The 144,179-nt window shown below is 44.4% G+C and overlaps 1 protein-coding gene across 2 annotated transcripts; it reads right to left on the bottom strand.

Moving 5' to 3' along the window:
• Positions 1–63,502: 63,502 nt before the first annotated feature.
• Positions 63,503–115,340, bottom strand: LOC122940916 (oocyte zinc finger protein XlCOF8.4-like). Of its 2 annotated transcripts, none has more exons than XM_044297839.1 (5): positions 115,287–115,340; positions 71,731–71,869; positions 67,315–67,482; positions 67,114–67,237; positions 63,503–65,036 (listed from the first exon to the last, which is right to left on the bottom strand). In XM_044297839.1, exons 2-5 carry the CDS (start codon positions 71,806–71,808, stop codon positions 63,598–63,600), a joined length of 1,809 nt encoding a protein of 602 aa, XP_044153774.1. In that variant the 5' UTR covers positions 71,809–71,869; positions 115,287–115,340; the 3' UTR covers positions 63,503–63,597. The 2 variants fall into 2 exon arrangements, with proteins under 2 accessions (XP_044153774.1, XP_044153775.1); XM_044297840.1 differs by lacking the exon at positions 115,287–115,340 and adding an exon at positions 104,907–104,947.
• Between the last annotated feature and the right edge of the window lie 28,839 nt (positions 115,341–144,179).

The following is a 144,179-nucleotide window of genomic DNA, read 5'->3' as shown; positions in this document are numbered from 1 at the left end:
ATTCCGTCTCTGTTCGGACCTAAGGCAGTTAAACAAACGTGTATACATGTCCGGATGGCCCGTACCATATATTGACCAGAGTTTGGCGCAAATACAGGGATCCAAAATTTTCACTGCTCTGGATTGTGCGCAAGGATATTGGACAATTAAAGTGGATGAGAGGGATCAATACAAACTGGCCTTTACATTTGGAAAGCAACAATATGCATGGACCCGATTACCTTTCGGGTACATAAATGCGGGTCATGAGTTTGCTGTGTTCATGCATAAGGCAATGCCTGATGCCACTGAACGAGGTACCTTATCCTATGTGGATGACATCCTAATCAAAAGTACAACTTTTGAGGAGCATATTGCGGAACTGAGGCATGTACTAACCCAACTAAGAAACGCTGGTGTAAAACATTCTTTACAGAAGGCTCAATGGTGTCGTACCAAAGTCAATTTTTTAGGTCACGAAATCACTGCCGATGGAATTAACCCACAGAAGAAGAAAGTGGAAGCAGTGATCAACACAAAGTCACCTACAAATACCAAGGAGTTGAGATCCTTCCTGATCATGATGAACTATTCACGTAAGTTCATAGATAATTATGCCGAGATTACAAAACCTCTTTTGCAGTTGCTGAAGAAAGGAGTAGAATGGAAATGGAGTGAATGTCACGAGCAAGCTGTGAATGAGCTCAAAACCAGACTTATCCAGGCCCCATGCCTTGCCTATCCAGAAGGTGGAAAACCCTTTTACATTGAAACAGGCTTCACCAACAAAAGCGTGAGTGCAGTCCTTTTCCAAAAACAGGACAACCTAAACAAGATCATCGCCTATGCCAGCAAGTCCTTATCACCGGTTGAGGTAAAGTTCAATGACTGTGAAAAAGCATTACTGTCAACTGTGTGGGCTTTGCAATATTTTAGGAGATTTATCCAGGGCGAAAAGATCATTGTGGAAACTGCACACCAACCCCTGCAATATTTGCAGAGTGATAGGATCAAGGATGGGAATTTATCAAACAGCAGGATGATGTCCTTAATGGGATGGCCATTGGAAATCAGGTACAAACAAAATAATAAGAATCCAGTTGCTCAAGGATTAGCCGAACTGCATGATTGTTCCAATTCAGGACATGAAGGTGAATTACCACAAAATGATTTCCTGGAAGAGCAATCTTCATCTCCATACAAGTCATATGAAGAAGAATACTGCAAATCCTTACCATGTGTATATGTTGATGGCTGTTCTTTCCATACCGATATAGGAACTGAACGCACATTGGTTGCAGGTATCGGAATCGTATGGAATAACACATTCCCAGACATGTCCGTCGGATACAAAATTGGTCCCAAAAGTAGCCAGTTCGCGGAGCTCACCGCTGTGTATAAAGCTGTACAAATGGCTATTGATTCTGGTCTTAAAGAGTTTGTTATAATCACAGATTCTAATTATGTTCACAGTAGCTTCGTGGAGTACTTCCCTGGATGGAAAAGGTCTAATATGGCAAGAAGTAACAATAAGCCTGTCAAGCATGGTAAAATGTTCTGTAAGATCGACACGATGGTTACCACCCATGGTCTCACCATTTACTGGAAAAAGGTAAGAGGTCACTCAAAATCTCCAGGTATAGATAAGGAGGGGAATGATTTGGCAGATTCCCTCGCTAAACAAGCAGCCATTAATGGAGAAGTTTTGGACGTGGACGACCTCATGGGAACTATTCAAGTGGATGCAATGACAAGAAGACAGGCCCAAAAGGAAACCGAAGCCAATGTGGCCCAATGGAGCCAAGATTCCCCAAGTGAGGACCTTATCACGAGTCAGAAGGGGGATCCAGTTATCAGTATGTTTTACAAACACATTGAAGATCCACAGAATTGTCCCATCACTATGGAAGACTGTGCAGGCAAAGAAGAGTTACGAATTTTGATGAAGGGTAAGTCCCAATTCTCGTTACAGGATGGATTGTTGGTAAGAACCTCAAAGAATGGTATCTCACAATGGGTAGTACCCACAGCATACCGAGGTTTGATGTTACAACACGCCCATGACGCCCCAACGGCTGGTCATCGAGGTGAGAAGTTAACGTATGAATTATTACGGGATTACGCTTATTGGCCTCATATGTTGCAAGACGTTCGCACATATTGTCAAGGATGTTTAATATGCCCTCAATTCCAGCCGCAAGCACCCACTCATCGGGCACCGCTGATGAAAAGGGGGATGTCCATGCCATGGTCAGATATCCAGATTGACTTTATTGGACCAGTAACAACTTCATCAAAAGGCAACAGATATATGTTAACCGTGACTTGTCTATTCACAAAATGGATAGAATGTTTGCCTTGCAAGACTTGCAGTTCAAGTGTGTGTGCGTCTCTACTCATTAACCACATGTTTTCCAGGTTCGGTCTTCCCCAACGCATCGAGTCCGATCGCGGAAGTCATTTCACTAGTGAGGTGATGACAAAAACATGGGAGATACTGGGAGTAAAAAGGAAGCTACATATAGCTTACCGGCCAGCCTCTAGTGGTGGAGTGGAACGCTACAACCAAACAATTGTCAACATTCTAAAGAAATTTGTTAATGAATCCGGTAAGGACTGGGATGTAAAGTTGCCTCTGGTTCTCATGGCCATCAGAGCCACTCCAAGCACAGCAACCAAACTTTCTCCCTTCGAAATGATCACAGGAAGGAAGATGGTGTTACCCCAGCATTTACTCTACCGGACAACAGACCAAAATTTGATAAATGCTTCAACAGCCCATCAGTACATAGAGAATCTACGTAAGCACCTTCAGCATGCTTTTGCATTTGCCCAGAAGAATCTGGAGAAAGCAGCCGTGAGCGCCAAAACCTACTATGATCTGAAGACTACTCAAAAGGAGTACCAAATTTCCGATCAGGTTTATCTCTATAACTTCGCCCGGGATCAGGTGAAGGAAAGGAAGTTCCTGCCTTCCTGGAAGGGACCCTATGTCGTCACTGACAAATTGTCACCTGTGGTCTACAAGATCAAAATTCCTAAGGGGGATGAATTTATAGAGAAATGGGTGCACATTAATCAATTACGTGTTTGTCATCCTAGGTCACAACTTCGCCAAATGGAAAGATTGCCGGATGATGAAGAGTAAAGAGATAACAAGGTTCCAGCTAAAGACGGAAACCAAGGATTGGTATAGTATGAACATACAAATGTACTAACCTATCCTCATGTATTTTCCTCTGTAACTAATTATCTCTTGACTCACTTTTGTATCGAGAACTTGCTCTGTCCAAGAAAAGAAACGATGCCAAATCAAAGATGTATGGTAGTATTAACTCTTTTCTTGCAGGAGTGTTAAAAAGTGGAAGATGTATGTACTTATGTTTGTTATACAATATATTACAGGTGTAAAATGGCACAGAGGGTTGTTGCCGTTATCTACATCGTCCTGATCTTGGGGAAGGAGTTCCAGGCCGAGCTGATTGCTGTACCAGGCCCTTCATCTGGGATCATGCTACAGGATACCACGGGATTCATCTTGACGAATAAGAGGATTCTATCCCAAAAGATCTACGTCAGTTTGGACCTACGTGTCTTCGTCAAGAGACAGTTCAACATTTCTGAGATTTCGTCTCCGGAGATAAAGATTTGGTATCAAATGCACATCGGCTATTCCCAAGAAAGGGTTACACAGATCCGGGAACAGACGAGGAAAACCATGACCAGATAACAGTCTTCAACAAGTCGACGACCAAATCCGTTCATTTCCGAGATTACAGCCGCCATAATCTTTGTCGTAGTGGGCACTGTCATTGCCACCGGTGTATCAGCTGTTAATTCCATCTCTATTAAGACATTGGAACTTGAGATCGGTTCACTAAAAAGGAACCTAATGAGTATTCATGCAGAGATGAAGAACCAGAAAAAACATTTATCGGACTTATATTCCGTTGTAGAGGATACTGTCGTCACCGCCGACTTACACTCAAAGTTATTGGCTCATTCAATAAATCTTCATGAGAGTCACGAACAGTTTAAACAAGAACTAATGTCTCTGAAGACTCTGAAAGAAAAGCCCTTTGTGACATTCCAATGTAACCCAACTTCTCTATTGGATTACATTGTAATGAAGGGGGATTTTGTTGTGCTTTTTCATAAGTTTAAACAGTTATACTTACTTATTTTAGTTATAATAAGTTTTCATTGCCTTTAAGAGCAATGTTGATTTATATTCACTGTTTTGTATGAAGTTTCATGTAGGCCAAAGTAAGTCCATGAGAAGATTACTGTACTGTTCAAAACTAGTGTTATTGTAACAATATATTATACATTTAGAAAGTTAGAAGATACACCGCACCTGCGGATTCTGAGGCTTCATTGTTTTTCCTATCTGAACATGAATTCCACAGTGTGAGAATGGTCTAGATGTTCCTCAAAGTATATATTCATGTATCAAAGTTTGTCCCTCAGCCCTGAGACAAGGCCTCTAGATGTCAGAGGTGTGAAGTAGTGAAAATATTAGGCATGTATGAGTTAACCCTTAATGGTATGATGCTTATTGCTTATACAACAGTGCCATCTAGATATAAGCGGTTAATACTACATCAGTAGCAAAATTGCATTCTGGGTAGTATTATGACGTCATGCTCCTTATCAATGCACACACCCCTCCAACAATGATTGGAAAGTTCCAAACTCGGAGGGCGTGTTCATCTGATAAGTTTTGGGTTCAGAAACTAGTTACCAGAAGAAAAAAAAAGGAAAAAAGGAAGAAAAAGAAAAAAAGAGAAACAAACATTTGGATTATAGATCTCTGGAGAATCATTTGGATTATCGGGAAAAACTCTTGAGAGCTGGCTGCCCCAAGACTCTGCACATCACTTGACCCTTGGGTAATGTATATTTTGTTTTATGTAGTATTGATCTAAATTAATTGGCTTGATACTTAGCCAGATACCCGCTCACTTGCGGACGTGTAACGTTAGTTGCTATATCCGTATTTTCTCTGATTTCAGTTACGATGCATATAACTGAAACAAGGGGATAATATTGGAGAAACTCTTTGTTGGGAATCTTTGCATTAACTAGTTTGATATCAAGCCAATAATTTATAAGTTTTGTTGCAATACTACCATTATCTGAAAGATTGGTCATAATTTTTGGGCGGAGCAAGGGCTCGTATTTGTCATCTTCTTGATTGAGTTTTCCGCATAATCCATTGATTGTATATTTCTCACAAAATTTAAAGCTGTATTGCATAATATTCTTGTGATGGTTGAGTAGTGTTTTGGTGGTATATAGTGGTGAATTCTGGGTACTGCATATCATTGTATATTATTGAAATTTATGTTGATTCATTTTCGTTTGTATTTTAACCTATTGTATAATAAACCATTTATATTTTTGCATAGACGCTTGTACCCTGTTTTACTGATTGCACAAAATAATCAGGTTCTTGATTGAACTCTTTGAGATGTTTATGTCCATCTAACGGGTCAATATAGTTTGCATAATTTTTCTTTTGACCCGATAATTTTTTTTTTTTTAATTTATATAGCATTTGCTTTATATACCCGACAACAGCATTTCTTATCCATTGTACTGCAAGCTCTGTTTAACTGCAAAACAAAATGGCTGCCTCCAGAAAATCAATATGGCAGCCTCCATGAAAATTTCAATAGATGGAACACTGAGCGTGTCACAATGGTACCCTTCAGCATCCATGGATGATTACATCACAATAGGCCCTTGCTGTTTTCCTTTCTGGCAGCAGCCATGTTTCTTCATTCTTCAGTCAGGTGTGGATCCATGCACATCAACAGGTATGGGTGCCAATCAACAGCTAAGGGTGCGTTTTTGTGTGTGTCAAACAAAGGTGTCAGTTAATGCAAAGATTTGTTTGAGGAAAAAATGGAGCTTGTGTGCAAAATGGAATACTGTCCAACGTCTATTAGCAGGCCCAGAAAACAAAAGCCTTCTTATCTGTTTCTGACGGTATGGTCAGATAAACTCCAAGAGTACCTATCTATACCCTCTGTCGCAACTTTGGGTTAACAAGCGGCCACCGACGTAGCTATGCCTTTTAAGGTTTTTGCTTTTTGACCTCTGCAATGTAGGTGCAGATCAATTTATCGTCTGCAACTAACCACCTATCATGAAATACCATACATTTTATGGATTTTTGTAGCTGGCAGAATGAGAATGTGCCTGTTATCCAATCAAAGTTCTGTGCTATTATGGAATGTACTTAGCACCTCTGCAATTGCTCTACCTGCTCCAGGAATCCAAAAGCAGGTTCCAACCCAGAATTTCATTGTAGCTATAAGCAATTGTTTTCAGAGACTAGAATTCGTCCACGCTGACTACTGTGGCTGCAATCCTAACCCTTCACAGCATTTCTTATCCATTGTACTGCAAGCTCTGTTTAACTGCAAAACAAAATGGCTGCCTCCAGAAAATCAATATGGCAGCCTCCATGAAAATTTATATAGATGGAACACTGAGCGTGTCACAACGGAACCCTTCAGCATCCATGGATGACGACATCACAATGGACCCTTGCTGTTTTCCTTCCTGGCAGCAGCCATGTTTCTTCATTCTTCAGTCAGGTGTGGATCCATGCACATCAACAGGTATGGGTGTCAATCAACAGGTAAGGGTGCGTTTTTGTGTGTGTCAAACAAAGGTGTCAGTTAATGGAAAGATTTGTTTGAGGAAAAAATGGAGCTTCTGTGCAAAATGGAATACTGTCCAGCGTCTATTAGCAGGCCTAGAACACAAAAGCCTTCTAATCTGTCTCTGACGGTACGGTCAGATAAACTCCAAGAGTACCGAACTATACCCTCTGTCGCAACTTGGGTTCAGAAGCGGCCACCGACGGAGCTATGCCTTTTCTTGTTTTTACTTTTTGCCCACTGCACGGTAGGTGCAGATCAGTTTATCATCTGCAACTCACCACCTATCATGAGATACCATACCTTTTATGGATTTTTGTAGCTGGCAGAATGAGAATGTGCCTGTTATCCAATCAAAGTTCTGTGCTATTATGGAATGTACTTAGCACCTCTGCAATTGCTCTACCTGCTCCAGGAATACAAAAGCAGGTTCCAACCCAGAATTTCATTGTAGCTATAAGCAATTGTTTTCAGAGACTAGAATTCGTCCATGCTGACTACTGTGGCTGCAATCCTAACCCTTCACAGCATTTCTTATCCATTGTACTGCAAGCTCTGTTTAACTGCAACGGAAGAAGCCATGTTTCTTCATTCTTCAGTCAGGTGTGGATCCATGTACATCAACAGGTATGGGTGTCAATCAACAGGTAAGGGTGCGTTTTTGTGTGTGTCAAACGAAGGTGTCAGTTAATGGAAAGATTTGTTTAAGGATAAAATGGAGCTTCTGTGCAAAATGGAATACTGTCCAGCGTCTATTAGTAGGCCCAGAACACAAAAGCCTTCTTATCTGTTTCTGACGGTATGGTCATATAAACTCCAAGAGTACCGATCTATACCCTCTGTCGCAACTTGGGGGAAAGAAGCGGCCACTGATGGAGCTATGCCTTTTCTTGTTTTTAATTTTTGGCCAATGCAATGTAGGTGCAGATCAGTTTAACATCTGCAACTCACCACCTATCATGAGATACCATACCTTTTATGGATTTTTGTAGCTGGCAGAATGAGAATGTGCCTGTTATCCAATCAAAGTTCTGTGCTATTATGGAATGTACTTAGCACCTCTGCAATAGCTCTACCTGCTCCAGAAATCCAAAAGCAGGTTCTCACCCAGAATTTCATTGAAGCTCTAAACAATAGTGCTCAGAAACTAGAATACATCCATGCTGACTACTGTGGCTGCAATCCTAACCCTTCCCAGCATTTCTTATCCATTGAAATGACAGCACTGTTTAACTGCAAAACAAAATGGCTGCCTCCAGAAAATCAATATGGCAGCCTCAATGAAAATTTTAATAGATGGAACACTGAGCGTGTCACAACGGAACCCTTCAGCATCCATGGATGATGACATCACAATGGACCCTTGCTGTTTTCCTTCCTGGCAGCAGCCATGTTTCTTCATTCTTCAGTCAGGTGTGGATCCATGCACATCAACAGGTATGGGTGCCAATCAACAGGTAAGGGTGCGTTTTTGTGTGTGTCAAACAAAGGTGTCATTTAATGGAAAGATTTGTTTGAGGAAAAAATGGAGCTTCTGTGCAAAATGGAATACTGTCCAGCGTCTATTAGCAGTCCCAGAACACAAAAGCCTTCTTATCTGACTCTGACGGTATGGTCATATAAACTCCAAGAGTACCGATCTATACCCTCTGTCGCAACTTTGGGTTAACAAGCGGCCACCGACGTAGCTATGCATTTTAAGGTTTTTGCTTTTTGGCCTCTGCAATATAGGTGCAGATCAAATTATCGTCTGCAACTCACCACCTATCATGAAATACCATACATTTTATGGATTTTTGTAGCTGGCAGAATGAGAATGCACCTGTTATCCAATCAAAGTTCTGTGGTATTGTGGAATATACTTAGCACCTCTTCAATTGCTCTACATGCTCCAGGAATCCAAAAGCAGGTTCTCACCCAGAATTTCATTGTAGCTCTAAACAAAAGTGCTCAGAGACTAGAATACATCCATGCTGACTACTGTGGCTGCAATTCTAACCCTTCCCAGCATTTCTTATCCATTGAAATGACAGCACTGTTTAACTGCAAAACAAAATGTCTGCCTCCAGAAAATCAATATGGCAGCCTCCATGAAAATTTCAATAGATGAAACACTGAGCGTGTCACAACGGAACCCTTCAGCATCCATGGATGATGACATCACAATGGACCCTTGCTGTTTTCCTTCCTGGCAGCAGCCATTTTTCTTCATTCTTCAGTCAGGTGTGGATCCATGCACATCAACAGGTATGGGTGCCAATCAACAGGTAAGGGTGCGTTTTTGTGTGTGTCAAACAAAGGTGTCAGTTAATGGAAAGATTTGTTTAAGGAAAAAATTGAGCTTGTGTGCAAAATGGAATACTGTTCAGCGTCTATTAGCAGGCCCAGAACACAAAAGCCTTCTTTTCTGTTTCTGACGGTATGGTCATATAAACTCCAAGAGTACCGATCTAAACCCTCTGTCGCAACTTTGGGTTAAGAAACGGCCACCGACGGAGCTATGCCTTTTCTTGTTTTTACTTTTTGGCCACTGCAATGTAGGTGCAGATCAGTTTATCATCTGCAACTCACCACCTATCATGAGATACCATACCTTTTATGGATTTTTGTAGCTGGCAGAATGAGAATGTGCCTGTTATCCAATCAAAGTTCTGTGCTATTATGGAATGTACTTAGCACCTCTGCAATTGCTCTACCTGCTCCAGGAATGCAAAAGCAGGTTCTCATCCAGAATTTCATTGTAGCTCTAAACAATAGTGCTCAGAGACTAGAATTCGTCCATGCTGACTACTGTGGCTGCAATCCTAACCCTTCCCAGCATTTCTTATCCATTGATTTGACAGCACTGTTTAACTGCAAAACAAAATGGCTTCCTCCAGAAAATCAATATGGCAGCCTCCATGAAAATTTCAATACATGGAACACTGAGCGTGTCACAACGGAACGACATCTTCATTATCTGGAATAGTGATGAAGCATCCTTCTGCTCCTTGGTGAAAGCGCTGAACATTAACAATATAGGCCTTCGCTTCACCAGCGAGAACAACTCTGTTCAGTTACCATTCTTGGACGTCCTTATCTCCAAAACAGCGGAGGGAGAGTTGACCACGACGGTGTATAGGAAGCCCAGCTCAACCAACAACTTGCTTAGGTGGGAAAGCAGTCACCCGCTCCCGCTTAAGAAAGGCATCCCAAAAGGCCAATACCTCCGCCTTAGGAGAAATTGTTCCTCCAAAAAGGAATTTATTCGTCAGGCTGCGGATTTGCGTCTGAGATTCCTTCAGAGAGGATACCCTGATAGGATATTGCGATTGGCCTTCAGAGCAGCACTCCAGGCAGATTGTACAGACCTCCTAATTCCAAAACCACATCAGGAACAGACGGGCAATTCTATCCGCCTGATCAGTACCTTTAACCGTGCAGCACCGGAAATTCGCAATATCCTGTCCCAAAACTGGGGTGTCCTCATGATGGATCCAGATCTCAGAGAGGTCCTAGGACCCTACCCTAATATCACATATCGCAGGGGCCGCAACCTCCGTGACAGATTGGTCTCAAGTGAATTTATACCATCCGTACCCGCAGGAACTGCCTGGCTGCAGTCAAACATCAAAGGCTGTTATAGATGCAGTGGTTGCATTGCATGCAGCCATCTGCAAACAGGCAGGACCTTCTGCAGTAATAACACCGGCAAGGTCTATACTATCAACCATTTTATTAATTGCAAGACCCGGGGGGTGATTTACCGCCTAGCCTGCGAATGCGGCAAGGAGTATGTTGGTAAGACCATCCGAGAGTTTCGCAGGCGGGTGGGTGAACATCTCAACGACATCTCAAAGAGCAAGGACACGCCTATAGCCAATCACATCCGTACCCATCATAACGGCACTGCCCATGTGACTTTCATGGGCATTGACCGGGTCCTCCCGCCACGTCGCGGAGGCGATTGGGACCGGCTAATTCTTCAGCGTGAACTCCGCTGGATTTTTTACCTGAAATCCATGACACCACTGGGGCTCAATGAACAGCTTAATTTTAGCTGCTTTCTGTGAACAATTTATGACATCATACCGGCCCTATTGTGCAGCCCCTCTGTCTTCATGGATTTTTTGACTCTTTAGGATGTAATTTTATTCACCTAGTCACTACTACTCTTTGTCCTGTGGGCCTCCTGATCTCACTGCCGGCTTTCTGGCAACGCATATGGGCCTCCCTGCTTTGTTTTTCCTCCCAATAAAGCTCTGAAGCTGAGAGCATCTCTCTCCCCTTTTGTCTATGAGACCGCTGACACGCAGGTCTCACACTAGGAAGCCAGACCCGCCCCCAGCTGTTTTACCCTCCCCTCCTCCTCTTCTGTGTGTGCTCGCGGCGCCTGCGGCTGGCGTCTGCGCTCCACGTGCGTTCCACCGGACTCCGCCTCTCCTTCTGGGGTGTGTCGGACGTGGCGGCATGTGGAGCGCACACGCCCCCCTCGGCGCTGCGTTCCAGCGCACGCGGACTTGCGGTCACATGTTCTAGCCCTCCCGGTCCTCATGTGACATCCGGAGGGGGCGTGCCTGTGAAAGGGCGCGTTCTGGCTCCCCATTTAAACGGCACTTCTCTAGTCTAACAGTGCTGACAGCCCCTCATTGCATACCCTTGATTTGGGCCCCACAGTGACCGCTCTCTGCCGTTCTGGCACATATGTCTGGACAGCCCACTGGCCACCCAGCATTTGCGGTCCCATCTGTAGGATATTTTTGATGGTCCAGTCCCACTGGCCTGGCTATTGCACCCGGAGTTATAACAGGCCCCACTGGACCTTTTCTGCAGTTTTAAACAGGTATATTTTCTGTTTCACTGCTCTAATCTCCCACTGCTGTGGCTGGTCCCTGCCACAGGCCTAGCTAACAGCATTTTTTTCGCCTCTCAGGCACAATAGTGCCTGCCAGCCCCCCTTTTTTTCACGTCCCCTGATGAGTTATTTAAACCGAAACGTGACACGTCGGGACTTCGCTAGGGCTTATTAGGGACACCGGCCCCACCAGGGCTAGGTATCCGGACGGGGTCGCTCCTTGCGGAGCAAGCACTCCGTATAGATAGGTAGGGTTCAATAGCCCCTCCCCCATCACTAGGGACACATTAGGGAACAAGCTTCCTGACCCTGCCTACCATCCAATACCTTCGGTATTATCCTTACTGCACGCAGTTCTACAACCAGCACCAGCACCCGCTGAGAACCTGACTCCGTACCTGTGACCGCATTATCCAGGTTTCATCTACAGAGATCGGCCCACTCATCAACCATCCGGGTGAGAACGTTCCATTTTTTGACATTTGGTGTTTATCTCGTGCAATTGTGTTTGGCCCCTCTGGGCCTGTCTACCTAATATTTATATGTTTTTCTTTTTTTGTGCCATTTTTTCTAATTGATCATCATTAAATGCTAAGTTTTAATCCCTTTGATCCCCTCAATGGATCAGGCTATATAACTCAATAATTTGGGATACTTGGTCAAGACTTCTAGCTTGACCCGTGCACATTTTTGTCACAACGGAACCCTTCATCATCCAAGGATGATGACATCACAATGGACCCTTGCTGTTTTCCTTCCTGGCAGCCGCCATGTTTCTTCATTCTTCAGTCAGGTGCTGATCCATGCACATCAACAGGTATGGGTGCCAATCAAATCCAATCAAAGTTCTGTGCTATTATGGAATGTACTTAGCACCTCTGCAATTGCTCTACCTGCTCCAGGAATACAAAAGTAGGTTCCAACCCAGAATTTCATTGTAGCTATAAGCAATTGTTTTTAGAGACTAGAATTCGTCCATGCTGACTACTGTGGCTGCAATCCTAACCCTTCACAGCATTTCTTATCCATTGTACTGCAAGCTCTGTTTAACTGCAACGGCAGAAGCCAATCAACAGGTAAGGGTGCATTTTTGTGTGTGTCAAACAAAGGTGTCAGGTAATGGAAAGATTTGTTTGAGGAAAAAATGGAGCTTGGTGCAAAATGGAATACTGTCCAGCGTCTATTAGCAGGCCCAGAACACAAAAGCCTTCTTATCTGTTTCTGACGGTATGGTCATAAAAACTCCAAGAGTACCGATCTATAACCTCTGTCGCAACTTGGGGGAAAGGAGCGGCCACCGACGTAGCTATGCCTTTTAAGGTTTTTGCTTTTTGGCCTCTGCAATGTAGGTGTGCAGTGTCCCAGGGGGGTCAGTAGTGTAGCTTTAGGTATGCTGGGCTTTGTAGTGCAGGGTAACCCACTAACCTGGGATTCACTGTCGTCTTCAATCTGGGTAGATACTGGAACAGGCAGTTCATAAATGTTCGTGACGCCAGTGTCAATTAAACGGTGACACGCCGTGTAAGGTAATGTGGAATAATGGAGCAACCACGTGATAGCCAACCAAAACTGGAACTTTACTGATTGTCAGTAATAATCATGCATGGACATAATTGGAAGCGCAGTTCCATTGAAGACAGTTGGTTTGCATATGAATACAGTTGGTTCATAGAAGTTACAGACTGGCCGGTTATAGCAAGGTTCATTTCAGAGTGTTAATCACAGGAGTTACAGTACAGGCGGCTTGCACTCTATTCCTGACTGGTCCTGAAAATATGTGACTTATTCTCCAAGGTCTAATGCCCTATCTCTGGCGTATCCTTGAATCTGTCTTTATCAAGTACCTCCTCTGTTATCTTGAGTACCTCTTGCTTTATCAGATTGGCCTCTGTTTATTCTGTGTCCCAGCTGGTTGATTATGACGTTTCGGCTAAAACGGCTGATGACTCAGGAGGGGAACCTTTTCCTTGGATCCGGAACCCGGTTACAGGGCCTATACTACCCTCTCCTAGTCGGCAGGCTTCAGGCCTGCTCTACTCTCACAGGCCCATGGCCTGGCCTTGACTCAGACACAGGATCATCTCTGACTCCTTCTCCCACTGTCTGCCGCTTTCTACTCCCTGACTGGGCCTTATATAAACTAGGGTTCCCTAGCTCCCTCTAGTGACTCAGAGCTGGAATAACACCCCTAGCCGGCCTGCACGTGCACATTTCACAGTAACAGGGAAGTACATAGCATTACATTAGCAAGATGTTTTATATCAACCTCCCCATAAATACAGGGGGAACGACAGTACCCAAGTGACCCTTCTGTAGTGACGGGGTATTACTCTCCCGTACACTACATACCCCGCTGCTTTAAGCTGAGTACGACCTCGTACTCCATCAGGGCCCGCCCAACTGGAATCATTACCTGAAATAGAGAAAGACACATGCATACATACAGATATGTCATTTATACTCACTCATATCAGACCCAATTGGCAAAGGTGAAGTGCGGTGACAAGGGGCGTCGGTCTCTTCTCTCAGGATAGTGAGTGGAACTGGGGCGCTGACCTGGCACAGCGGATGTTTAAAGAACCAGGATAGTCCATGACAATAAATAAGTCCATAATAAAATCAACCTCTCAGAGGCTTGCACATAAGAAGTCCATCTCTGGGCACATAGACGTGAACAAAAACCGGTTATTAAATACAGTCAGCAGCACAGATATAAAATGACAATACAGGACTCTGACAATACCAGGGCCATGTTATCCTGGCAAGTCCTGCTTACCCTTTAAAATAGTGCTGACATAAAAATGTATTTTCAACCTGAAATGGGGGTTAAAAGGGAAAATGGTGCAAACTTAAGGCACAACCGGGATATTTTAGCAGCAGGCCGGGTGTCCCAAACACAAAACGGGCGGCTGGAAGAAGTGGTTTTCAATGGCACTTTCACTTGGTTATAATGCCACCGGCCGTGTAGAACTGGCAGCAAGCTTCACCAGCTCTGCCAACAGGAGGGACAACTCGGCCATGATGGATGTAAACATATAGCAAGGCCTACTCACAGATGAGTATCATATTCCTCATCTGACGAAGATTCAACAAGAGGTCCTTGAAGCAAGTGTTCAGGTAAGGCAGGCCACATCTGAAACCCGTCTCCTCTTATGATTTTTAAAGGAGGGGGCTTATCTTTCATCGCCTCTATCTCTGCCTGGGTTCTGGGGAACGGGATGCACTGGATGCAGCCCGCGTACCCCAGGTCCTCCACCAAGTAGATCCTCTTCCGCAGGGCCTCTATGTCTACCTTTGCACTATTCAGTGGTTCTACCGGGGGTCCGGTAACGGTGGCCTCTAGTGTAACTGCGGCAGCTGCCAGCTAGACGCCGGGCCTCAGCGCAGTCCTCCGCCCGCTGGTAGCTGTCTAGTCTCTCTTTTTCCACCTCCCGCTTCACCGCTTCGGGAGGGGGGTATTGTTCAGCCGGCCCCTGCAAAACTATGGGCTCCCAAAAGACATCGGGGCCTAGGTAGATCTGGCTGTGCAGGTGAGTGGATCGAGCCGGCCCAACTCTCGACTCCTCTGCCTCACTCGGGTCAGCATCTTCTTTTTCCTTGTCCCAAGTTTCGGGCGGCGCCCTGGGGCGGGTGACGGCAGTGGCATAGGGGCCCCTTAAGCTCTCTGCTGGGGTGTACTCGACTATCTCCCCCAATGTTAAATTGTGGAGGCGCTCCGGGAGATAGTGACGTTTTACTGAACGCCGGTTGACGAAGAAGTCCCGGCCAGTTCCCAGCTCCTGGATAAATCCAAACCCCCGCTCCTTATCAAAGGCCACCACGATCCCGCGGCGCCTTTCCAGCTGGGGCTTACCTGGGAAGGAGTCCCCTTGAATGGATTTGGCCATCTCCTCAAATCTCTTCTTCCGGTTAGTGTTTTTTCTCGCGACCGCGGCTCTCAATTCGGCCATTAGTGTCGGCCATTGCGCATGCCGGCGACGGGTCACTCGAAAATCCACCACTGGTTCCTGATCCTGGAAACCGGCCGCCCAGGCTGGGGGGTCCCATGTCTCTAAAGCAGGACAGTCCGGTGGAGTGGCGCCCCACTCACACGTGGCATCGAACTCGGGCCTCTCAGCGTCCGCCATCGCCATCTTCTCTTCCGCTGTACTCAGAGTCCACACTGGCTCCTCCCTCAAACTGGGCCGGTCTACCTCCATCTCAGGCCCGCCTCCCAGGCGTAACTCTCCAGGGAAGTCAGCCGCATCATCACTCATCAAGGTGGGTGGCGCTCCAGGGCATTCTCCTCCTCCCTCTTGGAGGGTTTTGGCGCCAAATATTCGCGCCTCTGTACATCGTGATGGCGCAGTAAAAAGCTCCATGGCGTCGGCGGCCATCTTGGGTGTCCTGTTGCCGCAATTCAGTGACAGCAAGCAGGTTGATGAAAAATCCAATAAGTCACAGTCCAACAATTCGATTTTTCTCTGGGGGTAGCGCAACACAGTACAGCGCCTCCGATTCCTCCCAGGCACAATTGTAATCCACCGGCTTAGAAAAAAAGGGTACAGTCCTTGCAATACGGTGGTGGAATAGTTAAAGCACACAGTTCACACTTCTCTGCACTTCAGAAGTATGCGAATCCTGTTCGTGACGCCAAAAAGAGCGATGCAGTGTCCCAGGGGGGTCAGTAGTGTAGCTTTAGGTATGCTGAGCTTTGTAGTGCAGGGTAACCCACTAACCTGGGATTCACTATCGTCTTCAATCTGGGTAGATACTGGAACAGGCAGTTCATAAATGTTAGTGACGCCAGTGTCAATTAAACAGTGACACGCCGTGTAAGGTAATGTGGAATAATGGAGCAACCACGTGATAGCCAACCAAAACTGGAACTTTACTGATTGTCAGTAATAATCATGCATGGACATAATTGGAAGCGCAGTTCCATTGAAGACAGTTGGTTTGCATATGAATACAGTTGGTTCATAGAAGTTACAGACTGGCCGGTTATAGCAAGGTTCATTTCAGAGTGTTAATCACAGGAGTTACAGTACAGGCGGCTTGCACTCTATTCCTGACTGGTCCTGAAAATATGTGACTTATTCTCCAAGGTCTAATGCCCTATCTCTGGCGTATCCTTGAATCTGTCTTTATCAAGTACCTCCTCTGTTATCTTGAGTACCTCTTGCTTTATCAGATTGGCCTCTGTTTATTCTGTGTCCCGGCTGGTTGATTATGACGTTTCGGCTAAAACGGCTGATGACTCAGGAGGGGAACCTTTTCCTTGGATCCGGAACCCGGTTACAGGGCCTATACTACCCTCTCCTAGTCGGCAGGCTTCAGGCCTGCTCTACTCTCACAGGCCCATGGCCTGGCCTTGACTCAGACACAGGATCATCTCTGACTCCTTCTCCCACTGTCTGCCGCTTTCTACTCCCTGACTGGGCCTTATATAAACTAGGGTTCCCTAGCTCCCTCTAGTGACTCAGAGCTGGAATAACACCCCTAGCCGGCCTGCACGTGCACATTTCACAGTAACAGGGAAGTACATAGCATTACATTAGCAAGATGTTTTATACCAACCTCCCCATAAATACAGGGGGAACGACAGTACCCAAGTGACCCTTCTGTAGTGACGGGGTATTACTCTCCCGTACACTACAGGTGCAGATCAATTTATCGTCTGCAACTAACCACCTATCATGAAATACCATACATTTTCTGGAATTTTGTAGCTGGCAGAAGGAGAATTCACCTGTTATTCAATCAAAGTTCTGTGCTATTATGGAATGTACATAGCACCTCTGCAATTGCTCTACCTGCTCCAGGAATACAAAAGCAGGTTCCAACCCCGAATTTCATTGTAGCTATAAGCAATTGTTTTCAGAGACTAGAATTCGTACATGCTGACTACTGTGGCTGCAATCCTAACCCTTCACAGCATTTATTATCCATTGTACTGCAAGCTCTGTTTAACTGCAAAACAAAATGGCTGCCTCCAGAAAATTAATATGGCAGCCTCCATGAAATTTTCAATAGATGGAACACTGAGCGTGTCACAATGGCACCCTTCAGCATCCATGGATGATTACATCACAATGGACCCTTGCTGTATTCCTTTCTGGCAGCAGCCATGTTTCTTCATTCTTTAGTCAGGTGTGGATCCATGCACATCAACAGGTATGGGTGCCAATCAACAGGTAAGGGTGCGTTTTTGTGTGTGTCAAACAAAGGTGTCAGTTAATGGAAAGATTTGTTTGAGGAAAAAATGGAGCTTGTGTGCAAAATGGAATACTGTCCAGCGTCTATTAGCAGGCCCAGAACACAAAAGCCTTCTTATCTGTTTCTGACGGTATGGTCATATAAACTCCAAGAGTACCGATCTAAACCCTCTGTCGCAACTTTGGGTTAAGAAGCGGCCACCGACGGAGCTATGCCTTTTCTTGTTTTTACTTTTTGGCCACTGCAATGTAGGTGCAGATCAGTTTATCATCTGCAACTCACCACCTATCATGAGATACCTGTCACGAGGGTGTCAAGAGCCACGTCTGACTCCGTTATACCCGGGGTCAGGAAGTCGCAGCGGGTGGCTGCGCGCTCTATGTCTAAAGATCACGGTGTTTCTTAGAGTTTGTTTTCTGTGTTTGCCTTGCTATCCTTTTTGTCTCACTCAGGGATCCGTAGCTTCTCCTCCTCAGCTGTTTCTTGTCTGCCACTCCCAAACTCCTTATATTCTCCTCTCACACTTCTCTTGTTGCCAGTTATAGAGCTTCCTGCCTGGACATCTATGCTGACCCACTGGAGCTGAAAATCTGGTTGTTGTTCCAGAGTGCTACCCTCCGGATCCCTGTTGGGCTTTTGTTGTCTCCTGTTGTTGCCCACCTGGGATTATATGTTTAGTTTGTATTGTCTGTCCTCCCCTTGGTGTTTTCCTTTAGAGCTAGTGGTGCGGACTAGTGTTCCCATCGCCCTGTTCACTATCTAGGGCTCATCCTAGGGAAAGCCAGGGTTTTAGGCACGTGATCGGCGTACGGGTGAGGAACCCGTCTAGGGACGACAGGGCAGCCAGGCGCCAGCCGCAAGGTGAGTCAGGGGTCACCACCTTCCCTCTCACTAGGGCAGGGCCTCCCTCTTTTCCTCCCTCCGTGTCACGTATGTGACAGTTACGCCGATCGTGATAATACCATACCTTTTATGGATGTTTGTAGCTGGCTGAATGAGAATGTGCCTGTAATCCAATCAAAGTTCTGTGCTATTATGAAATGTACTTAGCACCTCTGCAATTGCTCTACCTGCTCCAGGAATACAAAAGCAGGTTCCAACCCCGAATTTCATTGTAGCTATAAGCAATTGTTTTCAGAGACTAGAAATCGTACATGCTGACTACTGTGGCTGCAATCCTAACCCTTCACAGCATTTATTATCCATGGTACTGCAAGCTCTGTTTAACTACAAAACAAAATGGCTGCCTCCAGAAAATTAATATGGCAGCCTCCATGAAATTTTCAATAGATGGAACACTGAGCGTGTCACACTGGCACCCTTCAGCATCCATGGATGATTACATCACAATGGACCCTTGCTGTATTCCTTTCTGGCAGCAGCCATGTTTCTTCATTCTTTAGTCAGGTGTGGATCCATGCACATCAACAGGTATGGGTGCCAATCAACAGGTAAGGGTGCGTTTTTGTGTGTGTCAAACAAAGGTGTCAGTTAATGGAAAGATTTGTTTGAGGAAAAAATTGAGCTTGTGTGCAAAATGGAATACTGTCCAGCGTCTATTAGCAGGCCCAGAACACAAAAGCCTTCTTATCTGTTTCTGACGGTATGGTCATATAAACTCCAAGAGTACCGATCTAAACCCTCTGTCGCAACTTTGGGTTAAGAAGCGGCCACCGACGGAGCTATGCCTTTTCTTGTTTTTACTTTTTGGCCACTGCAATGTAGGTGCAGATCAGTTTATCATCTGCAACTCACCACCTATCATGAAATACCATACATTTTCTGGATTTTTGTAGCTGGCAGAATGAGAATTCACCTGTTATTTAATCAAAGTTCTGTGCTATTATGGAATGTACTTAGCACCTCTGCAATTGCTCTACCTGCTCCAGGAATACAAAAGCAGGTTCCAACCCCGAATTTCATTGTAGCTATAAGCAATTGTTTTCAGAGACTAGAATTCGTCCATGCTGACTACTGTGGCTGCAATCCTAACCCTTCACAGCATTTCTTATCCATTGTATTGCAAGCACTGTTTAACTGCAAAACAAAATGGCTGCCTCCAGAAAATCAATATGGCAGCCTCCATGAAAATTTCAATAGATGGAACACTGAGCGTGTCACAATGGCACCCTTCAGCAGCCATGGATGATTACATCACAATGGACCCTTGCTGTTTTCTTTTCTGGCAGCAGCCATGTTTCTTCATTCTTTAGTCAGGTGTGGATCCATGCACATCAACAGGTATGGGTGCCAATCAACAGGTAAGGGTGCGTTTTTGTGTGTGTCAAACAAAGGTGTCAGTTAATAGAAAGATTTGTTTGAGGAAAAAATGGAGCTTCTGAGCAAAATGGAATACTGTCCAGCGTCTATTAGCAGTCCTATAACACAAAAACCTTCTTATCTGTCTTTGACGTTATGGTCAGATAAACTCCAAGAGTACCGATCTATACCCTTTGTCGCAACTTTGGGTTAACAAGAGGCCACCGACGTAGCTATGCATTTTAAGGTTTTTGCTTTTTGGCCTCTGCAATATAGGTGCAGATCAATTTATCGTCTGCAACTCACCACCTATCATGAAATACCATACATTTTATGGATTTTTGTAGCTGGCAGAACGAGATTGCACCTGTTATCCAATCAAAGTTCTGTGGTATTATGGAATGTACTTAGCACCTCTGCAATTGCTCTACCTGCTCCAGGAATCAAAAAGCAGGTTCTCACCCAGAATTTCATTGTAGCTCTAAACAAAAGTGCTCAGAGACTAGAATACATCCATGCTGACTACTGTGGCTGCAATCCTAACCCTTCCCAGCATTTCTTATCCATTGAAATGACAGCACTGTTTAACTGCAAAACAAAATGTCTGCCTCCAGAAAATCAATATGGCAGCCTCCATGAAAATTTCAATAGATGGAACACTGAGCGTGTCACAACGGAACCCTTCAGCATCCATGGATGATGACATCACAATGGACCCTTGCTGTTTTCCTTCCTGGCAGCAGCCATGTTTCTTCATTCTTCAGTCAAGTGTGGATCCATGTACATCAACAGGTATGGGTGCCAATCAACAGGTAAGGGTGCGTTTTTGTGTGTGTCAAACAAAGGTGTCAGTTAATGGAAAGATTTGTTTGAGTATAAAATGGAGCTTCTGTGCAAAATGGAATACTGTCCAGCGTCTATTAGCAGGCCCAAAACACAAAAGCCATCTTATCTGTTTCTGACGGTATGGTCATATAAACTCCAAGAGTACCGATCTATACCCTCTGTCGCAACTTGGGGGAACGAAGCGGGCACCGAAGGAGCTATGCCTTTTCTTGTTTTTACTTTTTGGCCACTGCAATGTAGGTGCAGATCAGTTTATCATCTGCAACTCACCACCTATCATGAGATACCATAACTTTTATGGATTTTTGTAGCTGGCAGAATGAGAATGTGCCTGTTATCCAATCAAGTTCTGTGCTATTACAGAATGTACTTAGCACCTCTGCAATTGCTCTACCTGCTCCAGGAATCCAAAAGCAGGTTCTCACCCAGAATTTCATTGCAGCTCTAAACAATAGTGCTCAGAGACTAGAATACATCCATGCTGACTACTGTGGCTGCAATTCTAACCCTTCCCAGCATTTCTTATCCATTGAAATGACAGCACTGTTTAACTGCAAAACAAAATGGCTGCCTCCAGAAAATCAATATGGCAGCCTCCATGAAAAATTCAATAGATGGAACACTGAGCGTGTCACAACGGAACCCTTCAGCATCCATGGATGATGACATCACAATGGACCCTTGCTGTTTTCCTTCCTGCCTGGCAGCAGCCATGTTTCTTCATTCTTCAGTCAGGTGTGGATCCATGCACATCAACAGGTATGGGTGCCAATCAACAGGTAAGGGTGCGTTTTTATGTGTGTCAAACAAAGGTGTCAGGTAATGGAAAGATTTGTTTGAGGAAAAAATGGAGCTTGTGTGCAAAATGGAATACTGTCCAGCGTCTATTAGCAGGCCTAGAACACAAAAGCCTTCTTATCTGTTCTAACGGTATGGTCATATAAACTCCAAGTGTACCGATCTATACCCTCTGTCGCAACTTTGGGTTAAGAAGCGGCCACCGACGGAGCTATGCCTTTTCTTGTTTTTACTTTTTGGCCACTGCAATGTAGGTGCAGATCAGTTTATCATCTGCAACTCACCACCTATAATGAGATACCATACCTTTTACGGATTTTTGTAGCTGGCAGAATGAGAATGTGCCTGTTATCCAATCAAAGTTCTTTGCTATTATGGAATGTACTTAGCACCTCTGCAATTGCTCTACCTGCTCCAGGAATACAAAAGCAGGTTCCAACCCAGAATTTCATTGTAGATATAAGCAATTGTTTTCAGAGACTAGAATTCGTCCATGCTGACTACTGTGGCTGCAATCCTAACCCTTCACAGCATTTCTTATCCATTGAACTGCAAGCTCTGTTTAACTGCAACGGCAGAAGCCATGTTTTTTCATTCTTCAGTCAGGTGTGGATCCATGTACATCAACAGGTATGGGTGTCAATCAACAGGTAAGGGTGCGTTTTTGTGTGTGTCAAACAAAGGTGTCAGTTAATGGAAAGATTTGTTTGAGGATAAAATGGAGCTTGTGTGCAAAATGGAATACTGTCCAGCGTCTATTAGCAGGCCCAGAACTCAAAAGCCTTCTTTTCTGTTTCTGACGGTATGGTCATATAAACTCCAAGAGTACCGATCTATACCCTCTGTCGCAACTTGGGGGCAAGAAGCGGCCACCGACGGAGCTATGCCTTTTCTTATTTTTCATTTTTGGCCACTGCAATGTAGGTGCAGATCAGTTTATCATCTGCAACTCACCACCTATCATGAGATACCATACCTTTTATGGATTTTTCTAGCTGGCAGAATGAGAATGTGCCTGTTATCCAATCAAAGTTCTGTGCTATTATGGAATGTACTTAGCACCTCTGCAATTGCTCTACCTGCTCCAGGAATCCAAAAGCAGGTTCCAACCCAGAATTATATTGTAGCTATAAGCAATTGTTTTCACAGACTAGAATTCGTCCATGCTGACTACTGTGGCTGCAATCCGAACCCTTCACAGCATTTCTTATCCATTGTACTGCAAGCTCTGTTTAACTGCAACGTCAGAAGCCATGTTTCTTCATTGTTCAGTCAGGTGTGGATCCATGCACATAAACAGGTATGAGTGCCAATCAACAGGTAAGGGTGCGTTTTTGTGTGTGTCAAACAAAGGTGTCAGTTAATGAAAAGATTTGTTTGAGGATAAAATGGAGCTTCTGTGCAAAATGGAATACTGTCCAGCGTCTATTAGCAGGCCCAGAACACAAAAGCCTTCTTATCTGTTTCTGACGGTATGGTCATATAAACTCCAAGAGTACCGATCTATACCCTCTGTCGCAACTTTGGGTTGAGAAGCGGCCACCGACGGAGCTATGCCTTTTCTTGTTTTTACTTTTTGGCCACTGCAATGTAGGTGCAGATCAGTTTATCATCTGCAACTCACCACCTATCATGAGATACCATACCTTTTATGGATTTTTGTAGCTGGCAGAATGAGAATGTGCCTGTTATCCAATCAAAGTTCTATGCTATTATGGAATGTACTTAGCACCTCTGCAAATGCTCTACCTACTCAGTAATCCAAAAGCAGGTTCTCACCCAGAATTTCATTGTAGCTCTAAACAATAGTGCTCAGAAACTAGAATACAGCCATGCTGACTACTGTGGCTGCAATCCTAACCCTTCCCAGCATTTCTTATCCATTGAAATGACAGCACTGTTTAACTGCAAAACAAAATGGCTGCCTCCAGAAAATCAATATGGCACCCTCCATGAAAATTTCAATAGATGGAACACTGAGCGTGTCACAACGGAACCCTTCAGCATCCATGGATGATGACATCACAATGGACCCTTGCTGTTTTCCTTCCTGCCTGGCAGCAGCCATGTTTCTTCATTCTTCAGTCAGGTGTGGATCCATGCACATCAACAGGTATGGGTGCCAATCAACAGGTAAGGGTGTGTTTTTGTGTGTGTCAAACAAAGGTGTCAGTTAATGGAAAGATTTGTTTGAGGAAAAAATGGAGCTTCTGTGCAAAATGGAATTCTGTCCAGCATCTATTATCAGGCCCAGAACACAAAAGCCTTCTTATCTGTTTCTGACGGTATGGTCATATAAACTCCAAGAGTACCGATCTATACCCTCTGTCGCAAATTGGGGGAAAGAAGCGGCCACCGACGTAGCTATGCCTTTTAAGGTTTTTGCTTTTTGGCCTCTGCAATGTAGGTGCAGATCAATTTATCGTCTGCAACTAACCACCTATCATGAAATACCATACATTTTCTGGATTTTTGTAGCTGGCAGAAGGAGAATTCACCTGTTATTCAATCAAAGTTCTGTGCTATTATGGAATGTACTTAGCACCTCTGCAATTGCTCTACCTGCTCCAGAAATACAAAAGCAGGTTCCAACCCCAAATTTCATTGTAGCTATAAGCAATTGTTTTCAGAGACTAGAATTCGTCCATGCTGACTACTGTGGCTGCAATCCTATCCCTTCACAGCATTTCTTATCCATTGTACTGCAAGCTCTGTTTAACTGCAAAACAAAATGGCTGCCTCCAGAAAATCAATATGGCAGCCTCCATGAAATTTTCAATAGATGGAACACTGAGCGTGTCACAATGGCATCCTTCAGCATCCATGGATGATTACATCACAATGGACCCTTGCTGTATTCCTTTCGGGCAGCAGCCATGTATCTTCATTCTTCAGTCAGGTGTGGATCCATGCACATCAACAGGTATGGGTGCCAATCAACAGGTAAGGGTGAGTTTTTGTGTGTGTCAAACAAAGGTGTCATTTAATGGAAAGATTTGTTTGAGGAAAAAATGGAGCTTCTGTGCAAAGTGGAATACTGTCCAGCGTCTATTAGCAGTCTCAGAACACAAAAGCCTTCTTATCTGTCTCTGACGGTATGGTCAGATAAACTCCAAGAGTACCGATCTATACCCTCTGTCGCAACTTTGGGTTAACAAGCGGCCACCGACGTAGCTATGCATTTTAAGGTTTTTGCTTTTTGGCCTCTGCAATATAGGTGCAGATCAATTTATCGTCTGCAACTCACCACCTATCATGAAATACCATACATTTTATGGATTTTTGTAGCTGGCAGAATGAGAATGTACCTGTTATCCAATCAAAGTTCTGTGCTATTATGGAATGTACTTAGCACCTCTGCAATTGCTCTACCTGCTCCAGGAATCCAAAAGCAGGTTCTCACCCAGAATTTCATTGTGGCTATAAGCAGTTGTTTTCAGAGACTAGAATTCGTCCATGCTGACTACTGTGACTGCAATCCGAACCCTTCACAGCATTTCTTATCCATTGTACTGCAAGCTCTGTTTAACTGCAACGGCAGAAGCCATTTTTCTTCATTCTTCAGTCAGGTGAGGATCCATGTACATCAACAGGTATGGGTGCCAATCAACAGGTAAGGGTGCGTTTTTGTGTGTGTCAAACAAAGGTGTCAGTTAATGAAAAGATTTGTTTGAGGATAAAATGGAGCTTCTGTGCAAAATGGAATACTGTCCAGCGTCTATTAGCAGGCCCAGAACACAAAAGCCTTCTTATCTGTTTCTGACGGTATGGTCATATAAACTCCAAGAGTACCGATCTATACCCTCTGTCGCAACTTTGGGTTAAGAAGCGGCCACCGACGGAGCTATGCCTTTTCTTGTTTTTACTTTTTGGCCACTGCAATGTAGGTGCAGATTAGTTTATCATCTGCAACTCACCACCTATCATGAGATACCATACCTTTTATGGATTTTTGCAGCTGGCAGAATGAGAATGTGCCTGTTATCCAATCAAAGTTCTGTGCTATTATGGAATGTACTTAGCACCTCTGCAATTGCTCTACCTGCTCCAGGAATCCAAAAGCAGGTTCTCACCTAGAATTTCATTGTAGCTCTAAACAATAGTGCTCAGAGACTAGAATACATCCATGCTGACTACTGTGGCTGCAATCCTAACCCTTCCCAGCATTTCTTATCCATTGATTTGACAGCACTGTTTAACTGCAAAACAAAATGGCTTCCTCCATAAAATCAATATGGCAGCCTCCAAAATAATTTCAATAGATGGAACACTGAGCGTGTCACAACGGAACCCTTCAGCATCCATGGATGATGACATCACAATGGACCCTTGCTGTTTTCCTTCCTGGCAGCAGCCATGTTTCTTCATTCTTCAGTCAGGTGTGGATCCATGCACATCAACAGGTATGGGTGCCAATCAACAGGTAAGGGTGCGTTTTTGTGTGTGTCAAACAAAGGTGTCAGGTAATGGAAAGATTTGTTTGAGGAAAAAATGGAGCTTGTGTGCAAAATGGAATACTGTCCAGCGTCTATTAGCAGGCCCAGAACACAAAAGCCTTCTTATCTTCTTTTAAATGGAATGGTCATATAAACTTCAAGAGTACTGATCTATACCCTCTGTCGCAACTTTGAGTTAAGAAGCGGCCACCGACGGAGCTATGCCTTTTCTTGTTTTTACTTTTTAGCCACTGCAATGTAGGTGCAGATCAGTTCATCATCTGCAACTCACCACCTATAATGAGAAACCATACCTTTTATGGATTTTTGTAGCTGGCAGAATGAGAATGTGCCTGTTATCCAATCAAAGTTCTGTGCTATTATGGAATGTACTTAGCACCTCTGCAATTGCTGTACCTGCTCCAGGAATACAAAAGCAGGTTCCAACCCAGAATTTAATTGTAGCTATAAGCAATTGTTTTCAGAGACTAGAATTCGTCCATGCTGACTACTGTGGCTGCAATCCTAACCATTCACAGCATTTCTTATCCATTGAACTGCAAGCTCTGTTTAACTGCAACGGCAGCAGTCATGTTTCTTCATTCTTCAGTCAGGTGATGGATCCATGTACATCAACAGGTATGGGTGACAATCAACAGGTAAGGGTGCGCTTTTGTGTGTGTCAAACAAAGGTGTCAGTTAATGGAAAGATTTGTTTGAGGATAAAATGGAGCTTCTGTGCAAAATGGAATACTGTCCAGCGTCTATTAGCAGGCCCAGAAAACAAAAGCCTTCTTATCTGTTTCTGACGGTATGGTCATATAAACTCCAAGAGTACCGATTTATACCCTCTGTCGCAACTTGGGGGAAAGAAGCGGCCACCGACGGAGCTATGCCTTTTCTTGTTTTAACTTTTTGGCCACTGCAATGTAGGTGCAGATTAGTTTATCATCAGCAACTCACCACCTATCATGAGATACCATACCTTTTATGGAATTTTGTAGCTGGCAGAATGAGAATGTGCCTGTTATCCAATCAAAGTTCTGTGCTATTATGAATTGTACTTAGCACCTCTGCAATTGCTCTACCTGATACAGGAATCCAAAAGCAGGTTCTCACCCAGAATTTCATTGTAGCTCTAAACAATAGTGCTCAGAGACTAGAATACATCCATGCTGACTACTGTGGCTGCAATCCTAATCCTTCCCAGCATTTCTTATCCATTGAAATGACAGCACTGTTTAACTGCAAAACAAAATGGCTTCCTCCAGAAAATCAATATGGCAGCCTCCATGAAAATTTCAATAGATGGAACACTGAGCGTGTCACAACGAAACCCTTCAGCATCCATAGATGATGACATCACAATGGACCCTTGCTGTTTTCCTTCCTGGCAGCAGCCATGTTTCTTCATTCTTCAGTCAGGGGTGCATCCATGCACATCAACAGGTATGGGTGCCAATCAACAGGTAAGTGTGCTTTTTTGTGTGTGTCAAACAAAGGTGTCAGGTAATGGAAAGATTTGTTTGAGGAAAAAATGGAGCTTGTGTGCAATATGGAATACTGTCCAGCGTCTATTAGCAGGCCCAGAACACAAAAGCCTTCTTATCTTCTTTTGAATGGTATGGTCATATAAACTCCAAGAGTACCGATCTGTACCCTCTGTCGCAACTTTGGGTTAAGAAGCGGCCACCGACGGAGCTATGCCTTTTCTTGTTTTTACTTTTTGGCCACTGCAATGTAGTTGCAGATCAGTTTATTATCTGCAACTCACCACCTATCATGAGATACCATACCTTTTATGGATTTTTGTAGCTGGCAGAATGAGAATGTGCCTGTTATCCAATCAAAGTTCTGTGCTATTATGAATTGTACTTAGCACCTCTGCAATTGCTCTACCTGATACAGGAATCCAAAAGCAGGTTCTCACCCAGAATTTCATTGTAGCTCTAAACAAAAGTGCTCAGAGACTAGAATACATCCATGCTGACTACTGTGGCTGCAATCCTAACCCTTCCCAGCATTTCTTATCCATTGAAATGACAGCACTGTTTAACTGCAAAACAAAATGTCTACCTCCAGAAAATCAATATGGCAGCCTCCATGAAAATTTCAATAGATTGAACACTGAGCGTGTCACAACGGTACCCTTCAGCATCCATGGATGATGACATCACAATGGACCCTTGCTGTTTTCCTTTCTGGCAGCAGCCATGTTTCTTCATTCTTCAGTCAGGTGTGGATCCATGCACATCAACAGGTATGGGTGCCAATCAACAGGTAAGGGTGTGTTTTTGTGTGTGTAAAACAAAGGTGTCAGGTAATGGAAAGATTTGTTTGAGGAAAAAATGGAGCTTGTGTGCTAAATGGAATATTGTCCAGCGTCTATTAGCAGGCCCAGAACACAAAAGCCTTCTAATCTGTTTCTGGCGGTATGGTCACATAAACTCCAAGAGTACCGATCTATACCCTCTGTCGCAACTTTGAGTTAAGAAGCGGCCACCGACGGAGCTATGCCTTTTCTTGTTTTTACTTTTTGGCCACTGCAATGTAGGTGCAGATCAGTTTATCATCTGCAACTCACCACCTATCATGAGATACCATACCTTTTATGGCTTTTTGTAGCTGGCAGAATGAGAATGTGCCTGTTTTTCAATCAAAGTTCTGTGCTATTTTGGAATGTACTTAGCACCTGTGCAATTGCTCTACCTGCTCCAGGAATACAAAAGCAGGTTCCAACCCAGAATTTCATTGTAGCTATAAGCAATTGTTTTCAGAGACTAGAATTCGTCCATGCTGACTACTGTGGCTGCAATCCTAACCCTTCACAGCATTTCTTATCCATTGTACTGCAAGCTCTGTTTAACTGCAACGGCAGCAGCCATGTTTCTTCATTCTTCAGTCAAGTGTGGATCCATGTACGTCAACAGGTATGGGTGCCAATCAACAGGTAAGGGTGCGTTTTTGTGTGTGTCAAACAAAGGTGTCAGTTAATGGAAAGATTTGTTTGAGGATAAAATGGAGCTTCTGAGCAAAGTGGAATACTGTCCAGCGTCTATTAGCAGGCCCAGAACACAAAAGCCTTCTTATCTGTTTCTGACGGTATGGTCATATAAACTCCAAGAGTACCGATTTATACCCTCTGTCGCAACTTGGGGGAAAGAAGCGGCCACCGACGGAGCTATGCCTTTTCTTGTTTTTACTTTTTGGCCACTGCAATGTAGGTACAGATTAGTTTATTATCTGCAACTCACCACCTATCATGAGATACCATACCTTTTATGGATTTTTGTAGCTGGCAGAATGAGAATGTGCCTGTTATCCAATCAAAGTTCTGTGCTATTATGGAATGTACTTAGCACCTCTGCAATTGCTCTACCTGCTCCAGGAATCCAAAAGCAGGTTCTCACCCAGAATTTCATTGTAGCTCTAAACAATAGTGCTCAGAGACTAGAATATATCCATGCTGACTACTGTGGCTGCAATCCTATTCCTTCCCAGCATTTCTTATCCATTGAAATGACAGCACTGTTTAACTGCAATATAAAATGGCTTCCTTTTAGAAAATCAATATGGCAGCCTCCATGAAAATTTCAATAGATGGAACACTGAGCGTGTCACAACGGAACCCTTCAGCATCCATGGATGATGACATCACAATGGACCCTTGCTGTTTTCCTTCCTGGCAGCAGCCATGTTTCTTCATTCTTCAGTCAGGTGTGGATCCATGCATATCAACAGGTATGGGTGCCAATCAACAGGTAAGGGTGCGTTTTTGTGTGTGTCAAACAAAGGTGTCAGGTAATGGAAAGATTTGTTTGAGGAAAAAATGGAGCTTGTGTGCAAAATGGAATACTGTCCAGCGTCTATTAGCAGGCCCAGAACACAAAAGCCTTCTTATCTGTTTCTGACGGTATGGTAATATAAACTCCAAGAGTACCAATCTATACCCTCTGTCGCAACTTTGGGTTAAGAAGCGGCCACCGACGGAGCTATGCCTTTTCTTGTTTTTACTTTTTGGCCACTGCAATGTAGGTGCAGATCAGTTTATCATCTGCAACTCACCACCTATAATGAGATACCATACCTTTTATGGATTTTTGTAGCTGGCAGAATGAGAATGTGCCTGTTATCCAATCAAAGTTCTGTGCTATTATGGAATGTACTTAGCACCTCTGCAATTGCTCTACCTGCTCCAGGAATACAAAAGCAGGTTCCAACCCAGAATTTCATTGTAGCTATAAGCAATTGTTTTCAGAGACTAGAATTCGTCCATGCTGACTACTGTGGCTGCAATCCTAACCCTTCACAGTATTTCTTATCCATTCTACTGCAAGCTCTGTTTAACTGCAACAGCAGAAGCCATGTTTCTTCATTCTTCAGTCAGGTGTGGATCCATGCACATCAACAGGTATGGGTGCCAATCAACAGGTAAGGGTGCGTTTTTTTGTGTGTCAAACAAAGGTGTCAGGTAATGGAAAGATTTGTTTGAGGAAAAAATGGAGCTTGTGTGCAAAATTGAATACTGTCCAGCGTCTATTAGCAGGCCCAGAACACAAAAGCCTTTTTATCTGTTTCTGACGGTATGGTCATATAAACTAAAAGACTACCGATCTATACCCTCTGTCGCAACTTGGGGGTAAGAAGCGGCCACCGACGTAGCTATGCCTTTTAAGGTTTTTGCTTTTTGGCCTCTGCAATGTTGGTGCAGATCAATTTATCGTCTGCAACTAACCACCTATCATGAAATACCATACATTTTCTGGATTTTTGTAGCTGGCAGAATGAGAATTCACCTGTTATTCAATCAAAGTTCTGTGCTATTATGGAATGTACTTAGCACCTCTGCAATTGCTCTACCTGCTCCAGGAATACAAAAGCAGGTTCCAACCCCGAATTTCATTGTAGCTATAAGCAATTGTTTTCAGAGACTAGAATTCGTCCATGCTGACTAATGTGGCTGCAATCCTAACCCTTCACAGCATTTCTTATCTATTGTATTGCAAGCTCTGTTTAACTGCAAAACAAAATGGCTTCCTCCAGAAAATCAATATGGCAGCCTCCATGAAAATTTCAATAGATGGAACACTGAGCGTTTCACAATGGCACCCTTCAGCATCCATGGATGATTACATCACAATGGACCCTTGCTGTTTTCCTTTCTTTCAGCAGCCATGTTTCTTCATTCTTTAGTCAGGTGTGGATCCATGCACATCAACAGGTATGGGTGCCAATCAACAGGTAAGGGTGCGCTTTTGTGTGTGTCAAACAAAGGTGTCAGTTAATGGAAAGATTTGTTTGTGGAAAAAATGGAGCTTGTGTGCAAAATGGAATACTGTCCAGCTTCTATTAGCAGTCCCAGAACACAAAAGCCTTCTTATCTGTCTCTGACGGTATGGTCAGATAAACTCCAAGAGTACCGATCTATACCCTCTGTCGCAACTTTGGGTTAACAAGCGGCCACCGACGTAGCTATGCATTTTAAGGTTTTTGCTTTTTGGCCTCTGCATAATAGGTGCAGATCAATTTATCGTCTGCAACTCACCACCTATCATGAAATACCATACATTTTATGGATTTTTATAGCTGACAGAATGAGATTGCACCTGTTATCCAATCAAAGCTCTGTGGAATTATGGAATGTACTTAGCACCTCTGCAATTGCTCTACCTGCTCCAGGAATCCAAAAGCAGGTTCTCACCCAGAATTTCATTGTAGCTCTAAACAAAAGTGCTCAGAGACTAGAATACATCCATGCTGACTACTGTGGCTGCAATCCTAACCCTTCCCAGCATTTCTTATCCATTGAAATGACAGCACTGTTTAACTGCAAAACAAAATGTCTACCTCCAGAAAATCAATATGGCAGCCTCCATGAAAATTTCAATAGATTGAACACTGAGCGTGTCACAACGGTACCCTTCAGCATCCATGGATGATGACATCACAATGGACCCTTGCTGTTTTCCTTTCTGGCAGCAGCCATGTTTCTTCATTCTTCAGTCAGGTGTGGATCCATGCACATCAACAGGTATGGGTGCCAATCAACAGGTAAGGGTGTGTTTTTGTGTGTGTAAAACAAAGGTGTCAGGTAATGGAAAGATTTGTTTGAGGAAAAAATGGAGCTTGTGTGCTAAATGGAATACTGTCCAGCGTCTATTAGCAGGCCCAGAACACAAAAGCCTTCTAATCTGTTTCTGGCGGTATGGTCACATAAACTCCAAGAGTACCGATCTATACCCTCTGTCGCAACTTTGAGTTAAGAAGCGGCCACCGACGGAGCTATGCCTTTTCTTGTTTTTACTTTTTGGCCACTGCAATGTAGGTGCAGATCAGTTTATCATCTGCAACTCACCACCTATCATGAGATACCATACCTTTTATGGCTTTTTGTAGCTGGCAGAATGAGAATGTGCCTGTTTTTCAATCAAAGTTCTGTGCTATTTTGGAATGTACTTAGCACCTGTGCAATTGCTCTACCTGCTCCAGGAATACAAAAGCAGGTTCCAACCCAGAATTTCATTGTAGCTATAAGCAATTGTTTTCAGAGACTAGAATTCGTCCATGCTGACTACTGTGGCTGCAATCCTAACCCTTCACAGCATTTCTTATCCATTGTACTGCAAGCTCTGTTTAACTGCAACGGCAGCAGCCATGTTTCTTCATTCTTCAGTCAAGTGTGGATCCATGTACGTCAACAGGTATGGGTGCCAATCAACAGGTAAGGGTGCGTTTTTGTGTGTGTCAAACAAAGGTGTCAGTTAATGGAAAGATTTGTTTGAGGATAAAATGGAGCTTCTGAGCAAAGTGGAATACTGTCCAGCGTCTATTAGCAGGCCCAGAACACAAAAGCCTTCTTATCTGTTTCTGACGGTATGGTCATATAAACTCCAAGAGTACCGATCTATACCCTCTGTCGCAACTTGGGGGAAAGAAGCGGGCACCGACGGAGCTATGCCTTTTCTTGTTTTTACTTTTTGGCCACTGCAATGTAGGTGCAGATCAGTTTATCATCTGCAACTCACCACCTATCATGAGATAGCATACCTTTTATGGATTTTTGTAGCTGGCAGAATGAGAATGTGCCTGTTATCCAATCAAAGTTCTGTGCTATTATGGAATGTACTTAGCACCTCTGCAATTGCTCTAGCTGCTCCAGGAATCCAAAAGCAGGTTCTCACCCAGAATTTCAATGTAGCTCTAAACAATAGTGCTCAGAGACTAGAATACATCCATGCTGACTACTATGGCTGCAATCCTAACCCTTCACAGCATTTCTAATCAAGTGAAATGACAGCACTGTTTAACTGCAAAACAAAATGGCTGCCTCCAGAAAATAAATATGGCAGCCTCCATGAAAATTTCAATAGATGGAACACTGAGCGTGTCACAACGGAACCCTTCAGCATCCATGGATGATGACATCACAATGGACCCTTGCTGTTTTCCTTTCTGGCCGCAGCCATGTTTCTTCGTTCTTCAGTCAGATGTGGATCGAATGCACATCAACAGGTATGGGTGCCAATCAACAGGTAAGGGTGCGTTTTTGTGTGTGTCAAACAAAGGTGTCAGTTAATGGAAAGATTTATTTGAGGAAAAAATGGAGCTTGTGTGCAAAATGGAATACTGTCCAGCATCTATTAGCAGGCCCAGAACACAAAAGCCTTCTTACCTGTTTCTGACGGTATGGTCATATAAACTCCAAGAGTACCGATCTATACCCTCTGTCGCAACTTGGGGGAAAGAAGCGGGCACCGACGGAGCTATGCCTTTTCTTGTTTTTACTTTTTGGCCACTGCAATGTAGGTGCAGATCAGTTTATCATCTGCAACTCACCACCTATCATGAAATACCATATCTTTTATGGATTTTTGTAGCTGGCAGAATGAGAATGCACCTGTTATCCAATCAAAGTTCTGTGCTATTATGGAATGTACTTAGCACCTCTGCAATTGCTCTACCTGCTCCAGGAATGCAAAAGCAGGTTCTCACCCAGATTTTCATTGTAGCTATAAAAAATAGTGCTCAGAGACTAGAATACATCCATGCTGACTACTGTGGCTGCAATCCTAACTCTTCCCAGCATTTCGGTTCCATTGAAATGACAGCACTGTTTAACTGCAAAACAAAATGTCTGCCTCCAGAAAATCAATATGGCAGCCTCCATGAAAATTTCAATAGATGGAACACTGAGCTTGTCACAACGGAACCTTTCAGCATCCATGGATGATGACATCACAATGGACCCTTGCTGTTTTCCTTCCTGGCAGCAGCCATGTTTCTTCATTCTTCAGTCAGGTGTGGATCGAATGCACATCAACAGGTATGGGTGCCAATCAACAGGTAAGGGTGCGTTTTTGTGTGTGTCAAACAAAGGTGTCAGGTAATGGAAAGATTTGTTTGAGAAAAAAATGGAGCTTGTCTGCAAAATGGAATACTGTCCAGTGTCTATTAGCAGGCCCAAAACACAGAAGCCTTCTTATCTGTTTCTGACGGTATGGTCATATAAACTCCAAGAGTACCGATCTATACCCTCTGTCACAACTTTTGTTTAAGAAGCGGCCACCGACGGAGCTATGCCTTTTCTTGTTTTTACTTTTTGGCCACTGAAATGTAGGTGCAGATCAGTTTATCATCTGCAACTCACCACCTATCATGAGATACCATACCTTTTATGGATTTTTGTAGCTGGCAGAATGAGAATGTGCCTGTTAGCCAATCAAAGATCTGTGCTATTATGGAATGTACTTAGCACCTCTGAAATTGCTCTACCTGCTCCAGGAATACAAAAGCAGGTTCCAACCCAGAATTTCATTGTAGCTATAAGCAATTGTTTTCAGAGACTATAATTCATCCATGCTGACTACAGTGGCTGCAATCCTAACACTTCACAGCATTTCTTATCCATTGTACTGCAATCTCTGTTTAACTGCAACGGCAGCAGCCATGTTTCTTCATTCTTCAGTCAGGTGTGGATCCATGTACATCAACAGGTATGGGTGCCAATCAACAGGTAAGGGTGCGTTTTTGTGTGTGTCAAACAAAGGTGTCAGTTAATGGATAGATTTGTTTGAGGATACAATTTAGCTTCTGTGCAAAATGGAATACTGTCCAGCGTCTTTTAGCAGGCCCTGAACACAAAAGCCTTCTTATCTGTTTCTGACGGTGTGGTCATATAAACTCCAAGAGTACCGATCTATACCCTCTGTCGCAGCTTGGAGGAAAGAAGCGGGCACCGACGGAGCTCTGCCTTTTCTTGTTTTTACTTTTTGGCCACTGCAATGCAGATTAGTTTATCAACTGCAACTCACCACCTATCATGAGATACCATACCTTTTATGGATTTTTGTAGCTGGCAGAATGAGAATGTGCCTGTTATCCAATCAAAGTTCTGTGCTATTATGGAATATACTTAGCACCTCTGCAATTGCTCTACCTGCTCCAGGAATCCAAAAGCAGGTTCTCACCCAGAATTTCATTGTAGCTCTAAACAATAGTGCTCAGAGACTACAATACATCCATGCTGACTACTGTGGCTGCAATCCTAACCCTTCACAGCATTTATAATCCAGTGAAATGACAGCACTGTTTAACTGCAAAACAAAATGGCTGCCTCCAGAAAATCAATATGGCAGCCTCCATGAAAATTTCAATAGATGGAACACGGAGCGTGTCACAATGGTACCCTTCAGCATACATGGATTATTACATCACAATGGACCCTTGCTGTTTTCCTTTCTGGCAGCAGCCATGTTTCTTCATTCTTCTGTCAGGTGTGGATCCACTGGTATAACTGATATATGGTATACGTTCCACCTATCAAAATCAAATCACTGTCGTTTGGAACGCTACATTTCTGTTAAAACTGTTACTTTATTAATCAGAAAAACAAAAGGGAAGGGGGACTAACCTATATTAAAATTCTAGGACACCATCCATTCAGTATAGGGTCGATATGAGGACCTATAAGCCGCATACACGGTAAATGTAGCTGCGGATGGGGTCACTAGAAATGCCGCAGGCTAGTGCTATACTGCAAGTGAAAGCAGAGGGCCATGGGGCCGTGCTAATTGATTCCACAGAAGTAAGCACTAAGGTGCGGTCAGTGTGCTCTGAATCACTACCAGCTCATGGATCCCTCGACTAAAGTTATGGATAGACTAATCCAGTGATAAACATCTGCCTGCAGAAGCCGATCTCAATTGAATCCATCCGTTCATGTGAAACGGATGTCTAAGAATCGGCCCTGCAGACACGAATCACTGGATCTAAGCTAAGCTGGGTGAAACAGGCAGATCTGGATTGCTGTTGCTCATCTAACTGCAGAGGGCTGAGAACCGCAGACCTCAACTGCAGTGTGAGCGCAAAGCAGATACAAATGAACATTGATTCATCCCCACACCACACTCAACGCGTTTCGCCATAAGGCTCGTCAGGAGCGTGTATCTGTGGTTCGCAGGATAAATATTCAAAGCTGCTGAGCCTCCATTACAGAGGCTGCAGCTGTAAGTACGAGGTGGCCGAACGCGGCCGCTCAGGTGCACAGAATATGAGGAGAGTCCTCCTCCCCTCAACTGAGCCCCGCCTGCAGAACGGCCAATGAGGACGCAGGAGGCACGGCATCGCCGCATCATCCATCCCGCCCCCATTGTGCCGCCCCCTCGATGAGACCGGCCCAGATGAATGTAATAACATTCTACATTAAAGTTAGAGTAAATATATACGGCGACTTACTACCCTGGCAACGTTTGTATAGCTCCGATCGGGACAGGGATCATGAAGTGGTATGAACTACATTGTATTTTATTTAATTTTATTTATTTTATTTAATTAATTGAGGACATCAATCGGTGGTGGTGGAGACAATACAGGAGGGTCAAGAAAGACCCAGCAGCATTTTTACTAGACGGCAATACTGTGATCAGGCTGATTTAAAGGGGCAGTGTATGGTATAATGTGGTATAAGTAATCCACAACCAATAATTACACTATCACACCCCTGGTATCTCCTAGCCCCCTCAATTGCCTAGGTGATCTAATGACATAGAGTCATTAGTAGTCCATGCCGCTGAGACACACGGATCGTGGGCAGTATGTCATCACCCCTAATGTTCCCCCGTTGCACCTCAGCTCCAGGGATCTAGAGAAAACACACAAAGGAATTATACTCATTTAGTCCCTGGGGCTGGAGCGCACATAGGCGGTAAATCCACTGTGTCTCTTTTTGCAATAACCGCCTATCAAAGTCGCCTCCTCTTGGCGATCTTCTGACCACCTCCACAGCCTGAAATTTGATGACATCCACATCACCGTTGTGCATGGTCGATATGTGTCTAGCAATCGGGGTATCCGCCCCTTTGCGGATGTCATTTAGATGTTCTGCTATTCTTCTACGGAATTCTCTTGTGGTTTTACCCACATATTGCTTTCCGCAAACACAAGTGGCCAAATATACCAGGCCTCTTGTTTTGCAATTGACAAATGATCTGATAGTAAATCTCTGTTCGGTGACGCTACAGATAAATGTAGCGCCAGTCTGGATTGCAGGGCAAGCCACGCAGCTGCCACAGCGGAAGGTCCCTTTGAGGCTGGTACTCAGCCATGTGGATGTAGTCGGGCCCTGAAAAAAGCTGTGCACCAGGCGATCTCTCAAACTACGTCCACGTCTGTACGTGATTAGAGGTACATCGCCTATCATATCCCCAATATCTGGGTCTGATTTAAGAATACCCCAGTAGGTCGTCAGCAAGTCACGCACTGTGTTGTGTGCTTCATCATATGTGGCTATGATGCGCAACTGGTCCATTCCAGCCGATCCCGACCTAGGGGTAAGGAGGGCATCCCGGTTTTGTGCCAGTGAATGCTGGTACGCTTTAGTTAGTACATGTTGTGGGTACCCCCTACTCCTAAATCTGGTTCGTAGATCACTGGATGCCGTTCTGAAATCCGACATACTGGAGCAGTTACGCCTTACCCGAAGGTATTGCCCTTTTGGAATTCCCCTCTTCAGGGGCAGGGGGTGGCAACTGTCCCAACTAAGGAGGCTGTTTGTTGCAGTCTCCTTGCGGAACAGCCGTGTGCCAATATTGCCCATCCTGTCCCTGAAGATGGTTAAATCCAGAAAGTTGATTTGAGATTCCTGGATCTCTGATGTAAAAAATAATCCCATAGTGTTTATGTTCAGGTCTGAAACAAACCGATTGAAGTCCTCAACACTCCCAGACCATAAAATCAATACATCATCGATGAAGCGTAACCACAAATTAATGTGGTCAGCCCATCTCTGATTATCCGCGAACACAACTTCACGTTCCCACCAGCCCAGGTAGAGATTGGCGAAGGTCGGGGCACAGGGGCTCCCCATCGCCACTCCCCTGAGCTGGTGGTACATGCGATGATCAAAGATAAAACAGTTGTGCTCAAGGATAAATTTCATTAGTTCAAGAATAAATTCGTTATGCTGCCAGCAATGGGTGCCACGTTGACTAAGGAAAGAGGCCACAACTCCACACCCCCTATCATGGGGTATGGTGCTGTACAAGGCCTCAACATCCAGGCTGGCCAGCATAACGTTCTCACCAAGATGTATTCCTTCCAATTTTTTGATTACATCCATAGAATCACGTACATACGAGGATAGGGACACCGCAAATGGTCGTAAAATCCTATCCACGTATGTACTGATTGGATGTGTCAAACTCCCAGTCCCTGACACAATAGGACGTCCCTTTAAAGGGGTAAGTCCCTTGTGCACCTTGGGTAACCCATAGAAACAAGGGATCTGGGGATGTTTGGGAAACAAAAACTCAAATTCAGATCTACTGATAAGGGCATGATCGTGTGCTGTGTCCAAGAGGTCCTTCAATTGCCTCCTGAACATCTCAGTAGGATTTGATTCCAGCACACGATAACATGATTTATCACTGAGAATGTTCAGACACATGATCTTATATTGGTCACAGTTCATTACGACAATATTCCCTCCCTTGTCCGATGGTTTAATGACAAGGGAGTTGTCGCGTTCCAGTGAAATTAGGGCCTCAATCTCCCTTTTCCGGAGATTGGACTCAGTCCCCTTCAATGTGTCGAGCTTTCTCAGTTGGTCTGTGACGACCTTGAGAAAAATGTCAGGTGGTGTGCCATCACTAAGGTGTGGATCCATGCACATCAACAGGTATGGGTGCCAATCAACAGGTAAGGGTGCGTTTTTGTGTGTGTCAAACAAAGGTGTCAGTAAATGGAAAGATTTGTTTGTAGTAAAAATGGAGCTTCTGTGCAAAATGGAATACTGTCCAGCGTCTATTAGCAGGCCCAGAACACAAAAGCCTTCTTATCTGTCTCTGACGGTATGGTCAGATAAACTCCAAGAGTACCGATCTATACCCTCTGTCGCAACTTTGGGTTAACAAGCGGCCACCGACGTAGCTATGCCTTTTTAGGTTTTTGCTTTTTGGCCTCTGCAATGTAGGTGCAGATTAATTTATCGTCTGCAACTCACCACCTATCATGAAATACCATACATTTTATGGATTTTTGTAGCTGGCACAATGAGAATGCACCTGTTATCTAATAAAAAAGTTCTGTGGTATTATGGAATGTACTTAGCACCTCTGCAATTGCTCTACATGCTCCAGGAATCCAAAAGCAGGTTCTCACCCAGAATTTCATTGTAGCTCTAAACTAAAGTGCTCAGAGACTAGAATATATCCATGTGGACTACTATGGCTGCAATCCTAACCCTTCACAGCATTTCTAATCCAGTGAAATGACAGCACTGTTTAACTGCAAAACAAAATGGCTGCCTCCAGAAAATAAATATGGCAGCCTCCATGAAAATTTCAATAGATGGAACACTGAGCGTGTCACAACGGAACCCTTCAGCATCCATGGATGATGACATCACAATGGACCCTTGGTGTTTTCCATTCTGGCCGCAGCCATGTTTCTTCGTTCTTCAGTCAGATGTGGATCCATGCACATCAACAGGTATGGGTGCCAATCAACAGGTAAGGGTGCGTTTTTGTGTGTGTCAAACAAAGGTGTCAGTTAATGGAAAGATTTGTTTGAGGAAAAAATGGAGCTTGTGTGCAAAATGGAATACTGTCCAGCATCTATTAGCAGGCCCAGAACACAAAAGCCTTCTTACCTGTTTCTGACGGTATGGTCATATAAACTCCAAGAGTACCGATCTATACCCTCTGTCGCAACTTTGGGTTAACAAGCGGCCACCGACGGAGCTATGCCTTTTTAGGTTTTTGCTTTTTGGCCTCTGCAATGTAGGTGCAGATCAATTTATCGTCTGCAACTCACCACTTATCATGAAATATCATACATTTTATGGATTTTTGTAGCTGGCAGAATGAGAATGCACCTGTTATCCAATCAAAGTTCTGTGGTATTATGGAATGTACTTAGCACCTCTGAAATTGCTCTACCTGCTCCAGGAATACAAAAGCAGGTTCCAACCCAGAATTTCATTGTAGCTATAAGCAATTGTTTTCAGAGACTAGAATTCGTCCATGCTGACAACTGTGGCTGCAATCCTAACCCTTCCCAGCATTTCTTATCCATTGAAATGACAGCTCTGTTTAACTGCAAAACAAAATGGCTGCCTCCAGAAAATCAATATGGCAGCCTCCCTGAAAATTTCAATAGATGGAACACTGAGCGTGTCACAACGGAACCCTTCAGCATCCATGGATGATGACATCACAATGGACCCTTGCTGTTTTCCTTCCTGGCAGCAGCCATGTTTCTTCATTCTTCAGTCAGGTGTGGATCCATGCACATCAACAGGTATGGGTGCCAATCAACAGGTAAGGGTGCGTTTTTGTGTGAGTCAAACAAAGGTGTCAGTTAATGGAAAGATTTGTTTGAGGAAAAAATGGAGCTTGTGTGCAAAATGGAATACTGTCCAGGCATCTATTAGCAGGCCCAGAACACAAAAGCCTTCTTATCTGTTTCTGACGGTATGGTCATATAAACTCCAAGAGTACCGATCTATAACCTCTGTCGCAACTTGATGGAAAGAAGCGGCCACCGACGGAGCTATGCCTTTTCTTGTTTTTACTTTTTGGCCACTGCAATGTAGGTGCAGATCAGTTTATCATCTGCAACTCACCACCTATCATGAAATACCATATCTTTTATGGATTTTTGTAGCTGGCAGAATGAGAATGTACCTGTTATCCAATCAAAGTTCTGTGCTATTATGGAATGTACTTAGCACCTCTGCAATTGCTCTACCTGCTCCAGGAATCCAAAAGCAGGTTCTCACCCAGATTTTCATTGTAGCTATAAAAAATAGTGCTCAGAGACTAGAATACATCCATGCTGACTACTGTGGCTGCAATCCTAACTCTTCCCAGCATTTCTTTTCCATTGAAATGACAGGACTGTTTAACTGCAAAACAAAATGTCTGCCTCCAGAAAATCAATATGGCAGCCTCCATGAAAATTTCAATAGATGGAACACTGAGCGTGTCACAACGGAACCCTTCAGCATCCATGGATGATGACATCACAATGGACCCTTGCTGTTTTCCTTTCTGGCAGCAGCCATGTTTCTTCATTCTTCAGTCAGGTGTGGATCCATGCACATCAACAGGTATGGGTGCCAATCAACAGGTAAGGGTGCGTTTTTGTGTGTGTCAAACAAAGGTGTCAGTTAATGGAAAGATTTGTTTGAGGAAAAAATGGAGCTTGTGTGCAAAATGGAATACTGTCCAGGCATCTATTAGCAGGCCCAGAACACAAAAGCCTTCTTATCTGTTTCTGACGGTATGGTCATATAAACTCCAAGAGTACCGATCTATACCCTCTGTCGCAACTTTGGGTTAAGAAGCGGCCACCGACGGAGCTATGCCTTTTCTTGTTTTTACTTTTTGGCCACTGCAATGTAGGTGCAGATCAGTTTATCATCTGCAACTCACCACCTATCATGAGATACCATACCTTTTATGGATTTTTGTAGCTGGCAGAATGAGAATGTGCCTGTTATCCAATCAAAGTTCTGTGCTATTATGGAATGTACTTAGCACCTCTGCAATTGCTCTACCTGCTCCAGGAATCCAAAAGCAGGTTCCAACCCAGAATTTCATTGTAGCTATAAGCAATTGTTTTCAGAGACTAGAATTCGTCCATGCTGACTACTGTGGCTGCAATCCTAACCCTTCACAGCATTTCTTATCCATTGTACTGCAAGCTCTGTTTAACTGCAAAACAAAATGGCTGCCTCCAGAAAATCAATATGGCAGCCTCCATGAAAATTTCAATAGATGGAACACTGAGCGTGTCACAACGGAACCCTTCAGCATCCATGGATGATGACATCACAATGGACCCTTGCTGTTTTCCTTCCTGGCAGCAGCCATGTTTCTTCATTCTTCAGTCAGGTGTGGATCCATGCACATCAACAGGTATGGGTGCCAATCAACAGGTAAGGGTGCGTTTTTGTGTGTGTCAAACAAAGGTGTCAGTTAATGGAAAGATTTGTTTAAGGAAAAAATGGAGCTTGTGTGAAAAATGGAATACTGTCCAGGGTCTATTAGCAGGCCCAGAACACAAAAGCCTTCTTATCTGTTTCTGACGGTATGGTCATATAAACTCCAAGAGTAGCGATCTATACCCTCTGTCGCAACTTTGGGTTAAGAAGCGGCCACCGACGGAGCTATGCCTTTTCTTGTTTTTACTTTTTGGCCACTGCAATGTAGGTGCAGATCAGTTTATCATCTGCAACTCACCACCTATCATGAGATACTATACCTTTTATGGATTTTTGTAGCTGGCAGAATGAGAATGTGCCTGTTATCCAATCAAAGTTCTGTGCTATTATGGAATGTACTTAGCACCTCTGCAATTGCTCTACCTGCTCCAGGAATCCAAAAGCAGGTTCCAACCCAGAATTTCATTGTAGCTATAAGCAATTGTTTTCAGAGACTAGAATTCGTCCATGCTGACTACTGTGGCTGCAATCCTAACCCTTCACAGCATTTCTTATCCATTGTACTGCAAGCTCTGTTTAACTGCAAAACAAAATGGCTGCCTCCAGAAAATCAATATGGCAGCCTCCATGAAAATTTCAATAGATGGAACACTGAGCGTGTCACAACTGGAACCCTTCAGCATCCATGGATGATGACATCACAATGGACCCTTGCTGTTTTCCTTCCTGGCAGCAGCCATGTTTCTTCATTCTTCAGTCAGGTGTGGATCCATGCACATCAACAGGTATGGGTGCCAATCAACAGGTAAGGGTGCGTTTTTGTGTGTGTCAAACAAAGGTGTCAGTTAATGGAAAGATTTGTTTAAGGAAAAAATGGAGCTTGTGTGCAAAATGGAATACTGTCCAGGGTCTATTAGCAGGCCCAGAACACAAAAGCCTTCTTATCTGTTTCTGACGGTATGGTCATATAACCTCCAAGAGTAGCGATCTATACCCTCTGTCGCAACTTTGGGTTAAGAAGCGGCCACCGACGGAGCTATGCCTTTTCTTGTTTTTACTTTTTGGCCACTGCAATGTAGGTGCAGATCAGTTTATCATCTGCAACTCACCACCTATCATGAGATACTATACCTTTTATGGATTTTTGTAGCTGGCAGAATGAGAATGTGCCTGTTATCCAATCAAAGTTCTGTGTTATTATGGAATGTACTTAGCACCTCTACAATTGCTCTACCTGCTCCAGGAATCCAAAAGCAGGTTCCAACCCAGAATTTCATTGTAGCTATAAGCAATTGTTTTCAGAGACTAGAATTCGTCCATGCTGACTACTGTGGCTGCAATCCTAACCCTTCACAGCATTTCTTATCCATTGTACTGCAAGCTCTATTTAACTGCAAAACAAAATGGCTGCCTCCAGAAAATCAATATGGCAGCCTCCATGAAAATTTCAATAGATGGAACACTGAGCGTGTCACAACTTTACCCTTCAGCATCCATGGATGATGACATCACAATGGACCCTTGCTATTTTCCTTCCTGGCAGCAGCCATGTTTCTTCATTCTTCAGTCAGGTGTGGATCCATGCACATCAACAGGTATGGGTGCCAATCAACAGGTAAGGGTGCGTTTTTGTGTGTGTCAAACAAAGGTGTCAGTTAATGGAAAGATTTGTTTGAGGAAAAAATGGAGCTTGTGTGCAAAATGGAATACTGTCCAGCATCTATTAGCAGGCCCAGAACACAAAAGCCTTCTTATCTGTTTCTGACGGTATGGTCATATAAACTCCAAGAGTATCGATCTATACCCTCTGTCGCAACTTTGGGTTAAGAAGCGGCCACCGACGGAGCTATGCCTTTTCTTGTTTTTACTTTTTGGCCACTGCAATGTAGGTGCAGATCAGTTTATCATCTGCAACTCACCACCTATCATGAGATACCATACCTTTTATGGATTTTTGTAGCTGGCAGAATGAGAATGTGCCTGTTATCCAATCAAAGTTCTGTGCTATTATGGAATGTACTTAGCACCTCTGCAATTGCTCTACCTGCTCCAGGAATCCAAAAGCAGGTTCCAACCCAGAATTTCATTGTAGCTATAAGCAATTGTTTTCAGAGACTAGAATTCAGTCCATGCTGACTACTGTGGCTGCAATCCTAACCCTTCCCAGCATTTCTTATCCATTGAAATGACAGCACTGTTTAACTGCAAAACAAAATGGCTGCCTCCAGAAAATCAATATGGCAGCCTCCATGAAAATTTCAATAGATGGAACACTGAGCGTGTCACAACTGGAACCCTTCAGCATCCATGGATGATGACATCACAATGGACCCTTGCTGTTTTCCTTTCTGGCAGCAGCCATGTTTCTTCATTCTTCAGTCAGGTGTGGATCCATGCACATCAACAGGTATGGGTGCCAATCAACAGGTAAGGGTGCGTTTTTGTGTGTGTCAAACAAAGGTGTCAGTTAATGGAAAGATTTGTTTGAGGAAAAAATGGAGCTTGTGTGCAAAATGGAATACTGTCCAGCATCTATTAGCAGGCCCAGAACACAAAAGCCTTCTTATCTGTTTCTGACGGTATGGTCATATAAACTCCAAGAGTACCGATCTATACCCTCTGTCGCAACTTTGGGTTAAGAAGCGGCCACCGACGGAGCTATGCCTTATCTTGTTTTTACTTTTTGGCCACTGCAATGTAGGTGCAGATCAGTTTATCATCTGCAACTCACCACCTATCCTGAGATACCATACCTTTTATGGATTTTTGTAGCTGGCAGAATGAGAATGTGCCTGTTATCCAATCAAAGTTCTGTGCTATTATGGAATGTACTTAGCACCTCTGCAATTGCTCTACCTGCTCCAGGAATCCAAAAGCAGGTTCCAACCCAGAATTTCATTGTAGCTATAAGCAATTGTTTTCAGAGACTAGAATTCGTCCATGCTGACTACTGTGGCTGCAATCCTAACCCTTCACAGCATTTCTTATCCATTGTACTGCAAGCTCTGTTTAACTGCAAAACAAAATGGCTGCCTCCAGAAAATCAATATGGCAGCCTCCATGAAAATTTCAATAGATGGAACACTGAGCGTGTCACAACGGAACCCTTCAGCATCCATGGATGATGACATCACAATGGACCCTTGCTATTTTCCTTCCTGGCAGCAGCCATGTTTCTTCATTCTTCAGTCAGGTGTGGATCCATGCACATCAACAGGTATGGGTGCCAATCAACAGGTAAGGGTGCGTTTTTGTGTGTGTCAAACAAAGGTGTCAGTTAATGGAAAGATTTGTTTGAGGATAAAATGGAGCTTCTATGCAAAATGGAATACTGTCCAGCGTCTATTAGCAGGCCCAGAACACAAAAGCCTTCTTATCTGTTTCTGACGGTATGGTCATATAAACTCCAAGAGTACCGATCTATACCCTCTGTCGCAACTTGGGGGAAAGAAGCGGCCACCGACGGAGCTATGACTTTTCTTGTTTTTACTTTTTGGCCATAGCAATGTAGGTGCAGATCAATTTATCGTCTGCAACTCACCACCTATCATGAAATACCATACATTTTATGGATTTTTGTAGCTGGCAGAATGAGAATGTGCCTGTTATCCAATCAAAGTTCTGTGCTATTATGGAATGTACTTAGCACCTCTGCAATTGCTCTACCTGCTCCAGGAATCCAAAAGCAGGTTCTCACCCAGAATTTCATTGTAGCTATAAGCAATTGTTTTCAGAGACTAGAATTCGTCCATGCTGACAACTGTGGCTGCAATCCTAACCCTTCCCAGCATTTCTTATCCATTGAAATAACAGCACTGTTTAAATGCAAAACAAAATGGCTGCCTCCAGAAAATCAATATGGCAGCCTCCCTGAAAATTTCAATAGATGGAACACTGAGCGTGTCACAACGGAACTCTTCAGCATCCATGGATGATGACATCACAATGGACCCTTGCTGTTTTCCTTCCTGGCAGCAGCCATGTTTCTTCATTCTTCAGTCAGGTGTGGATCCATGCACATCAACAGGTATGGGTGCCAATCAACAGGTAAGGGTGCGTTTTTGTGTGAGTCAAACAAAGGTGTCAGTTAATGGAAAGATTTGTTTGAGGAAAAAATGGAGCTTGTGTGCAAAATGGAATACTGTCCAGCATCTATTAGCAGGCCCAGAACACAAAAGAGTTCTTATCTGTTTCTGACGGTATGGTCATATAAACTCCAAGAGTACCGATCTATACCCTCTGTCGCAACTTTGGGTTAAGAAGCGGCCACCGACGGAGCTATGCCTTTTCTTGTTTTTACTTTTTGGCCACTGCAATGTAGTTGCAGATCAGTTTATTATCTGCAACTCACCACCTATCATGAGATACCATACCTTTTATGGATTTTTGTAGCTGGCAGAATGAGAATGTACCTGTTATCCAATCAAAGTTCTGGGCTATTATGAAATGTACTTAGCACCTATGAAATTGCTCTACCTGCTCCAGGAATACAAAAGCAAGTTCCAACCCAGAATTTCATTGTAGCTATAAGCAATTGTTTTCAGAGACTAGAATTCATCCATGCTGACAACTGTGGCTGCAATCCTAACCCTTCCCAGCATTTCTTATCCATTGAAATGACAGCACTGTTTAACTGCAAAACAAAATGGCTGCCTCCAGAAAATCAATATGGCAGCCTCCATGAAAATTTCAATAGATGGATCACTGAGCGTGTCACAATGGCACCCTTCAGCATCCATGGATGATTACATCACAATGGACCCTTGCTGTTTTCCTTTCTGGCAGCAGCCATGTTTCTTCATTCTTCAGTCAGGTGTGGATCCATGCACATCAACAGGTATGGGTGCCAATCAACAGGTAAGGGTGCGTTTTTGTGTGTGTCAAACAAAGGTGTCAGTTAATGGAAAGATTTGTTTGTAGAAAAAATGGAACTTCTGTGCAAAATGGAATACTGTCCAGCGTCCATTAGCAGGCCCAGAACACAAAAGCCTTCTTATCTGTTTCTGACGGTATGGTCATATAAACTCCAAGAGTACCGATCTATACCCTCTGTCGCAACTTTGGGTTAAGAAGCGGCCACAGATGGAGCTATGCCTTTTCTTGTTTTTACTTTTTGGCCACTGCAATGTAGGTGCAGATCAGTTTATCATCTGCAACTCACCACCTATCATGAGATACCATACCTTTTATGGATTTTTTTTAGCTGGCAGAATGAGAATGTGCCTGTTATCCAATCAAAGTTCTGTGCTATTATGCAATGTACTTAGCACCTCTGCAATTGATCTACCTGCTCCAGGAATCCAAAAGCAGGTTCCAACCCAGAATTTCATTGTAGCTATAATCAATTGATTTCAGAGACTAGAATTCGTCCATGCTGACTACTGTGGCTGCAATCCTAACCCTTCACAGCATTTCTTATCCATTGTACTGCAAGCTGTGTTTAACTGCAAAACAAAATGGCTGCCTCCAGAAAATCAATATGGCAGCCTCCATGAAAATTTCAATAGATGGAACACTGAGCGTGTCACAACGGAACCCTTCAGCATCCATGGATGATGACATCACAATGGACCCTTGCTGTTTTCCTTCCTGGCAGCAGCCATGTTTCTTCATTCTTCAGTCAGGTGTGGATCCATGCACATCAACAGGTATGGGTGCCAATCAACAGGTAAGGGTGCGTTTTTGTGTGCGTCAAACAAAGGTGTCAGTTAATGGAAAGATTTGTTTGAGAAAAAAATGGAGCTTCTGTGCAAAATGGAATACTGTCCAGCGTCTATTAGCAGGCCCAGAACACAAAAGCCTTCTTATCTGTTTCTGACGGTATGGTCATATAAACTCCAAGATTACCGATCTATACCCTCTGTCGCAACTTGGGGGAAAGAAGCGGCCACCGACGGAGCTATGCCTTTTAAGGTTTTTGCTTTTTGGCCTCTGCATTGTAGGTGCAGATACAATTATCGTCTGCAACTCACCACCTATCATGAGATACCATACATTTTAAGGATTTTTGTAGCTGGCAAAATGAGAATGCACCTGTTATCCAATCAAAGTTCTGTGGTATTATGGAATGTACTTAGCACCTCTGCAATTGCTCTACCTGCTCCAGGAATCCAAAAGCAGGTTCCAACCTAGAATTTCATTGTAGCTATAAGCAATTGTTTTCAGAGACTAGAATTCATCTATGCTGACTACTGTGGCTGCAATCCTAACCCTTCACAGCATTTCTTATCCATTGTACTGCAAGCTGTGTTTAACTGCAAAACAAAATGGCTGCCTCCAGAAAATCAATATGGCAGCCTCCTTGAAAATTTTAATAGATGGAACACTGAACGTGTCACAATGGCACCCTTCAGCATCCATGGATGATTACATCACAATGGACCCTTGCTGTTTTCCTTTCTGGCAGCAGCCATGTTTCTTCATTCTTCAGTCAGGTGTGGATCCATGCACATCAACAGGTATGGGTGCCAATCAACAGGTAAGGGTGCGTTTTTGTGTGTGTCAAACAAAGGTGTCAGTTAATGGAAAGATTTGTTTGAGGAAAAAATGGAGCTTCTGTGCAAAATGGAATAATGTCCAGCGTCTATTAGCAGGCCCAGAACACAAAAGCCTTCTTATCTGTTTCTGACGGTATGGTCATATAAACTCCAAGATTACCGATCTATACCCTCTGTCGCAACTTGGGGGAAAGAAGCGGCCACCGACGGAGCTATGCCTTTTAAGGCTTTTGCTTTTTGGCCTCTGCATTGTAGGTGCAGATACAATTATCGTCTGCAACTCACCACCTATCATGAGATACCATACATTTTAAGGATTTTTGTAGCTGGCAAAATGAGAATGCACCTGTTATCCAATCAAAGTTCTGTGGTATTATGGAATGTACTTAGCACCTCTGCAATTGCTCTACCTGCTCCAGGAATCCAAAAGCAGGTTCCAACCTAGAATTTCATTGTAGCTATAAGCAATTGTTTTCAGAGACTAGAATTCATCTATGCTGACTACTGTGGCTGCAATCCTAACCCTTCACAGCATTTCTTATCCATTGTACTGCAAGCTCTGTTTAACTGCAAAACAAAATGGCTGCCTCCAGAAAATCAATATGGCAGCCTCCTTGAAAATTTTAATAGATGGAACACTGAACGTGTCACAATGGCACCCTTCAGCATCCATGGATGATTACATCACAATGGACCCTTGCTGTTTTCCTTTCTGGCAGCAGCCATGTTTCTTCATTCTTCAGTCAGGTGTGGATCCATGCACATCAACAGGTATGGGTGCCAATCAACAGGTAAGGGTGCGTTTTTGTGTGTGTCAAACAAAGGTGTCAGTTAATGGAAAGATTTGTTTGAGGAAAAAATGGAGCTTCTGTGCAAAATGGAATAATGTCCAGCGTCTATTAGCAGGCCCAGAACACAAAAGCCTTCTTATCTGTCTCTGACGGTATGGTTAGATAAACTCCAAGAGTACCGAGCTATACCCTCTGTCGCAACTTTGGGTTAACAAGCGGCCACCGACGTAGCTATGCCTTTTTAGGTTTTTGCTTTTTGGCCTCTGCAATGTAGGTGCAGATCATTTTATCGTCTGCAACTCACCACCTATCATGAAATACCATACATTTTATGGATTTTTGTAGCTGGCAGAATGAGAATGCACCTGTTATCCAATCAACGTACTGTGGTATTATGGAATGTACTTAGCACCTCTGCAATTGCTCTACCTGCTCCAGGAATCCAAAAGCAGGTTCTCACCCAGAATTTCATTGTAGCTCTAAACTAAAGTGCTCAGAGACTAGAATACATCCATGCTGACTACTGTGGCTGCAATCCTAACCCTTCCCAGCATTTCTTATCCATTGAAATGACAGCACTGTTTAACCGCTCCAGGACCGCCTAACGCACGGATGCGTCCTGGAGGCGGTCGATTCATTCCTCCTGGACGCATCCGTGCGTCATCTCGCGAGAGGTGAGATTTCCTGTGAACGCGCGCACACAGGCGCGCTCGTTCACAGGATCGGAAGGTAAGAGACTGGATCTACAGCCTTCCAGCAGCGATTGTTCGCTGGCAGGCTGTAGATGCGATTTTTTTAACCCCTAACAGGTATATTAGACGCTGTTTTGATAACAGCGTCTAATATACCTGCTACCTGGTCCTCTGGTGGTCCCTTTTGCTTGGATCGACTACCAGAGGACACAGGTAGCTGAGCTCTGTAAAGTAGCACCAAGCACCACACTACACTACACTACACTACACTACACCACTCCTGTCACCTATTAACCCCTTATGAACCCCTGATCACCCCATATAGACTCCCTGATCAACCCCCTGTCATTGATCACCCCCCTGTCATTGATCACCCCCCTGTAAGGCTCCATTCAGATGTCCGTATGTGTTTTACGGATCCACGCATCCATGGATCGGATCCACAAAACACATACGGACGTCTGAATGGAGCCTTACAGGGGGGTGATCAATGACAGGGGGGTGATCACCCCATATACACTCCCTGATCACCCCCTGTCATTGATCACTCCCCTGTAAGGCTCCATTCAGACGCCCGTATGTGTTTTACGGGTCCATGCATCCATGGATCGGATCCGCAAAACACATACAGACGTCTGAATGGAGCCTTACAGGGGGGTGATCAGTGACAGGGGGGTGATCAGCCCATATAGACTCCCTAATAACTTCCCTGTCATTGATTACCCCACTGTCATTGATCACCCCCCTGTAAGGCTCCATTCAGAGGTCTGCATGCGTTTTGCGGATCCACGCATCCATGGATCGGATCCGCAAAACACATACGGACGTCTGAATGGAGCCTTACAGGGGGGTGATCAGTGACAGGGGGGTGATCAGCCCATATAGACTTCCTGATAACTTCCCTGTCAATGATTACCCCCCTGTCATTGATCACCCCCCTGTAAGGCTCCATTCAGAGGTCCGTATGTGTTTTGCGGATCCACGCATCCATGGATCGGATCCGCAAAACACATACGGACGTCTGAATGGAGCCTTACAGGGGGGTGATCAGGGAGTCTATATGGGATGATCACCCCCCTGTAAGGCTCCATTCAGACATCCGTATGTGTTTTACGGATCCACGCATCGGATCCGCGAAACACATACGGACGTCTGAATGGAGCCTTACAGGGGGGTGATCACCCCATATACACTCCTTGATCACCCCCCTGTCATTGATCACACCCCTGTGATTGATCACCCCCCTGTAAGGCTCCATTCAGACGTCCGTATGTGTTTTGCGGATCCAATCCATAGATGCGTGGATCCGTAAAACACATACGGACGTCTGAATGGAGCCTTACAGAGGGGTGATCATCCCATATAAACTCCCTGATCACCCCCTTGTAAGGCTCCATTCAGACGTCCGTATGTGTTTTGCGGATCCTATCCATGGATACGTGGATCCGCAAAACACATACGGAACTCTGAATGGAGCCTTACAGGGGGGTGATCAATGACAGGGGGTAATCAATGACAGGGAAGTGATCAGGGAGTCTATATGGGCTGATCACCCCCCTGTCACTGATCAACCCCCTGTAAGGCTCCATTCAGACGTCCGTATGTGTTTTACGGATCCACGCATCCATGGATCGGATCCGCAAAACACAAACGGACGTCTGAATGGAGCCTTACAGGGGGGTGATCAGGGAGTCTATATGGGATGATCACCCCCCTGTAAGGCTCCATTCAGACGTCCATATGTGTTTTACGGATCCACGCATCCATGGATCGGATCCTCAAAACATATACGGACATCTGAATGGAGCCTTACAGGGGGGTGATCAATGTAGACTCCCTGATCACCCCCCTGTCATTGATCACCCCCCTGTAAGGCTCCATTTAGAAAGTTTTGGGCACAAGTTAGCGGAAATTGATATTTATTTGTTTATTTTAGTTTTTTCTTACAAAGTCTCATATTCCACTAACTTGTGTCAAAAAATAAAATCTCACATGAACTCACCATACCCCTCATGGAATCCAAATGCGTAAATTTTTTTAGACATTTATATTCCAGACTTCTTCTCACGCTTTAGGGCCCCGAAAATGCCAGGGCAGTAAAAATACCCCACATGTGACTCCATTTCGGAAAGAAGACACCCCAAGGTATTCCGTGAGGGGCATATTGAGTCCATGAAAGATTTAAATTTTTGTCCCAAGTTAGCGAAAAGGGAGACTTTGTGAGAAAACAAACAAAAAACATTTTTCCGCTAACTTGTGCAAAAAAAATAAAAAATTCTATGAACTCGCCATGCCCCTCATTGAATACCTTGGGGTGTCTTCTTTCCAAAATGGGGTCACATGTGGGGTATTTATACTGCCCTGGCTTTTTAGGGGCCCTAAAGCGTGAGAAGAAGTCTGGGATCCAAATGTCTAAAAATGCCCTCCAAAAAGGAATTTGGGCTCCTTTGCGCATCTAGGCTGCAAAAAAGTGTCACGCATGTGGTATCGCCGTACTCAGGAGAAGTAGGGCAATGTGTTTTGGGGTGTTATTTTACAAATACCCATGCTGGGTGAGAGAAATATCTTGGTCAAATGCCAACTTTGTATAAAAAAAATGGGAAAAATTGTATTTTGCCAAGATATTTATCTCACCCAGCATGGGTATATGTAAAATGACACCCCAAAACACATTCCCCAACTTCTCCTAAGTACGGCGATACCACATGTGTGACACTTTTTTGCAGCCTAGGTGGGCAAAGGGGCCCACATTCCAAAGAGCACCTTTCGGATTTCACCGGCCATTTTTTACAGATTTTGATTTCAAACTACTTTGCACGCATTTAGGCCGCTAAAATGCCAGGGCAGTATAACTACCCACAAGTGACCCCATTTTGGAAAGAAGACACCCCAAGGTATTTCATGATGGGCATAGTGAGTTCATGGAAGTTTTTATTTTTTGTCACAAGTTAGTGGAATATGAGACTTTGTAAGGAAAAAAAAAAGAAAAAAAAATTCATAATTTTCCGCTAACTTGTGACAAAAAATAAAAAGTTCTATGAACTCACTATGCCCATCAGCGAATACCATAGGGTTTCTACTTTCCGAAATGGGGACATTTGTGGGGGTTTTCTACTGTCTGGGCATTGTAGAACCTCAGGAAACATGACAGGTGCTCAGAAAGTCAGAGCTGCTTCAAAAAGCGGAAATTCAAATTTTTGTACCATAGTTTGTAAACGCTATACTTGCTGGTAGCAGCCGCATCCTCCGATCCTAAAGACGCCCCCTCCGCATGTTGATTGACAGGGCCAGGGAACGGGATTGTCCTCTGGCCCTGTCTGCTATCAAGATCTCGCGCCTGCGCCGTAACGGTATTCAGTCAGCGCAGGCGCACTGAGAGGCGGCTGCTCGCTCAGCCGCTCCATCCTCAATGCGCCTACGCTGATGACATCACATCTAAACCCGGCGCAGGCGCATTGAGGATGGAGCGGCCGCCTCTCAGTGCGCCTGCGCCGATTGAAGACAGATTTTGAATGCAAACAGGGCGAGCAGAGAACGATCCCGTTCCCTGGTCCTGTCAATCAACATGCGGAGGGGGCGTCTTTAGGATCGGAGGATGCGGCTGCTACCAGCAAGTAGCCGCCCTACTTGCTGGTAGCAAGGTAATTTGCATAATTTAAAAGCACGTTTTAAACAAAATCTATTGGACCAAAAAAAAAAACGGTTTAGTGGGGTGACAGAAGCTCTTTAACTTTATCACTCGTAACAACATGCGACATAACAACATCAGGAAAATCATGAATAAACATTGGAATATCTTGTTAAAAGACCATATTATAGGTACATCTATTCCCAAAATGTCACAACCAGACAGCTGAGAAGCTCTGACAGAAGCCTTTCAGAACCTCCTCCTTGAGTTTTCTTTGTTTTGAATTTCAGTTCCTCATCTCGTTAGCCTCTCTCAGCTGTCATGTAGTTGGACTGTTTGCATCCCTTTAAATTCCTCCCCATAATGCATTAGTGTGTGGCTTATACAACTTCCTGGAGTGTGTGCGCGCGCATGCTGATCCTATTTTCCAGTCTTCTACAAGATAAGTGCTGTACATTTATTTGTGTTTGCTGGATCCCAGGTGACCCTGACTCCCTCCGTGTCTAGTGTAGGGAGCCGGTGGTCGTGTCCCCTCACTATTGTAGGGTGTTCAGGTGGTATATAGTCGAGGTACGAGGATATGCGATCATCCACCATTGGGATTTTCGCATAGGCTGAGCAGTCAGGGAGAGTGCCAGGTCTTATGCAGGGGTCTCCCTTTTGTTCCTTAGTTTTGGATCCAGTGAGTCAGATATTCATTTTGCATTGTCTTGTTTCCTGTACATCTTCCGTGACATTATAAGCCGCCAAAACCGTCTCAAGCATGGATCCGGTTTCACTTTTGACTGAACGCTTCCAGGGTCTTTCATTGGAGGTAGCTGATCTCCATAAGACTCTTTCTCAGTTTCTAGTGACCGCTTCAGCTTGCGTTCATGGAGTTTGTTCTGAGCCTAAGATCTCGCTCCCGGATACGTTCTCCGGGGGTAGTGAGAATTTTGTGCGTTTCAGAGAGGCTTGCAAACTCCATTTTCGCCTTCTTCCCCATTCCTCTGGTGATGAGGAACGGAGGGTGGGGATCATTATATCGCTGCTCAGGGGTAACGCTCAGTCGTGGGCCTTTTCGCTGCCGGTGGGGGCACGGCCCCTCCGTTCAGTGGATGGTTTCTTTTTAGCCCTGGGTCAGATATATGACGATCCGGATCGTGTTGCTTTGGCTGAGTCTAGACTACGTCTGTTATGCCAGGGTAAATAATCCGCAGAGATATACTGCTCAGAATTTCGGAGATGGGCAGCTGATACTGGTTGGAATGATGCTGCACTCCGAAGTCAATTTTGCCATGGTCTTTCAGAGGGATTGAAAGATGCATTTGCCTTTCATGAGAGGCCTATCTCCTTGGACTGTGCTATGTCTCAGGCCGTTCATATTGACAGGCGTCTTAGAGAGAGAGGAGAGATCTCTCCTTCCTGTCATACTCAGTCCCAGGACAGTGCAGCGGTCTCATTCTATGCGCAGGGGTCTCAGTCGCTGTCAGCCCCTTCTGAGCAGGAGCCCATGCAGCTGGGGTTGATTGCCTCTGACAATAGAAGATTCAGCCCGCATGGGAAGGTTTGTTTTTGTTGTGGAGGTATAAATCATTTGGCAAATGTTTGTCCCTCTGGGAGATTCAGGCAGTTTTCTGGGAGTAATAAAGAAACAAAAAGGAAAAAATCTTTTAAAAATGTTCCATCTGTTACTATTGGCAGGGTTGAGGCGGAAATTGAAGGTTTTCCGTTTGCTTGTAGTTCCCGTTTTGTCCTGCCTGCCAGGGTGGCGCTAGAGAGCAAGAACATTTTTTGTGAGATTTTTGTAGATAGTGGAGCAGCTGTCAATCTCATTGATAATCATTTTGTGATAACTCATGGTTTCCAGGTGTGCACTTTGGGAAAGGATATTCCTGTTTTTGCTATGGATTCCGCTCCACTTTCTCAGAGATCATTAAAGGGCATAGTTCACAATATTCCTTTAATTGTGAGTGATGCTCATGTTGAGGATGTGTCATGTTTCGTCCTTAGTGGATTACCTACTCCTCTTGTGTTGGGGCTACCCTGGCTCACTAAACATAACCCCACCATTGATTGGCAAGCGAGGCAAATAAATGGTTGGAGTGACTTTTGCAGAGAGAATTGCCTCACGACATCTGTTTCTGAGGTTTCTACTAAGACTGTACCACCTTTTCTCTCTGAATTTTCGTATGTCTTCTCTGAGAGTGGAGTTCAGGATTTGCCCCTGCACAGGGAGTACGATTGCCCTATTAATCTCATCCCAGGCGCCAAGCTCCCTAAATCTCGTTTATACAATCTTTCCCAACCTGAAAGGGTTGCTATGCGTGCTTATATCTCGGAGAGTCTGAGAAAAGGACACATACGACCCTCAAAGTCACCTGTTGCCGCTGGTTTTTTCTTTGTTAAGAAAAAAGATGGTTCTTTAAGACCTTGTCTGGATTTCAGGGAGCTGAACAGTATCACTATTCGTGACCCTTATCCGCTTCCTCTGATCCCGGACCTGTTTAACCAGATTGTTGGGGCTAAAGTATTTTCCAAATTAGATCTAAGAGGGGCATACAACCTGGTCAGGGTCAGAGAAGTCGGTTGAGGGTTTTGTGGCAGCCTGCGAGACTTGCGCTCGTGCCAAAGTCCCTCATTCGCGGCCATCAGGTCCTCTCCTTCCCTTACCCATTCCTTCCCGTCCTTGGACACATCTGTCCATGGACTTCATAACGGACCTGCCTCGTTCCTCGGGGAAGACTGTGATTCTGGTGGTGGTGGACCGTTTTAGCAAAATGGTGCATTTCATCCCTTTTCCTGGTTTGCCCAATGCTAAGATGCTGGCGCAGGCATTTATTGATCACATTGTCAAATTGCATGGTATTCCTTCAGACATAGTCTCTGATAGGGACACCTAGTTTGTTTCCAGATTCTGGAAGGCTTTCTGTTCTCGCTTGGGGGTTCGGTTGTCATTCTCTTCTGCTTTCCACCCGCAGTCGAATGGCCAGACAGATTTTGGAAAAACTGGTATGAATCACATTGTTCAAGAAAGACCTACACGTGAAATAAATGTGGAACGGGTGCGGACCAAAAATATGGCCATGTGCATGGGGCCTAAAACAGAGAAGATGCCTGAAGAGGTAAAAACATGATTTGATACCATGGACTAGTAACATGTTAAAGGATATGGACACCTTTGTAAAAAAATAAAATACATTTACACTAATTTATTTTGTGGAGAAAATCATTTCTCCAATTGGTTCTATTTATCTATCTTTTTTCATTTTTGTTCTACAGTGTACTGTGCTTCCTATGCACACCAGGCTGCTCTCATCTGACGGATTCTCTGTAACCACTCCTTGCTCCACACAGGACCATGCACTGTCTCCCTCTCCCTCCTCCCCGCCCCAGTCAGGAATGCTGTATCAGAAGCTGCCAGGTCTGGCACACATAAAGCCCCGCCCCTCACAAACATCTCTCTCACCAGGAGCAGCTCCAGACTACATTGTGGTTACAGGACCTGTGGTGATGTCACAGTCATGTGATCAGCCATATGTGCGGGAGGAGTTAGGGGAACAAAGACTCTGTGTATAGGGTGGCCAGACGTCCGGTTTTCTGGCTCCCTGTCCTCCGTCCATCGCAGGGCCTGGACAGATACAGGGATGTCCACCCTTTCATTAGCTCACTCTCAGACAATAGCACTGCGCTGACTGATCGTGAGCTGCAGCAACTAACTGAGGCTTCTGTCACCCCCAGTCACTAGAGCCGCAGACATGGCTCCCTGTGGCTAACTGAGGGGGAGAGAAGCACCCCGGCTGCCCCAGCTCAAATTCCATCCAAAAAGTTGGCTGGAAATGGGAGGCGTGGCCTAATGGAAGCGGGGCGTGGCTTCACAGAGGTGGGTTTATTGGTTTGGGGGCGTGGCCGGTGAGGTCCGGCTTTCTGGGGTGAAGCCAGTGGCCACCCTATCCGTGTAGGACTGTGCTGGTGGAGAATGCAGAGGTACTTTATGTATGGAAGGTGTATATAAAGCAGGGCTATGTCAGTGTAACCAGTCTATTGTATAATTTTCTGTGTGTAATGTGCACACAGTAGTTCTATCTGTGCAATGGACATGTAGCAGAGCTGTGTGAGCAATGTGTATATAGTAAACTATCTGTGTAATGGGCATGTGGTAGAGCGGTGTATGTAATATGTATATAGTAGTGTCAGGTGGGCGCAGTGTATGGCAGCGTCAAGTGGGCGGTGTGTATGGCAGCGTCAAGTGGGTGCTGTGTATGGCAGTGTCAGGAGGACGCAGTGTATGGCAGCGTCATGGCAGCGTCAGGTGGACGCAGTGTATGGCAGCGTCAGGAGGGTGCCGTGTATGGCCGCAAAATTTGTACTCCTCCTCGGCTAAAAATACTCCTCAAAATTGTTAAGAGGAGTATTTTTACTCTTCTGGAAAAAATGTAGTCCGATCTTTGCTGTTAGCTGTAACATACAGCTGCCAGTCTGCTTCATACTACAGTTGGTCGCATCTAGATATGAGCGAACTTGTGTTTCAAGTTTGGCGTACAAGGTTCAGGTTATGTAAGAATTCCGTTATGGATTCTGCTACCACAGACCATAACTAAGGGTCCATTCACACGTCCGCATAATGGGTCCGCATCTGTTCCGCAATTTTGCAGAAGGGGTGCGGACCCATTCGTTTTCAATGGGACCGCAAAAGATGCGGACAGCACCACCATGTGCTGTCCGCATCCGCACTTCCGTTCCACGGCCCGACAAAAAAAAAAGCATGTCCTATTCGAGTCCGAAGCCACGGACTCAACACTAGTCGTAACGTTTTAGCTCATAGGTTGAAAAAGAGTCTGTGAATGAGCTGAAAACATTGCGACCACAGGGGTGAATAGTGTTTGAGAGCGCAGACTTTTTTTCATATATATATGAGAAAGGCTCAGTTGTGAGCTGAAACATTGCTATTATTTTTCACATGGGTGAATAAAGATATCTATCCTCTTCAAGTCTTGGAGTGCTGTCCCGTTTTCTACATATCTAAGAAGGTTGAAGCTCATTCCCTTGGACATAGCACCTGAGCCAGCGTACTGGTGCCGCCGAATCTTCTTTTTTATTATATATATATATATATATATATATATATATATACAGTACAGACCAAAAGTTTGGACACACCTTCTCATTCAAAGAGTTTTCTTTATTTTCATGACTATGAAAATTGTAGATTCACACAGAAGGCATCAAAACTATGAATTAACACATGTGGAATTATATACATAACAAAAAAGTGTGAAACAACTGAAAATATGTCATATTCTAGATTTTGCACACTCTTGATGAGCTTCAAGAGGTAGTCACCTGAAATGGTCTTCCAACAGTCTTGAAGGAGTTCCCAGAGATGCTTAGCACTTGTTGGCCCTTTTGCCTTCACTCTGCGGTCCAGCTCACCCCAAACCATCTCGATTGGGTTCAGGTCCAGTGATTGTGAAGGCCAGGTCATCTGGCGCAGCACCCCATCACTCTCCTTCATGGTCAAATAGCCCTTCCCCACAGCCTGGAGGTGTGTTTGGGGGTCATTGTCCTGTTGAAGAATAAATGATGGTCCAACTAAACGCAAACCGGATGGAATAGCATGCCGCTGCAAGATGCTGTGGTAGCCATGCTGGTTCAGTATGCCTTCAATTTTGAATAAATCCCCAACAGTGTCACCAGCAAAGCACCCCCACACCATCACACCTCCTCCTCCATGCTTCACGGTGGGAACCAGGCATGTAGAGTCCATCCGTTCACCTTTTCTGCGTCGCACAAAAACACGGTGGTTGTTACCAAAGATCTCAAATTTGGACTCATCAGACCAAAGCACAGATTTCCACTGGTCTAATGTCCATTCCTTGTGTTCTTTAGCCCAAATAAGTCTCTTCTGCTTGTTGCCTGTCCTTAGCAGTGGTTTCCTAGCAGATATTCTACCATGAAGGCCTGATTCACACAGTCTCCTCTTAACAGTTGTTCTAGAGATGTGTCTGCTGCTAGAACTCTGTGTGGCATTGACCTGGTCTCTAATCTGAGCTGCTGTTAACCTGGGATTTCTGAGGCTGGTGACTCGGATGAACTCTTGGTCTTCCTTTCCTGGGGCGGTCCACATGTGAGACAGTTTCTTTGTAGCGCTTGATGGTTTTTGTGACTGCACTTGGGGACACTTTCAAAGTTTTCCCAATTTTTCAGACTGACTGACCTTCATTTCTTAAAGTAATGATGGCCACTCGTTTTTCTTTACTTAGCTGCTTTTTTCTTGCCATAATACAAATTCTAACAGTCTATTCAGTAGGACTATCAGCTGTGTATCCATCTGACTTCTCCAAACGCAACTGATGTCCCAACCCCATTTATAAGGCAAGAAATCCCACTTATTAAACCTGACAGGGCACACCTGTGAAGTGAAAACCATTTCAGGTGACTACCTCTTGAAGCTCATCAAGAGAATGCCAAGAGTGTGCAAAGCAGTAATCAAAGCAAAAGGTGGCTACTTTGAAGAACCTAGAATATGACATATTTTCAGTTGTTTCACACTTTTTTGTTATGTATATAATTCCACATGTGTTAATTCATAGTTTTGATGCCTTCAGTGTGAATCTACAATTTTCATAGTCATGAAAATAAAGAAAACTCTTTGAATGAGAGGGTATGTCCAAACTTTTGGTCTGTACTGTATATATGTCATTTATCAAACTGGTGTAAAGTAGAACTTACTTTGTTGCCCATAGCAACCAGATTCCACCTTTCATTTTTCACAGCTTCGTTCGAAAATGAAATGAGGAATCTTATTGGTTGCTATTGGCAACTAAGCCAGTTCTAATTTACACCAATTTTGATAAATATCCCCCCCTGTGTACTTCTATGTGTACAGATCATTCTGGGTAGTCACATTGTACTAATCTGTGTGGGAAAAGTGAACGCTCACTGTGCGGACTTCACACAAATACTGTATTCAGAAGAGAGTGCAGGTAGTGAGAGCGTCAGTAATGAGATCTATATCCTGCTTATAATACCATGGTTCTGACTGTAGATTGCTGCACTAACGTTATCAGCAGAAATATCTATTGTGTCTACAAATAATGGACTTTCTACAGAAAAGAAAGTGAGAAATAAATCTGCTGATTACAGGTTGTAGCATACTGTAAGACTCACCATGTTGTGGATTGGAATGAAATCTTACAAGTTCCAGCAGCCTATATGTAAGTGGCTGCTAGCTGTGGGGGCAGGGCAGCATAGATGGTGCTGGTGCATGTGAAATCCACAGGAACACCCACAGATTCTCACAGGAGATGACAGTAGTGAGCAGAAATCATATCAGAGCATTTCTGAGGGCATGCAAAGCCGATACCAGTATGCAAACAAGTGCAATTGTATTATGTGCTGCATTATAGTAAGATATGGGGTTATTGATTTTTTGTGCACAAAGGTGTCTATAGCCTTTAAGGAAGAATATGTATTATAAATATTGGCTTGAAAAGCAGGGAATGCTGTGTAAGTGTGGTTGAATAGTGGCAGTAACACAGAAATATAGTGGCAAATCTGGGGGAGCTGCTCAACCCCTAACACTGTAGCGTGTTTTTCATTGGGGGAGCAGCCCCACCGCATGTGGACCGCAGCAAACGACTATCCCCAGCAAAAAAATTTTTGCATACGGTGGAGGATGTCGGCGCGGTCCACATGCACCACAAAGGCATCCTACACAAAACGGAGCATTGTGCGGATGAAAATATAATCATATAAATCACAGAAGAAATGCACCAAACGGATATGCCACTGACTATACTGGCTAGTCATAAATGCAGATATTAAAAGCTGAGACTTTTGCCAATATATTCCCGTCAGGAAGATATCGGAGCCCAACATGCACCACGTCACGGTTCTCAGCATGGCAAGGGGTCCTACCACTAAGCTACCTATGGTGTGAACAAGGTCTGAAGGTGATGTAATCCAGCTCACAGCCAAGCTTCCACACAACCGCCTAGCAGGACAACTAGTGCAATGTGAACAAAGCCAGACTGTAAGCCACACCCATATCAGACCATGTGATGGAGGCTACCAGGTGCAAAGGAGAGTGTTTAAATGCCAGGTAAAGGCACATACACTACATATAAAACAAAAACACAGAAATATAGTGGCAAATCTGGGGGAGCTGCTCAACCCCTAACACTGTAGCGTGTTTTTCATTGGGGGAGCAGCCCCACCGCATGTGGACCGCAGCAAACGACTATCCCCAGCAAAAAAAAATTTGCATACGGTGGAGGATGTCGGCGCGGTCCACATGCACCACAAAGGCATCCTACACAAAACGGAGCATTGTGCGGATGAAAATATAATCATATAAATCACAGAAGAAATGCACCAAACGGATATGCCACTGACTATACTGGCTAGTCATAAATGCAGATATTAAAAGCTGAGACTTTTGCCAATATATTCCTGTCAGGAAGATATCGGAGCCCAACATGCACCTGGTAGCCTCCATCACATGGTCTGATATGGGTGTGGCTTACAGTCTGGCTTTGTTCACATTGCACTAGTTGTCCTGCTAGGCGGTTGTGTGGAAGCTTGGCTGTGAGCTGGATTACATCACCTTCAGACCTTGTTCACACCATAGGTAGCTTAGTGGTAGGACCCCTTGCCATGCTGAGAACCGTGACGTGGTGCATGTTGGGCTCCGATATCTTCCTGACAGGAATATATTGGCAAAAGTCTCAGCTTTTAATATCTGCATTTATGACTAGCCAGTATAGTCAGTGGCATATCCGTTTGGTGCATTTCTTCTGTGATTTATATTAATAGTGGCAGTGGCTTCTCCTTTCCAAACTTATCAACACAGGTTGCAGCTTGCATGAAAATAAAAGTATATATATGGAACAATAAGGGTACATTCGTATATATGGCAGCACATCTGGCAGGCTGTGATGGCAGAGAGTTGGCTGCCAGATTTGTCATTGCCGGATTCTACAGTCCACCGCCTGATCCACATTGACTATACTAGAGTCCAGCCGCTTTCCAGCATAAATGGCACCAAAAGAGGTAGCATTTAGTGTAGGCTCCTATCCAAAAGAGATCACCTTTCGTGGTGGACAGGCACAAATTAAACATGCGGTGGACTGTAGAATCCGGCAAATTTATATAATGAGCATCACATTAGCACTAGTATATTTTCTGTAGCAAGTATTTTATTTGTGTTTGCAGAGGGCTTTTGCATTGTGTTTCTTTTTATAAATGTCGGGTTTCGGCCAGACAAAAAAATGCTACGGTTTTGTCTGGCCGACAGCTGGCATTTGTACTAGATCAGGCATGCCGAGATGCAACGTATCCTAAGCTATAAAAATGTAGTCAATTTATTGTTTTCCCTACGAGCCAGACCCTGAGAAGTCAAATCCCTGGAAGTATTCTTTGAATGTAAGAAAGATGACATGGGGGTTCTTTTTTATATATTTCCTTTTAATCTGGAAATAAAAGGGGCAAAGACCAAGCAAATACAAAGAAATATATTAGCATGTGAAATACGCCATCTACTAAACACGTTTGTTGTACGTAGAATATATGCCAGTGTCATAAATGTTGTGTGACCAGCCATTTATTTTACGGGAATTCCAATGGTCTCGCAAGCTGTTGTTGACATAGTTCTCAATGCTGGTGGCTGGTTTCTCTGCCTCGTGAGTTTTGAGGTGGCGGTTCAGGTGGCCTTTGTGTCCAAAACGTTTACCACATTCCAAGCAAACAAATGGTTTTTCTCCCGTGTGAATTCTTTGATGTACGACCAGATTGGAGTGGTTGGTGAAGCATTTGTTACATACAGGGCAAGTGAAAAGTTTTTCCCCCGTATGGATCCTCTGATGTATGACCAGGCTTGACTTGTAGAGAAATAATTTGCCACACTGTGGACAAGACACCTTGTTCCCATTGTGCATTGCCTGGTGTTTGACAAGGCCAAAGTGTGACGTGAAGGTTTTCTCGCATGTAGAGCAGACGTACATCCCCTCTACAACCTGGTGGTTTGTATATGGCGCACTTTCAGAAGTTTTATTCCAATCCCTATATTTTGTTACAGAAACTCTTTTGTATGTTTTTGATGCACCTTTGTTTCTGTTCATTGTCTGCCTAGATCCTGATGTATGAAGTCTCTGAGTAGAGTCTGTGGGGATGTATATTTCATAGCCCTCTTCCTGAGAGACGGGTTCCACCTTAACCTGACTAGGTGTCTGCGTGTGATCAGGTAGTATGTAAATCGAAGAATGTAGATCGGCTTCGTCTTCACAAAGGACAGATTCTCTCTTAATATGAGCTAGCGTGTATTGTGTAGGGCTCACATCATAAATATTAGTCCCTGTGCCATTTGACTCTTCCTGGTCATGTGTAGATGGATATTGTGTAGGTCCATAATTATCAGCTTCTGGGGGTACAGCTTCCTCCTTAATAGGAGTACACAAATACTGTGCCTGTGTATGAGATGTGGCTATAAATGTATCTATAGGGGATTCTCTAATACAGGACGAGAACTCTGGATGACTAGGTTTGGCATCTACATCCTCGCCTGTGGAATTCCCTTTAGTACCTGATAACTGTTGCTTAGTCTGGGTACCTGTATTTGAATCCTGTGTATGATCATTGAGAGCATAACTCCCATCACTGAGAGGTTTTATCTCACTTGAAGGATTGTGGGCATTTGTAGCTGAATACATAACATCACCACTAGAGTTCCCATCTTCATTCATACAAGATTCACTATTGATAGGTATGTTCTCTGGTGGCCTGTCATCTGTAGGCATGTTCTTAAGGGGAGCAAATTTGTCCTTACGTTTGCTAAAGAACTTGGCCCGTCTTCTCCAGGGTTTTCTACACTTAGAAGCTTTACTGCCTGCTTTGGCTTGTATGTCTCTTGCATCTTCATTTAAGCAGGGTGGTGCAGGCAAACCATGGTCATCTTCCACTTCAGCTTCTTCCATTTTTAAATCTACAAGAAAGTAATTTGAGTATAAGGGATCTTTCACACAAGTGTGTCCCTGTCACGGCTGAGGATGGGGAAAACCCTCAGCCGTGCAATGCCAGAAGATGTTAGTGGCTGCTCAGCCAGGACAACAGAATTAGGGAGCAGGTCACCTCCTATCGCGTCCCTAATCTGACCCTGACTCCTAACCATATAAGCCAACCCTGATGGTGGGAGGGCTCATACACCGGAACCTAATATTCCTACTCGCCCTCAGGATTGCCCTGGAACAAGGAGCAGGGTAAGACGACCTGTTCCTTCTGGACACGGAGGAACAGGAGTCTCACTGGCCTGGATGCAAGGAGATGGGGTACATAAACAGACATATGGATATGGCAGGAGAACTACTCTTGTTCACACCTACCTGCCACAGCCTTGCTGACTGGATCCCGTGCTCACAAGCTGATGTCCAGACCAAACATAAATGGACACAGCAACACACATACACACACAGGAACCCAGATCCATAGCTGCATTAAACATGAAAGGAAACCAACATCAACTTAACATCACATATAAACATTTATGACAAAAAGGGTGGCCCTCACTGGCAGATGGTATAAGGGACCAGGAGGGTGCCTCCAGCTTACAAACAAGGCTGGAGTACCCCTCAGACTACTGATCTTAACTAAGGCTTTATAGGCCATGTAGCCACACCCACACACAGAGCACACACACTAGGAAGGAAGTTAACCCTTCCAACACAAGGCAAGGGAAGACGGACACTTAAAGGGAAAGTACACACATAAACACACACTTCACCTGTTGCCGCAGGCAATGGCATGCATGGCAACCATGTCCTGGGGATCAGCCAGAAGGCTGAGACACTGTCACCACATGCATACAACACCAAATGTAGTCACGTGCAACCAAGTGAAGGAAAATGTCACTACGCACACCATAGGCCGTGACACTCTCACCCCTCAAAGCCCCCTCATCAACACAAAAGGGAAAACAAGTGTGGGACCCCAAACAAGGAAGGGAGAAGGAAAAAGACAGCAGAATCAGTGTCAGCAAGTCTTCCCAGGACTGCTGCCAGCCCCTGGAACAAAACACAGGGACCAGGGTGCTGACTGCCAGCCTCTGGAACAACACACAGGGACCAGAGACCAGCAAAGAAACAGCCCGGAGAGACCGCACTGAACACTGCGACCACTCTCAGCAAACGGTTCCCACAAAGTCGCTGCTAGCATGCATCCTCTCCCAGCACACACTAAAGCCAGTCCAACGAGGACTGCAGCCAGCCACACTGACAAAGAGTAGATGACCACTGAAACGTGGACGAGGAGAGACCCAACCACTAGTGTCAGTTCACAGACACTGCAGCAACAGCCACAGAGAACTGCACAGTATCAGGGTTCCCTTTTCACCCTCCCGCCGGAGGATAAGCATGTGTGCCAGAAAGCGTCAGGCACCACATGCTGCGCCCTCTTCCGAAGGCGGGATACTCCCACCCCTCAAAGCCCCTCCCAACAACAAAAGGGGAAAGTTGGTGAGGCAGGAAGACTGATTCCACAATATCCTGGACATACTGGAGGCTGGTCAATGTTCCCTACATCAATACCATAACGGCCATGGTAGCTAATGTGCCCCACACCTGGTGTGGGTCTTGTGTGTCTCCACACTATACATAATGGCAATAGGCGCTCTCCAGCCATCCTGTGAACTCTTATACATTCATTTTTAGTACCAAGGCAGAAACTTCTTTCATTCCTGAACCAAAGTCAGAAGAGGATTCAACAGGAATGGAAACTATAAAGTAAGGACTTCTTGATGGATCCACTTCTAGCTTTGACGCAAAAAAAACTGCATCAAGATCGACATTGGTATTTTTCTAAATGCAGTTTTTCTTCTTCTCCCCCCTTTGCCCTGTTAAGGGGGGGGGGGTTACTGACCAAGGCTTGCTGGTGTTGTTACCGTTTTATATCTGTATTGGAATGCTTACTCCCTGCCTGCTGTCCCTGTATACATATATCACTCGTTTTGAAAAATGTAAAAAAGCCAAAAGACCCATTACTGTTATCAGTCATTGGAGTTCACTAACCTTTACTACTGTCAAGGTCCTGATCTTCCATCAAGACATACTTATAGAGATCCTTATGTCCTTCTACATATTCCCACTCCTCCATGGTGAAACTGACCATGATGTCCTCATATCGTACAGGAACCTGCCACAACAAATAAAACCAGTCATCATCCAGACACCTCCCTTATTATTACAGAATAATGTCCGATCAGTGCTCACCTCCCCGGTCAGCAGCTGTATTATCTTGTTGGTGAGATCCAGGATCTTCTTATCATGCTTTTTGTCCTGATCCATTAGGACACTCTGGGTCCTGCATGATCTTTCAGACTTATGAGGAACGCTGCTTCTTGAGACATGCAGAGTAGACCTGCTTACAGGTGCATAATCCTGGGGGGTACCAACAAATAATACAGAAGATCAAACAGGTCTATAAGTCTAGTAACATGAAGCCTATAGCACTAACAACAATTGGTTATGACCAATGTGTAATTTTGCCTCTAAAGGTTTCCTTAGTAAGCCTTTAACTGAGTGTTGCTAAGAAGAATCCATCTTCAGCGTTCTGAATACTGAAGATAGCCAACTGTAAGATGAGGCTGAGAAGCCTGCCTCTGCCTCCCTACATGTATGTTTCACTAAGGGGTTTACTGGCCCGCTCCTCTCTGTCTTCACAGCGTCGTCTCTGGTTAGTTAGAAAGCTCTGAGAAGATAGATCGGATACATAATCCGTGCTGACAGTATGGCCAGATCATCCCTAAGGCCGCATTCACACATACGTGGATAGATGTAATACTAGTGTATTACTGTACAGCGGCACGAAGCGCACAGTGTCATAGCAACCAATGATGCCGTGCACTCGCAGGACAGGTTTTCACAGACCGTGGTCAGTGAAAATGCATGTATGTGTGAATGCGGCCTAACAAGTGGCAGTAGGAACACTCTTTAGCGATGATCTGCTGGTGTAAAGGTGCCGCTGACAAGCAGACATTAGTTTATCAGGTAATTGCATCTTTTATGCAGGCACAAAAATCATTGTTTGCTGGCAGCAGATCATGCTGTCTAATCACACTCTGCTGCCAGCAAATAATGAATCTGTATGAGGACAAGTAATGGCATTAGGAGGGGATCACTGCATGTGACAGCAGCGGTCTCTTCCACTGACAAGCAGGCGATTGTTGGGAAGGAACGCTTCTTTTCCAGCAATCGCAAGGCTCATCTGCCAGTGTAATACAGCTCTACAGTGCGACATACAGTGACAAGGTAAACTTACGGTCAGTGCTGATTGCGGCAAACCCCTTCACTTCTACCTTGCAAGTGGACTGGGAACATAAAGGGGAGGGTGGTTGTAGCAGTCAGCACTGACAGCAAGTGTACTGTATCCCTGTGTGTAGCACTTGATCGCTGCAGAGGGATGTGCTGGAAAGATAGAGGTAAATGGGGCTGCAGCGATCATTACTGGCAGCATATCAAACAGGATAGTCAGGGACTTGGCAGAGGCAGGTCGAGAAGGGCTGCTAAGGGACCCCCTAGAAGCAGGTTTTTTTATTTGTTGAAATTGTGCATATTAAATAATAAAATACATAACAAATTATTAACATCACTGTCTCTTTGAATTTAATATTTTTTTTAATCATCCATAGAACTATGCAACTGGCATTACTTCCTACCTCTTAAACTGCCCCTGGTGGTATGAAGAGGCATCCTATACAGCACTGAAGAGTATTACCGGATGTTACTATTGATGGCAGGGTCCGACACCACACATCACCGCCGATCAGTGGTTCTCTAGCAGCTGGTTACTGCAGCTCTGCTCCCACTGAACGGAATAGGAGCGGCACTACAGTTATCAGCTCTATCCACCGCACAGTGCCCGACTGTATAGTTCCAACACTGGAGCTACTACAGAACAGCTGAACGGTGGAATTCCCTGGAGTACCCTTGTAAAGCGCTAGTGATAAAACTAAAATTTGACCAAATTCACCCAGTGTCGTACAGAGCATAATAAATCACTCGTAGTGCAAATTTGTGACATTTTGATGGAAATGGCGACATTTTTACTCCAGTTTCTACAAGTAGGGCAGGAAGCACTTAACAAGGCTACCTCTGCTGAAGCCTGCTACTTTTTTAACAAAAAGCTGCCATTTCGGTTACAGAGTGCAACTTCTCATGAGTTTGCACTTGTCTGGGGTATACTTACAATATCACCTATATTTGCGCCTTTCCTCTGATAACATATTCATAAATGTCACGGTCCTAACGTCACTATTAACACCGCTCACTTTTCAGATTTAGGCCCCATGCCCACGGCCGTGTGCGGGCCGTGGAACTGCGGCCTGGATCCCTCCTGAGAGCAGGAGCGCACGGCATCACTGGTTGCTATGACGCCGTGCGCTCCCTGCTGCCGGCACAGTACAGTAATACACTGGTATAGATCATACCAGTGTATTTTTTTTGTTTTTCCACAGCATGCTCTAGGTTAGGCATGCGCAACCAGCGGCCCTCCAGCTGTTGTAAACCTACAACTCCCACCATGCCCTTTTGTAGTTTTGCAACAGCCGGAGGGCCGCAGGTTGAGCATGCCTGCTCTAGGTATAGCATTGGCAATCTTGCATTATCTCAGTTTTAAACTTTTTTTTTTTATAAACCATTGCTTTTATCCATATTGATCTAGAGGACATGATAATAAATGCATGGCTTGTAAACAAAAAAAAAACAAAAACATTAAAATGCTTGTGCTAAAACGCAATTTGTTAAAACGAAAAAATCACTGAAAAAAAACATCCTGCACAATATGATAGATAAATGTGCGGATGTCCCTGGCCACATTCATGAAAAAAATTACTGAAAAAAGATAATAATGCACTTAATAATATAGATGCATGCATTATATATGGACCAAGCCCTCACTCCGATGTAATAAAATTTGAGACACTTAGACAATATATTTTGATCAAAACACATCTGTGCCCGCCTACCAAGCGCCAAGGTGCCTGACCTGAGACCACATTGGCGCATGGTAGGCGGGCACAGATGTGTTTTGATCAAAATATATTGGCTAAGGGTCTCAGATTTTATTACATCAGAGTGAGGGCTTGGTCCATATATAATGCGTGCATCTATATTACTAAGTGCATTATTATCTTATTTCTGTGATTTTCTTCAATAATATGGCCAGGGACATCCACACAATTGTATATCATACCGTACAGGATGTTTTATCTTAGTTTTTTCTGTGATTTTTTTGTCTATGTAGTATATGCTAGAGGAGGTGGCACCTTCAAGTGTGAATGCGCACCTATTTTATCTTGGGAGTAGCATTCCTCTGCACTTTTGCCCTTCCTATCCAATAGAGCACCTTGATTAGGTGGTACATATGGCTGTGCTTGCTCCTCCTCCCATCGGCTGCTTGATGCACATGGAGGTGACTAGGAGCAGCACACCATATGTGCAGCGTCTGCGCTCCTGAACATAGAAGCCCATCGGCTTAGGTAGGTTTAGCGTAGGACCCGCCTGACCTGAGACCACCTTGGCGCTTGGTAGGAGGGCACAGATGTGTTTTGATCAAAATGTATTGGCTAAGTGTCTCAGATTTTATTACATCGGAGTGAGGGCTTGGTCCATATATAAGGCTTGGATCTATATTATTAAGTGCATTATTATAATTTTTTCTCAAATTTTTAAAAACAAAAGCAACAAAACGCCATTAAAAACACATTTTTGAATGCAATTTTTTACAAAAACAAAACACAAACGTGGTGTGGCAGCACCCGTAAACTTAAAAGCCTTCTATGCTGCCTCTTTGACACAAGGTTTCAAAAACATTTTTTTATTACTCCCTAAGCACTTTTTTTTGTGGCGTTTTTGTGCACTTTTGCCATTTTAGTGTCTACCGATGTTAGCTGAAAGTCTATGGGAAATATGTAACACAGGATATGCAAGTGTAATTTTTTGCTAATGCCGTTTTTGTTACTTAGGTGGCATTTTAGTGGGGGGTTTTTGTGTTTTTTTTTTTTTTCACCTTTAAAAAATGCAGCATGCTGTAGCTCCTGCCATTTATTCACTTTTTCTCTTGGGGGCAAACATCATAAAGAAAACACTGCATGCAAAAAAATGACCACATTTTTTTTTGCAAAAACCACAGGAGGAAAAACAGTGTGCGCTTATACTGCTGATCTTTTGCAGGTAAAATAGGCCAAAGGAAAATTCATGTGTATGGACCCTAAGGGTGGTCTTACACACAGCCTTTTGTGGCAGATTTTGATGCAGTTTTTGAAGCCAGAAATACAGTAGATGCAAAAGGAGTGAGAAATATAAAGGAAATACTTCTACTTCTCCTCCTGCTGGATCCACCTCTGGCTTTGGCTCAAAACAACTGCATGAAAAACTGCCAGAAAAAGCTGTGTGCGACTGAAGGTCTTCCTGGAAGCAGCAGCATCCAAGACCTGCAGACCCTGGAGCTGGTAGTTTACTCATCATGTTTGACTGATGTAACAAGAGTGACGAGAGTGGGGAGAATAGACATGGCACACAGGGCTCTAGTAACATACATAAAAGTCACATGACTAGAACATTCCCAGAATCCCTCACAAGGGCAGGCATGATCCTGCTGTAGTAATATAGATTTCCACAACCTCTCACCTCTCCGGTCAGTAAATAGATGATCTCCAGCGTGAGATTCAGTATTTTCTCAGACATATGATTCCTGTCCTTGTCCATCGTCAGGAACTATGACTGGAATTCATGGGAAGCCATATGTAGAGATGAACCAATCTCAGTCCTACAACACAAGTAAAACAGATGATTCTCTACTCCTTCCATTTATTATTAAAGTAAATGCTGCAATTAATGCTATATCCACAGAGGCTGAAAATGCTGCAGATTTTCTGTTCAGATTTGTTGACAGCATTTTAACAAATCTCCCTGACATATTCTCAAGCAATGTAGATTTAAAGGGTGGCACAACGCTGCAGAATGGTCGCCAATAACTTCTGTGCAGCAAATCTGCAGTGTTCTATAGTAACAGCAAAGTAGCTGCAGAAGGTGACCGCCCCAGAATCTGCCCATGGCGTGCGGTCCGGATTTTAAGTATCAGCAGCATGTCAATTTAGGTGAGAGGTATCTACCACAGATTCAACACTATGCAGTGCAGAAGGTGAAGTCTGTGGCAAATCTGCAGTGTTTCTGCAACAAAATCTACAACAAGATTTACCCAATCTGGCACAGATTTTGCCCAGATCGGCAGTGGAATCGCCCCTTAAGGGTTCATGCAGATGACCATGATTGGCCCCGGAAACACAGTCCGTGTGTCTGCCAGATCTCCGGGGCCGACCGCGGCTCACCTGACCAAAACTAACTGTATCATAGTGTTTTATGATCAGTCCGTTCTGATCGCAGATCCCTTGTACTGAACTCACAGTTCCCAGGCTGACGTGTGCCTGAGCCCTTAATCTGCAGCATTTAAATTCTTTCTGTGGATTTTCGCTTTTTTTTTTTTTTTTTTTTTTTTTTTTTTTTTACCACTTGCAGTTTATAGCGTGATATCCATGTAATTTACATTTGCATGTGAAACCTGCATTTTGCAGCAGATTGGCTGTGGAAATTGGGCCAGACTCCAAGATGGATTTTCCCATGTTGTCATACCCTAAAGGGACATTCACACAACTGTATTTTCAGTCCGCATCCGATCTGCATTTTTTGTGGATTGGATGCGGACCCATTCATTTCAATGGAGCCAAAAAAGATGTGGACAGCAAATAGTGTGCAGTCCACATCTTTCTCGGCCCCACTGAAAAGAATGGTTCCACAGCCCCACAGAAAATATGGAATATATCCTATACTTGTCCGCAAAATGCAGAGAGCACATGGCCATATCTGTGTTTTTCGGTACGATATGGTCATGTGAATGACCCCTAAGTTCCACTTCTACGAACTACAGTATAGGACATAACTGCTAGAATATAACATTTGACCGGACGATCAATTGGTAGAAACAAAATGTTGCTATACGTCTGTCAGAAAAAATCATCAGAAATAGTTGATCTCTGTACAGTTTTGTGGTCACATTAGGGTACATTCACACAAGCGTTAGAATAGAAATCTGTAGGGGGCGGAGCCTAGCGGCGCATGGAGTAGGTCGCACGCCACATCAGTTCCGGCAGTATCCTGTTCATTTATACCCGATACGGTGGCAAATCGACTTGGAGTTAATCGGAGGTGCAGGGGACAGATCCAGGAAGTGGTCCGGCGCAGGAATCCAGCATCATGCCTGCGAAGAGAGGCAAGACGCCGAGCCGTCAGGAGAGAGAGACCCGGTCCCAAGATGGCGCCGAGGAGGAGGAATGGCCTGACCTGAGGGCGAAGGTGAGTCAGGGAGCTGCAGCGCGGCTGGAGCGCTTTGCTCACAAGTCACAGCAGTCCCCCAGTCATGTGTGGGGAGAGGGAGATGACACCCTGACGCAAGTGGAGGAAGGTTTAGGGGAGCAGGATGGCCCCTGTGATGAAGACCAACAACCCCCTGTTCAGCAAGAGGGGGGGGCGAGTCCTGGCCTGTGCTGCACTGGTAAAGATCTGCCAGTGATTACTGCCCCTGAACCCACGTTGAAAGACGTGATGGCAGCTATAGCTAGTTGCAATGTCACCCTCCAGTCCATGAACATTAACATTGGAAGCCTAAAAGCGGACATATCTATCATCCGTCATGACCTGCATAAGGTGGCTGAACGCACCTCAGAAGTAGAAAGGAGGGTTTCAGACCTGGAAGATGGGGCTGTTACCCTGCAGAGAGAGAGCAGGGCTGCATCAAAAGATATAGCGGCGCTTTATGCAAAGACTGACGACCTTGAAAATCGCTCCCGCCGCAATAATATTAGACTGTTGGGCATTCCTGAGAAGTCTGAAGGCCCAGAGGCTACAGAATTTATTGAAAAATGGCTTGCAGAAAAATTCCGTGATAAAGGACTCTCTGCACTCTATGCGGTTGAGCGAGCACATAGGGTCCCCACCAGGCCCCTGCCGCCAGGAGCGGCCGCCACGCCCAATACTTGCTAAAATCCTGCACTATCGAGACAGGGATACTATACTGAGGGCTGTGAGGTCTCATCCTGATTTAAAAATTAATGGGGTTCAGGTGTCCCTGTTCCCGGATTACTCGTCGGATGTACAAAAGAAGAGGGCCCGCTTTGTGGAGATTAAACGGAGGCTGAGAGACTTGCAAGTACAGTACTCCATGATGTTCCCGGCAAGGCTCAGGGTGGTGGCGTTTGGATCCGCTGTGTTTTTTGAGGACCCGGACGCTGCGGTCAAGTGGCTGGATCAAAATGAGCGCCGCCTTAGGATCCCTTCAACGGACACCAGAGACTGATGGACATTCCTGTTCCTGATTGAAGTTCTGCTGTCCCCTGGACTGTCCACCCACCGTTGTGGACATTTTATTTCTGTTTCTGGCCGGTTGCTGGAGACACTTTGTGGGTAGAGCATACGCCCCCCGGTGGCTCCCCACTTTCTCAATGTGCCTGCACATGGTATCTTGCTGGATGCTGTGCTGCTTCAGGCGCTGTTGGGCCAGGTTCGCAAGGTTGGCCCCAGGTTCAATATTGATTCTACATATGCTGCATATGTTTACTTTGTGGGGTGGGATGTTTGGGTGGGGGGAGGGAGGGGAGTTGGGGTTAGCGGGGGGTAATACTGTCATGGGTACTATTGACAGCAATACTAAGGTGCTAAAACATACAGTCCTCTCATACCTATACGGGGAAATTGGAGTGGAGATAGGAGACTGTATTCTGGTAATTAACATTGTTTTTCCTTGCAGCTGCTGGGAGGTGGGGATGTGTGGCTCTCAATTGTGCTTTTATCTATGTACGCATTCTTATGGGACCTGTTACGAGAGTTGGAATGTGAGGGGAATGGCGGATGCTACAAAGAGACATGGTCTGTTCCGTTACCTATCTAGATATCAGCCAGCAATAATATGCTTGCAAGAAACGCATATGACTAAACAATCTATACATGTTCTGCAAAAGCCGTGGTTGGGGTATTCGGTGCATTCCGTCTTCTCCTCGCATTCCAGGGGGGTTAGTATCCTAGTTCATAAGAATGTCATGTTTGAGTGCCTCAGGGTATGTCTGGATGAGGAGGGCAGGTTTATAGGAGTGCATTGTGTGGTCCAAGGGATGAAGATGGTGCTGGCGACAATCTATATACCCCCGCCATTTTCTTCGGTGCCTTTAAGGAAGCTCATGGAGTTTATGGCAGAATTTTCAGAACTTCCAATGTTAATAGTGGGCGATTTTAATAATGTACTTGACAGCTCGCTTGATAGATGCCAGATCACACCTAGTGGTAGTAGTACGGGTGAGACCCCGTTTGCAAGAATACTCAGGGAAGTAGGTCTGATGGATGTATGGAGAGAGACCCACCCCCTGGACAGGAAGTACTCGTGTTACTCCTCGTCTTATGGAACCCTGTCACGCATTGATCTGGGTTTGGTGAATGCCCATATGTTTCCGCTTGTGCAGAGTTCGGAGTATCTGGCCAGAACCTTATCAGATCACTCCTTATTTAGTATCGCTCTTGATATTTCTGTGGCGGCCAGGCCGGGGGTTAGATACTGGCGATTGAATGCCTTTTGGTTGAAATTGATAGGTGACCCGTCCGAGTTGCTTCAGTCCCTTAGGGAATATTTTTGTATAAATGAGGGGACTGCGTCTCCAATAATTGTTTGGGAGGCGATGAAGGCCTTCCTCAGGGGCTCCCTTATCAAAACAGTCAATAGGATTAAATCTAAATCTAGAGAGCTTGATCTGCAGAAACACGATAACATGAAGCTAGCCGGAGGAAGCCTTTGTGTTGAATCCATCTACCCTAACTAGCAGTGCCTTAAAGATCAGGCAGGAGGAGCTGAGGTGTCACCTCTTGGAAGTAGCAGAGAGGAAATAACTGTTTTATAGGCAGCAGTTTTTTACTGAAGGGGAGTGTGTGGGCCATATGCTCTCGGTTATCGCGAAAGCGCAGCAGGGGTCTCAATGCATACCTGGCCTGTTAGATGCTGCTGGCGTCCTCAGGCGTGATACTGACAACATTTTGAACATATTGAATAATTTTTACTCTTCTCTGTATGCTCCTAAGGTGACATGTTCGGAAGAGGATATTGACGCATTTTTAACTACATTGAATCTTCCTAAGCTTTCCAGGGAAGACAGTATGCGGTTAGAGGAGCTGATTGAGCTAGAAGAGTTGAGGGCGGCGTTGGCAGCTATGGCTAACGACAAGGCTCCGGGTTTAGCTGGGCTCCCGGCGGAAGTGTATAAGACCTTTGCGGATGTGTTACTCCCGGAACTTCTGAAGGTATTCAATTATTCCAAGGAAAGAGGGGTGCTTCCTCCGTCTATGCAGGAGGCATTAATTGTAGTCATTCCTAAGCCGGACAAGGATCACTCTCTCCCAGACTCATATAGAACGATATCGTTACTCTCCACTGACGTTAAGTTGCTTGCAAAGGTATTGGTCATGCGTCTGTCTAAAGTGATTTTGTCCATCATACACTCCGATCAGACTGGTTTCATGCCTCAGAAATCGACGTCAATCAATATCAGAAGAGTGTTTGCCAGTATTCAATTGCCAGCTGAGAATGTTGGAGATAGAGCTATCCTTTCTTTAGACGCGGCCAAGGCCTTTGACAGCATTGAGTGGCGCTTTCTGTGGAGAGTTATGGCGTTTATGGGGTTTGGGGATGAGTATATATCCTGGGTCCGGGTGCTATACTTTAATCCCAAGGCATGTGTCAGGGCGAACGGAGGGGTATCTCCCAAGTTCTGCTTGGGCCGGGGTACCAGACAGGGGTGCCCGCTGTCGCCTCTGCTATTTGCAGTGGCGATTGAGCCGTTAGCCGCAGCGATTCGTAAGTCACTGGACATTCGGGGGTTCCAGTATGGAACAGTTAATAATAAAGTGGCGATGTATGCAGACGACACTTTGCTTTTTTTAGGGGACACTGGTCCATCTTTGGAAGCGGCTATGAAAATTATTGACTGCTTCGGTGCCCTGTCGGGTCTGACTATTAACTGGAGTAAATCGGCAATTATGCTGCTGGACGGGCAGGGGCAGTCGCAGACAGTGAGAGACAGAAGTATTCCATGTGTAGCGTCCTTTAAGTATTTGGGTATCCATATATCCCCTAGAATCCGGGACTTTGTGCGCCTTAACTTTGACCCGCTGGTTGGTAAATTTCGAAACAAAGCTAAGGCATGGTGTAAATTGTACCTGTCGTGGCGGGAAGAGCCAATCTCATTAAAATGGTGTTGATGCCTCAGCTGCTTTATATTCTACATACAGTCATGTGAAAAAATTAGGACACCCTTTGAAAGCATGTGGTTTTTTGTAACATTTTTAATAAAAGGTTATTTCATCTCCGTTTCAACAATACAGAGAGATTAAAGTAATCCAACTAAACAAAGAAAACTGAAGAAAAGTCTTTTCAAGATCTTCTGTAAATGTCATTCTACAAAAATGCCTATTCTAACTGAGGAAAAAGATAGGACACCCTTGCCCCTAATAGCGAGTGTTACCTCCTTTGGCTGAAATAACTGCAGTGAGACGGTTCTTGTAGCCATCTACCAGTCTTCGACATCGGTCTGAGGAAATTTTACCCCACTCCTCAATGCAGAACTTTTTCAGCTGTGAGATGTTTGAGGGGTTTCTTGCACGTACAGCCCTTTTCAAGTCACCCCACAGCATCTCAATGGGATTCAAATCTGGACTTTGACTTGGCCATTCCAGGACTCTCCATTTCTTCTTTTTCAGCCAATCTTTGGTTGATTTACTAGTATGTTTTGGGTCATTGTCATGTTGCATGGTCCAGTTCCGCTTCAGCTTTAATTTTCTAACTGATGGTCTCACATGTTCTTCAAGCACCTTCTGATACACAGTAGAATTCATCGTGGATTCTATGATGGTGAGCTGACCAGGTCCTGCTGCAGCAAAGCAGCCCCAAACCATGACACTTCCACCTCCATGCTTCACAGTTGGTATGAGGTTCTTTTCTTGGAATGCTGTGTTTGGTTTACGCCAAACATGTCCTCTGCTGTTGTGTCCAAATAATTCAATTTTGGACTCCTCTGTCCAAAGAACATTATTCCAGAAGTCCTGGTCTTTGTCAACTTTATCTCTGGCAAATGTCAGTCTGGCCTCGATGTTTCTCTTGGAAAGCAAAGGTTTCCTCCTTGCACACCTCCCATGCAAGTTAAACTTGTACAGTCTCTTTCTGATTGTAGAGGCATGTACTTCTACATCAACAGTAGCCAGAGCCTGCTGTAGTTCTCGAGATGACACTTTAGGGTTTTTGGAGACCTCTTTTAGCATCTTGCGGTCTGCTCTTGGGGTGAACTTGCTGGGGCGACCAGTCCTGGGCATGTTGGCAGTTGTTTTGAAAGCCCTCCACTTGTAGACTATCTTCCGGACAGTGGAATGGCTGATTTCAAAATCTTTTGAGATCTTTTTAAATCCCTTCCCAGACTCATAGGCTGCTACAATCTTTTTTCTGAAGTCCTCTGACAGCTCTTTTGCTCTCACTATGGTGCTCACTCTCACTTCAACAGTCAGGAGCACACCAAACTAAATGTCTGAGGTTTAAATAGGGCAAGCCTCATTCAACATGCAGAGTAACGATCTACTAATTATGTGCACCTGGTGTGATATACCTGTGTGAGATCTGAGCCAATTTAAGAGGGAATACATGTGAGGGTGTCCTATCTTTTTCCTCAGTTAGAATAGGCATTTTTGTAGAATGACATTTACAGAAGATCTTGAAAAGACTTTTCTTCAGTTTTCTTTGTTTAGTTGGATTACTTTAATCTCTCTGTATTGTTGAAACGGAGATGAAATAACCTTTTATTAAAAATGTTACAAAAAACCACATGCTTTCAAAGGGTGTCCTAATTTTTTCACATGACTGTAACTCCCCGGTCTGGCTGTCAAAGTCCAAATTTGTTCCAATCAATGCTATTTTCAGGGAGCTCATATGGCGGAAGGGGCAACCGAGAATTAAGCTTGAAACGCTGCAGTATCCTAAGATGGAAGGGGGCCTTGCAGTGCCAAACCCCTGGGTATACTTCCTGGCTGCACAATGCCAACATTTTAAAGGGTGGATAGAACTGGAGTCGAGTGAGGTGTCGTGTCAGTTGTTTAAGCATTGTCTGTCATCTAAGGACCTATTGCTGATTCTTGAGACTAGAGGAGCTGGGAAGAATGGTCTGTTGGGAGATTTGGGTTACTTGATGCATTCTGTGTGGAACAGGGTTAAGCTCCTGAGGGGGGTTGTCGGCAACACGGAATACACTCCATTGTGGGATAATCCCGTGCTGCCGGAATTCCTCTCTCTGTCTGATTTTGGGGCGTGGAAAAGGAAGGGAATTCTGAGGTTGGGCCACCTTCTGGAAGAAAAGGAGTTCATGTCCTTTACCAGATTTCAGGAGTTGTATGACCTACCTAGAACACATTTTTATAAATATCTTCAGGTGCACAACTCCACAGGCGCACAACTCCACATTTAAAGGTACGACTGTGATGGCAGGGAGAGATGCTGCATTGCACCAGATTCTGTCCAGGGGGGCAAGGAGAGGTATGATCTTATGTATATACAAGCTGCTGCTTGATAAGTTTCTACGGTCGCATCCGCATGTGGCTAAAAGTAAATGGGTGAAGGATGTGGGTGAGCTAATTGACGACCAATGGTCTGGCATACTGGAGGCGATACCTCTCTCTTCCTTGAGTGAAGGGCGTAAACTCTCGCAACTGTTCATTGTCCATAGGGTCTACAAGACACCGTTTTTTTGTTTCGCATAGGGTTTAGACCCACGGATGAATGTCCAAGGTGCTCTATGGCTTCTGCTGATTTGTTGCATATGCTGTGGACGTGCGAGAGATTAGGGAGATACTGGGAGATGGTATCTCAGACGATACAGGACGTTTACAAGGTACGGATACCGCCTGATCCGAAAGTGTGTGTGTTGGGATACGTATCTGAATTGGCCACTAGTCAGGTGCATAAAATAGCTATAGGTAGAGTGTTATATGTTGCTAGAAAGTTGATCGCTCTGCACTGGATACAGACAGCGCCGCCAACCCTAGGCGAATTCCTAAGTGCTGTTGACACAATGTTAAGCTATGAACGGATGGTATACCAGAAGCGTGGATGCCCAGCACGTCTGCATAGGAATATATAATAGTGCGCCTGTGTATTGTGTAGGTTAAGGTGGGGCGGGACGGGTGGGATGGGGGGGGGGATGGGGAGTTGGGCTGAAATTTGATTATTACTCATGGCTTGGTATCCTGTGTGTTACCAGATTTGCTGGATAATGTGTCTTTATGTCATATTTGTTTGTGACATGTAATAATGTGTATTTACATTATAAATTTTTTCTCCTAATGCTAGTGTGAACCTAGCGTCACTCTGCAGTTCTATCCTGGAAATAGAGATGCATGAATCAATTCTTACAAATCGATTTGTTCCTCAGAGTTCTTGAGCAACGAGGGCCCCCCCTTCCACTTGATTGACAGGGCTTGACATCTTGCTCTTAGGTCCTAAAAAGTGGCGCAAGTGCAGAGACTCTGCTACTGTAGCAGCAATTGTGCCACTACCCAGAAGTATTGTTTTTCTCTCTGCCTTCCAGTTCACATAACCATATGAGGGACAAGTTGTACTTTCTATATTGCATATGATGTATCGGGAAGCTGGAAAAAATAAAATTTCACCATTGTTCTACCAGTTTGTATTTAAGACATTCACAGGATGGTAAAAATGTTCATTTTTTTCTGCAGCAATACCAAAGTTGACTACAGCAATACCAAAGTTAAATGTTTTTTGTTTCCTTAGAGTCGCTGTACTATCAATTTCATTTAATAGAGAATGGTGTAACTAGCACATTTCTACATCACTTAGGTCTCACTTCCAAATAATTTGCAGTCCACTGTCTGTTGTCAGGCAAGATCCATCTTGAGTAAGGGCTCTTTCACATGAGCGGATGCCGTGCGTGGAATTCGCTGCATGAAAGAATTCCAAACCCCGCTCCGGACAGCAGAGACACGGAGCATTAACACGATTGATAATGCTCTTTGCCTCTCTGTGATCTTTTTACTACAAATTCACAGTGAGATAAAGTTGTCACCGTGATTTTGTAGTAAAAAGATCACAGAGAGGCACGGAGTTATCAATCATGTTAACCCCTTAACGCAAAAAGTTGTGCATGTACGGCGGGGGATACATTGCCAGAATGCATTCCACCGTACATACATGGCGGGCTGATCGGGTGGTCACTGAAGCGGTGCGCACGCGATCACTGCAGGAGCCCGGCAGTCCCTGGTAGCCGAGCCCCTGCTGTATCCACCGGCAACGCTGTAAAAGCCGATGCCGGCGGATTAACCCCTTCTAAGCCGTGGTCCGCGCTGACCGCGACATAGAAGGGGTTTGTGTCGGGTGAGGGAGCGCATCGAGTCCCCGCGCTGCTGGGACCCGATGAGTGACAAGGCAGCCTGATGCCATGCAGAGGCTGCCCACAGGCTGGGTCTCCTAAGCAACCTGGTAGTGTATTATTCTGCGTATCGGCGCGTCCGTAACAACCTTCTCTATAAAAATATCACATTAATTAACCCCTCAGGTGAAAACTGTAAAAAAAAAAAACCAAAAAAAAAAACCTTCTCTTTAAAAATATCACATTAATTAACCCCTCAGGTGAAAACTGTAAAAAAATAAAATAAAATTGTATCAAAAAGCCATTTTGTCACTTTACATCACAAAAAAGTGTAATAGCAAGAGATCAAACAGTCATAAGCACCCCAAAATAGTACCAATCAAACCGTTATCTGATACTGAAAAAAATGAGCCCCTACATAAGACAGTTGCCCAAAAAATAAAAATAAACTATGGCTTTCAGAATATGGAGAAAATGCTTTATTATGTAAAACTGAAACAAATAACCAAAAAAAGACATATTTGGTATTGTTGCGTCCGTAACAACCTTCTCTATAAAAATAGCTCATGATCTAACCTGTCAGATGAACGTTGTAAATAACAAAAATAAAAACAGTGCCAAAACAGCTATTTTTTTTACCTTTCCTTTCAAAAAGTGTAATATAGAGCAAACAAAAATCATCTGTACCCTAAAATAGTACCAACAAAACTGCCAGCTTATCCCGTAGTTTCCAAAATGATTAAAATGGAAAATCTGCCCAAAAAAGTTCTGAAATTTAATATCAATTTTCAATTAATTCTTGCGGAACACCTAAAGGGTTAACAACATTTGTAAAATCTGTTTTGAATACCTTCAGGGGTGTAGTTTCTAAAATGGGGTCATTTTTGGGTGGCTTCTATTATGTAAACCTCAAAAAGTGACTTCAGACCTGAACTGGTCCTTAAAAAGTGGATTTTGGAAATTTGCTGAAAAATTTCAAGATTTGCTTCTAAACTTATAAGCCTTCTAACGTCCCCAAGAAATAAAATGGCATTCACAAAATGATCCAAACATGAAGTAGAAATATGGGAAATGTAAAGTAATAACTACTATATAAGGTATCACTATCTGTTTTAAAAGCAGAGAAATGAAAATTTGGAAAGTTGAGAATTTTTGTATTTTTTTCTAAATAAAATAAAATATTTTGATTCAAATATACCACTGTCATGAAGTACAATATGTAACGAGAAAACAGTCTCAGAATGGCCTGGATGAATAAATGCGTTTTAAAGTTATTACCACATAAAGTGACACGTCAGATTTGCAAAAATCTGTCTGGTCCTTAAGGTGAAAAATGATCCGGTCCTTAAGGGGTTAATGCTCTGTGTCTCTGCTGTCTGGAACGGGGCTTGGCATTCTTTCACGCAGCGGATTCCACGGATGACATCCGCTCGTGTAAAAGAGCCGTAACAGAGAGACAGAAGATAGTTCACAGGAAGTGGGGGGGTGTCAGAGATACCTGAGATCCTGAGCCTGATAAAAGAACTGCTTCTTCACTGCTTCTGAATTTACAGGGGCCTACTGTGTGTCTGTAAGTCTAATCCCCCCTTTTCCCCAGCACCTCCCCAACGGCACTGACAGGAGGGTATCCCCACCCCTTGAACAGGAAACAACACTGGCGCTCCAGATTAGTAACGCTCCAACGGGTGTGGACCCGATGTGCCACTTACCGGTTTGACTTTGGGCCAAACTTGGGAGCGGAATCTAAGTGTTCCCCTGGTTTTCACCCTTTATCCCGCTCCAAGATGCAGAAGATGGTCTTAGCTGCAGGGGAGACAGCAGGTCGCTACCGCAAGAGTGGTCCCAGTTAAGTGGCAGCTGGCCGAGCAGGCCAGAACGCCCCAGTGCAAGCACTGGGGATACAGACAGGTGGAGTGAGCTGTCACTGGATGGAAGAAGCGCAGCAGCAGAGTCAGATGAAGCACAGCTGAGTTAATGATTTAGAATAGCTCAGGTGCAACAGGTGTAACAAGCTGAACAGGAGGGAGGGGGGGAAACACAGGTGGGAAATAGTGGAAAACAAAAACCACTCAAATTCATACAGTTCCCACTCAAAATATGACTCACCATCACACAATGGTTAAAATATACAGTTAAAACCTAAAGGAAAGAACTGAAAACTATGCAAAGTTAACATTGCAATATATATGCGCTATTCCGCTTAACAATATCTAAAATACATGTATTAGCGTCAGATTATAGACAAAATAAATGCTCAGCGTGCGTTTGGTCAATTTGATCGATTTGCAGATAGCAGGTGGGGGCTTTGAGGGTATTGCCAGCAGACTTGAGTTTATAACTAGTAATCCCAATTACTACCCAGTGCGGTCACGAACACGCAGCATGGATACTTTCCAAGAAACTCTGGAAAGGGAATGTACAGATATTCACTTTAGGCCTCATGCACACGACCGTTGTGTGCATCCGTGGCCGTTGTGCCGTTTTTTTTCGCGGACCCATTGACTTTCAATGGGTCCGTGGAAAAATCGGAAAATGCACCGTTTGGCAGCCGCATCCGTGATCCGTGTTTCCTGGCCGTGAAAAAAATTCAAGTCAATGGGTCAGTGAAAAATCGCGGATGCACACAAGATTGTCATCCGCGTCCGTGATCTGTGATCTGTTTTTTCCTATCATTTCAATGGCAAACTTGACTTAGATTTTTTTTTCAATTTTCATGTTCGTGGATCCTCCAAAAAACAAGGAAGACCCGCGGACGAAAAAACGGTCACGGATCACGGACCCTGTTTTTGCGGACCTTAAAAAAAACGGTCGTGTGCATGAGGCCTTAGTAACATAAGTTGTTCCAACAAATATAAACCCCATAATTTTAACATCAAACAACGTAATGCCCTGAAACAGCTAAGCGAACATTCTAACCTTATTATTAAAATAGAAGATAAGGGTGGTTTGGTGGTAATTATGGAGAAAGATGTTTATAGTCAACAAATGTGTGATATGTTATCTGATGAATCCACCTACAAAAGATTGGATGAGAACCCTTTACCTAAGTTTTATTTAAAAAAATTATACACTCACCTAAAGAATTATTAGGAACACCATACTAATACGGTGTTGGACACCCTTTTGCCTTCAGAACTGCCTTAATTCTACGTGGCATTGATTCAACAAGGTGCTGATAGCATTCTTTAGACATGTTGGCCCATATTGATAGGATAGCATCTTGCAGTTGATGGAGATTTGAGGGATGCACATCCAGGGCACGAAGCTCCCGTTCCACCACATCCTAAAAATGCTCTATTGGGTTGAGATCTGGTGACTGTGGGGGCCATTTTAGTACAGTGAACTCATTGTCATGTTCAAGAAACCAATTTGAAATGATTTGAGCTATGTGTCACGGCCTATGGTGTGTTTTGTGACACTTTCCTTCACTTGGTTGCCCGTGGCAACGTGTGGTGTTGTGTGCATGTGGTGGCAGTGTCTCAGCCCTATGGCTGATCCCCAGAACATGGTTGCCACGCATGCCGTTGCCCGCGGCAACAGGTGAAGTGTGTGTTTATGTGTGTACTTCCCCTTTAAGTGGCAATCTTGACCTTGCCTTGTGTTGGAAGGGTTAAAGGGGTTGTCCAGGTTCAGAGCTGAACCTGGACAGCGCTCCATTTTCACCCAGGCAGCCCCCCTGACATGAGCATCGGAGCAGTCCATGCTCCGATGCTCTCCTTTGCCCTGCGCTAAATTGCACAGGGCAAAGGCATTTTTCTGAGTTCCGGTGACGTACCGAGGCTCTCTATGGGGCTGACAGGAACCCCGGTGACGTCACCGGCACTGATGGGCGGGATTTGGCTCTGCCCTAGCCAGTAAAACGGCTAGGGCAGAGCTAAAGCCCGCCCCTCAGAGCCGGTGACGTCACCGAACACACTGCCGGGCGGAAGTTACCGCCCGGCAGTGTGTTATTGAAAACACAAGAGCCCGTGCCCTGCGCGATCTAGCGCAGGGCACTGGAGCGCATCGGAGCATGAGATGCTCCGATGCTAGGCTCAGGGGGGCTGCCGGGGTGAAAATAAGGGTATGTCCGGGTTCAGCTCTGAACCCGGACAACCCCTTTAACTCCCTTCTGTGTGTGTGATCACCTGGTGTGTCTGAGTGTGGGTGTCGCTACTTTGGGCTATAAATCCTCTGCTGTTTTCAGTTAGCTGAGGGGTTCTTCAGCCATGGTTGGTGGAGACATCCTCCTGTTATACCATCTACTTAACTCCTGTTAAGTAGATGTTTCTTTGGTCTTTATTTATTATTGCAGCGTATGGTTTCCGTGTGATGTCTGGTGTGTGCTGTGTCCTTTGTGTTGTTGTGGACAGCAGCACGTGTACATGGGTTCCAGGTTATGTGTCTGTGGCAGGTAGGTGTGGTACTAGTCTCCTGTTCCTCTGTGTCTAGGAGGAACAGGTCGTCTTATCCTGCTCCTAGTCCAGGGCCACCCTGAGGGCTAGCAGAAATATCAGGTTCCGGAGTATGAGCCCTCCTACCATCAGGGTCGGCTCATACAGGCTAGGAGACAGGGTCAGAATTAGGGATTGTTAGGAGGTGACCTGCTCCCTGATTCCTGTCCTGGCCATGCTCTGACCATCCATCTTCTGATACCGCACGGCTGAGGGTTTTCCCCCTCCGCAGCCGTGACACTATGTGACATGGTGCATTATCCTGCTGGAGGTAGCCATCAGAGGATGGGTAGACGGTGGTCATGAAGGTATGGACATGGTCAGAAACAATGCTCAGGTAGCCCATGGCATTTAAACGATGGCCAATTGGCACTAAGGGGCCTAAAGTGTGCCCATAAAACATCCCCCACACCATTACACCACCACCACCAGCCTGCACAGTGGTACCAAGGCATGATGGATACATGTTCTCATTCTGTTTACGCCAAATTCGGACTCTACCATTTGAATGTCTCAACAGAAATCGAGACTCATAAGACCAGGCAAAATTTTTCCAGTCTTCAACAGTCCAATTTTGGTAAGCTCGTGCAAATTGTAGCCTCTTTTTCCTATTTGTAGTGGAGATGAGTGGTACCCGGTGGGGTCTTCTGCTGTTGTAGCCCACCTTTCTTTCCCATTCTGACATTCAGTTTGGAGTTCAGGAGATTGTCTTGACAAGGACCACAACCCTACATGCATTGAAGCAACTACCATGTGATTGGTTGACTAGACAATCGCATTAATGAGAAATAGAACAGGTGTTCCTAATAATTCTTTAGGTGAGTGTATGTCTTTTGTAGACAAAGGTAAAGACAGGGTTTTTTCAGTGTTAAGGAACATGATTTCCTGTGCGTGGCTTCACCAGTAACACCTACTATACATGCACTTCCCAAGATTCATAAAAACCTAAACCCACCTCCACTACAACCCATAGTCACTGGCATTGTGTCCCTTACGGAGCGGATGGGGGAGCGTCTCGATTAGCTCCTGCAGCCCCTTGTCAGGAGGCTCCCTGGGTATATCAGGGTCACCTCAGATGTATTGAGGGCATTTTATAATAAAGAATGGCGCAAAGAATATTCCTGGCTTACACTGGATGTTGTTTCGCTTTACCCCTCTATTCCCCACCGCGTGGCCATTTGGTCTCTTGAGTACCACCTCCATAGATACACCAGTTATACATATGATTTTGTTGATTATGTCTCTGAGATTACTTCTTTCCTCATGACACACAATTTTGTATTCAATAGGAATTTTTCTTACAGATTAAAGGTGTGTCTATGGGGGCTAAGTACTCACCTTCTCTTGCGAACCTTGTGATGGCATATTGGGAGGAGCGTTACATTTTCTCTGCTGACAATCCTTTTGATGAGGCTGTGGTCTGGTATGGCAGAACATTTGTACCAGAACATTCTATAAAGAGACATCGGGCAATACTATTCTTAAGGCCTCTAGTCACCATCCTTTACATACCATTAAGGCGATCCCGGTTGGTGAGTTTATCCGCGCATGTCGGAACTGCAGCACAGAAGCCTATTTTTCTTCTGAATGCATGACCATTTGGAGCCGTCTTAAATCTAGGGGTTATTCTAATTGGATGCTACGGAGACCCCCTTTATATTGCCAGTGACAAAGAAAGGGACGATTTACTGTTTAATAAGACCACCAAGATCAAAGGCTACACTAAACAGGATAATACTGTCAGTTACAACCAGCATAAAATAATAAATAAAAAAACTGATAAAAAAACTAATAAAAAACAGATAGAAAACATTGAGGACAAAGAGACTGACATACCCACGATAGTGTTGACATACAGTCGCCAATTTGGTGATCAAAACAGATCTCCAAATTCTCTATGATGATAATATTCTGTTTGACACTTTGAAACATGGATGCCGAATAGTTCCTAGGAGATCTAAGTTTTGGTCAATATTCTGTCCCCGTCTTTCTTTACCCGTGCTCCCATTATACATAAAGATACCTGGCCTTAAATTTATCGGATTTGCTAGATGTGGTGGTCAACCCTGTAAAACTTGTAAATCTGTGATGCAGACTACTGAGTTCAGTAATTCCACTAATTCTAAAACTTTTTCCATCAAAAACTATACCAACTGTAACACATTTGGTGTTATTTATGTCATTAAATGCACCGCATGTGATCTGATGTATGTGGGAAGCACTAGCTGTCAATTTAAAATAAGATTTCGTGAACACCTTAATTATATCACAAACCCACATGCAACTAATGTAGGGGGAAGGGGGTGGCGTGATATTAAAAAGAACATTTTATTAAGCAAAGCTTTCTGGATTTTTAGCCTTAATACCAGAATCCCCCATGGATTAAATCTCAGAAAAGAATTAATGCATTTTTATTGATGCTATGGAATTTACATATATACTTACAAATAGCTGTATATTTCTAGTTGATTATATTGATGTATTGTGATACACTGTTGCTGTCAGTTTTGTGGTGGGGTTTGGACGTATTTATTTTATATTCTATATTTTATGTGAGAATTTTTTCTCCTTCTGTCCCCCCACTTTAGTGTTTTCTTCCCTCTTTATGTCTAGTAGGTCTTTACTGGTTCTCATGCACACTGTGAGTTTATTTTGTCTATAATCTGATGCAAATACATGTATTTTAGATGTTATTAATCTAAATAGCGCATATATATTGCAGTGTTAACTTTGCATGGTTTTCAGTTCTTTCCTCTAGGTTTTAACTGTATGTTTTAAGGCTACTTTCACACTTGCGCTTGATCGGATCCGTTCTGAACTGATCCGATCATATTAATGCAGACGGAGGCTCCGTTCAGTACGGATCCGTCTGCATTAGTAACTTTCTAAGTGCGCAAGTAGCCTGAGCGGATCCGTTCAGACTTTCAATGTAAAGTCAATGGGGGACGGATCCGCTTGAAGATTGAGCCATATGGTGTCATCTTCAAGCGGATCTGTTCCCATTGACTTACATTGTAAGTCTGGACGGATCCGCACGCCTCCGCACGGCCAGGCGGACAGCTGAACGCTGCAAGCAGCGTTCAGCTGGCCGTGCGGAGGCGAGCGGAGCGGAGGCTGAACGCCGCCAGACTCATGCAGTCTGAGCGGATCCGCATCCATTCAGACTGCATCAGGGCTGGACGGAAGCGTTCTGCTCCGCTCGTGAGCTCCTTCAAACGGAGCTCACGAGCGGACAGCAGAACGCTAGTGTGAAAGTAGCCTAACCATTGTGTGATGGTGAGTCATATTTTGAGTGGGAGCTGTTTGGATTCGAGCAGGTTTTGTTTTTCACTCTTTCCCACCTGTGTTTTTTCCTCCCCTTGCCTTCCCCCCTCCCTCCCTTACATGTATAGAAAACTTTGATGTAGTACCTGTATGGGGGTGTACAAATTAATTGCCCCTAATCATGCTGCTGCAATGGCAGCAGCCCAAACATCGGAAGCAATCCGTTTTTTTTAGGGTGCAACCATGGTCGGGGAGTAGAGTCTGCATGAACCAATTTGTCCCTAATGTTCGTACCCTTCCTGTATGAGAGAAGTGGAGGATTTTGAAACTCTGGCACGCCAGGGAAAGCTTGTGTTAATAATCCCCAGTTCTTCTTAATAATAGTCACAACCTCATTGCTAAGGGGGGAATATTTAGAGACAAATGGAATTCTACAGGTGTCTCTTTTGTACCTTTCATTCTTAATTAGCGTGTATCTAGGCGTGCTTTGGACACTGTCTTGATGTCTCGTAACTAATTGTGGAGGGTAGCCTCTTTTAGTAAACTTCCGGTTCATTTCCTGTAGTCTATTCTTGACATTTTGTTCTTCACTGACTCAAAAACTGACTATAAGGCTACATTCACACGTCAGTATTTTTCTATAATCCGAATTTCGGTCCGTTTTTTGCGGATCCGTTGTTCCTGAAAATGTTTCCGTATGTCATCCGTTTTTTGCGGATCCGCAAAAAACGGAAACATGTATACATTTCAATAATCAAATAAAGTTGTTTGGATTTATTTGAAAAATAAAATAAAAAATTTGCTATGTGTTTCCAGGAACGGATTCCGCAAAAAACGGAAGACATACGGAATGACATCCGAATGTCTTCAGTTTTTTGCAGAACCATTGACTTTGCATTGTACCAGGATCCGATTTTTCAGGAACATAATAGGACATGTTTTATATTTAAACGGACATGTGGAACGGAACAACGGAAACGGACAGCACACATTGTGCTGTCCGATTTTTTTCCAGGACCCATTGAAAATGAATGGGTCCTGATCTGGTCCTGATCTGTTCCGCAAAAAACGGAACAGATCAGGAAAGAAAAAACGGACGTGTGAATGGACCCTTAGGTAGTGATTTAATCATCGCACGGGGATGTAAACTATCAAATTGAGGGATATTGTTCCTATCGGTAGTTTTTGTATAATGATCAGTATTTAGGGCATTGTCTTGTATACAGACCACTGTGTCCAGAACCGGTAGTTTTTTTTTTAGAGGAATAGACCCTAGTGAATTTTAGTTCCCGGTGAATGTTGTTGAGGTAGTCATTGAATTCATGCAGCTGTGTCAGTGTACCTGTCCATATAAAGAAAATGTCGTCAATGTATCTCATCCAGCCCCTTACAAATTTGAAGAAGCTGGATGGATACACGTACATGTCTTCAAAAAATGCCAAATAGAAGTTTACATATGACAGGGCCACATTTAACCCCATAGTGGTCCCCCGACACTGGATATAAAATTCATTTTTGAATAGGAAATAATTGCATGCAAGAATATTCTCAAGGAGTGACAGGATAAACTGTACTCTGAGATGTGTAGTTAGAGTTATTGAATCTATGTTGGACTGCCTCCAGGCCTTTATCATGTTCTATACTAATGTATAGACTAACTACATCAAAAGAGACCAGTAGGTTGCCCTCAGTGTACTCGAGTTTTTCAAGTTTCAATAAGAAATGTGAGGTGTCTTTGACAAAGGAGGTGGCTATAGTCGCAAATTCTTTAAGAATTTTATCAAGAAACACGGCTATCAGGGAAAAGATAGAATTCATACCAGATACTAACAGACGTTCTTGTGGATTATCCCTGTCTTTATGAATTTTTGGCAGGGTATATAGAACCGGAGTGATTGGATCTGTCACAATAAGGTAGTCATGGAGGGGGCCATCTATTATATCATCGGCATACACATCATCAACCAATAATTTGATCCTGTGCATAAATTCAAATTTTGGATCATGGTTGATCAGGCGGTATACCAATGTGTCACTGATTTGGTGTTTGATTTCTTCTTTATATTTAGCTGTATCCATAATAACAATGGCTCCCCCTTGTCTGCCGGTTTGATGGTAATGTCACTCCTACAGCTTAACAGTTTAAGTGCCTTTTTCCATTTTTGTGAGATTAGACCTATATCTAAACTGTGGAGATTGTTTCTTAAGTTTCTCAATGTCATCCTGCACTAGAGATATGTAGGCTTCTATCATGTTGTTTTTGTGTGGGGGATAAAAATTCCTTTTTTTTTTTTTTTTGGAGAGGTTTAGACTTTTGAGTGTCATAGTATAACTAGCAGTTATTGGAGTTGTTTTTATTGAACCTTCTGGTGTGCAATCAGCAAAGTGTGCTTTGAGTCTCAGTCGTCTAAAGAAGGCAAATAAGTCTGTCGTAGTCAAACCATTCTATCTGTGTAGTTGGACATAAGGATAGCCCTTTGTTCAATAGAGATAATCCTAAATCAGAAAAGGTGTGTGAGGATATATTTACCACTAATGTGTTCATCTCTGTTGTGTGAGGAGTCCTTCTGAGTGTTCATTTGTCCAATCCAGTTCAAGCCTATTGGTGGTTTTTTGGATCTGGTATTCATGGTGTTTCCTCCATTGTTTATGTTTGCGTCCTCCCCTCCTTTCTCTCTGTCTTTTCCTCTTGTCTGATGTATTCCCTGTCTTTGTCCTAAAAAAGGGGAGTCAGCTGGATTCTGTTGCTGTAATGCCTGTATCCGTTATACTATAGGGTCGTCTGGACCTTGACTTGGTTCTTTTTGATGGGTTACTTTGTCGTCCTGTGGGTGTTTTTTTTTGTAAATGTCCCCTTTGGCATAATCATCCATATCCCTATGCCATTTCTGCCGTTTTGTAGTCTCAATATTAGTGCGATATTTACTGAGATCAGTACCCAGTTTTTCTTGCAAAGCTATGGCATCAGCCCTGGGTAATAGTGTTCCAATCTGGGTCTCAAGATTGTCAATACGTTACTTATTGTCCTGTATCTAAAATTGCAAGTATTCCATGTTGAGCAACATAACATCCATGGAATAGTGATTAGATATAATTTCAACCGATAGGAGAATCGGTCTCAAATGAGATCTAAGGACTAGGGATTCTAGGGACTTTTTTATATGGCCAATAATCTACCTACTTAGTCTCTATACCTGGATGACAATTGATTATGTAAAGATATACCAGATGTATTAAAGAACCACTTTGCAAGACAAATCTTTGGTATGTGATTATTTTGAGATATCAAATGAGCTCTAAGGCCTCTTGGAATGCGTCCTACTTTATAATACTCTCGCAAGGTGGAAAGATGAAGTTCATGAGATATAAGTGATTTCTTTTCATGTTCCAGTTTCCATTTTATAAAGTCTACAATGGGTATATTCGTGTTACCTCCACCTCTGTATAGATAGAACTACCAGCTGCTCCCATTTTTAACAAAAAAGTCTTCAAATTATTTCAAAAGTCCATATTCAGGTGTGCACGCTCCAAAGCCACATAATAAACAAAAATATTGAAGAAGCAGCACCACCCATCCCAATTTGGGAATAAACGTACCAATAGTAAAAGAGTAGCTTGTGGTGCACGCGGATAGAGATCCAGTCCCATTCAGGTACCAATAGTAAAAAAAAACGCAGCACTCGCCAATTAGGCGAAAAATAACTGTGGTTGTTTTATTCAAACAGCAGCATAATCACAGCGACGTTTCGAACATGACTGGTATTTCTCAAGCAGTGTGAACGTAGCATAGTATTGTGCCTTAAATAGTGTGTGTTGTGGGAGTCCCTGTCACCTCCCCCAAAGTGACAGTATATCACCAAGAATAGTTAAACATTTTACACATATCCATGATATCTATATTGCAATATAATATATCTTATAAGAAGACAGTATTCTAATATATACAGAACACATAAATTAATACACTTACATTGAGTGTGCAGCATTCCTGTGAGGTCCTGCGCTGTACATAGAAAGTGTAAGTGCCAAATCCCGGTGGGTCCCTGTTCCAGCAGCGCATGCTAATAGAAAAAAATCGTCACAGGTATTGCCGACATCAGCTGTTGTCAGGCGGAGGAAGCGATCTCCAAGGTAACGGAGATGCTCCTCACCCGAGGCATCCAGCCAAGAAGAACTTTACCCAGCAGCCGTCACGAACTACAGAGACATAAATAAACCAGATTGCTCCCTAATTCCAGTGACTAGATAATATTGGATTATAAATTATTTTGTTGCATATGGCTTATCAGACACCCAATATGGGCAACCACATCAGGGGAGATGACATTAGCCATGTTATGTTGCTCAACATGGAATACTTGCAATTGGAGATATAGGACAATAAGAAACGTATTGACGATGTTGAGACCCAGATTGGAACACTATTACCCAGGGCTGATGCCATAGCTTTGCAAGAAAAACTGGGTACAGATCTCACTAAATATCGCACTAATATTGAGACTACAAAACTGCAGAAATGGCATAAGGATATGCACGATTATGCCAAAGGGGACATTTACAAAAAAAAAACACCCACAGGAAGACAGAGTAACCCACCAAAAAGAACCAAGTCAAAGTCCAGACAACCCTATAGTAGAACGGATACAGGCATTACAGCAACAGAATCCTCTGAAGATCTAAGTGATGACGCCCCTTTTTTAGGACAAAGACAGGGAATACATCAGACAGAGAGAAAGGAGGGAAGGACGCAAACATAAACGATGGAGGAAACACCATGAATACCAGATCCAAGAAACCACCAATAGACTTGAACTGGATTAGACAAATGAACACTCAGAAGGACTCCTCACACAACAAACAGAGATGAACACATTAGTGGTAAATATATCCTCACACACCTTTTCTGATTTAGAATTCTCTCTCTTGAACAAAGGGCTATCCTTTTGTCCGACTACACAGATAGAATGGTTTGACTAGAATGGTTTGACTATGACATACACCTATTTGCCTTCTTTAGATGACTGAGACTCAAAGCACACTTTGCTGATTGCACACCAGAAGGTTCAATAAAAACAACTCCAATCATTTATAGTTATACTATGACACTCAAAAGTCTAAACCTCTCCAAAAAAGAAAAAAAAAGTAATTTTTATCCCCCACATAACAACAACGCAATAGAAGGCTACATATCTCTAGTGCAGGATGACATTGAGAAACTTAAGAAACAATCTCCACAATTTAGATATACAGTACAGACCAAAAGTTTGGACACACCTTCTCATTCAAAGAGTTTTCTTTATTTTCATGACTATGAAAATTGTAGATTCACACTGAAGGCATCAAAACTATGAATTAACAAATGAGGAATTATATACATAACAAAAAAGTTTGAAACAACTGAAAATATGTCATATTCTAGGTTCTTCAAAGTAGCCACCTTTTGCTTTGATTACTGCTTTGCACACTCTTGGCATACTCTTGATGAGCTTCAAGAGGTAGTCACCTGAAATGGTCTTCCAACAGTCTTGAAGGCGTTCCCAGAGATGCTTAGCACTTGTTGGCTCTTTTGCCTTCACTCTGCGGTCCAGCTCACCCCAAACCATCTCGATTGGGTTCAGGTCCGGTGACTGTGGAGGCCAGGTCATCTGGCCCAGCACCCCATCACTCTCCTTCATGGTCAAATAGCCCTTACACAGCCTGGAGGTGTGTTTGGGGTCATTGTCCTGTTGAAAATTAATGATGGTCCAACTAAACGCAAACCGGATGGAATAGCATGCCGCTGCAAGATGCTGTGGTAGCCATGCTGGTTCAGTATGCCTTCAATTTTGAATAAATCCCCAACAGTGTCAAAGCACCCCCACACCATCACACCTCCTCCTCCATGCTTCACGGTGGGAACCAGGCATGTAGAGTCCATTCGTTCACCTTTTCTCCGTCGCACAAAGACACAGTGGTTGGAACCAAAGATCTCAAATTTGGACTCATCAGACCAAAGCACAGATTTCCACTGGTCCAAAATTCCATTCATTGTGTTCTTTAGCCCAAACAAGTCTCTTCTGCTTGTTGCCTGTCCTTAGCAGTGGTTTCCTAGCAGATCTTCTACCATGAAGGCCTGATTCACACAGTCTCCTCTTAACAGTTGTTCAAGAGATGTGTCTGCTGCTAGAACTCTGTGTGGCATTGACCTGGTCTCTAATCTGAGCTTCTGTTAACCTGCGATTTCTGAGGCTGGTGACTCGGATGAACTTATCCTCCGCAGCAGAGGTGACTCTTGGTCTTCCTTTCCTGGGGCGGTCCGCATGTGAGCCAGTTTCTTTGTAGAGCTTGATGGTTTTTGTGACTGCACTTGGGGACACTTTCAAAGTTTTCCCAATTTTTCGGACTGACTGACCTTCATTTCTTAAAGTAATGATGGCCACTCGTTTTTTTTTTACTTAGCTGCTTTTTTCTTGCTATAATACAAATTCTAACAGTCTATTCAGTAGGACTATCGGCTGTGTATCCACCTGACTTCTCCACAACGCAACTGATGATCCCAACGCCATTTATAAGGCAAGAAATCCCACTTATTAAACCTGACAGGGCACACCTGTAAAGTGAAAACCATTTCAGGTGACTACCTCTTGAAGCTCATCAAGAGAATGCCAAGAGTGTGCCAAGCAGTAATCAAAGCAAAAGGTGGCTACTTTGAAGAACCTAGAATATGACATATTTGCAGTTGTTTCACGCTTTTTTGTTATGTATATAATTCCACATGTGTTAATTCATAGTTTTGATGCCTTCAGTGTGAATCTACAATTTTCATAGTTATGAAAATAAAGAAAACTCTTTGAATGAGAAGGTGTGTCCAAACTTTTGGTCTGTACTGTAGGTCTAATCTCACAAAAATGGAAAGAGAGGCACTTAAATAGTTCAGCTGTAGGAGTGACATTACCATCAAACCGGCAGACAAGGGGGGAGCCATTGTCATTATGGATACAGCTAAATATGAATAAGAAATCAAACACCAAATCAGTGACACATCGGTATACCGCCTGATCAACCATGATCCAAAATGTGACTTTATGCACAGGATCAAATTATTGGTTGATGACGCGTATGCCGATGATATAATAAAGGGCCCCCTCCATGACTACCTTATTGTGACACATCCAATCACTCAGGTTCTATATAGCCTGCCAAAAATTCATAAAGACAGGGATAATCCAATAAAAATCCCAGCAGTAGGAGATTTCCTTAGATTGCGATTTATTTTGTGGTGATTAAATGCGACAATAACAAATTAACGCGTTTTCGGCTAGATCAGCCTTCATCAGACACATTGCTGCTTGATGGTGGTGATTGGAGTCAGAAGACACACATAAATAGATAGGGTGCTGTCAGCACCAGTGGTTTCCGTGTGTTCTATATATAGACAGGGATAATCCACCAGGACGTCCGATAGAATTCCTACCCGATACTATCTTTTCCCTGATAGCCGTGTTTCTTGAAAAAATTCTTCAAGAATTTGCGACTATAGCCACCTCCTTTGTCAAAGACACCTCACATTTCTTATTGAAACTTGAAAAACTCGAGTACACTGAGGGCAACCTACTGGTCTCTTTTGATATAGTTAGCCTATACATTAGTATAGAACATGATAAAGGCCCGGAGGCAGTCCAACATAGAGTCAATAACTCCAACTACACATCTCAGAGTACAGTTTATCCTGTCACTCCTTGAGATTATTCTTACCTGCATTTATTTCCTATTCAAAGATGAATTTTATATCCAGTGTCGGGGGACCGCTATGGGGTCAAATCTGGCCCCGTCATATGCAAACTTCTATATGGCATTTTTTGAAGACATGTACGTGTATCCATCCAGCTTCTTTAAATTTGTAAGGGGCTGGATGAGATACATTGACGACATTTTCTTTATATGGACAGGTACACTGACACAGCTGCATGAATTCAATGACTATCTCAACAACATTCACCGGGAACTAAAATTCACTATTCCTCTGAAAAACTACAGTTTCTGGACACAATGGTCTACATACAAGACAATGCCCTACATACTGAACTTTATATAAAAACTACCGATAGGAACAATATCCTTCAATTTGATAGTTTACATCCAAGTGCGATGATTAAATCACTACCTTATAGTAAGTGAAGAACAAAATGTCCAGAATAGACTACAGGAAATTACCGGAAGTTTACTAAAAGAGGCTACCCTCCACAATTAGTTACGAGACATCAAGACAGTGTCCAAAGCACGCCTAGACAAACGCTAATTAAGAATGACAGGGACAAAAGAGACACCTGTAGAATTCCATTTTTCTCTAAATATTCCCCCCTTATTAATAAGGTTGCAAGTATTATTAAGAAGAACTGGGGATTTTTAACCCAAGCTATCCCGGGCTTGCCAGAGTTTCAAAATCCTCCACTTCTCTCATACAGGAAGGGTACGAACATAAGGGACAAATTAGTTAATGCAGACTCTACTCAAAGACCACGGTCGCACCCTAAAAAAACGGGTTGCTACCGATGTTTGGGCTGCTGCCATTGCAGCAGCATGATTAGGGGCAATTGATTTGTACACCCCTATACAGGCACTACATCAAAGATTTCTATACATGTAATTCTTCATACGTTATCTACATCCTACGATGCCCTTGTGGACTCTTATATGTGGGCGAGACCACACAAGAATTTAAAAAGACTTGCGCAACATAAATCGAAGATCCGCAAATCTGTTATGGAACTCCCTGTCTCTGAACATTTTTCCAGAATAGGACATAATATCCCTCAACAGAATTTCCAGATAATTGATGGGGTTTCATTACCTCAAATGGGATGTGATCGGGAGACCCTCCTCAAGAAATTTGAACTGATATGGATTCATAGACTGAACACCCTTGAACCAAGAGGACTTAATAACAATTTTAATTTGAGTATTTTCATCTAACGTGATTTTTCCCCCCACTCAGTTTTCTACTGAACTCTTACTATTTAGATAAACTACATAGTTTTATAACTTAAGTATAGTGCCCAACAACTGGTTTGTTGTGATTGATTTTAAGTCTTCATCACTGATTCACGTTTTTTCTCCACAGGCAGCATTTACTGTAAGGTCCATTTTTTTAACACTCTTCCTGGCTTGTCCACTCCTCCAAATCCACCTATTTAGACTACCATGAACCGATCCCTCAATTATTCCTATTTGAAATGGCCAGCAACCGCTATGGACACACTAGGGGCGAGTTATTTCTTTCGGTTGGCCTAGGGGGCTGGTTTGCATGATTGGGGATCACGGATTTTAACCCTGGGGACTGGATTGTCATTCAAATGACCCGTCCGGGGATTTATATTATACGTGATCCCGTTTTTTACCCCATGATTGGATGTAGTGTGGCCGTGCCCAGTCCAGTGGGCTGTCCACACTATATATATAAAGGGGAGATCTGAATGGTCACTGCAGTACTCCTTTAAAGGACCAATGGTCAACCAAATGCTGACCATGATCTTGTGGAGTCCCAGGTATTGTGGGGACTCAAAACATGACTAGTAGCCGCTTCAACGTCTACACTAGCCGATTGTGTTCCCCCTGTGTGTATATTAGCAACCTTAAGCCATTTACCTATCTATAAACGGCTAATGTCATCTCCCCCGATGTGGTTGCCCATATTTGGTGTCTGATAAGCCATATGCAATATAATAATTTATAATACAATATTATCTAGTCACTGGAATTAGGGAGCGATCTGGTTCATTTATGTCTCTGTAGTTCTTGACGGCTGCTGGGTAAAGTTCTTCTTGGCTGGATGCCTAGGGTGAGGAGCGTCTCCATTACCTCCATGTCGGCAATATCAGTGACCTCTTTTTTCTATCGGCTGTTGCGCGACACGTGCGAGGGCATGGCGCATGCGCAGCTGGAACAGGGACCCGCCGGGATTTGGCGCCTACACTTTCTATGTGCAGCGCAGGACCTCACAGGAATGCCGCACACTAAATGTAAGTGTATTCATTATTTGTTCTGTATATATTAGAATACTGTCTTCTTATAAGATATATTAGACTGCAATATAGATATTATGGATACGTGTAAAATGTTTAACTATTTTTGGTGATAAACTCCCACTTTGAGGGAGGTGATAGGGACTCCCACAACACACACTATTTAAGGCACAATATTATGCTATGTTCACACTGCTTGAGAAAGACCTGTCATGTTCGAAACGTCGCTGTGATTATGCTGCTATTTGAATAAAACACTGTGATTTTTTTTCACCAAATTGGCGAGTTCTGCAGATTTTTTTTACTGTTGGCACCTGAATAGGACCCCCAGCCTGGATCTGTATCCGTGTGCACCACAAGCTACTCTTTTACTATTGGTACGTTTATTCCCAAATTGGGATGGGTGGTGCTGCTTCTTCATTATTTTTTTGCTCTCAGACTATGGAGACACTAGAACATCATTATTTCGGTTTACAAATGCTATTGTGTAAAACTTAAATAATTAAAAGTAGACATATTAGGTATTGCCACTTCCATAACTATCTGCTCTATAAAAAAAAGTCACATGACCTAATCCCTCAGGTAAACGCTGTAAAAATAAATAAATCAAAATCTCCATTTTCCATTAATTCTTGTGGAACACCTAAAGGGTTAACAAAGTTTGTAAAATCAGTTTTGAATGCCGTGAGGGGTGTAGTTTCTAAAATAGGGTACATTTTTGGGTTATCATTTTTCTATTATGTAAGCCCCACAAAGTGACTTCAGACCTGAACTGGTCCTTAAAAAGTGGGTTTTAACGTCCCCAAAAAATAAAATGTCATCATTTTCAAAATGATCCAAACATGAAGTATACAAATGCTAAATGTAAAGTAATTACTATTATATGAAGTATCGCTATGTATTATAAAAGTAGAGAAATTGAAATTTGAAAATTTGGGAATTTTTCAAAAGTTTTGGTAATTTGGTATTTTTTAACAAATAAAGGTGAAATATATTGACTCAAATTTATGACTATCATGAAGTACAATGTGTCACGAGAAAACAAACTCAGAATGGCTTGGATAAGTAAAAGTGTTACAAAGCTATTACCACATAAAGTGACAAGTCAGATTTGCAAAAAATGGCCTGGGCAGAAGAGCGAAAACTGGCCCAGGGTAGAAGGGGTTAAAAAGGCCTCCTCTCCTTACCTAAGCCAGTGTTGTTTCCTGTCCACGGACAGTGCAGATCCTCCTGCCAGTACTATACGACGTAGCATGCGTCGTGACGTCATGTGCACACACGTGGACGTCCCTGTGTTCAGGGTGCGCTGGTGGCGGGGATTTTAAATATTCATGGCCACTGCCTTGTTAGTGGTGTGTTTCCCTGCTCCAGCATGTCGACTCCTCAGGAGGATGTGGCCCGCAAGCCTGTGGATCCTGGTTCCAGCACCCTCAGCCCAGTAAGCCTCCTCTCCTTTAAGCTTATGCAGTTATTATCTTGGATGTGGGGCTCTGCTCTTTTTACAAAACGCACTTATAGGTGTCTGGTGGTGGTGGTTAATATATATAAAATTACTAGCCCTTTTTTTTTAAATCTGACTATTTTAGGGCAGAGACACCTCCACTACCAGGACACAAGGAGGAGACTCGGAATGCAAAAAGTGTGTTATATGCAGGAAATCCTTTGTCTCAAAATCCAAGAAGTCACTATGTGTGAAATGCACAGAAATAGTAGTATCAGAAGAGTCTCCCTCTTTTCTGGACTCCATGAGGAATATGATTAGAGAGGAAGTAAATGCGGCGGTGGAATCAAGGCTACCTCCCTTATCTCCACAAACTTCCACCTCTCAGAAATCCTATAGTTCCCAATTATACAAATTTGAGGTTGATGAAGGGGAGATCCTTGATGACAGCTCTGTCTCATCGGAAGACAGTTATGGAAGATGGTTATTCCTTCCAGAAGAATTGCAGAGTCTTCTAAAAACAATCAGGGCTACTATGGATATAGAAGACCCTAAAGAGAGCCAGTCGGTACAGGATCAAATGTTTCAGGGTCCCCTAAAGAGAGCCAGTCGGTACAGGATCAAATGTTTCAGGGTCTGGGAGAGAGAAGAAAACTTATCTTCCCAGTACATATTAGCATTAAAGATCTAATCTCTATGGAATGGAGAGATCTAGAAAAAGAGTCCCTGTTACAAGCTCTTTAAAAGGAAGTATCCTTTTGCGGATTCTGATGTGACTCCTTGGAATAAAACTCCTAAGATTGACGCACCGGTAGCCTGTATATCAAAGAAATGCTCCCTTCCATTTGAGGATATGGGCTTACTACGTGACCCCATGGACAAAAAATGCAAAAGCCTGCTTAAAAAGCATGGGAGATCAATACTGCGGTGTTTAGACCCAGTATTTCTTCCACCTGCACGGCTAGGTCTTTGTCGGTATGGCTAGGTAAATTAGAAGATCACCTGGCAGCTGGAACTCTTAGAGAGGAGATCTTAGCATCTCTACCGAAGTTGAAACAAGCAACAAAACTTTTTAGCCGATGCTTGAGCTGATTTGGTGAGACTGTCGGCTAGATCAGCCGCCGTCTCCCATGCAACAAGAAGGGCCATCTGGCTCAGTTTCTGGTCAGGGGATAAGGCATCAAAAAATCGCCTATCCCCTGTGAAGGGTACCGTCTTTTTGGTCCGTTCTTGATGATATCCTTGAAAAGGCCTCTGTTAGGAAGTAGGATTCCCTACAGAGAGTAGATTTCAGAACCAGAAGAACAGACAGAAGACGGATCAGAAGAGAAAGGATTACTCAGGGAATTGGCAGTCCTCAAGAGGGAGAGGATTCCTCTTTAATCCAGACAAGCCGGCAAAATCCACTTAATGATGCCAGATGCCCATTTGGAGCAAGGTTAAAAACTTTTGCTCCAGAGTGGGAAAAAATAGGAACCACCCCTTGGATTCTAAATTCTATCCAAAGAGGGTTCAGTCTAGAGTTCGATAGCTGTCCAGAGGATAACTATGTAATCAACAAACCACTACCTCAGAGGGAGAAACAACTATCCCCGGAGGCAGAAATATCTGTTCTTCTCCAGAAACAAGTATTGATTCGGGTTCCAGACACCAACAAAAAAGTGGGATTCTACTGTCCAATATTTCTGATAAAAAAAAACAGAGGGTTCATTCAGACTTATTATAAATCTAAGGAAGTTGAACAAACATTTAACTTACAAAATATTCAAAATGGAAACCATCAAGTCGACAATAAACCTCCTGCCTCAGTGTTGCTATATGGTAACTATGGATTTACAAGATGCCTATTATCACGTGCCAATCCTCAGAAATCACCAAAAATACCTGAGAATTGCTGTTTACATAGGAACCCGTCTGTGTCATTTTCAATTCCAGGCCCTTCCCTTTGGGCTATCCTCTGCTCCGAGGATCTTTTCAAAGATAATATCCGAGGTGACAAGTTACCTCCATCTAAAGGGTATTCTCATAATACCCTATCTAGACGACTTCCTAATTGCAGCCAAAACAGATTAGGAGCTGCTACTTCATCTAGATCAAGTAAAGGAAGTCTTCCTTTCTTTAGGACAGATTATAAATCACAAAAAAATCTGATTTCATCTCAAAGTCAACAAAAAATCTTCTTAAGAGTTCTACTGGATTCATGCCTTCAAATGTCCTTCCTCCCATAAGAAAAGCAGTTGACCATATATCAAAAGCTTCCACTATTAGAAACATCAGGAAGGTACAGAGATTTTGTTCTGTCCACACAGGACTAGCCGCAGATTCTAGATGCCCTATCTCGTCCATGGCCAAAAGGGGCTGCTATATGCGTTCCCCCCCTTTCAGCTTAATTCCAAGAACACTAATGAAAGTGGCGGAAGAACAGGCACAGGTAATTATGATCGCTCCTTATTGGCAAAGAAGATCCTGGTTTTCCCTGCTTCTTAATCTGTCAGGAAGGGAATACTGGACCTTCCCAGCACTTCCAGATCTTTTATTTCGGGGTCCGATTCTCCACGACAGAGACTCTCAACTCAAATTGACGGCTTGGAGATTGAACGCCTAGCTTTAAAAGGAAAGGGCCTCTTGATTGCAGTAATTTCCACTATACTAAAAAGGTAGGAAAGCCGTGACATCAAAAATTAACAAAGTTTGTAAAATCAGTTTTGAATACTTTGAGGGGTGTAGTTTGTAAAAGGGGGTCATCTTTGGGTGGTTTCTATTATGTAAGCCTCGCAAAGTAACTTCAGACCTGAAGTGGTCCTCAAAAAGTGTGTTTTGGAAATTTTCTAAAAAAATTTCAAGATTTGCTTCTAAACTTCTAAGCCTTCCAACGTCCCCAAAAAATAAAATGGCATTCACAAAATTATCCAAACATGAAGTAGACATATGGGGAATGCAAAGTAATAACTATTTTTACTATGGATAGGTCATTAAAATCAGATCAGTGGGGGATAGGTCATCACTAGTAAAAAGCGGACAACCCCTTAAGTAAACCGAAGAGAAAGGAGCGTTTCTAAGGCACAAAATGGGCCGCTTTAGAACCATTTTTCTAATAGAAATGTACGATTTCAGTAATTAAAGTATAATCAAATATTGGTTATACCTCCACACTGGATTGGATGTATAGAGGTATAAAGTCACAACCCAAACTTTTGTCAGTAAATTACCGTCGGGGAGGGGGATCTGTGGATGTCACTGTAGGGGGATCTGTGCAAGGCAGTGCCATCCACAGATTCCCCTACAGTGCCATCCACAGATCCCCCCCTCCCCTAAACAGTGCCATCATGGCACTGTTTAGGGGAGGGGGGATCTGTGGATGGCACTGTTTAGGGGGGATCTGTGGATGGCACTGTTTAGGGGGGGATCTGTGGATGGCACTCTTTAGGGGGGATCTGTGGATGGCACTGTTTAGGGGGGATCTGTGGATGGCACTGTTTAGGGGGGAGATCTGTGGATGGCTCCCTGTATTTAATGCAGAGTGTGCATTAAATACAGGGAGTCAGAGTCAGACTCCCATCAATCTGAGTCACCGTCTTGCAGATGTGTGTATATAATGTAGAGTGTGTGCATTATATACACATACACTCTGCATTATAGCTGCATTTCCCACCCTAGTCTTATACTCGAGTCAATAATTTTTCCCATTTTTTGGGGGTAAAATTAGGGGCCTCGGCTTATACTCGGGTCGGCTTATACTCGAGTATATACGGTATGTGAACTGGGTTTCTTAAAACATAACTTTTACTTTATATTGTTAAACTGAGCATCATATTCACGACATTGTTGTGAGACAAAAAATTGCACTTTAGACAGAAGCGCCACTAACAAATATCACAAAGTAAGTGAGAAAGGATAATTGGGTGGATCTTACCACGTCCTGTAGGGAGATCCACACCTACTGGCGAATGGTCCTTTTGTAAGGTGGCAGAAGGATACTAGTGACCGGTGCACTTGTGTTGTAGGCATACAATTGTTCTCCTGTTTGACCCTAAAATAAATCCCTACCTAAATGGAGGGCAGGGGGCTAAACTGGTTTCCTACCTATCAGACACAGAGCACCCGCCCCGACAGGGGCGACCCCATACGGAACCTTTCCCTATATATGGGCCTTATCCTAAATTGTACCCTGTTTATAAAGCCCTACATGCCATGTTTCATTCCGATTTACCGGGAACTTATCAGGGGACTTCAAAGAACATTCAGGAATAACTAAAAAAGAAGGGAAATACAAAATATACAGAATAATGGTCACTTGCAATCCTGAGTGACGGATTATATAAAGCTAAATGCTAGATCTTAGATGTTAGTATCTACTTACTAGAATCGAAGGTTAGTTCCCAGTCGTATTCTATGAATGGATAGTAAATGGCTCATATCCATGCTAGGTATAGGGAAGTGTCCCATATAGACCTATGTCTCGCCGCAATTGGTGGTGGTTTGGGAGAGCATCTATTTGTGGTCAGTCCCTCCTACATATACTCGATATCCGACTAGTTCAACCCCTAATTACCTATCTCACCTGGCTTGAGTGGTGCGGACACCTTGGTCCGCGTGCGTTCCACAGTGGCGAAAGTAGGAATCACATGATCCCGGGTTGCCGGAAGTAGGGTGAGAACCTGTGTATGAGCGTCACCCACCGCTTAGCAACGACGCGACTCATACAGACAGTTCCCATGTATGCCGCCAATGATGTTTTGACAGCTGGTAACTAATCGCAGAGTAGCTTAAGTGGATTTAACAAAACAGAATGGCTGAAAACATTTTGAGATACCGATTGTTAGTAATATACGGCAAAAGAATAGTCACCATTAGTTCAGGTGTCACAAAAAAGCGTTCCAATAAGAGTAGTGCAAGGGAAGGGGGAGGGGGAAAAAAAAAGAAAGGTGGGCGAAGGGGGGACAAGGCAACCTTGTTTTAGATGAAGCTACTATAGTTCAGCTGCTCATTAAGTCCTAAAGAATGGGTGGTCTTAAGGTAAAAGATCCATTTTTCCTCGCACTGAATGACTTTCCTATCCAGATCTCCTCGTCTCACCCCTGGCTTAATCTTCTCAATGCCCATGAATGAGAGGCAATCTGTCCTCCCTCCATGTTCAGCTCTAACATGCTGCGAGACTGACGTGTCCCTAGCATTTTTCACGTCTCCAATATGTTCACCTATCCTCCTCCTCAACTCTCTTGTTGTCTTGCCCACGTACTCTTTACCACAGTCACAGGTGATTTTATAAACCACCCCTGTGGTTTTACAATTGATGAAATCCCTGATCGTGTACGTCTTATGGGTATTGCTGCTCTTGAAGGTTTTTGCACATGTCATATACCTACACGCCATACAACCTTCACATCTATAGTTAACGTAGATACCTCTCTCTAACCACGTTTTATTTGTGGGTGCTGGTGTAAAGTGTCTGTTAACCATCAGATCGCGAACACTCCAACCTCGCCTGTACGTGATACTGGGGCACTCTTTAATGATTTTGCAAATATCCGGGTCCATCCTGAGCACATGCCAATGCCTAGAGATGATCTCCGTTATTGCAATTGAGGAACCATTAAACGTACTGATGAGGCGAATTTCTCTTTTATTCGCTTGAGAGAACAACCCCCATTGGTTGTTCATTTTTAGGGGTAAGGAGGGAAACACAATCATGGTTGAGGGCTGCTTGGTAGGCCGATGTCAATATACCCGCCGTGTAGCCTCGGTCAATAAATCTGGTTTTCAAATCATCAGCCTGTCGTATAAAGTCAGAGTGTCTCGAACAAGTCTTCCTCCTTAGCCGCAAATATTGGCCTCTGGGGATCCCTTTCTTGAGGGGGAAGGGATAGCTGCTCTCCTACCTCAAGAGGGAATTAGTGGAAGTAGGTTTTCGAAAAATTGAAGTGTCAAGGGTACCATTGTGGTTTTGGATGACACATATGTCCAGGAAGGGGAGTTGTGTTGGATGACATTCAGATGTGAAACGCACTATGTCATTGTCATTAAGGCATTTTGCCCATGTAGAGAATGACTGCAAACTCCCCCTCCAGATGACAAATATGTCACCTATAAAGCGTGCCCACATTTGGACCTGGTGTTAATTCTGGTGTTAATTCATCTCTGAATACTAGCGTATTCTCCCACCAGCCCAGGAACAGATTAGCGTACTATGGAGCACAGGGACTCCCCATCGCCGTGCTCCTGAGCTGGTGGTAGAATCGGCCATTAAACAGGAAGTAGTTCCTCTTTAGTGAGAACTCAAGCAATTTTAGAACAAATAAATTATGGGCTGAAAACTGCCGCCTCCGTGTAGATAAGAAGTGAGCCATTGCATGCAAGCCCCAATTATGCGGGATTGACGAGTATAGGGCCTCTACGTCTACACTCCCTAGTATACATCCCTCCTCTAAATGGATCCCTTCGAGTTGTTTAAAAAGGTCACCGGTATCCTTTACATGTGAAGGCAGGGATGATACGAACGGTGCCAGGATTTTATCCACATATACGCCTACATTTTGACTCAAACTATCAACCCCTGGGACAATTGGACGCCCTTTTAGTGGGTCGTATCCTTTGTGCACCTTTGGGAGGCTGTAAAATGTGGCTATTTGTGGACACTGAGGGTAAAGGAAGTCATATTCTTCTTGGTTGATTAATCTAGTGGTTTTGGCCTCATACAAAAGATTTTTAAGGTGATTTTCACAGTGTATTTGTACATGATGTTACATATTCAATCCTTAATAAAAATGATTGAACAACAAAAGATTTTTAAGTTCCATCTTATAACACGCGGTGGGGTCGCCTGCCAGAATTTCAAGGCAGTCTCGGGGGGCCAATAGATTCTAACACATCATCTGATAATTAGTTGTATTCAAGATGACTGTGTTTCCACCTTTATCGGATGGCTTAATTGTTATATTTTTATTTTGGACCAAATTATACAGTGCACGCAATTCATCTTGTGTACAATTTGGTGACACAGGGTGTAAGTATGTAGTTTCCAAATCTGACCCAACCAATTTTAAGAATACATCAATGCAGTTGGTCTCACCTATTGGGGGGGTGTCACAACCAGACAGCTGAGAAGCTCTGACAGAGGCCTTTCAGAACCTCCTCCTTGAGTTCTCTTTGTTGTGCTGTTCAGTTCCTCATCTCGTTAGCCTCTCTCAGCTGTCATGGAGTTGGACTGATTGCTTCCCTTTAAATTCCTCCCCATGGTGCATTACTGGGCGGCTTATACTTCTTCCTGGAGTGTGTGTGCATGCTGATCTTGTTTTCCAGTCTGCTACAAAGTTAAGTGCTGAACATTTATCTGTTATTTTCTGTTTGCTGGATCCCAGGTGACCCTGACTCCCTCCGTGTCTGGTGTAGGGAGCCGGTGGTCGTGTCCTCTCACTATTGTAGGGTGTTCAGGGGTTATATAGTCGAGGTACGTGGATATGCAACCTTCCACCTTTCGGATCTTTGCATAGGCTGAGCAGCCAGGGAAAGTCTCAGGTCTTGTGCAGGGGTCTCCCTTTTGGTTCCTTAGCTTTGGATCCACTCAGTCATATATGCATGTTGCTTTGTCTTGTTTCCTGTACACCGTCCGTGACATTATAAGCCGCCAAAACCGTCTCAAGCATGGATCCGGTTTCACTTTTGGCTGAACGCTTCCAGGGTCTTTCATTGGAGGTAGCTGATCTCCGTAAGACTTTTTCTCAGCTTCAAGTGACCGGTTCAGCTTGCGTTAATGGAGTCTGCTCTGAGCCTAAGATCTCGCTCCCGGATACGTTCTGCAGGGGTAGTGAGAATTTTGTGCGTTTTAGAGAGGCTTGCAAACTCCATTTTCGCCTTCTTCCCCATTCCTCTGGTGATGAGGAACATTATATCGCTGCTCAGGGGTAACGCTCAGTCCTGGGCCTTTTCGCTGCCGGAGGGGGCACGACCTCTCCGTTCAGTGGATGAATTCTTTTTAGCCCTGGGTCAGATATATGATGATCCGGATCGTATTGCTCTGGCTGAGTCTAGACTACGTCTATTATGCCAGGGTATGATGGGAGATGGGCAGTTGATACTGGTTGGAATGATGCTGCACTACGAAGTCAATTTTGCCATGGTCTTTCAGAGGGGTTGAAAGATGCATTTGCCTTTCATGAGAGGCCTATTTCTTTGGACTCTGCTATGTCTCAGGCCGTTCGTATTGCCAGGCGTCTTAGAGAGAGAGGAGAGATGTCCCCTTCCTGTCATACTCAGTCCCAGGACAGTGCAGCGGTCCCATTCTGTGCGCAGGGGTCTCAGTCGCTGTCAGCCCCTTCTGAGCAGGAGCCCATGCAGCTGGGGTTGATTGCTTCTGACAATAGAAGATTCAGCTCGCATGGAAGGGTTTGTTTTTGTTGTGGAGGTATAAATAATTTGGCAAAGATTTGTCCCTCTAGGAGATTCAGGCAGTTTTCTGGGAGTAATGAAGAAACAAACAGGAAAAAATCTTTTAAAAATGTTCTGTCTGTTACTATTGGCAGGGTTGAGGCGGAAATTGAAGGTTTTCCGTTTGCTTGTAGTTCCTGTTTTGTCCTGCCGGCTAGGGTGGCGCTAGAGAGCAAGAACATTTTTTGTGAGATTGTTGTGGATAGTGGAGCAGCGGTCAATCTCATTGATAATCAATTTGTGATAACTCATGGTTTCCAGGTATGCACTTTGGGAAAGGATATTCCTGTTTTTGCTATTGATTCCGCTCCACTTTCTCAGAAATCATTAAAGGGCATAGTTCACAATATCCGTTTAATTGTGAGTGATGCTCATGTTGAGGATGTGTCATGTTTTGTCCTTAGCGGTTTGCCTACTCCTCTAGTGTTGGGGCTACCCTGGCTCACTAAACATAACCCCACCATTGATTGGCAAGCGAGGCAAATAAATGGTTGGAGTGACTTTTGCAGATCGAATTGCCTCACGACATCTGTTTCTGAGGTTGCTACTAAGACTGTACCATCTTTTCTCTCTGAATTTTCGGATGTCTTCTCTGAGAGTGGAGTTCAGGATTTGCCCCTGCACAGGGAGTACGATTGCCCTATTAATCTCATCCCAGGCGCCAAACTGCCTAAATCTCGTTTATACAATCTTTCCCAACCTGAGAGGATCGCTATGCGTGCTTATATCTCTGAGAGTCTGAGAAAAGGACACATACGACCCTCGAAGTCACCTGTTGCCGCGATTTTTTTCTTTGTTAAGAAAAAAGATGGTTCTTTAAGACCTTGTCTGGATTTCAGGGAGCTGAACAGTATCACTATTCGTGACCCTTATCCGCTTCCTCTGATCCCGGACCTGTTTAACCAGGTTGTTGGGGCTAAAGTCTTTTCCAAATTAGATCTAAGAGGGGCATACAACCTGGTCAGGGTCAGAGAAGGAGACGAATGGAAGACGGCCTTCAATACCCCTGAGGGCTATTTTGAGAATTTGGTTATGCCTTTTGGTTTGATGAATGCCCCAGCCGTTTTTCAGCATTTCGTGAACAGCATTTTTTATCATTTGATGGGAAAATTTGTATTAGTGTATTTGGATGACATTTTGATTTTTTCTCCTGATTTCAAAACTCATAAGGAACATTTACGTCAGGTCTTGCTCATCCTGCGGGAGAATAAATTATATGCGAAACTGGAAAAATGTGTGTTTGCGGTTCCAGAAATTCAATTTCTGGGGTTTCTTCTCTCCGCTTCTGGTTTTCGCATGGACCCCGAGAAGGTCCGCGCTGTGCTTGAGTGGGAGCTTCCTGAGAATCAGAAGGCACTGATGCGGTTTTTGGGCTTTGCCAATTATTACAGGAAGTTTATTTTGAATTATTCCTCTATTGTTAAACCACTCACTGATATGACCAGAAAGGGGGTAGATTTTTCTTCTTGGTCAGTAGAGGCGCGTAAGGCTTTTTCTAATATCAAGGAGAGTTTTGCTTCCGCTCCCATCTTGGTGCAACCTGATATTTCTTTACCCTTCATAGTTGAGGTTGATGCTTCTGAGGTGGGTGTGGGGGCGGTCTTGTCTCAGGGTTCCTCTCCTGCCAAATGGCGACCGTGTGCCTTTTTCTCGAAAAAACTCCCCTCCGCAGAGAGAAATTACGATGTGGGAGATAGGGAATTGTTGGCCATCAAGTTGGCTTTTGAGGAATGGCGCCATTGGCTAGAGGGAGCAAGACACCCTATTACCGTATTTACTGACCATAAAAATCTGGCCTACTTGGAGTCAGCCAAGCGTCTGAACCCGAGACAGGCCAGATGGTCTTTGTTCTTTTCTAGGTTTAATTTTGTGGTCACGTTCCGCCCTGGAGTTAAGAATGTGAAGGCAGATGCCCTGTCACGTTGTTTTCCGGGAGGCGGGAATTTTGAAGACCCGGGTCCCATTTTGGCTCAAGGTGTGGTGGTCTCTGCTCTTTTTCCTGAATTGGAGGCAGAGGTGCAGGCAGCCCAGTCAGAGGCTCCTGATCTTTGTCCTCCTGGGAGGTTGTTTGTGCCTCTCGCTTTAAGACACAAGATTTTTAAGGAACACCACGATACAGTCCTTGCTGGGCACCTGGGGGCAAGAGCCACACTGGATCTCATCGCTCTGAGATTCTGGTGGCCTGCGCTTCGTAAGTCGGTTGAGGGTTTTGTGGCAGCCTGCGAGACTTGCGCTCGTGCTAAAGTCCCTCATTCACGGCCATCAGGTCCTCTCCTTCCCTTACCCATTCCTTCCCGTCCTTGGACACATCTGTCCATGGACTTTATAACGGACCTGCCTCGTTCCTCGGGGAAGACTGTGATTCTGGTGGTGGTGGACCGTTTTAGCAAAATGGTGCATTTCATCCCTTTTCCTGGTTTGCCCAATGCTAAGACGCTGGTGCAGGCATTTATTGATCACATTGTCAAATTGCACGGTATTCCTTCAGACATAGTCTCTGATAGGGGCACGCAGTTTGTTTCCAGATTCTGGAAGGCTTTCTGTTCTCGCTTGGGGGTTCGGTTGTCATTCTCTTCTGCTTTCCACCCGCAGTCGAATGGCCAGACAGAGCGCGTCAATCAGAATCTGGAGACATATCTGCGCTGTTTTGTGGCGGAGAATCAAGAGGATTGGTGTTCTTTTTTGTCCCTTGCTGAATTTGCTTTAAATAACCGTCGTCAGGAGTCCTCTGATAAGTCACCATTTTTTGGTGCATATGGGTTTCATCCGCAGTTTGGGACTTTCTCGGGAGAAGGGTCTTCTGGTTTACCTGTTGAGGACAGATTCTCCTCGTCTTTGTCATCTATTTGGCAAAAGATTCAGGATAATCTAAAGAGCATGAGTGAGAGATATAAGCGTGTGGCAGATAAGAGACGTGTGCTTGGTCCGGACCTGAATGTTGGTGATCTGGTGTGGTTGTCTACCAAGAATATCAAATTGAAGGTTCCCTCCTGGAAGTTGGGTCCTAGGTTTATTGGGCCTTACAAAATCCTGTCTGTCATCAATCCTGTTGCCTACCGTCTTGATCTTCCTCAGACTTGGAAGATCCATAATGTTTTTCATAAGTCCTTATTGAAACCTTATGTTCAACCCATTGTACGCTCGCCTTTGCCTCCTCCTCCAATTATGGTTGATGGGAATCTTGAATTTCAGGTCTCTAGGATTGTGGATTCTCGTCTTGTCCGCGGTTCTCTTCAGTACATTGTTCATTGGGAGAGTTATGGTCCTGAGGAGAGGATGTGGGTCCCAGTGACGGACATTAAGGCCTCTCGTCTCATCAGGGCTTTCCATAGGTCCCATCCTGAGAAGGTGGGCTCTGAGTGTCCGGAGTCCACTCGTAGAGGGAGGGGTACTGTCACAACCAGACAGCTGAGAAGCTCTGACAGAGGCCTTTCAGAACCTCCTCCTTGAGTTCTCTTTGTTGTGCTGTTCAGTTCCTCATCTCGTTAGCCTCTCTCAGCTGTCATGGAGTTGGACTGATTGCTTCCCTTTAAATTCCTCCCCATGGTGCATTACTGGGCGGCTTATACTTCTTCCTGGAGTGTGTGTGCATGCTGATCTTGTTTTCCAGTCTGCTACAAAGTTAAGTGCTGAACATTTATCAGTTATTTTCTGTTTGCTGGATCCCAGGTGACCCTGACTCCCTCCGTGTCTGGTGTAGGTAGCCGGTGGTCATGTCCCCTCACTATTGTAGGGTGTTCAGGGGTTATATAGTCGAGGTACGTGGATATGCAACCTTCCACCTTTCGGATCTTTGCATAGGCTGAGCAGCCAGGGAAAGTCTCAGGTCTTGTGCAGGGGTCTCCCTTTTGGTTCCTTAGCTTTGGATCCACTCAGTCATATATGCATGTTGCTTTGTCTTGTTTCCTGTACACCGTCCGTGACAGGGTGTCTTTTTACTCTTATTTTTAAGGGACGTAAAGGGCCCCTCATCTATTGCGGGTTCATTTGGGGCAGTCAAACTTTGCAGTAATTTAACATCGGACACCATTTCTGTGGGGACACCCATTTCATATTACAAAAATGGTCAGTATCACTGCCCCTATACATTACAAAACAAAAAAAGAATGCCAATTACACATTTTTGTGCATGGTCTTTTTGTACCAAGGTATTCCCTCCCCCCCCCCCCATAATGCCCTACAGGGAAAGTAAGATTACAGGGAGGGAAGGTGGTGGTAGATACTTCCCTATTTAAAAAAAAAAAAAAACATACAAAACAAAACAAAAAAAGTTACAAAAACCACTGTCAAGTGTGTGGATGGATGATTATTAGGTAAGTGGGGACTGTGCTGCTGAGACAACTGGGCACATGTAAGGGGAGCTACTGTGATCACTGGACAGGTGGAGTAGGCACTTTTGTGAGTGGTGGAAAAGTGGATGCTGCTGTTACTATTAGGCAAGTGAAGGGGGCATTGCTGTGACCATTATGGAGGTTGTGGGAGCACTGCTGTGACCATTATGGAGGTTGTGGGGGCACTGCTGTGACCATTATGGAGGTTGTGGGGGCACTGCTGTGACCATTATGGAGGTTGTCGGAGCACTGCTGTGACCATTAGGCAGGTTGTCGGAGCACTGCTGTGACCATTAGGCAGGTTGTTGGAGCACTGCTGTGACCATTAGGCAGGTTGTCGGAGCACTGCTGTGACCATTAGGCAGGTTGTGGGGGAACAACTGTGACCATTAGGCAGGTTGTGGGGGAACAACTGTGACCATTAGGCAGGTTGTGGGGCCTTGCTGTGAACATTAGGCAGGTTGTGGGGGCACTGCTGTGACCATTAGGCAGGTTGTGGGGGAACAACTGTGACCATTAGGCAGGTTGTGGGGGCACTGCTGTGACCATTAGGCAGGTTGTGGGGCCTTGCTGTGACCATTAGGCAGGTTGTCGGAGCACTGCTGTGACCATTAGGCAGGTTGTGGGGGCACTGCTGTGACCATTAGGTAGGTTGTGGGGCCTTGCTGTGACCATTAGGCAGGTTGTGGGGGCACTGATGTGACCATTAGGCAGGTTGTGGGGGCACTGCTGTGACCATTAGGCAGATTGTGGGGGCACTGCTGTGACCATTAGGCAGGTTGTGGGGGTCTTGCTGTGACTATTTGGCAGGTTGTAGAGGCACTGCTGTGACCATTAAGCAGGTTGTGGGGGTCTTGCTGTGACTATTGGGCAGGTTGTGGGGGTCTTGCTGTGACTATTGGGCAGGTTGTGGGGGTCTTGCTGTGACTATTGGGCAGGTTGTGGGGGTCTTGCTGTGACTATTGGGCAGGTTGTGGGGGTCTTGCTGTGACTATTAGGCAGGTTGTGGGGGCACTGCTGTGACCATTAGGCAGGTTGTGGGGGTCTTGCTGTGACTATTAGGCAGGTTGTTGGGGTCTTGCTGTGACTATTGGGCAGGTTGTGGGGGTCTTGCTGTGACCATTAGGCAGGTTGTGGGGGTCTTGCTGTGACTATTAGGCAGGTTGTGGGGCCTTGCTGTGACTATTAGGCAGGTTGTGGGGGTCTTGCTGTGACCATTAGGCAGGTTGTGGGGGTCTTGCTGTGACTATTAGGCAGGTTGTGGGGCCTTGCTGTGACTATTAGGCAGGTTGTGGGGGCACTGCTGTGACTATTAGGCAGGTTGTGGGGGTCTTGCTGTGACTATTAGGCAGGTTGTGGGCCCTTGCTGTGACTACTGGGGAGGCAGGAGGAGGCTGCTGTAACTATGTGCACCAGGTAACTGATGCTGATGAAAGCCACCCGGTCTGTGCCAGCACCCATCTTTCTTTTACCTAGGGACATACATGGCACTGCGTCCTGTTTAGTGCATTTCCTTCCATACTTGGGGGTCACTGTCAGTCCTCATGTCTGTCACACATGACAGTGCACGCCATTCATCAAAACAGCACAGCTGGCCAATCAGAGAGCAGCTTACATGTATTAACCTGGATGGGGGCACTGTGGTTGGTTCATACGGACCAAGGGGCTTGACTGTTGTGGCTTCTGACATAACTGCCGTCAATGTTTTCCTTCCATTGCACTCATCTATATGGACATACATATATACTATAGACTTATCCATACACAAGCGACCGGTGACGTGGGACTGCCATAGTAAGGAAAAGCGTTGCACACAATGTGAGTTTATCACTGACCTGCATCTATGTATATGCGCCGGGCTCTTCATCAGCTCGCTGGCCGGAAGTCATTAACCGGAAGGGCAGTGATTGCGTGCCAGTCTTACTTCCTGGTTTTGCGTTCCAGACCTCGTAGTGGGGATTTACACTGGGTGTTTGCGCGCAGCCTGATAACTTGTCAGTCATAATGTATTTATGAACTGCTTTTCTTAATAGATGTCAATGGGAAAACAGGTTTTTGACACAGACCTGGAGTTTTCAAAGTTGTGATGGCTTCACCTGACTGGCCAGACGTAAAACATGTCTTATTGCTGCTGACCGCTTTGTACGGATGAGTAGCCACTTACAGTATATCTATCTCAGGTGTCACCATCTTAACCCTTTCAGTACCAGGCCACTTTTCACCTTAAATCCCAGGCAGATTTTTGCAAATCTAATGTGTCACTTTATGTGGTAATAACTTTGGAACGCTTTTACTTATCCAAACGATTCTGAGATTGTTTTCGCATGGCACATTGTACTTCATGACAGTGGTAAATTTGAGTCAATATATTTCACGTTTATTTATGAAATAATCTAAAATTTACTGAATGTTTTTGAAAAATTCACAAGTTTCTAAATTTAAATTTCTCTACTTTTAAAGGGAGTCTTTCACCTATACTGACCATTATAGAACACTAACACCATTCTCAGCATTATAGTCCTCATATGTGAATGCTACTTACTGTTTAGCTGTCCGTCGTTTATTTTCTTCAAAAAACACTTTTATTCAATATGCAAATTAGGTCTGAAGGTGCCCAGGAGCGGCATTCAAGCAGCCGGTGCCCAGGCCCCTCGTAGCTATTCATATGAAACCCCTCCCCTTTCACCCCTCTGGCCCGCCCTAGGTTCTTGAGAAATCCAGCGCCGTTCACAAGCTTCGCCGCGCCTGCGCACTTCATTATTGGCAGAGGCACAAGAGCGTTTAATGTGCATGTGTTGGAATGAGGAATGAAGTGTGCAGGTGCGGCGAATTTTGTGATACTTTTTTTTTTTTACAGCATTCACCTGAGGGGTCATATAATGTGATATTTCTATAGAGCAGGTTGTTACAGATGCGGCGATACCTAATATGTCTATCATTTTTATAAGTTTTACACAGTGAAATCATTTTTGAACAGAATAAATTCTTGGGAGTTATAGAGCTAGTCGGAGTGGCACTGCAATAACTGAATGAGTCCCTTCTGAAGGAATCATTCACCGGAGTGCTTAGCAAGGTATTATCCATATACTGCTAGCAGTGGTGCTCAGCCCAACATGTAACCAAATTGTTACTATTGCAATACACTTGAATAATAGAAGACAAGGGCGGCACGTGCCGCCCTAGTCTCCTATTATTCAAAAATAAAATCTTGTTTTTGTGTTGCCATTTTCTGAGAGCCCTATTTTTTACTTATTTTTTGGGCGACTGTCTTATGTAGGGGCCCATTTTTTGCAGGATGAGATGACGGTTTGATTGGTCAGTCATAGAACAAACTTGGCAAAAAAACACTGGAGAGCGCCACTCCTAGACACAGATCCGGGGGTGATAGGGAATTAGAATAATTGAACCATAAGCTAATTGGACAGATGGCGGTGTATCAATTTATGATATACTGAATAGTTATGAATCAAAGATGTTGCATTGTGAATAAAATGTAAATTAAAATATAGAAGAACAATAAGTCTCCACTCACTTCACTGGGGGAAGGGGGGGGGGGGACCACTAGGATAAGCTTAAGACACCTGTGGTAAAGATATCCCCCCCCCCCCCTTCCAGGCCGGGATCGCCTGTAGTATTGTAGAAGTAGAGGTCAGCCTCACGGTCGTGCAAAAGATGTGGAACACAGCACTCGGATAAAACGGCTTCTTCTCACTTCCTTTATTTCATATATGAGCGGATCAACGCATTTCAGGGGAGTGCAAAGTATCCCCCTTCTTCAGGAGTAAAATAATAACTTAATTAAAGTATTATTTTATTCCTTACCCTCCACTCCCAACCACACTCCTTTCCCTCCACCCACCTGGTAACAGTACCTTTATCTTTTTATGTGAGCCACCCCACTGGTGCCCGAGTCTTTGCATCTCTTTTATAGCCTGGATGTGTATCCAGGTTTCATGAAGGTTATTTTAACCCCTCTTTTTTTTTTTTTTTACATTTTATTCAATATTTCTGTTATACAAAGCCAAAATTATATGGATAATATTAATATGTTCTTTTCTCAACAATATATTTATGTTGTAATATCCATTTTCACAGAAACAAGAAAATAAAAGACAGTTATCCCATAACACCCTCACCATCTGGATACGACTCGAACCTCCATGATTTGTATTTCTATGTTACCGCACTTGATGTTTCTACTCCACTTTCAGTTTCCCCAGTGACCCTTTTAGATCCTTTAACAAATACCACTCTGTATGTTGGAAATTTTTCATAAGAGAAGTAATATCATCTGCTGATAAATGTTTGGAAATAAAAACATTCCATTTGTCTAAAAATCGAGTTGACTTCTGATTTTTATGTGCTTCTGCTTCCACCTGATCCATAAGCACATAGTGTCTCATTTGGCATTGAAATTCCCCTTCGGAAGGTGTGTGTGGAACCAGCCAATTGCGAAGTAAGCATCTCAAAGCTACAATACTCCATGTATCAGCCCTCCATGTATCAGTGTATTTGATCCAGGATAAGACCCACTCCCAATACTGCTGTACCTTCGAGAATAGCCAGATAAAATGATCTAGTGCAGCCTTTGGTAAACCACACTTAGGACATTCGGTCTTGAAACGACCCCAATCCCCTAGTTCTCCACAAACCGAATAGTTTATTAGAGTTACCTATTCTAAAATCAGGATGATTTCATAGTGTCATATATTTAGAGGCCAAAAAGTATAGATTATATAGTTCCCTCACCTCCTTCCATGCTACTATTGTATCCCTCATTGTCACCGCGGTTTTAATATCTATGGGCAAAGAAGCTAATTTAGCATGCAAAAGTGCTCCTAGATCCCTTCCTTGTGTTAATTCTCTTTCCAATTTAGTGTTGTAATAATGAGATGTCTGGGCCAACCAGTCTTTACAATGACGGAAAAGGCTAGCCAAATTATACCTTCTTATGTCAGGGAAGCTTCCCCCCCCCCTTTCTCCAAAGGCAAGAATAGCGTTTTCAAGGCCACTCTTGCTCTTTTTTTTGTCCATATGAATTGAGAAAAAGCACCATTCAACTATTTTATGTCGGATTAGGATGGGTAAGGTCTGCATTGGGTACAGTAGTTTAGAGAAGCTGACCATTTTTTATCAAATGGCACCTGCCTAAAAGGGATTAGGGCAAATTTTGCTATCTATTCAAGTCTTGTTTAATCTGTTTTATCAGGGGCGTGTAGTTTAGGTTATACAGTGAATGTGGTGTATTTCCAATTTTAACTCCCAAATATGTGATATATTGTTTTAGCTATTGAAATTGGGCAACCCTGGATGTCTTTCGGTCTTCTCGGGTCTGGATTCCCTATATATGGCAGTTTGCACTTTCTGGTATTAACTTTGAAACCTAATACCTTACCAAAGTCTTCTATTACTTCAAATATTTTACCAATGTCTTTCAGGGGGTTTGCTAAGAAGAGTATGATATTGTCAGCAAAAATAGATATTTTCACTTCCTGCGAGCCTATTTTGATTCCCTCGAATACGTCAGATTGCTCCAGATATCGTGCTAGGGGTTCCACCGCTATATTAAATAATAACGGGGAAAGGGAGCATCCTTGTCTGGTTCCCTTCAGGAGTGGAAAGGATTTTGATAGGAATCCCGGAAGCGCTATTTGTGCTTTAGGGCCTGAATACAAAGCTGATAAGTACGTTCTGAAAGATCCCCTAATATTCATGGAATCTAGGACTTTCGCCAACCATTCCCAACTCACATTATCGAAGGCCTTCTCGGCATCAATTGTTAACAGTGCAGGAGAGCTCACTTTCATTTGTCGTCTATTAACATAGTCTAACACTGTCATTACCCTCCTTATATTAAATACTGCTGACCTACCTTTCACAAATCCCCCTGTGAAGGGCCTATCAGGTCTGGTAACAAATTTGCCAGCCTGTTGGCCATGATTTTTGAGAATTTTTTTGGGTCAACATTAATGAGCGATATTGTCCTGTATGAGGAAGGTAGAAGTGGGTCCTTTCCTGGTTTTGGTAACAGGTGTATGTAGGCTGTATTATTAGTTAACATTGGTACCTGGTACCTTCCAAAACTTTATTAAAACCTTCCCTCAATAAATGAGCTATATCCTCCCTAAGTATCTTGTAAAATTCCCCTGTGAACCCATCGGGACCTGGTGACTTTATGGTTTCAGAGACTTCCTCCAATGATATTGGTTTATTTAGTTCAGCTAACTGGTTGTCTTGGATTTTTGGGATATTGGTTTGATACAATAATGATATCAAGGGGGTCTGGGTCTGGGGATCTGCCTCATAAAGGTTTTGGTAATATGCCCTAAATATTTCTAGAACTTTCTCTGGATCACTCTGACGCATTCCCTGTTTATCTGATATGGTTGGGATAAAAGTTGGACCTCTCGGAACCCTGGACAGTCTGGCCAATAGTCTGCCAGATTTGTTCCCATATAGAAACAGTTTAGACTCCTTTTGCGACCTGTAAGTATTTTCCCATCTAGTATACCACAGCTCATCATTTATTTTGGCTAATACCCATTCTAGTTTAAAGAACACACAGAGAGAATGCACCAAACAGATATAACACTGACTATGCTGGCAAGACATAAGTAAAGGTATTAAAAGCTGAGACTTTCGCCAATATGTTCCAGTCATGGAGATATCGGAGCCCACATGCACCACGTCACGGTTTCTCAGCATGGCAAGGGGTCCTAACCACTGCTCTGACTATGGTGTGAACACGGTCTGGGGATGATATAATTCAGCTCACAGCCAAGCTCCCCACAATTGCCCAGCATAAATGCTGTGGTTGTACAATGTGGATGAAGCCAGGCCGTGAGCCACACCCACACCAGACCATGTGAGGGAGGTTACCAGGTGCAAAAAAGTGCTAGAGTGCCAAGTAAAGGCAAACACACTCAAATCTAACAAGACAGAAAATGAAAAACAAAAAAATTTAGTGGCAATTCTGGAGGAGCTGCTCAGCCCATGACACTGTAGCGTGTCTTTAGTTAGGGGAGCAGCCCGACCGCATGTGGACCGCAGTAATCGACTAACCCCAGCACAATATGCATACAATGGAGGATATCGACGCGGTCCACATGCACCACAAGAGCAAACTACACAGAATGTAGCAATCATAGAGAACACACAGAGAGAATGCACCAAACAGATATAACACTGACTATGCTGGCAAGACATAAGTAAAGGTATTAAAAGCTGAGACTTTCGCCAATATGTTCCAGTCATGGAGATATCGGAGCCCACATGCACCACGTCACGGTTTCTCAGCATGGCAAGGGGTCCTAACCACTGCTCTGACTATGGTGTGAACACGGTCTGGGGATGATATAATTCAGCTCACAGCCAAGCTCCCCACAATTGCCCAGCATAAATGCTGTGGTTGTACAATGTGGATGAAGCCAGGCCGTGAGCCACACCCACACCAGACCATGTGAGGGAGGTTACCAGGTGCAAAAAAGTGCTAGAGTGCCAAGTAAAGGCAAACACACTCAAATCTAACAAGACAGAAAATGAAAAACAAAAAAATTTAGTGGCAATTCTGGAGGAGCTGCTCAGCCCATGACACTGTAGCGTGTCTTTAGTTAGGGGAGCAGCCCGACCGCATGTGGACCGCAGTAATCGACTAACCCCAGCACAATATGCATACAATGGAGGATATCGACGCGGTCCACATGCACCACAAGAGCAAACTACACAGAATGTAGCAATCATAGAGAACACACAGAGAGAATGCACCAAACAGATATAACACTGACTATGCTGGCAAGACATAAGTAAAGGTATTAAAAGCTGAGACTTTCGCCAATATGTTCCAGTCATGGAGATATCGGAGCCCACATGCACCACGTCACCGTTTCTCAGCATGGCAAGGGGTCCTAACCACTGCTCTGACTATGGTGTGAACACGGTCTGGGGATGATATAATTCAGCTCACAGCCAAGCTCCCCACAATTGCCCAGCATAAATGCTGTGGTTGTACAATGTGGATGAAGCCAGGCCATTCTAACTTAAGTTGGTCAGTGGGAGTATGAAGAAATGCTGTATATTTCTTTCTAAGTGATTCTGTCACCTCATTAAGTTTTTTAATTGTTCTTGCTTTTAATGAGTGGACATACGATATTCATCTTCCTCTCAGCACTGCTTTCTCTGTGTCCCATAAAATAATAGGATTATCTAAGTGTTGGGCATTATCAGAGGTAAACTTCAGGTGCCAACCTTTTAATAGATCCACAAAGTTATATAACCATATCTAAAATTTTGGGATATCGTATTTTGCTGTGCATGTTTGCAGAGATTAAAAGATAATCGATTCGAGACCATGAGTCATTAGGCGCTGAGTAAAATGTAAATTCTTACCCTTCTGGGTTGTACATTCTCCAGGGATCAATGAGGTCATTGTCTCGCATCAAGTTCTCAAGTACTTTCTCCCTTCCTGTCAGCCCTTTTTTTGGGTTTCTTGAGGGCTTTCTATCTTTGGCTCTATTCATGACCGTGTTCATATCACCCCCCACTATGATACATTTACTAGACATATTTCCTTGCCTGAGGATTCTATCGATGCTATCTGCCATCTTCCTGTATTGTCTGCTTCATGATGTAATATTTTATAGTTCAAGGATTTGTGGAATAATATTAGCGTTCCTGCTTTCTTATTTACCGAGGCCGACCCTATTACTTTTCCCACCCACATCTTCTCCATGCGGACAAAGTCGTCTGCCTCAAGATGAGTCTCCTGGAGCATAGCAATATCCGCTTTGCATCTCTGCAAGTGTTTCAAGACCATGTTGCGTTTTTCAGGAGAACAAAGCCCCTTTACGTTCCATGATATTAATCTCATAGCTGACTTGTCGCATGAATCAGACGTGAGTGGGAAGTGTGAATACGCATCCAGATGAAGATAACACCCCCCCCCCAACCAATCCCTGAAACCCAACCTTTACAGATTAATGATTTGGAACTATCATCAAATCTGCATATAACCATCATATCTCCTCCTGTTATAAAGCTCTCTGTGTTAATTTAACTCAACTTTTTTCCGACATGGTCGGTCTATCTCGACATTTTAACTTAAGACAACCATAAAACATGTGCTTAGCATATCTCAACTTATCGAATGATAGTTACTATTCTGCTTTTAGCCCTTGTGAGACAGTGACAGGTCTCACGCAGGTTAGAGACAAGGAAGGGATGGATAGTTTGGTCCACACCCCTATTCCACCACAGGTGAGACCAGCTGGAAGTAATCAGGCTGGCACAAAGCACCTCCCAGGGTGTCTTACTTTGGGAAGTGTGTTGCCTGTGGACAGAGGCCTGGAAGCTCTTTGTGGTCCAAGCCAGGAGGGCTGAGAGACCACTATTCCCCATATGTGCTGAGACACTGGACTGGAGGCAGTGGGCGTACTGTGCGCCGTGTGTGGCGTTAAAGGAACGGAAGCTTTTTTTGGTCCAGTGGAGCAGGTGCTACTCATAAGAGTGTGAACTATTTTGCTGTGGTGCAAGTAAAACTGCAGTGAATTAAAGGGCCAGTAGCCCAGCAAAAGTGGACTTGTGGCTGAAAGCTTTTCCTGCTACCATGGGTCTCGGGGAAGAGTATGTCTGGCAGCACTGGCGCATACAGCAGGCAGAAGACATGGCCATAGCAATTGGCTACACTAAAAATGAATTGGCGAAATTTGATGCAGAGCGAGAGGCTTTGGAGGCGCAGTTGCAGCTGGCCTTGAGAAATGGGTTCTCAACACTGTATGGACCCTGTACAAAGTTCCAAGAGGTTGGTGGTGTGCCGGGACTATCAGGGGAAAAGCAAAGATATGCCGTTGCCAAGGGCAACCGTCGGGAAGATAAAGAGGTGGAGAGCGGTGCGGTTCTCAGGAGTGCATATCTTCCCTGCGACTGTGTCCTGAGTCCTAGAGAGGAAGTGCGGAGGTGCAGTAAAGCTGTTGCTAGGAGCAACCACAACCTTGATGAGTCCGCGGGAGAAGATGTCACTGCTTTACCAGAATGGTTCATTACAAAGGGTAAGACTGTAGAGCCAGTGACAGTGAGCCGGCGGCAGGGGATACCTGCTGGGCCGGTAGGTGATAAGTCACACAGAGAAAAAACGGTGTCTGGACAGGCGGATAAGCCTGCTGTGATTGCTCCCTCGCAGAAACCTGCAGGGGAGAAGGTGTCTGTGTTACCTCAGTATCCCATGACCAAAGATAGTTTTGGGATGACAAGGATCCGGGATCCATGGGCGTAGCTATAGGGGGTGCAGAGGTAGCAGTCGCTACCGGGCCCAGGAGCCTGAGGGGGCCCAAAGACCCTTGTACCACAGAAGACACAATGCACTGCGGGAAGGGGGGGGGGGGGGGGCCCCCCCCCCCCCAAGTGAACTCTTGCACCAGGGCCCATGAGCTGATAGCTACGCCCCTGCCGGGATCCCATGCTAGCCCAGGTAAGAGGTAGCACAATATTGAAACCTGAGACTGGTAAAATAATAAAGGTGCTGGACAGTCGTGCGGAGAAGGACTATCCGCTGATTTTCACTGAGCGCGAGACTCCAATGAGAACAGAGACTGATGAACTTGATGTGACAGATAAGCTTATGCATGAGGGGGTGTTGGGGTGTAATCTTCCCTTATGCTGGGAGTTGTGGAGTAATGGAGACACTTCTGCAGAGAGTGCAAAAACTCCTGCAGAACCTGTACCTGTACCTTTAAGTGAGGATCTAAGGGAGCTGCACTTTGACCTGCATGGGAAAAGCATATGGACCATTGGAAACAATGGTTTTGGTCAAATGCAAAGTGATGGTGACAAAAGTGCGGAAATGCATAAGGAAAATGTGATGTCATATGAAATATGTGATAATAATGACATGCCTTTTCCTTTGCAGGCTGTGATTGGGGAAAAAGCTCCCCCTGTGGGTAAACATGTGTTGATATAAAAGTGTTGATAAATGTTGAAGAAACACCGCTAGGAGACCCCATTGTAGACAACGTGGCGGGGCTAGAGGGTGTACCACACGGACCAGAGGTGGATGTGCAGTCTCCACAGGTTTCTATGATTAATAAAATGCCCCAGGTGGGGATTGACTCAGGGGTGCCCCTAGAGGCCAGGGTTAATAATGACACGAGCAGTATAAGCGGCCTATGTGCCGTGACAGTTAGCAACTCGGAGAGTGAGGCTACCATGTCAAGACCCAGCAAAACTAAAGTGGTTACTAGTAGCGAGTCTAGCGACCAGATGACAGTTATATCTGACGAGACGAGAGTTCAGTTGGGTGACAGCCTAGTAGTGTCTGAAGCTCATATCCTGACAGTTGTAGATGACCTGACAGGACAGTACAGCTACAAACTTGATGTTTTCGCTCGCTCTGCACAGTCCCTAGATACACTAGAGACGGGGCTAGCGGTTCTTGCAGAGCAACTGCAGGAATCTCCAGAGGAGTCACAGAAAGAGATGAATGAACTGAAGGAACTAGAGTCACTAATAGAAGCGGAAATTCTCCAACTTCAAGAGGAACTTGCAGCTTCTGAGCGATCCAGACTTCATGCAGAGCAGGAAAGAGATGAGCTGGCTGATGAGGTTCTAAACAGCGCCTCAGAAAAATCTGCTCTTTTGGAGGAGAAAAGACATTTGGAAGCCAGGATGGCTCAACTTGATCAAGAGTTATGTGATCGCATGGTGGACCTGGACCACCAGAGACAAACTGTATCTAGATTGGAGAAGCAAAAGAAGTTTGACCAGCTCTTGGTTGAAGAGAAATACATCGGCTCGATATGCCAAAGAACGTGACCGAGCGGAGGCTGATGCTCGGGAGAAAGAGTCCAAGGCCCTCTCCTTGGCTAGAGCCCTTGAAGTGCTTGAGGAGCGAAATGAATTAGAGAGGCTGAACAAGCAACTCAGAGCAGAGATGACATTTTTTGAGCTCATGAGAGCTTCCATCTATGAGGTGGAGAAGCCTAAGCGTGCTCCTGCACAGCAGGTGGAAGAAAGTGAGAAACCGGAAGAGGAAGATCCTCTGGAAGAGGTCAAGAAGCCAGAGCCTGTTAAAAATGGGACTGGAGAGGGTGGCACTGTGGTGCTGGCTGTGGCAGAGAAGATGGAAGATGCTTCTGCTAAACCAGTTGATGGGGCTGATGTGGATGCCAAAGACCCCTCTGCATACAGGGCCTTCCAAATAGCCAGCAGGCTGCTGGGGAAGAAGTACGAGGAGGTGAACGATCAGTTTTCGGATCCGGGCTATTACGATGGGCTGTATCTCCTGACTCCTCCACAAAAGAAGAACAGTGTCCTGGGTGAGCTTCTAGAGAACATGACAGAAGACGAGGAGTCTGCTGAAGACCTCGGTGCCTCCTGCCTCGATGAGAAAGAGGGGGAGGGGTTAACAGGGCAAGTGTATGGTGCCATGTCTGAGATGGCTGAGAAGGCGGTCAAAGAGACTGGAGACTTCAAGAAGACAAAGACTGAAAAAGTTAAGGCCGATGTGTTGGTTGACGTGAAGTCCCCAGGTGCTACAGAGACCAAAGTTAAGCCAAAGGGAGCCGCGGCCGTAGTGGAAAAAGCCGCTAAAGAAGCAGAGATCTCTAAAACTACCATAGTAGCTGGGGTAACTACTGCTGGAAAGAAGGAAGAAGTGACCCAGATGCACGTAAAAGAAGCAAATAGGGGCAAGCATGCTCTGCTGAAGGAGCCCTGCAAAGCAAAGGAGAAAGTGTCGGGATATGACCATGACTGGGAACAGTTCAGGCAAGAGCTGCAGCAGTCCAAGAAAGGACGTGAGGCGCATGTACAGGAGCCAGAGGATCTAAAAAGAGAGAGAGATCAAAATATACGACAGCGCATCATTATCACTTGGGAAAAAGTAGGAAAAGATATCTGGTCATGAGATGGGCACTTGAGGCCTTTAGACAGTTTCGGTTAGGCAAGATACTACTGTTGGTTTTGGTGATAAACCAAGCTCTGCTGGCATGGGTCTGGCAGAACAAAGGGAAGGTACGTGTCACCGAGGTTCCTGGCCTCGGTGAAATAACCGGTAATTTTCTGTGTCAGCGGCAGCTAGTGCTCGCTGACGCTGTGTTACTTAGTGTGGCTGTAAAGCCAATCTGGGTCGGTTCTTATTGGGAGCAGCCAAAGAGCAGGGTGGGTGGCTGTTCCCCACGTCCAGGCCAGGTGGATGCCCTCTCACCAGCCTCCCGTGGTTATGCAAGTGTTCACCCTCACGGGCTTGGACAAAGGGGGGGGATATGTGAGACAGTGACAGGTCTCACGCAGGTTAGAGACAAGGAAGGGGTGGATAGTTTGGTCCACACCCCTATTCCACCACAGGTGAGACCAGCTGGAAGTAATCAGGCTGGCACAAAGCACCTCCCAGGGTGTCTTACTTTGGGAAGTGTGTTGCCTGTGGACAGAGGCCTGGAAGCTCTGTGTGGTCCAAGCCAGGAGGGCTGAGAGACCACTATTCCCCATATGTGCTGAGACACTGGACTGGAGGCAGTGGGCGTACTGTGCTCTGTACAGCCAGGAGGCTGTGGGACATTGGCTGAGAAAGCCGCTTGTGTTCACAGGGTGTGAACAGGGACTTAGGTGAGTCAGGAAACTCTGTGTTAGTTAGAGCCTAGCCGGGCAAGTGTTTATTATTTTATGTGGATGTCACATGTGTAAGGTGAAGCTGCGACTTCATGATAACCTGTGTTGGTTGGAGGTGCACAATAAATGCACGGTTTGGACCTGAAACCTGGTGTCCTAAAGTCGTATCTGTGAGAATGACCCCCAAATAAGAGGCGATCCCTTACACCCTGCACAAATCAGTGAGCTAACAATGTCATAAAGTGCAAACATATAGTATAGATCTCTACTCCTGTTCTTACTACTCGAGTCCTTCCTATCAACTGAACTAAATCTCCTCACTTAGCCTGGAAGAAAAATATATTAGTGAAACAGTCACCAATTCTCTTAGTTCAGCGGGCATGCAGGTCTCGTGATCGCTTGGTGGCCTCCGCATACGAAACACCTTCTTCTGTGTTAGATTCTCCAATGCTCCTCTTCTTTCCTTGGCGCCTCTTCAGGTGATGTGTAGGTGGAAGCCGAACCATCAGCGTGAAAGATTTTCAACACCGCAGGGTATAATAAAGCAAATCTAGCAGGTCCGAGCATATATTGGAGAACTCCCTCCTCTTCTTCTGTACCTCTGCTGAATAGTCTCCGAATATCAAGATTTTCTGACCTCTTATCTCTAGCGATGATTTCTGGTGCTTATACATGCGCATAATTGCTGTTTTATCTGTAAAGTCTAGGTATTTTACTATAACTGGTCTCGGTCTTCTTGTTAGCGCAGATGGCACCTTTAGGTTACGGTCTGTACCCGTTCTTAAGTCTGGGCCTATGCGGTGCGCCCTTTCAACCTTGCAAGCACTGTCCAGGCCCAAGGCCTTCGGTATTTCAAGTTCGCATATACGCATTAGATCATGGGCTGGTATTGATTCCTGTAAACCCAATATGCGCAGGTGATTCCTATGGGAGCGGTTTTCTAAATCGTCCACTTTTACTTTTAGGGCTTTAGTTTCGCTCACCGTTTTCTCCAGCATTGCTTGTAAATCGGAACAAGATTCTTCAAGCGCCTGAATTCTATTCTCAGAGCTTTCCAGCCTGGTCCCATGTTTGGCCGCGGTCGTCTGCAGGGACTGGAGCGTTAGCCCTACCGTGCTAGCCAGGGATTCCTGAAGGTCTGGTAAGATCCTGTTAGCAACTTCAATTGCCAGCTTTACATAGTCCACATGTGGGTCTTCTCCCTAGGGTTCAGGCTCACTGTGTGCAGACTGTTCGTCCATAGCACATTGCTGTGTTGGCGGGGAGGCTTCTTCCTCCAATGCCTTAGTTTCCCGCGCTGCTGACTTCACCAGCTTGTTTTGGATTTTTGTCTTGTTTCTCGTCCCCATATTCATGACAAAATGATCAATATGTTTTCACCTGTCTGGCAGGCGCGATTAACCCGGTACACACCCGGTGTGGATGGGGGATTTAGCCTGCAATTCACCGACTTCACAGAGCTGAGGTTAGCTACGTCTCTCCATGTCAGCGCCGGAAGTTAAACCCCTCTTTTTGGAATCACCCTTTTGTATATCGATGGTTTGATTGGTTCCATTTTGGGGTACATAAGACTTTTTGATCACTTGGTTTTACACCCTTTTGTGAGGCAAGGTGACCAGAAAATGGCTTTTTTGACACTGGTTTTATTTATTCTTTTTTACGGTGTTCATCTGACGGGGTAGATCATGTGAGATTTTTATAGAGCTGGTGGATACGGACGCGGCGATATCTAATATGTCTACTTTTATTTTTTTACTTTATTTTGGGAAAAGGACGCTTTTTTATTTTTTACTTAAAACTTTTATTTTTTAACTTTTATTTATTTTTTGTCCCAATCTACCTCTTTACCACCATCATGACTCTTCCCTTTATATAATCATATATATATTTTCTTCTTCATCTTGATTGTAATAAATGCAATCATGGTTCTATTCTTTATCATCGTCTCTCCATTCCCTTTCCCCTCCCTTTCCCACCTCCCTTTCCCACCTCCCTTTCCCTTCCGCCCTCTTCCCTTCCGCCCCTCCCCCTTCTTCCCTTTCCCCCCCTCCCCACCCCCCTTTTCTATCTCCAGTTCCTTTATTGCATTTGCAACAATCAATTAGGGTATTACTTTTATTATTTCATTGTGCACTGTCACTTTATTTCACTTTGTGTAGTATTTTACTACTCTGGTGTAATATATGAATTATCATTAATCTTTATTATTTATTTTTCATTTGTTGTCTTTTATTGTTATAGGCACATGTCTTCACAGCACTTCCCTCCCTCCTCCCCTCCCCATGATCACATATACATTTTTGGACTTATTATTGTGTTTCTGCATTTTTTCGCAGTATCATGCATTATTACTCATGCATTGTTTATGCACATTTGCACTTTATACTAATAAATATGTGTTATCATGTAATATTATAATTGTATCAGCACAAAATATATCTACACTAATGTACTTATGACTATTTACATGTCTTTGTTTATGCACTTATGTATATTCACATCATGTATTCACACTAATGTATTCATGACTATTTACATGTCTCTGTTAATGCACTTATGTATAATGACATTATGCAGTTATTATGTATTATCATATTCTTTTGTATTTTTTGTATCATTCACTACCATGCTTTGCATATTCAATATTTAAGAGAGGTGCATATAACCTATGTTACATTTTGCGCAGATAGTTGATTTATATTATGTGGTGTATGTTATTGTTCTTCTCCTCTCCTGTGGTGTGTGTGCGTGGTGCACGGCGCCGCCCCCCGGCGCCTCTCACCTGTGCGTCCTCACGCCATCATCGTCCGATCATGTGGCTTTGTCACGTGATGTAGGCGTGTTTGACTGGAGCCCCGCATGCCAGCATACATGCACAGGTGGGGACAAGTACGTACAATTAGCATCCGATTGGTAGAGTGTGCCTGTAAATAGATGATTCACAGTGATGGCATTACCCCCGGACAAAGGCACGCCGAAACTCGCGTTGGGGTAACGCCATCCTGGGTGACATAGCACTCGGTCTTTTTCTGCTGAGTGTCTGCCTCTTTTTTCACCTATACGGCATTAGATTCAGGCCATTTGATACCTGGTCATTATTAGGGGTTTGCTTCTACCTCATTTATGCTGCACTTGCATGCAAACCCTGTCTAGTTCTGCCGTGTAGGTATCTTTTTGATTGCTGACTCAACCGATATCCATGTTGTATTTTTGGTCAATGGCCGGTCACTTTCCCATATGTTATCTATTTCATTGATCATCATGTTTTACATTTGACACGTGTGCTATCCCAGGGTGGCGTTCTTTCTTTTTTCTGCTTCTTTTCACTTTTTAAACGGTATATTATTATTATTGCTTTATATTTTAATCATGTCATAATAAAATTATATATTTTTATACACGGTACTATGAACATTTCATAGGTAGAGCGAAGAATGGATTCAATGAAATTCCCACAAATTCTGGAAGCAAACATAACACTAACTATAAAAAAAACTGAAGCTGAAAAGAGGATGACTTCAAATGGATAATGATTCTAAACACGCCTCAAAATCCACAATAGACTACCTCAAAAGGCACAAGCTGAAGGTGTCACCATGGCCCTCACAGCCCCCTTATCTGAACATTATTGAAAATCTGTGAATAGATCTCAAAAGAGCAGTGCATGCAAGATGGCCCAGGAAGCTCACAGAACTAGAAGACTTTTCCAAGGAAGAATGGATGAAAATCCCTCAAACAAAAAATTGAAAGACTCTTGGCTGGCCACAAAAAGTGTTTATAAGCTGTGATACTTGCCAAACTAACCATCCAGGGTACTCAAAGTTTTGCTTCAGGCCCTTTCCTTTTTAGTTATTTTGAAAATGTAAAAGATGAAATCAAAATGTGAAAGATGAAAACAAAAAATGTTTTTTTGCATATTAAAGGAATGTGTCATCTTAAACGCTAGGCCTTTTGGAGATCATTTCATATTCAACTTTCTTAACTGTTCACAGTGATTTTGGCAAGGGGTGCTCAAACTTTTGCATGCCACTATATATACACCACCAGAGAACAAAAATGAAACACCCGATTGGGTTTCAAAAGATCTCTGAACTTCCTTTAAAGAGGACCTGTCACCTCTCCTGACATATCAATTTTAGTAACTACTTGCATTCCCCATGTAATAATTCTGGAGCATCTTTTCGTTGGACTGTATGTTGTGCCATTACTTTATTACTCATGCTAGAAGTTTACAAATAAGGTTAGTTTCACACTAGTGTTCGTTAGATCTGGCAGGCTGTTCTGGCTGTATTTGCCAGGTTGCGGCTGGATCTTCACTGGTCCCTATTATAGTTAATAGGGGCTAAACGGCATCCAAACAACTTCCAGCAGTGCCAGATACAGAGAGATCCGGCAGGTTATTCCCTGCTGGAATAGCTTGCCAAGTCTCATGGATGCTAGTGTGAACCCGCCTAAATTGCCAGCAGTCTGCAGTAAAGGTACTTCTGGGTGTTACCAGTACCAGGTATGTCTAACTCTCTGCAATCAGTGATGCTGTTGTCAAACTGTGCAGGGACACCCCCCAACTGGTAACACCCATCTTTACCTTTATTGCAAGCTTCTGGCAATTTATTCATAACTTCTAGTAGAAACAACAAAGGAATGGCACAACAGAGTCGTAAGAATAGATGCTCCAGAATTGTTATTACATGGGGGATGCAAGTAGTTACTACAATGGACATGTCAGGAGTGGTGACAGGTCCAATTTAACAGGTTTTATACCAAAAGAATTACTGGGTGGTAACAATACAGTGTAATATGAGATCAGACTGGGTTTATATCACTGTTTAGTTTTCCGTTATTTTTATCCATCTGAAGAACAGAAAACATGTCATCCTTCATTTTGAGTATCCGTTGCGCTTATTCTGCATCCGTATTAGCCATTTCCACCATTATTTTTTGATGAGAGGAAAAGTATTCCACTGAAGACTTTTTCCCCCCGTCAAAAATAATAGATCTCAGGCGGAACTGACTAAAACGGATGCAGAATAAGCGCAATGGATACTCAAAATGAAGGATCACTTTTTTTTATTTCCTATTCTTCTGACGGATCAGAAGAACCCGGCCTAATACTAATCATTTTTGTAGTAATAATATAAATACATGAATTTATTACAGATTAGACCGCTTACATTACTGCCTTTAACATGGACATTTGAAAAGAAATATGGGAAATTAAGAGAAGAATGGATACGTAATTGGACATCTCAAACTTACTTCGTTAACACATTCCTGAAACATAGATAATGAGAAAACGTGGAATGCAAGGTCTAACATCTGTAACATTTAAAGGGAGTCTGTCGCTAGGTTTTCATGTTTTTAACTGCTCATATAGCATTATTGTGCACATACACATGAATAAAACACTACATTTGATGTATGCCATGGCAGAGGACATTGAGCCGTGGTACTAACCGGCGCATGCGCATTGCATATGTCTGTGCCTCTGCCCCTAGTGGGCCGAGCCCACACTGCCTATGTCTGGGCCCGGCGGTGAAGTGTGCAGGCGAGAACTGAAGAGGATGATGCAAGATCATTACAAGGCGGGCCAGAGGACACCATGGGAGGGGCTAGGCATGCAGATCACTGATGGGCCTAGGCACTTACAGCATAACACCGCCCCTGGGCTCTTACAGCATTTCACTTCTCCTGGGCACTTACAGCATAACAGCGCCCCTGGGCACTTACAGCATAACAGCGCCCCTAGGCACTTACAGCATAACACCGCCCCAGGGCACTTACAGCATAACACCGCCCCTGGGCACTTACAGCATTTCACCACTCCTGGGCACTTACAGCACCAGGTGGGGTCAAACACCGGACTGGATTTTAAGTGCCGGTCTGGGGTTTGGCAACACCTAGCTGCCTTTAAAAGACAGATTGGTTCAGAAGAAGGAATCTCTGTGTTGGGATCTGAGGCTTGTGCCGGGGTGGAGACCTGTTTGAGGGGAAACAGGCCGACTAAAGCCTGCTAATGGACTTTTTGTGGCAGAACAGCCCGCCTGGTGTGAAATAACACCAATACTGCAAGGTGACTTTTTGCTTGAAAGTGACTTTTTGTTTTGTGAACTTGCTAATGTGTGAATAAACACGGAACTTTTTGATTTAAGAACTGGTTTGTGCCTCTATACTGCGTCCGCTTATCCTGTCTATCAGAGCGAATCCCCACAACACTTACAGCATAAGGCTCCATTCACACGTCCGTACTGTCCATGGATCTGCAAAATCCGGACACCGGCAATGTGCGTTCCGCATTTTGCGGACCGCACATCGCCGGTACTAATAGAATATGCCTATTCTTGTCCGCAATTGCAGACAAAAATAGGACATGTTCTATTTATTTCGGGAACGGAAATGCGGACCCGGAAGTGCAGATCCGTATTTCCGGAGCCGGGACAGACAGAGTATGGCACTATAGAAATGAATGGGTCCGCAATTCCGTTACGCAAATTGCTGAACGAAATTGCGGACGTGTGAATTGACCCTAACACCTGCCCTGGGTACTGACAGCATAACACCAGCCCTGGGCACCTGCGAGACCTAATTTGCATACGTTTATAACCTTGTTTTTGCAGCTTTTCTACATGGGACAAATATATCAAAGGTACTATTTTATTCATGTGTATGTGCGCAATAATGCAATATGATCAGTTTAAAACATGAAAACCTGGTGACTGACTTCCTTTAACCCCTTAAGATCCCTTAACGTACATGTACGTCACATCTGGACGTGACTTAAGGACCGGTGACGTACATATACAGCACAAGGTCCGCCAGGCGCTGGGAGGAAATCGCGGGGGAATCAGGGCACCATGGCTGCTCTTACCGGAAGGCAGCCATGCCAGGTAAGGGCAGCATGGTAGAGCACCGCCCCCCCCTGCAGCTCCAAGCCCTGCAATTCTAGCTGGTAACTGCATGCTGAGAGGTTCTGTGCTTCTCTATGCTGCTGTTGGCTTGCTGGGACTTGTGGTGCACCACCACTGTGATTTTAACACTTTTCTGCTGAAAGAAGAATAACATCTGAAATTGCTGCACTGATTTTATTTTATTTTCATTTGCAGCTGTTCCAGATCCATAAACCACCCTCCGTCCCTGTGCCTGTCCCTTCCAGCCCCCCTCCCTCCCGGTCCATTTTTTACGGACACCATTTGGTCTGTGCGCTTTTTTTGGTCTTTTTTTATTTATTTAAATTTACTTGCTCTGCACCACTTTTTCTGCGTGCGAGCATACCTGCCTGATCAGCATTCACATCTGTGTTGATGTTTTTGCAAATTTTTCCTTTTTTTTGGTTCAAAAATAAGAAATTGTAGTTAGGGCTTTATATAAATATATATAGAGTTCTATATTTCTATATATATATATATATATATATAGAGATAAGTAAATTTTTAGCTAGTGTTCAGTTTTTTGTTAACACTGTAGTGAATTTTTATACTACAGTTTTTGCACGCATGCACGGTCTGTGTGCGTGCATGCGATCAGTAGTGTGCTCAATGTGGGGATTCGCTGTAGTAGATAGGGTGAGCGGGCGCAGTACAGAGGCAAAATGCAAGTTCTTAACTCAAAACGTCAGTGTTTATTCACACTTGAGGCAATTGCACAAAACAGCACGTAACTTTGCAGTCTTGGTGTTAATTTACACACAATGGAAAGTTCATATAACACAAATCACCTTGCTGGCAGTTCTGCCTCCAGTAGTCCACAGCAGGCTTTAGGTGGTCTGTTTCCCCAGCATGCGGCTCTCAGCGGCATAAAGTCTCAGATCCCAAAAACAGAGACATCTCTGCTGAGCCCAGCTGCCTATTTAGGACAGCCAGGTGCTGCCAAAACCCGGACTGGCACTTAAACTCTGGTCTGGTATTTGACCTCACCTGGCTGGAAACCAGCCCAGCCACACATGCTGGGAGGAAAATACCTGCCTTGCCAGACACAACCCCTCACTGTGTCACATGCCCCCTACCGACCAGCTTTCAGTTCTACCGAGAACTTACCGTTTTGCAGAGACAAAAAACATCTGGTGACCCGGGCATTCCTGTCTTTGGCCTGGCTCATCCACTCCAGAGGGGAGTGGTCAGTCACCAGGCAGAACTTTCTCCCCAACAAATAGTAGTGGAGAGACTTGAGTGCCCACTTGATAGCCAGGCACTCTCTCTCTCTCTCTCCACTATACTGTACCTGGTTTCGGCTGGGGTGAGCTTGCGGCTTAGGAAGACAACGGAATGCTCCTCCCCATTGACTTCCTGAGACAGTATAGCACCGAGGCCTACTTCAGAGGCATCCGTTTGTACCATGAACTCCCTCTTGAAGTCGGGCGTCACCAAAACCGGTGACCCAAACAGGGCCGACTTCAAACATACAGGGCCGACTTCAAAGCGGCAAAAGCCTCTTCTGCCCGCTCATCATCCAAGCGAACCATCACTGATTTTCGTCCCTTCAAGAGCCCTGTCAAGGGCGAGGCTAGAGTAGCAAAGTGGGGAACAAACCTCATGTAATAGCCCACCATTCCCAGGAATTACTTTATTTGCCTAGTGGTGACAGGTCGGGGCCAATTCCGTATCGCTTCTATTTTGTTCACTTGGGGTTTGATGACTCAAGCTCCCAATGACATACCCCAGGTACTTAGTCTCTTCTAACCCTATTGCACACTTTTTTGGGTTAGCAGGTTAGGCCAGCTTTCCAAAGGGTGTCCACTGCAGCCTGCACTTTGGGTAGGTGACTTTCAGAGTTGGTACTGTGGATGAAAATATCGTCCAGGTAAGCTGAAGCGTACCGCTGATGTGGACGAAGCACAATGTCCATTAGTCGCTGAAAAGTGGCGGGGGCGCCATGCAGACCAAAGGGTAAGAACTTATATTGATACAGCCCCTTAGGCGTGATGAAGGCAGCTTTCTCTTTGGCAGCCTCCGTTAAGGACACCTGCCAGTACCCTTTCGTGAGGTCCAAAACAGAAAAATACCAGACTTGTCCTAACCTCTCGATGAGCTCATCCACCCGGGTCATTGGATACGCATGGAATTTGGAAACCTCGTTAAGTTTTTGAAAGTCGTTACAAAACTGCAACGTCCCATCCGGCTTGGGTATAATTACTATAGGACTGGCCCACTCACTTTTTGACTACACAATGAAGTCTAGCTGCAACATTAGCTGGACCTCCTCCGATATGGCTTGTCGCCGAGCCTCGGGTACTCTGTATGGTTTTAATCTGACTTTTGCCTGAGGCTTAGTGACAATGTCATGCCAGATTATGGAAGTGCATCCAGGAAGGTCCGTGTTCCGACTAACGAACTCCCTGGCCTGATTCTGTTTAGAAGAGAGGCTGTCAGCAATTTTTACTGTGGCAGCCGCCTCTCTTGCGTCAGACAGAGGGGCCGGTACCTCTTCTCCTAGAAAACCCGTCCGTTTCCCTATCTTTTCACGGTTTGAGAAACTTTACATGGTAAACCTGCTCCGGATTTCGCTGCCCTGGCTGGTGTACCTTGTAGTTTACATCTCCAATTTTCTCGAGTACCTTGTAGGGCCCCTGCCACCTAGCCAGGAACTTACTGTACACGGTCGGCACCAGAACCAAAACCTGATCACCTGGGTTAAAGATCCTTACCCGAGCCTGCCGACTGGACTCTGGGCTCGCTGAGCTGCCTCCATATGCTGCCTAACAAGTGGCAACACTGTGTCTATCCGATCTTGCATCTGGGTAACGTACTCAATGGCACTGTTATGTGGAATGGGTTGTTGTTCCCACGCCTCTTTGGCCACGTCCAAGAGACTGCGAGAGTGTCTGCCATTTTGCAGTTCGAAGGGCGAGAACCCAGTAGAATCCTGGGGTACCTCGGGGTTAAACCGTTCTACCAGAACGTCCGTTTGCGCATGGTAAATGGACGTCCGTAGTCGTTTTATGTGCAGCTACTTACAGAGTTCCCTCATCATCTTGGATCATTTTGGACATAAAAGGGGTCCCTTGGTCGGTCGGAACCTCTTTAGGTAGTCCAACTCGGGAAAACATCTCCATTGACTCCTTAGCTATGAGTTTGGCTGAGGTATGTTGCGGTGGCACCGCCTCCGGGTACCGAGTGCAGTGGCCGGATTATAATTGGGACTTTTGGGTCTGTAGCCCCGGGCCCGGCATTGCTGGGGGGCCCAACGCCAACCCAAACGCCCACAAACTACGGCGGAGCACAGAAGCACATAGTTACCTGTCCCCCAATCACCGCTATAGGCTTCAGGCATAGTAGTCCTGAAGCCTATGCGGTAGTAAAATACCGGCGCAGGCGGGCGTGATGACGTCATCACGCCTGTGCCCAGACGCAGCACACCAACGTGTGTGCACAGCGCACCTGCCTACCATCTACGAATAAGAGACGACTGAGACACAGGTAAGTATTAGCTTTTTTTTTGTGAGTGCTAAGTCCCTGACTGCTCAGCCTATGCGAAAATTCCAATGGTAGATGATCGCATATCCTCGTACCTCGACTGTATAACACCTGAACACCCTATAATAGTGAGGGGACACGACCACCGGCTCCCTACACTAGATACGGAGGGAGTCAGGGTCACCTGGGATCCAGCAAACAGAAAAACACAAATGAATGCACAACACTTATCTTGTAGAAGACTGGGAAGTAGGTTCAGCATGCACAGACACTCCAGGAAGAAATATAAACCGCACACTGATGCACTATGGGGAGGAATTTAAAGGGATGCAATCAGTCCAACTACAAGACAGCTGAGAGAGGCTAACGAGATGAGGAACTGAAAGCAAAACAAAGGAAGCTCAAGGAGGAGGTTCTGAAAGGCATCTGTCAGAGCTTCTCAGATGTCTGGTGGTGACAAAATGCCACCAGCACGCATGTTTAATAGGACGTGTGAGCGCTCGGTCTGCTGTTGCTTAGCAGCACTGACTATATGCTGTCCTCCGAACCACACCTCCCTCCCCTACTGTGACGCGCTCCGACACTGCTGCCCTGTATGTTGAGCTGATTGTTGGTGAGCACGGCGGGAACTGCTGCTCTGCCGCTTCAACCAATCAGTTTAGTCAGTTGCCACTACCAACTGCTCGTCCCTACTGAACCTCCGGCACCCCGAGTCAGCACTGCTTTCCCGTGGGACTACTGGGATGTCTCTACCTGAGACTTGGTGAGTGACAGCCTGGATATAAAGATGTTGAGCTCAAGGGCCGACCTGGACAAATACGTATTACATATGGCTATAACCTCTCCTCATCTATAGGAATACACCCATGTACTGCAGTAAATGGGTGCACTTTTTAGGGTGAGGGGGGTTATAGTCACATTTAATATTAACACTGTCCAGGGATTGTACCATAATTGACCTGTGTATATTGAATGTGACCAAAAGCCCCCTCATCTATAGGAACACACCCATGTACTTGCAGTACATGGGTGCATTCCTATGGATGAGAGGGGTTACATATAAACAGTGTTTATATTATATGACTGTAACCCCCTTCATCCATAGGTATGCACCCATGTACTGCACATGTTTTAGCCCACCTTTAGGTTGAAAACATTTTTTTATTATTTTTCTCCTCTAAACCTGGGGTGCGTCTTACATTCAGGTGCGTCTTATAAAGCAAAAAATACGGTATGTATTTTAAATTTGGCAACAAAAAATATAATTTGGCTCCTAAATTTTTCAGTTTAGGAGCCAATGGCTCCTGGGTATTTTTGCAGTCCTATGTAACACTACAGATAGCTTAAGGTAAAAGGGTTCTCTGGGATTTATATATTGATGGCCTATTCTTAGGATAGGTCATCAATATGAGATTGGTGGGGGTCTGACTCCTGGCACATGTTCCAGTAAGCGCCGCAGCCTCTTTGCTCAGAGCTGTTATTTGATAGCACTGTGCTTGGTATTGCAGCTCAGCCCCTATCACTCGGATGAAACTGAGCTGCACCTACGTGTAGGCCATGAAACGATTAATGTGATGTCATATGGCCTAGGAAGAGACTGTGGCTCTCATGAAGCATATAGAAAAAAAAACTAAACTAAAATGGAGGGAGGGGCCCGAATTGGGTAAAGAGCCCCGGGCCCATCATGCACTTAATTTGCTACTGACTGAGTGGCATAGTCTAGAATGACTAAGATGTGTTGATGCCCTCTGGCAGACTTCGGCACTGGGCTGATGAGGTCCATAGCTATTCGGTCAAACGGTACTTCGATAATCGGGAGAGGTACTAGGGGACTACGGAAATGTGGCTGGGGGCTAGTTATCTGGCAGGTCAAGCAAGACTTGCAAAACTCTTCCACTTCTTTGAATATACTGGGCCAGTAAAACCGCTGTAGAATACGATCCAGCGTTTTCTGCAGCCCCAGGTGACCCCCGAGAACGTGTTGGTGGGCTAGATCTAACGCAAGCTTGCGATAAGCCTTGGGGACCACCAACTGTTCCATAGGCTCACCCCATAGTGGGTTTACCCGATACAACATATCCTGATTAACCACAAAACGGGGAAACAATGACTCTGCCCCAGGTTGTTGTGGTTCACCATCTACTATTAACACATTTTCCCAGACGCGGGACAGTCAGCTCCTACATGGTCCGGCTCCTGACACTGCCAATAGACTTTCGGAGCTAGGTCTGGGTGGGTTTGGTTGGTACAAGTCGCCGGGTCTGGGATGGAGAGTTACAGGGTTTGACTGCCCCCTCCCAAAAGAACCCCCTGTAACAGTCTTAGTAGCCTCGTAGCGCTCCACCAGGTTGATCCACTGCTGGAGAGGGGGTGGCAGAGCCCTCCAGAACATATCAGCCAATAGTTCCAGCATAGTCGTGGGACTCAGCACATCAGGCTGTAGCCACTTTTGCAAGAGGTGGAGTAAGTCATAATACTGTGTCCTCGCAGGCTCGGCCGGCTTAAACCCCCACTGATGTACCCGCTGGGCCCGGACCAACATATTCACCCCCAGTCTTGCCAAAATCTCACCCTTTACTTTTTGGCAGTCGGCTGCTTGATCGTCCGGCAAGTCGAAATACATCCGCTGGGAATCGGATGCCAGGAATGGAGTGACGACCTCAGCCCACTGGTCACGGGTAGCTTCTCCCTGATGGCCACTTTCTCGTACATCGCTAGGTAGGTTTCAATGTAGTCTGTGGGGGTCATCTTAGGAATCATGGCACGGACTGCTTTCCGGGCATCGTGGATGCTCGGGGTTGCTCCTGCTGTCTGCAAAGCCAGTAGCAGCAACTTGTTAGTCTCCTGCTACTACTTATTAGCCTCACATTGCTGCAGGTTTGTCTCTTGCTGCTGCAGATTAGCCTCCCTAAGGGCCTTCACAACAGCCTCCATTTTGTCGTGGGACACTGGTTGTAAAATAGCTGGATTAATGTACGACATACAACCGTGCCTGAAAAATGCAGAAACCAAAAATATTGGCGTTCACGCCAGCCTCACTGCTCTTGCCCGCATCCTCCACCAATTGGGTTTCGCTCTGGTAGATAGGGTAAGCGGGCGCAGTACAGAGGCAAAATACAAGTTCTTAACTCAAAACATCAGTGTTTATTCACACTTTAGACAATTGCACAATGGAAAGTTCATATAACAATAGTTCCAAAGTGTCTGTGGATCACTACAGCAATAATTAGGATAAGGTAATCTTAGTCTTTGTGACCCACCCAGTCACAAAAAAAACAGGAATAAAAAGAAAATAATAAGACCAGGCACTCAAATATGGAACAGATTGGCTGCTGTGGCACCACGCGACCTAGTCGCCGGGGCTTCCCCCAACGGCTCGTTACCACCCGTCTTGCAAGGGGGGAGAGGGCTGCCTTGTGTAACGAAGAACTGCTCGCGGTGAAATGGAGAGACAAGCGTGACGTTTAGGCTACTTTCACACTAGCGTTTCACGGATCCGTTTGAAGGGCATTTTAAACGGATCCGTCAGTAAACTGACTAAACGGAGCCAAACGGAAGCCATTCAGATGGATCCGTTTGTACGGATCCGTCTGTATTACGGATCCGTTTGTCATGTTGGTTTTTGTTTTGTCATCCGTTTAGCGGATCCGTTTTGGAATGAAAAGCATTTCTAGGTTCCATCTTCATGTATTCAGATCTATAGGGTGGTAATGCTCCTATATTTCTCCAGGGCTATCTTGTTGAAGTTCCAAAGCTGGTCCGACTTTGATAATGGACCACACCTTTCGGACTCTTGTACATGACTACATGCACTTAAAGATGTATAGTGTTCGTTAGAGGGCCATATGTCCCTGATCGTCATTGATCGTGCGTACAGGAGTACAGAGCATCATGATGCTGACCATGTTGTGCCGCAAACTGGGCTATTGTCCCGCACTCATATGATCTATTAGTGCAAGACTATATCCCGGCGGGCAGCTCAACTTGCACAGGATGATTGTACACTATGATGCTGTGTACTCTCGTGTGCACGATCAATGCCACTACGGGACATATGGCCCGCTCACGGACCGCATGTCTCTTGTGGCATACAGTCGTGTGCAAGAGGCCTTAAAGGGGTTTTCTCATCTCATACAATGGGGGCATACCATTTTAAGATATACCTACATTGTCTTATAGGTGCGCGTCCCACGGCTGGTACCCTCACATATATTGAGAACGAAGCCAAGAAAGTAGATCAGGTCGCACTGTGCTGCCGTCCTCCATTCATTTCTATGGGAGAGGCAGGGATTAGCGCTTGGTGGTGGACATACCATGGGAAATGTGTCCTACAGCAACAGTGCTCCCCGCTCCGTTCTCGATATAGGTGCGGGTCCTACCAATGTTACCCACACCTATCAGACAATGGGGGCATATTCAAGTGAAATCCCCCCATTGTCTATGTGAATACCCCTTTAAAAACTGTATGTCCCTTGCGTGTCCCTTGTGGTAATCACACTAGTTATATTAGCGTCATCGGGAAATCATTAAACGTTAAAATCACAATTTATTAATGAATTCCTGATGATGCTGATGGACCGTGACTCCCACAAGGGCTCATATAAAAGGGCACAAGATTGAACAATGAATAAGCATTTGCTTGTTCATGTGCCAATCATAGGGTCTATGATCAATAAAGAGCCAAAAGAGATCATTATTGATGGTCAGGTTTTATTGGATCTTACGACATTGGCACTAATGCTGTTTTGATATAAAAACTACCAAGGGTGTTGTAATAAACGCACAGTAGTGAGACTAGGGTAGTTTTAATTTCAACACAGCTATAGTGCCAAGGTTCCCTGTACAGGACAATAAAAACACAGACACAGTGCAGTAAAGTATAAAAATTTTTTTATTTTTAACTGTAAATAAATAAAATAAATATAAACTTAATTTTTTTTATTATAAATTTTCATAACTGTGAGGGGAGGTGGACTGTCGTGGACTTAATGCTCTGGGGCTGGCAATGGTAGCCCCCCTGTCCTGGCGATCCACTGAGGTGAAACTACGTGCCACAGGAAAGGATGCAGGGCGTAATTGTGGGGTGTGGAGAAAGGAAGGGTCTGAGGAGGAGGGGACCCGAGCATGTGTAGAGGTGGAGGGAGGTTGAAAAGAAGTAGGAGGAAAATATGGGGCAGGAGAAGAAAAAGAAGCAGAAGGAAACACATGCTCGGGGGGGTGGGAAGGGAAAGGTTGGCCGTACTGGCCACTGGTGTGGGATGGGGGTGGGGGTTGGGGGCGGTGCATGATTTCCCATGACCCGTTCTCTAGCATGATCTTAAACTCATGCAACTGCTCGGGCGTCATTGAGTCCATCAAACTGATCATGCTTAGCCCATAATGATAGTTTGGGCTGCGTTGAAACGCCGACTCCGCCCCCTCCCAGCGGCAAAGTCAGCACCAAACTCCATCTGATGTTGGGCAAAACCTTCTAGAGTGTCGGAAACAACCTCTACAAGGTTCGCATAATCAGCTCGATTTGGCCTACAGGATCTCTGCCCGCTCACCAGGGCTCTCAAATTTTTACGAAAACCTAAGAGCCTCTGTTGAGTGGAGGGACCCGGTAGGGGACCCGGATTATCCTGTTCCGGTTCCGCCTAGGGAGGTTGGTCTGGCTCCCGAGTGCTGCTGGCACTTCTGTAGAAAAAAAAAAAGAAGGAAAGTTAGGAATTGTTCTTTAAATAAAACATCCATGTTCTATGCTATGTCTACCGTATACCATAGGGGGCTGGCCAAAACAGGGGAGCCAAACGTTCCGCTGTCTCAGACAGCCCCTTAAACTCACACGGAGAGAACAGTTGTCCATCTGACTGTAGGGGGATGGCCAAAACAGGGGAGCCAAACGCTCCACTGTCTCAGACAGCCTCTTACAGTCAGACGGAGAGAAAAGTTGTCCATCTGACTGTGGGGGGCTGGCCAAAACAGGGGAGCCAAACGCTCCACTGTCTCAGACAGCCCCTTGCACTCAGACGGAGAGAAAAGTTGTGTCACAACCAGACATGTGAGAAGCTCTGACAGATGCCTTTCAGAACCTCCTCCTTGAGCTTTCTTTGTTTTGGTTTTCAGTTCCTCATCTCGTTAGCCTCTCTCAGCTGTCTTGTAGTTGGACTGATTGCATCCCTTTAAATTCCTCCCCATAATGCATTAGTGTGCGGTTTATACAACTTCCTGGAGTGTGTGTGCATGCTGATCCTATTTCCCAGTCTTCTACAAGATAAGTGTTGTACATTCATTTGTGATTTTCTGTTTGCTGGATCCCAGGTGACCCTGACTCCCTCCGTGTCTAGTGTAGGGAGCCGGTGGTCGTGTCCCCTCACTATTGTAGGGTGTTCAGGTGTCATATAGTCGAGGTACGAGGATATACGATCATCCACCATTGGGGTGTTCGCATAGGCTGAGCAGTCAGGGAGTGCCAGGTCTGATGCAGGGGTCTCCCTTCTGTTCCTTAGTTTTGGATCCAGTGAGTCATATATTCATTTTGCATTGTCTTGTTTCCTGTACACCTTCCGTGACATTATAAACCGCCAAAACCGTCTCAAGCATGGATCCGGTTTCACTTTTGACTGAACGCTTCCAGGGTCTTTCATTGGAGGTAGCTGATCTCCGTAAGACTCTTTCTCAGTTTCTAGTGACCGGTTCAGCTTGCGTTCATGGAGTTTGTTCTGAGCCTAAGATCTCGCTCCCGGA

This window comes from Bufo gargarizans, chromosome 6, assembly GCF_014858855.1.
Source record: "Bufo gargarizans isolate SCDJY-AF-19 chromosome 6, ASM1485885v1, whole genome shotgun sequence".
Classification (NCBI taxonomy): domain Eukaryota; kingdom Metazoa; phylum Chordata; class Amphibia; order Anura; family Bufonidae; genus Bufo; species Bufo gargarizans.
This window is presented reverse-complemented; position numbering and strand designations above follow the sequence as displayed.

What these genes read in the sequence shown, in the direction of transcription:
- LOC122940916 (XM_044297839.1), bottom strand. Translation starts at nt 71,808, where the DNA reads ATGGACAAGGACAGGAATCATATGTCTGAGAAAATACTGAATCTCACG. An exon ending in TCTATTTACTGACCGGAGAG is followed by an intron (nt 67,483 to 71,730) that starts GTGAGAGGTTGT and finishes GGTACCCCCCAG; the next exon opens with GATTATGCACCTGTAAGCAG. An exon ending in TACAGCTGCTGACCGGGGAG is followed by an intron (nt 67,238 to 67,314) that starts GTGAGCACTGAT and finishes TTGTTGTGGCAG; the next exon opens with GTTCCTGTACGATATGAGGA.